The sequence below is a fragment of the Eutrigla gurnardus genome (assembly GCF_963514095.1).
Source record: "Eutrigla gurnardus genome assembly, chromosome: 2".
Taxonomy (NCBI): Eukaryota; Metazoa; Chordata; class Actinopteri; order Perciformes; family Triglidae; genus Eutrigla; species Eutrigla gurnardus.
The window spans coordinates 22,163,422-22,307,600 of NC_139916.1; the positions used below are offsets into that span (position 1 = coordinate 22,163,422).

At 41.8% G+C, this 144,179-nt stretch overlaps 1 protein-coding gene across 1 annotated transcript; it reads right to left on the minus strand.

The window, feature by feature from the left end:
• Window positions 1–45,199: 45,199 nt before the first annotated feature.
• cntn3b (contactin 3b) lies at window positions 45,200–98,598 on the minus strand. Its single transcript, XM_084022524.1, has 23 exons — window positions 98,476–98,598; window positions 92,747–92,877; window positions 90,442–90,577; window positions 81,597–81,772; window positions 75,656–75,754; window positions 72,705–72,908; window positions 69,623–69,725; window positions 69,025–69,209; window positions 68,520–68,656; window positions 65,190–65,319; window positions 64,035–64,185; window positions 61,864–61,991; window positions 59,690–59,865; window positions 56,454–56,571; window positions 55,463–55,621; window positions 55,176–55,325; window positions 53,302–53,372; window positions 52,674–52,908; window positions 52,133–52,242; window positions 50,675–50,861; window positions 49,717–49,829; window positions 49,454–49,619; window positions 45,200–48,925 (listed from the first exon to the last, which is right to left on the minus strand). The coding sequence occupies exons 2-23, from the start codon at window positions 92,799–92,801 to the stop codon at window positions 48,834–48,836; spliced, it is 3,081 nt and encodes a 1,026-aa protein (XP_083878650.1). The 5' UTR covers window positions 92,802–92,877; window positions 98,476–98,598; the 3' UTR covers window positions 45,200–48,833.
• Window positions 98,599–144,179: the final 45,581 nt, after the last annotated feature.

Below are 144,179 nucleotides of genomic sequence, written 5' to 3' on the forward strand. Positions count from 1 at the left end.
ACAGCTGGACACGCAAATCGTTGTTGTTTTTACAAATCAACATAAGTGCTTATATTCTGTTCCAGCTACAGAAGATCAGAAGAGACAGTGGTTGCGTTTCATTTTTAATGACAATGTGCCGGCTACGGTTCATGTTAGCTTGTATGTGCTAACTACTTCACATCGGACTGCTTCAGTAACAAGGGTCAGTACAAAGCTGGCTTTGCCTCGACACGAACCCTCGTGAAAGGATTTGTCCCAACCATACAGGACCCAGCAACTTCACCTGAGTCACATAGGCGAGCCATAGCGATACATCCACCGTAAACATTGGTGCATACTACCGCTAGCGTAAGCGGCATCCTCTCCATGGCTCTCCAAGTAGGCGATGACAAACAGAGCTCATTAGCATTTAAAGGTGCAGGCACATAAACAGTCTGTTCTCAGGAGAGCTCATTTGGGCAACTTTTAGACAGCTGAAATTCAAGACCATGGATCGGTTTGGGCCAATGCATATCGAAAATAGTGTTGTTGGACCTCTGACAGCTGTGTGAAATTGATGAAAATCAGTATAATAGGGGACCTTTAAAGTTCTTGTTTTAAACACTTTTATTTGAATCAAGCTACTAGGGGTGTAACCATTTCAAGTGTGTTACATACATCAGTTTATGAGTCATATTGTCAAAAAAAGAAACAAATTACAGAAATATCTGTAATGTAGATGTTGAATGCAGTATTATCTTTTTTTTTTTTTCACACATCCACGTTCAGGAGTGTGAATGAGCTAAGAGACTAAGAGACTAATAGTGTGACTACAGAATACAGGTGGCCAACATTCAAATTAATATCACATTCTTTTACATATGAACTGTAAACTGTTTAATTAATTGTCTTACGTTTGCTGTTCTGCATTGCATGAGATCAAAATGTTCACTCATGTAGAAGAAAAAGCAACAACTAATCTTTGATTATAATAATTAATTGGGGCAACAGACTTCAGTAAAATAAGGATATAATCATATCCTCACAAGAAGATTCCACACCAAGCCAACAAACAATAATGTTCAAACAATGTCCAGCCCTATTTTTAGTCTTGTCTTTAGTATGATTTGTAGACAGTGATGCAAACAAAATAATAAGCAATTCAGCATGTACTACAGCAGGCGCTTAAATATAAGAAAGCAGAATAAATTCCGTCTAATTGTTCCCTTCCTTGACGTCAACAGTTTCAGTTTCTGCCATCTGGAACCCTCCTAATGGCCTTCACACACCAGGGTGTGACAAATTAACAACACGGAAATGCGAAATACTCGCCTGAGAAGATTTCAAATCAAAACTGTTTATATACGATGCAAAGTTGTAACAGCTGCAACACTTTTTCTCTAAAAAGATTTGTGCAGGCAGAGGACCAACTACTATAAACCTATTGACCCAGAGCAGCATCTTGCAGTCTGTCTGTGCTAAATTTTTGTATAGCCTGAATTACTGAAAGCTATTTTATTGAGTTACCTGGAAGCAAAAATGATCAGTTTCTCTTCGAAACACATACTTGTGGTCTTGGAGGTTTTCATTTACATTGGCTTTTAGGCTACGGTCAAATTAGTCATCTGCAAAACGTGTATTTAAAGTAGATGGAGGCTTCAAGTTGAGGCAATTATTCAAATGAATGTTTTTGAACAAATTCGTTAAAGTTTATTCAGTGTGATCTTTTAGGAAACCTGAACCTGCCATAATTATTATTAACATCAGTCTACTTCTGGGAAACTAAGAAAGGCAGAACATGAGCAGCGATTTGGCTTCAACACGACAAATGACAATCAAATAACAGATATTAAAACACAAAGAGCTTATCACAATACAATACTTAGCTGGTGTGGGCAGAGGTCTGGAATAAGGAGGAAAACGCTTTGATTGTGTAACAAGATGACAAGAGCTTGCAACACAAGGCAACAGACTAATCCAATCTGGCCCCGAAACAAAGCACTCGAGATTCCTTCGGCTAGAAAATGGTAGATGTGTTCCTTTGATTGTTGTATATTTATGTACAACATATAGATAGAAAATATATGTTTTTATTATTGTGATGTCCTTTATCTGCATTTAAAACTATAACCCCGTAATTTAAATGTTAAACAGTGCAATGTTGCCTGTACAGGACAATCATTTAGTTAACTGTGTAATTTCTAATATTTATTATTTGTAATTATTTGTTATATATTGTACTAAACATAATTTACATATTTCCTATTTATATTTTTCATATTGTAGTACAATGCACGTATTTAATTTTTTTTTACATGATTTATCTTATCTATAGCTTCTAATTTCTTTTTATTATATATTTTTATTCTCGAATGGGAGTGATGTAACCCAATTCCCCCTCAGTAATCAATAATATATTTTTGATAATTATATTTATTCATGTCATTGCCGCTGCATTGATGAACACATAAGGAACACATAGAGCAAGCAAAGGAAACAAAACCTCACCACCCTCTGACAAAACAGTGTGTCGGCAGTATAACAAACAAAACGCCACCACAACCCAACATAAGTCTCAAATTACAAACAATGCAAATGCTTTAGCGTGGACAAAACCCAAGAAACCCAAAATGACAAAACACAACAAGGAGTCTAACAGAGCCATGACACAATGAGTTTTGTGCATTCTAAATGGGTTTGTTACTAAATGAAATGATTGATTGATTGAACGCAGTTCTTGTGAAAATAGTATAGATGCCAACTGCAAAATAAAACATGCATATAGATGGAATGGAATATAAAATATAACATTTTGAGATATTTAATCATTGGCTTTTTTATCATAGCTTTGTTACTTAACTTCTGGCCTTTATTAATGCCAGTTATGTAATTATGTTATGTAACAAATACATTTATTTTAACCCCCACTGCAACCTTTTCCTGAGCCTTTTGTTGCATATGTAAAAACAATATATAAATCTATGTTGGAGGTTTATTTTGAAAAAGGTACACGTCATCCCTGCCACATCCAAAACTGATGCTGAAGGTGAAGAGAGAACTATGAAGAGTATGGGCACTGACCAAGTGTCGGTATTTGAAGAATTGGATGAGAGAATGTGTTAAATAAATCCAAACAGAGGACAGTAAAGAGCTCAGCTTTAATACGTCGGGGATTAAGAAACTTAACTGATTCAGTGGCATTCGGTCTTTAAAAAAGGTAAAACTAATTGCTTTTCCTTTCTCTCTGCTCTTATATGATGTTGTCAGGCTCAATCACAGCAGGAAGACAACCTTCCAATCTCACCTCTCAGAGCACTTGTGCTGCTTTACCGCACACCAGTCACCAGCCATGCCTTTGCTATCTAATGCATAATTTGGTGCCTAATTTGACAGTCTTCGCTTCAGCCTGTTTTGCCTGTAGGTTCTCAGTCAGCAGAACAAGCTCTGCATGTATTGCATGCTATTTTTATCTGAGTGCATCTCTTGTTGGTATTGAATCCCCACTTCTCATCGCCATCAGAGTTGCGTTGGCATTTTAAACCGCTTTCATTTTACTGAGGGGGATTTAAAAAACAGTTTTGTCCAATAATGATGTGACAAAATAAAACAAGGTTGCAACAATGTTTTTATTTACTGTATCAATTTTTCTGTTTGAATGCTGTAGAGAATGGTGTTTCAAGAGAGATGGAGAAAATGGAATCGCATTGAAATTGGTGCTGTTGCATCCCCCCCCTCGTCACCCTAACCCTGCATCTCATTTGGGAAGCCGGTCCAATTACTAAACGTGAGCCCTCCACAGAGAACTGTTGCAGAAGCTGTGCGATTATCCTTTTATAGTCATGACCCAAAATCCTCCTCAATCCTATTTGTTGATAACCCCTGCCTGCGCTCGCTTAAGAAACATGAAATGAGACCTGGGAAATAGTATCCGGTAAAGTTGCCATTCTCTCCAATAAGCAAAATGCCATTATATCAGCCTGTAATGAAATCGACCAGCATAGTCTACCCCGTCTCATCTGCAGTCATTGCTGGCACTCTGGAGATGGACTCCCTGTACGCCTTCACTGTGTTGAGTGTTTTATCAGCAAACAATGATTCAATGTTTTGTGGTCTACCACAAGCTGTGCTTCTCACACATCAAGTGGAGTGCTATTAGAGAATACTTGGGGTGAGGAAGGGTGGTTGGGGGTGGGGAGTGGTGCCAGGGGATGAGGACTCCTTGCAGGAATTGTGCTGACTGAGCCAGTCGGATAGACAGGCCACGTCTGTATTCAGAGCTCAGTGAGGTCCAGGAGCCCTATGTGACAGCAGTAGTGTTTGCCAAGGTGAGGCCCACAGAAAAACAAACACTCTACTTTAGTCGGTGGAAAGTCTGAGAGCTGGTCCTCCGCTCGTACTCTATAACAGGAGAGATGAGAGGCAAAATGGTTGCCATAGGAAATATGCTTTTAGGCTTTGTTGCTGTTTTTTTTTGGAAAAAAACAAACTCTACAGCATAATGTTTAGCTGTATAGTACCCATTTTATGATCTCAGATGTCTGCCAGCTCCAAATGTGACTTCTGACACATTCATTTGAGCATGTGCAGCCAAGTCTTTTGAAGTCACACTCAGACAGCAGTACAATGCTGCACAGAGCAATCTTTTGTGTCGGCAGCTGCCATTTTTATTTGACCTTGAAAAACTCTTTTGTGGAAGAAACAATTGACCGTAGAGATGGTGCCGATCGATCGGTAACTGATCGGATCGGGCCGATATGGTAAAAAAAACGATCGATCGGAAATCTGATAAAAGGTTAAAATCACCGATCCGATTAGCATTATATATATATTATACATACGCTTGTGTTTGTTACATTCCGGATCCAAAGGGGGCGGTAGTGCGCCAAACCGCTGCCGCTTCAAAACAAAGAAGAAGTGTTGTGTTGTGGTCACACTGCCTGCATGCACTGCTAACATGTCAGCTATATGGCAGTTTTTTGAAATATGTGAGACAGATATTACACACGCTAGCTGTAATGCATGCAAGCGTTTAGTGCCTCGTGGGGGAAATAAAGCCAGTAGTTTTAATACTACAAATTTAATTCGGCACTTGAAGTCATTTCACGGCAGAGAACATAACGATTTCCTGCAACTGACAAGTGAAAAGAAAAAGACAACGCCGACCCCACGGGCACTGCTGCAAAAGACATTGGAGAGCACGCAGCCCTACAACCCTCGCAATGAAAAGGCCATGGGAATCACTAGAACAGTGATGGAATTCATCTGCCTGGACGACCAGCCTTTCAGCGCGGTGGAAGGTTTCGGATTTCAGAGACTAGTCGCTAAACTCGACCCCCGGTACGTTGTCCCAGGCCGCCAGTACTTTGCAGATACAGCCCTGCCTGCTTTATACAATGATGTGCATGCACATATTGGAAGCTTATTGAAGAAATGTGAGAGTGAGCAATAATATGTTACACTATAGTTCAATGTGCAATAATGCCACTATACTGCCAATGTTGAGTCTGGCATTTTGAGTTTGTTTAGCCTGTTATATAGGCTCAATTTATATTTATATTTTTATTGTATTTTTTATGTATGCAACAATATAGCTATTTAAAATGTAAATAGCTGTTTAAATGGCTAATATCAATAAATAAATGATTGAACTTTCAACCTTCAGCTCTTCTTGACTGCTCTCTAGAGGCTGCCCATTTTGGCATATTGTTTTCCACAGTGCCACTGCTGCTATGAAGGAATATTGAAGTTACTGTTATGCAATAAATAAAGGTAATCTAGTAGTATAAATAAATAATTACAAGGTTAACATAAATGAAAGACTATAGGCCTTTGCATGAGTGGATGAATTAATGGGGAAAAAGAGTAAAATAATATAAATATTAATAATATCGTTCCACGTGATCGATCGGTTCTGATCGGTAATCGGTTCGGTGAGGCTTTAGGTGATCGGTGATCAGTATCGGTCCCAAAAAACCTGATCGGACCATCTCTAATTGACCGGATTGATCCGAGCCAGTTTAGTTCACCATATTGACCCGCGGGTGAACTTTTCCACCCAAACACTCCCACATAATAATCCAATTTTGAAAAGAGCACATGCAAGAAAGCAAGTTTTATCCATCCAATATGACTATGATACACATATTCTGATCTCCCGTTGGGTTAAGAATACAAAGGCAGTTTTAGCACTGCTGCTGTCTTTGCAAGCACACAACTTTTTACTTCATAATAATCTGAACCCCAATATGCAGCTAAATCTGATTGTCACATATACAGAAAAGCTGCATGAGACACTGAGGTCTTTCAAATATCTTGGATAGTTGTTCACTACATAGGTATTCAATGCAAGCTTTGCATCATCTGTGTATATTATCAATGCTATTTGACTATATCTGCCTTCCAGGTGAAAGTGCACTCACAAAACTACAAACTACTCAGAGGGGCAGAAACTGATGCAAGTAAAAAGGTTGTTTGGGGTCAACAACCATCATCCACTTTCCATCAAAACCTGCCAAAATCATATTTAAAAATATAATCATAACCACAACTCAACTTGCTCCTGGTGATTTTTTCCCCACCTTAAAAAGTGAGCTGAGGAGACCAAACCCCCTTTTTTTAACGTGCATGCTATATTCATAATTTTTTTTATTATTTTGACGAATTGTATATATATATACATATATATATGTATATATATATATATAACTTATTTTATTAGTTATAAAATATATAAGGTATAAGTATAAGTTAGCAAAGAGCTAATTTTCATCTTCCCTTTGTTCATAATTAAATATAATGAATTACAACTTTAAAACAAGATCATGAGGTTAATAGGAGATAAATGAATACATTTTTAGAGATAAAGAAGAACAGACTTTTTCTACACTCCGCATTTAGCGCCAGCACCCATAACATATGTATTGAATCATTACAAATCAACATGATAATTTATATTTTCTATGCATGGGGAATATGATTTATTTATGCATTGTGATCATTAATTATATTTACTCCTAAAACACTTATTATAAGAAGATTTTATACTACCAATACTCATGACAAGTGACATTAGCACGTGAGGATAAATCATGTTGTTAAATAAAATTTAAATGGATTACTTTGTTATGAGTCAGTCATTCTTTACCGTTTTCAAACCAGATACATGTCATAGGAGAATTTACACTTATTGACAAATAATTAACCCTTGAATTGGACTTACATGAAATTATAATGTGTTATAATAATTAATTATATACAACTTATTAATGCTGAATAGGGGAGGTTTTAGTGATGCGTTACCCCATTCTACTGTCAAACCAGAATAGCTCACTAGCCAGATGTGTTGTGACTGCATGTCCTTTGTATCTCCCCCCCGCCTTTGCAGTGTTAATAATTCATCAGAGCTACATGTATAAGGCCAGTGGCATCTATGCGACCACTATGTGCAGATCAGGTAGCCCTGGGCAAGAGAATCCAGTGTCGGTGCATCCGGAGCTGCAGCTGCAGAGTGCCCAACATACAATATGCCACACCGCTCAGCCCCTCCACAGAAATCCACCTGAGATTCAGGAGCTCTCCCCCTGATTCCCGTGGCCCTCTGCGATGGCAGTAAATCTATGAGGCGGCAGACAGATTGACAGCAATTGAATAATCCCCAGTATTTATGAGTGCAGCTGAGGTCCTCCAAAGTAGTGGCCTATAATGAAAGATGATGCTGATGTTGTGTGAAAACACTGAGTGGAAGAAATGTTACTGCTATCAAAGTAATTTAATTTTGTGGAATAAAAATGCATACAGTGCTGCATAAAAGGGAGGAGGATTGGCACCCACTAGTATGGAACTGTCAATTCAATAATGTGTCCTTCCTGGTGCAGAATTGTATTCAATTCAGCAGAGGTTAAAACCTGATGATACGACTAGACAATTCTCCCGCAAAGATCTTATTGCTGCTGACAGTCAGGAAAGACGGCCTCTAACTGACATATAACAAAACGATGAAAGGAATAAATGTCTACCGCTGTGTCGGCTGAGTATATGTGCATTAACAATAGGCAGTTTGAAGCGGAGGGGGGGAAAGCAGGGTATCAGCTTCTCCTTGAACAGTTACATTCCAATCTAAAAAAAAAAAAAATCAGCCGTAACAAAGACAACATATTTTCGTGATTTGATAAGACTTCATATAAATTCCAGTCAGAGAAGAATTGTTAACAGAAATGCATGCATTAGTGCAACAATATACATTTTGATGCTGGAACATCCCGAGCCAACGTCTAGGAAAACATTGCATGCCCGGAATGTAAAATCAATCGCAACCTTCATTAGTCGAGCAAAGATCTCTATCGACACATACAAATGTACTGAAAGTGAAATGGATATATTCAACAACAACACATTCTGTGTGTGTGCGTGTGTGTGTGTGTGTGTGTGAGAGAGAGAGTGGGTGTGTTAACCTTAGACAACATGCCAACAGTGGAGACTGCTCTTTCTAACTAATGAGATTAGCTGACAGCACACGTGCAACAGGATAGTCTCTGTTGCAATGCACTCTTCACCAACTCCACATTCTGGGCAGATTTACTGTTGCAGGGTGGCTTCCCAAAATTGCAATGTAGTATCCATTAGCTGTGTACTATTAACAATGGATTAATTTCACCAGAGATAAGAACAAACTCCATCTCATTGGATCTCAGAATTGACGATTAGTTTCCACCTCATTTTGTGGAAAAAATGCAAGCTGCTTCCTATAAAGTTTGCTATATATATATATATATATATATATATATATATATAATGCCTCCCGGCGTATAAGTCTGTCATATTGTGGTGGTTTGCAGTGGCGGAGGGGTTGTGAGGGCCGGAGGAGGGATGCACTGGTGTGTGTGTGTGTGTGTGTGTGTGTGTGTGTGTGTGTGCGTGGGCATGTGAACTTGGCAAAGACATGAGATGAGAAAATACACTCACCAATTCTATTGTCTCCTGGAGATTGTACATCACTGTTCACCCTAGGTGGTGTGTTTCTAAGCTCTGCAATGCATTTACCGTCCAAAGGGAGGATTAGTGAGGAACACGCAACAGGATTTGCCTTTTCTGCAGATTGGCTCAGTTTTCATAATTCCTGCAACATAGGCTCTAGTTGAGGTTCAACAAATCTTCAGAAAATTGTTACATTAATGGTTTCTTTCAGAAACTAACTGTAATTAATAGGGGTGTGACGATACACTCCGCTCACGAGACGAGACGAGACATGATATTGGGTCCACGAGAACGAGACGAGACGAGATTTTAAGAAAACTACAATGACAAAATATATGACTGGACCAACAGACTATAATTTAACAGAGTTGCACATGCATTTTTAAATATTTTATTATAACTCTTTACATGCATGATGTAAGCATGATCTTTTAATAAACTTCTTCTTTCACAAATTTAAACTGAAACTAAAATTTATAAAAGTTAAAATAAAATAAAATATTTTCTTTTTTCCAAGTGTAAATATGTGCAAAACCAAATCAAAGATCTACTTTGTCAATACAGAGTGCAAATAGTGCAAACGGAGCCTGACCAAGTATGTCATGAACAACATGCTGCAACTACAGCATCTCTGACATCGCAGCTGTCAAGTGTATCAATGCTTCGGGAGTTTTGTCTCATTTCTGGGCTGGTGATGCTGCTATGGCAGCTTGCTGCTCAAGGTAACGAGCCAGCATATCCAACGTGCCCGTCATTAACTTGTGTGATGGCAATTGTAGCCGTTTCTGCTTGGACATTTTCACCGCGGTAGCCGCTGAACTACGATGAAAAAAAGCAGTCAAGGTACGTGTCCACAGGGGAGATTTTAAACGCGTGTGGACGCGCCGCTTCCCAGTATTGCACGCTTGGTGTGCTGCCACTAGAGGATGATTGACAGGCGCTCTCCTTTAAACAACACATTTTTGCGAGCGTTCGCGAGCGTTCCCGAGGCGGCGAGACGAGCCTGGCGCCTCTGATTAGCATGAAGTAGATTCGACTTCAACTTTATGCAAATGAGGAGCGGCCAACTCACGCGCCGTCTCTCGACATTCGCCGCGACGCTACCAGAATGCATTGCACAGCTTTTCACATAGACAATGAATGGGACGCGGGGAAACACCGCTGCCTGTGGACACGCACCTTCACACGCCCAAGTAAACAAGCGACAAGCACGGCCACGTCCATATTACGTGCATTGTCGGTAACAATAAGGTTTTTGGTTGGGTTTTTTAAGCTCCCAGTCAGTAACAGCTGTCTGTAAAACCTCAGCTATGTATAGCTCACAAATCTTGCGAGACGGATTTTTAACGCGACAGGAAATATCGTCGACTTTAATCTCGAGATCTCGTCACACCCCTAGTAATTAAATGACATATGATTTAATTATTCCGCTACAGTAGGTAACATTGATTTCTGATGTTAGCTGACAAAACAGCCACTCAGTCCTTGACCTTGTGAATTATTAAGTCCCAGTCGGCAACATTTTTTTGATCATATAGAACAACATAAATCATCTGATTTTAGAAACATAAAACGCGCCTCTACGTGCACGTAGAACCTGTTGTTTGTTTTTCAGAAATCGACAGCGCCCGGATCATCCTGTCCAATCAGCACGCAGGGCTGTGTTCATACATACACAGAGCCCCTCCCCCCTCGGGCTCGTTCCACTATCACAGGAGGGAGGCGGAGGGAAGAGGCAACAAGCTTCCAATTCCTCGGTTAAAAACCGAAACAAGGAGGTCCAAAACAACCAAGGAAAAGAAAACACTGGTGGAAAATAAGAAAGATTGCGACAGTGCCCGTGATAAAATGAGAGTCAACATCGGACCCGCGTTTCAAAGGTGGCGTGATCTAAGGGATTTCAAAGGGCACGGAGTCGAGGGGAAGGAGCTCGGTGGTCGTGGGGGAGGAGCGTGAGAGTTGTAAACATTCAAAATCTGACAGAGTGCCCTCGATCCGCCGGACTTGCCGACTGGGACTTTCATTTGGAATTGTGAGCTCAACTTAAAGGAATTACTGCGCATCAGTAACCCTGCGGGTGCTTTCAAACTGACCCCAAAGTGTTTATTATAAAATAAAAAATGGACTTGAATTTACATAGAGCCTTTGTATAGTCGTCTACCCGTTCAAAGCGCTCTTGTGGAGGTAATTTGGGGTTCAGTGACACTGTGTCATGCAGCTTGGAGGAGCCAGGTAGCGAACCGCCATTCATCCTATTATAGGATGACCCACTCTTCCTCTGAGCCACAAATGCTTGATAATCACAATCTGTCATGACTCACGTCATGGCATCCCCTCCTTCTCCGTTTGTTATCTGTTTTTCCGTGTCTGTCTGATCCTCCTGTTTCTCCCCCTCTATCTGTGTTCTCTGTGTGTGGGTGTGGCTAACCCTCTCTTGCAGGCAGCGCTAGGTGAAACTAATTTCCACAATCAGACCCACACTATATAGCCTCTGGATTTCCAGCCACTCATCGACAGACCGTGCTATCAACAAGAGCATTCGCTTCAGCCTTTCCACCTGCCTGCTTGCCTGCCTGCTGTCGGCAGTCCCAGTCGTGAGTTCCATGCTCTCCGAACTAGTCTCCCAGTTGGACATGAGCCGTGTGGTGACGCAGGTCCATCATTACACGTGGGGACGCCCAACTAAGACTCTGATTCTCTTGCCACCTTCACTAAATCATGTGGGATTCCTGTTTGTCAGCACCCCCTGCAGTTATTCATTGTGTCACAAATAAATATTAATTGTAAAACTGCTTTACTTAGTTCTGTGTCTGGCGTTTGGGTTTGGCCCCTGTTGTTACCATAACAGAACGATCTGGCCGTAACATGAACCCAGCAGACACAGGACCAGATCTGCAGGCCATGAGGCTTCGCCACGCTGTGACCCACCAGGGGGTTCTGCTTGGACAGCATGACCAGTCTCTTCTTGGGTTCGTGGAATCCTTGTCTGACCTGACTACTAGGGGGGCTATGGAACTGCCAGTCTGCAGTCAAGAAGGTGGACACCATTTCAGCGTATGCCTCCCTGCAGACTCTCCACTTCCTGGCCCTTACGGAGACCTGGATCATCCCAAAAAACACTGCCACTCCAGCTGCCTGCTCGTTTTCACACTCCCCAAGACGAACAGGTCAAGGAGGAGGAACTGGACTCCTCATCTCACCCAGGTGATCCTACCAGGTCCTTCCCCTTGACCACCTACCCTGATCTGCACTTGAATTCCACACCGTCTCTGTCCCCCTTCCTTTCAAGCTCAACATCATGGGCATCACCCGGTCCTCTCCGTGACTTTTTAGATGAGATGGATGCCCTCCTAAGCTGCTCCCCTGATGATGGCACACCAATCGTCGTCCTCGGTGACTTCAACATCCACCCAGGAAAGCTGCACTCATCTGAATTCATTGACTCCTTCTCCACTCAAACATTTGACCTCACACTCTCCACCCACCAGGCCGGGAACCAACTGGACCTTACCTTCACAAGGTCCCTCCCCTCTATGCCTAGAACTGTCACCACCTGCAGCAACGTGAAATCCCTCTCTCCTTCCGCTCTCTCCTCAACTGTTCTTTCCTCACTACCATCCACGGAAAAATTATCCTCAATACCTACTGAGGAAGCCTGTTGCGAGCAGCAGAGAGAAAAATAAATCAGACCATCAGCTCCTCATTCACTCCTTAACCGTTCCATAAACCATGTCCCCTAACTTTTCTCCTCTTTCAGCCCTCTCTCCTCTGAACACGTTCACACGATTGTTACGTCTGACTGTGCCACCACCTGCTCCCTTGTCCCGATTCCATCCTCTCTTCTCCAGGACATCTCACACGACATCTTGCCATTCCTCACCACCCTGATCAACTCCTCCCTCACCTCAGGTCTCATTCCAGCGGCTTTCAAGACTACTACAATGAAGCCACTCCTGAAAAAACCCACCCTAGATGCTGCTGACATCCGAAACTACAGACCTGTATCTCTTCTTTCATTCCTCTCTAAAACCCTGGAAAATGTTGCCTACAACCAACTGTCATCCTATCTCTCACAGAACAACCTCCTTGACCCTAATCAATCAGGATTCAGGACTGTTCAATCCACCGAGATGGCCCTCCTCACAGTGACCGAGTCCCTGCGAGACGCCAGAGCCTCATCCCACTCCTCCCTTCTCATTCTCCTCGACCTATCTGCTGCATTTGACACAGTCAACCACCAAATCCTCCTCTCCACCCTGACTGAACATCACTGAATCTGGTTCATATCATACCTGAGAAATTGCACCTTACAGGTCACATGGAATGGCCTGACTCACTCGGATGGAGAGACAGCTGCAGATTTCCCCTCCTCCAGCTCCGGTTCTCAACACACCTCCAGCAGTACCAATTGGTGCTTTTCTTCCCCGTGAACCTTTTGTACCTGCACTCGAACTCTATAAGGGTAATGTAGTTGACTGTATGTCATTCTTTTTCCAATGCTCTGTGGTATTTGAATTGCAACCTTTGACTTACTTAAATGACAGAGCTAAAATAGCCTATGTGTTGGGTTTATTAACTGGGAGAGCTAGGTCGTGGGGTGCTGCTTTCTGGCACAGCCCACATACAGCTAATTCTACCTTTGAAGAATTTTCAGCATATGGCCAATGTATTTGACCACCCCGTAGCCAGTAGTGATCCTAGCAATCGCCTGCTTAGCCTTCGGTAGGGTTCCCTCAGCTCCGCCAACTACTCTATTGAATTCCGTACATTAGAGGCTGAACTGGGGTGGGAGGATAGGGCTCTTCAGAGCATTTTCATGAAGGGGTTAAATGTGGCCATTAAAGACAGCATAGTGGGGAGACTAAAGAGACTAAAGACTTGCAGGAGCAAATGGCATTAGCCATCAAGGTCGACAACAGGTTGAGAGAAAGACGTAGGGAGAGATTGCAGGGCTCCCAAACTGGTTTCCTTTGTAATGCTGCTGCAACTGGATGTTCCTACCGGTTTCCTGAGACCAAGACCTCTAACATCAACTAGCAGCATGCCCTCTGCTGTTAAACTGGAGGCCTCACCAGTCACAGACGGGGTTTTGGTGAGTAGGACAGTATTACCCTGATGCCCCGAAGACACAAACATTGATGCCAGTATTTTAGGGGAATACTTATAGACTTGAGGCTCTAGTCGATTCATGTTCTGACTCCAACCTACTTGACTCTAAATTTGTTAAACACTGTCAGATAGTCACTGTACTCATTGACCCTCCACTCAAAGTAAACACCCTCAATGGAGATGTATTAGCTCTCATTTACGAGCAAACCCACCATTTTCACTATGCTGGACTTACGTAATGCCTACCACTTGGTCTGCATTTGAGAAGGGGACGAGTGGAAAACTGCCTTTAACACCCCGTTAGGTCACTTCATCCCAGCAGTTTTTCAAGCTCTTGTTAACAATGTGCTGATAGGAGCATTGTGCATGTGCGGCAGGTTGTCCAGAGGTTGTGGGAGAATAAATTGTTTGTCAAGCAGAAGAAGTGTGAGTTTCATGCTTCCTCAGTGACCTTCCTAATATACATTCTGGAGGGTGGACAGGTGCGGACCGACCCTGCCAATATCCAGGCAGTCACCGCAGCATTCAGACAACTGAACCGTTAAACTCCCACCGAGTACGTTGGGCCCTCAGATCGTACTGTCAACAAGAGCGTTCACTTCAGCCTTTCCACCTGCCTGCTGTACCTGCCTGACGTTGGACGTGGACCGTGTGGTGACACGGGTCCACCATTACACGTGGGGACGCTAAACTAAGACTCTATTTCTCTTGCCACCTTCACCAAACCACGTTGGATTCCTGGATCCGTCAGCTACCCTCCCCCCTGCACATTTATTCACCATGTCACAAATAAATATTAATTGTAAAACTGCTTTACTGAGTTCTGTGTCTTGCCTTTGGGTTCGGTCCCTTTTGTTACCATAAACAACAATCACTACTAAGTACTTGATCACAGGAACAAATTGTTTAAATGTTGTTGAATTGTTTGTATTGAATTGTATTTAATTCACATTTTTGGGTTGTCTGTCGTAATATCTCAGAAATTTCCACTTGGACTCAAAGATGAATTGTTGGATTTTGGAGGTCAGAAGTCAAGATCACTGTGACCTCACATCTGTCTCATTCTCATCATACCTCAGGGATACCCTGAACAAATGTATTCAAATTTATGTTTAGGACCCAAAGATGAATTGATCAGATTTTGGTGACTGTGGTCACTGACCTCACCAATGCCAACTTGTCAAAGTAATTCTGAATCAACCTTTTGTATGAGAGGGTGGTGGAGACTATGCAGAGAAGTCCATCCCAGTTCCTTTTATTGACAGATTGTACAGTTGTCTGGCCATGGAGACTTGACATGAAAAACGTCATGAAATAAAAGTGTCACTAGGAAAAATGCAATCGTGAAGTAAAAATGGCATCCAATGTTAAAATATAAGTAAGAATGATTAAATGTTTTATTTAAAAAAATATGAAATGTATTTGTCATTTCATGTAACTTTGGTCATAAACATACATAAAATCTGACTTCTGCATTTAACCCACCCTAAGCATTTTGCAGCAGACTGCTGCGAAATGTAAAAGCATACAAGATAATGCTACAGAGACAAACAAACCCAGATGTCAATATAAAAAAAATAAAATAAAAATGTAATTAAAATCCACAAGAAAAGGCAATCCCTTGATGAATTGTGTTAAATACAAGAGAAATGTAAGCTGCTGAACCAGAAGCCAATGAAGCACTTGGGTTCATTGACTTCATTGAATGTGTCAATCAGAGTTTGAAGTGCATGCAAGCCGCATCAAGGTGCGTCGAGGGTCTCTGCGGTTGAACCTTTGTGGGGAGGATTAATAGGAGTGGGGGTCTGCTGATGCATGTTCTTGCTCCTTCGGGTCTCCATAATTCACATTGTCAGCTGAAGAGCCGGTGCCGAGCACCAACACGGAGCTGTCTCTCATCATCACACACAGTCAAGAGCCTGTCAGAACAGATGAAGCCACCGGCTCAGCACTGTCGAGGAACATTGAGCCGTAATTCACATTCTCCTGCCCCGACAGGCCTCACTAAATCCAGGTCCTGCCATGAAACACTGGAGTCTGATCAAGGAAGCCCTGTGTCGAGACCACATGAGAGGTACGGTGCTACGAACTCCTGCTTGCCCATCACATGATATTGGCACCAACAATTCATGTTGCCTCACGCAGCGGTTCAGTACGTGCCTGTGCATGAATTCACAATGTAAAAAATTAAATTAAGACATGGTTTTAATCAATGGCCGACTCAGAATGTCACAGATGTGTGTGACACGGAATAAACTTCTCTGCTATTTTTCTTGTGCAAATTGTATTTTAGCTACATCAAAATTAAACTCTGGGGGGCTGTTGGGGATTAAATTAGTGTAATGATACGCACGATCACACTGCAATGTCCTTTTGAGGCGTGTGAGTTCATCCGAGCCAGTGTAGCTGGATCTCACAATATTATCAGCAACAGCAGCGGCAGCAGCCTATATTTGTCCAGATATACATACTCAACAGATGCATACAAAAGCTGCAAAGCTCCCATGTTACTCTTACAGCAAAAAAGAATGTATCCATCCTGTGAATATTTAACAGTTTCAACACTATCAGCATACAGAATTCACATCTGTGTTTGAGTGGCTTAATTAAGATGTAATAAAGAAGTGGGGGTGCTACACCCAGCTCAGGGATTTCTGGTGTCCAGTGTCAGACCTCATTTATGCCGCTATAGGCTCCATGATTGGCACTTCAGTCTTCAGGATACCACAGGGCAACATGAACACCAGGAACATTATGTTTCACAGGATAAAGAAAGCTACAAGAAAGACGAGGACCACAAAATTACAAACTGAGAAATTACAGAAATCTGAAACAAGAATAATACTGTTAATTTCCCTGGAAGATATTTATCATTGGACACAGATGATTGTTAAAGAATACATAAATTAAATTACACTAGTGTAGACGCGCATTGATTTAACATAACAGCAGTTAAGGAATGTTAATCACTGCAGCCTCCATTGCTTTAGCGTACTGCTGATAGAAATGTATAATTCAAATACATATTTAATTTGCTCCAGGCTTGTGCACAAGAGAACAAATTACAGAGCAGAAAAAGAACTGACATATTAACATATGTCATCTGCCAGGCTATGGTTTTATGCTAGCTGCTCAATTAAATGCCTGTTTAAATTCTCCGTGCACGTCTCTTAAAGCTGTCACACTTCTACCAGACTGTGTAAATGCTTTGCTATGATGCATGCAACTCACTGGCCTATACTGCATGTATAACTACATGCATGTACATGTGCTGTGTTAAATAGTCATTCATTATTTCAGCTTGTTTGCCAAGTTGATAAGCTACTGTACATGTAACTTAATATAAACTGTATAAATTATGTGTGCTAAGCATTAGAATGTGTCATTAATAATAATAATAATAATAATAATAATAATAATAATAATAATAATAATAATAATAATAATAGATTGTATTGCTAGTGCACTTTTCATTTGGTGAATCTTGGAGTGCTTACATTAAAATAATTAAAAAATAATAATATTAATAAAATCAGCATAAAAGCATAGGCATAAAATATTACTACATCACATCACAGGTGGGCACAATTTAGCAGTCAAAAAGCCTTTGTAAATAAAAAAGGTTTCAAGGTGTGATTTAAAAGAGCATTAAAGCTAACTTCTGCATTAAGTAGTTATGGAGATGCATTAGCTTACATGTAGCTGCTATAATCTGCAAACCATAGGATATGTTAAATGTCAGCATTTCTGAAAAAATGTTTCCTACATCCTTTTACTTTTTCTAAAAATACTTAGTTACGGTTCGGAAAATGAAGATGGATTGTGTAAAAATAACATAATAACCTAACTATTGTAAACAACAACTGCATTTAGCAGATTTCCTTGCATAACTGTACGGAAAATGCAGAGCAATGTTACATTAGGAGTTTAAAGTCAATGTTAAGTTTTGGTTTCACACAGGACCCATCGACCAACTGCCCTTTACATATTTTAATTCAACATCAATATTACTTTCATACCATGCATCTTTTGATAACCGTCATGTTATATACTACAATTTTGACATTCTTAAAATCTGTCAAAATTGAAATATTAAAACGGAACACCAGTAATCCCATAACAACACATGCAAAAAGTTGGATAGAGTTTATAAACTATTCCTGCATGTATTACTAAATTCTGCTCAAATTTGTAGTGTTTCATATTTGTATTGAATTATCACTCATTCCACTATGGTTGGCAGAATCCTAAGTATCACAATGTGGCGCTCAGTGTAGCAGTTGCTGGTGAGTGGGAAAATGAACAAAAAAAAAAAATGTAAGACTGCTCCCACAAAGTTTAAAAATAATGGTAAAAGGTTATTTTGTTGTAGGGCTAAATGAGCTAAGAATTATCATGTTCAATTCAAGTTGAACAAAGAAGCTGTTCTAAATTTGAGAAACTATGAAACTGCTTCTGGACTAATGAACTTTTACAAGAAAACAGAATGGTTACAAAATTAAAACTCTACTCTCATCACTAAGTATGCTGGGGAAAAAAGTACAACGTGTCAGGTGTGGATAAAGTACATTATTTATTTAATTTCAGCACCTTATTAGATCCAGGGGGAGATTTATCATTTTGGTTTATTATTTGAAGTAGTTTTAGTAGAAAATTCTTCATGATATGGAAAAATTATGAAGCATGAAGAATCTCATCTATCACTGTCTTGATCACCAAGGGGAATGTACTGGTATAATTTTCTGCCATGCACTGCTCTGCAATAAAACAGGCAATGGAGATATCAATTTTTAAAAAGAGGTTCACGAAAATGCAATTAGACATTTAGAGAAAAAAGAAATAAGTTATAAATATCAGCAGCTTTTCCCCCCTGCCTTTGCAGTTTTCAAACAGGCATGTCTAGAGTTACACTTTGACATTACATTTAGAAGATGAATATCCAATGGAAACTAACAATGTCTTAAACTGGTCAGACATAGAGCTCTCAGTGACAACGGTAGGCTATTATGTGAAAGAATCCAAAGGTACGTTTGTTTTAGATTAACCCTCTTAAGCGTACATAGAAAAAATGGTAGGATTCTCCTACCATTGCTACGCAGATGACACCCAGCTGTTCCTCTCTTTTCCCCTGTCCTCTGACACTCACATTGCAACTCGCATCTCGGACTGTCTGGCTGACATCTCTGTCTGGACAACTGCACATCACCTCAAGCTTAACGTGAATAAAATCGAACTCCTCTTCATCCCAGGGAAAGACTGCCCTCGCATGGACCTGTCGGTCACTGTCGAGGGCATCACAGTATTGCCGTCGTCAACTGCGAGGAACCTGGGTGTAATCCTCGATGACCAACTATCCTGCACCCCCAACATCACTGCTGTGGCCCGATCAACTCTTGGTCCAAGCACTGGTCATCTCCCGCCTTGACTACTGCAACTCTCTCTTGGCCGGACTCCCGGCCTCTGCGATTAAACCATTGCAGCGTATCCAGAACGCTGCAGCACGCCTTATCTTCAATCTACCCAAATTCTCCCATGTGACCTCCCTCCTCCGCGACCTCCACTGGCTCCCTGTTGCAGCACGCATCTAATTCAAGACGATGACACTGGCCTTCAGGGCCATCAATGGAACAGCACCCATCTACCTTCAAACACTGGTCAAACCTCATGCCCCGAAGCGAGCACTTCGCTCCTCTACTTCAGCTGGCCGGCTGGTACCACCATCGCTGAAATCAAACAAATGTCGCTCAGCAAAGTCCAGACTCTTCTCTGTTCTGGCGCCTCAGTGGTGGAACGAACTCCCGACTAATGTCAGGACAGCTGAGTCATTTGCCATTTTCCGAAAAAGGCTCAAGACTCACCTGTTCAGACTTCACCTCGACTAGCATGACCCACTAACACCCCCCCCCCCCCCCCCCCAAAAAAAAATGATAAATCTGAAGGGGAACCCTTACCTATAGCACTCTGATCGTAGCACTGTTGCTCTTGAAGTACTAGTTTACTCAGATGAGGACCTAACACTCTTTCTATTTTTAGCTCTTACTTTATCAGCAATGATAGGTTGTGGTTTCCTTGTTTCCTTCTTTTGACAAATGTACTTATTGTAAGTCGCTTTGGACAAAAGCGTCTGCTAAATGACCTAAATGTAAATGTAAATGTAAAAAAAAATACCTGGGCATAGTTTTATATATTTACTAAAGGTATTTTAGCTGAAAATGAGGGTCAACTCACATAAATGACAACAAAAGCAGTATGTTCTAAATGAGAGGGGAAACAAGTCGGTTAGATTAGGAATTGTATGAAGGGAATGTTTTAACAATAGTTTAGACATTTAAGTGACCTTCAAAGCCTACATTGTAGTGATTGTGAGATTAGACCATGCCATGTAATTTCCCAAAAAGCAAAAACAGAGGATAGTGGCCATCTTGAATTTCCCATATTTCATGATGTTCCCCTTCAGATTTATCATCAACAATCATTGGATGTCAAAAAGGACACTTTTAGGGTTTATGGTACAATTCAAAAATGTTTTTGTGCAGTTTGTGTAAGGTGAAGTTACATTATTTAACTATCATACACGTGTTATTAAATAACTATAGTGAATGAATGAATGAATGAATTTTATTTTCGAACATGTAGTGAAACCAGGATTTATTTTTTCAACATGAAGAGTTGAATATAAGAATTTTGGAGGGCCATGTTAAGTCTGGAGCAAATACACTTTTTAGTTACAGCAATTTTGGTTGGATTAAATAATTTCAACGATTGTAAATGGCATCTGCTTTTGTTCAGCCACTACAGTGATGGCAAATCCAGACTTCCAGAGATCCAGGAGTAACACTTACATTTGAGACAGCGAGGAAAACGTTGTTGATGTTGATCATTGTCATTTCCCAGGATTTGATATTATTCCTAAAAATAGTATGTGATCGCCACATTTTATTTTCATATATATTATGAGGAAACCTGGTAAATGTAAGCAGCATTCAGGTGGATCCTTTGTCATGGGAGCAGTTGTGCCTTGGGTTGTCTCAGGGTGGAACTTTTGGCTACGCCGCAGATCTGATCTTGATGACCATAGGAACGCAACGTGTCGTTATCGCTGCTGAACTTTATCTGTTAGTAGTTACTGCAATTAAACACTACAAAACCTACGTAAAACTTAACTACATGTGGGCATGTGTTGTTTACATCGATTTTGAGTGTTTATGTGCACTTTAAAATTCTACCTCCGCGTAAGGCAGCAGGCACGCGCATCTCGGGTGTGTGGGTTATTTGCCCTATGTACAGTGTTGCAGACATGTCCCTACTTTTTGTTATTTTATACAGAGGTTTATTATGGCTCTCACACATGTAATGGGTTGCAGGGGAATAAGTATTGTTGCCAAGTAGTTAATATAAATGGCAGTTAAATGCTACAGAGTTTATTTGTTTATAAAATGTTGATATAAAATGTACAGCTAAAAAGTAAGATGGGCTACTAATGTGAAATTAATTTGGTTATATTTAGAGTGTTTTGCATTTATCTTTGAGTGTAAGTTTAGTTAAATGTGGTTATGTCCACAATCACAGCAGATTAGATGTTGCACTAAATATACAGTTATGAAGGACTGAAATGGAGACTGAAACATAAAGGAATGTGCTATGTGAATATTTGAATGTGAATTTAAATACACATCCAATCTTGATGATAAAATAAACGCAATGGTCTGAGAGGTCCAAGTTTCAGCTGTGTTAATTCAGTCAGGCTGAGTTTCCATTACGCGTGCTATCCGCCTTTGATCTGACGTCAGATGTGACGGGACAATCTATATAGATATAAATTCACGTGTTGATTGCATTAAATAGTGTTTGTTGTGATTATTTATTGCATTTAAAGGTGCCTGGAACTGTGGAAACCTGCCTGTGAGGTCTTGGTGACATGTGCACTCTGTGCGCCTGTCAGGGACCAAACAGAAAAGGCTCAAGAACACAAGGTGTAACTGTCAAAAAAAATAATTAATTTATTTGCAACTCAATTCAAAGAAATGATATCCAAAAAGTATCTTATTACAAATACAAAACAATAGGAAAATAACAACTAACTAAGGGCCCTAATAACTTAACTGAGGTCCACTTAAACAAACAGCAACTTAACTCAACATAACTGACCTGTGAATAGGTGGGGGTTATATAGACATAGGCTAGCCTAACACAAACGATAGGGGGGGGGCAGACAAAGTAACAGAGACTACAAATGAAAACCTATACACACACACACACACACACACACACACACACACACACACACACACACACACACACACACACAATATAGACACTCTAATCCTAAAGCAAATTTAAAGCTCTTAATAATCTCAAATTAAATAAATCTCAAAGAAAAGACAGCCTCCCCTCTGGCACCTCCAAGGTGGCCTCCTCCACTTCCTGTTCCTGCTCCGATAAGAGGCCATCTTGGAAGGCGCCGCCTCCTTTTCAGAGCTTGGGAGAGTTAAAAGGTGGTCACCATGTGTGGCCACCACAGCGCCAGTGAGCCAAACTGCCACTCCATTCGGTGCAGTCGAGGCTTTTTGCCACAAAACTACCGCTGCGCCAAGCTGAATCTGTGACGCCTCCCCCTGCTGCGCCGCCACACCCATCTTGGCACAGGCGATCCACCAAACTGCCAAACTGACCGTGCGCAAGGCTGTGCTGGTCGAAACTTGCATTGCGCTGGCTCCACCACCCTGCGCTGCCCCACGAAACTAGGGCCCTTCGTGTTAGTGGCCTGAATTGAACCAAATCTTAACCATAACTTTAATAACAGACCATCATTTGTAATAGTACTGGAATATATGAAATGATGTCACCTTGACAATAGGGATGGCATCACTCAGGTCACTTTAGAAGGCAACTACAGACAATCTATTAAGTTGTTTAGGTTGGAATACATGTTGATAACATCAACCAACCACATTACCTCCCTGAGATCTAGGAACATGGATTAAAAGTATTGCAATGATGCACAAATAGGGCGACAGCTATACAATGATTACTCATGCTGTACGTTGTAAACACCCAACACAGTTTACCGACGACGTCCTACTGTACTGATCTTCCATACTTACAAGAGTTACACATGCAAAAGCGTAGTGCCTACCCCAGTTTGATGCCGTTAGCTCTGTCAATCCTGTTACCATTGTTTGCATTCATAGCACTGTCATAGCACCATTGACTGCGAGTCGGCGTCTTAGCTGTTTCAATGTCTAGAGCTGTGTTGAGGAAGAAGATGAACTCTAAATTTTAAATTCAGCACCACAAAAAATATCAAGGTCAAGGCAGCAGTACAAGAGATATTGTAATTTTTATTCCACACATTCATCTTCCTTGTCAAAACCTGAAGCCTGCATTACCCACAAAGCAAATATATGTCAACAACTGAGATTTTTGTGTTATGCTAGTACCGGCTAATGTAGCCTCAGGCCGTTGGCCTCAAGCTGATATCACTTGAGGAGTGTACTACAGAGGGCTGGAAAACTTCACTTCTTTTAAAAACCAGCTATTGTTATAAACAAAGCTGCTTCAATTTAATGCCATGAAAAGCTTTTATGCTTCCTTTTTTCCACATGTGCAGTAGTAGCCTACCCAACCCAAGAAAAAAAGGTTGATTTTGTTTTGCAAGTTTAACTTTTTATTTTCAAATCCACACGTACCAAAACAATCTTTTTTTCACAGTTTTCCTTGGCGTCGTTTCAAGAAATTCTGCGTCCACACGAATCCACTGAAAACGGCTCAGCACGCTGTAGCACATACTCCAGGCCCTTATGTGGCGCTGTTTCTGCTACAAAAATAGACCAAAAACGCAGAAGAGATGGAGCATGGGGAAGTAAACACGTTGCTTGACTGGATGTTTGCTGTTGCTATGGCAACAAGTGAAAGCTACGGCTACTATCCACCCGACCACCCGATCAATAAACACCCATAAGATGACAATTTGGCCCATATATACATAAAACCAACACTAACCATCATGACTTTTTTCTCTGAATATTGCCCCCCCTCTCGGCTCCGTTTTTTTCCATACAGTGGCCCTAATACGCATCGTACAGAGGAGCAGAATATCTGCTGCAGCATGGTCACAAGCACGTTGTTCATCATCGTATGCGTTTTTTGCCGTCCACAAGAACACGAAACGGAGAGTCGCCGTTTTTTTCTTTTTCACCCTGGGAACTGGTTTCAAAAAAGTGCATTTTCAGGCATCGAAAATGCCAGATCCGTGTGGACGGTCGGCCGAAACGCACAAGACTTCTGCGTTTACACACAAAAAACTTTACCATGTGGACCGGGCCAGTGTGTGTTTGGGGGGGGGGGGATATACATGCCTAAAATGTGCCTACAATTTCTATAGTGAAATAACATCGGCATTCGGCATTATAATTATTATGACTGACGATTTTTCATAATGGTATTTTTGCTGCCCCCTCAGCACTTAGTGCCCTACGCACAGTGCGTGATGCGCGTGGTGGGAGCGGCAGCGCTGCCTATAAACATGCGCTGATGTGTTTGATTGTCTCAGTTCCTTTTTAATAAAGTTATTGATACAATCTTACGAAACTGTTTAATTTTTTTTAAATGTCTTATATACCTGAAGGCTTCAGAAGAGCTACTGTGGATGATGTAGTAAGATTGTTTTGTCACCTGCTGCTTCCTAGTCAAGAATAAACTTTTCAATTTGAAGGCCCGCCCTCCAGTAGGTTCACCACCCGCAGGAGGGTTCAGAAGGGGCGGGTGCAATGTGTTTTGGGTGGCTGTCCTGGGTGGGTACCCCGGCGACCCAATCCCCGGACAGTGACACTAACCATGGGGATATGGAATGTCACCTCACTGGGGGGGAAAGAGCCTGAGCTAGTGCGGGAGGTAGAGCGTTACCGGCTAGAGATAGTCGGGCTCACTTCCACGCACAGTCTGGGCTCTGGAACCCAACTCCTCGAGAGAGGCTGGACTCTCTTCTACTCTGGAGTTGCCCACGGTGAGAGGCGCCGAGCTGGTGTGGGTTTGCTTATAGCTCCCCATCTCGGCCGCCATGTGTTGGAGTTTTCCCCAGTAAACGAGAGGGTCGTTTCCCTGCGCCTTCAGGTCGGGGGTAGGTCTCTCACTGTCGTTTCGGCCTACGGGCCAAACGGCAGGGTAGAGTACCCGGCCTTCTTGGAGTCCTTGGGAGGGGTACTAGAGAGTGCTCCAACCGGGGACTCCATTGTTTTGCTGGGGGACTTCAACGCTCACGTGGGTAACGACAGTGTTACCTGGAGGGGCGTTATTGGGAGGAACGGCCTCCCCGATCAAAACCCGAGTGGTGTTCTGTTATTGGACTTCTGTGCTAGTCACGGTTTGTCCATAACGAACACCATGTTCAAGCATAAGGGTGTCCATCAGTGCACATGGCACCAGGACACTCTAGGCCGGAGGTCAATGATCGACTTCGTGGTCGTGTCATCTGACCTCCGGCCGTATGTCTTTGACACTCGGGTGAAGAGAGGGGCTGAGCTGTCAACTGATCACCACTTGGTGGTGAGTTGGATCCGCTGGCAGGGGAGGAAGCTGGACAGACTTGGCAGACCCAAACGTGTTGTGAGGGCCTGCTGGGAGCGTCTGGTGGAACCCTCTGTCAGGGAGGTCTTCAACTCCCACCTCCGGGAGAGCTTTAACCAGATCCCGAGGGAGGCTGGGGACATTGAGTCCGAATGGACCTTGTTCTCCACTTCCATTGTGGGCGCGGCTGTTCGAAGCTGTGGCCGTAAGGTCTCCGGTGCCTGTCGAGGCGGCAATCCCCGAACCCGGTGGTGGACACCGGAAGTAAGGGATGCTGTCAAGCTGAAGAAGGAGTCCTACCGAACCTGGCAGGCCAAGCGTGCTGCAGCGCGGGCGGTTGCTGAAGCAAAGGCTCGGGTCTGGGAAGAGTTCGGGGAGGCCATGGAGGAGGACTACCGGTCGGCCTCGAGGAAATTCTGGCAAACCATCCGGCGCCTCAGGAAGGGGAAGCAGCCCTCCACCAACACTGTTTACGGTGGAGGTGGGGAGCTGTTGACTTCGACTGGGGATATCGTCGGGCGGTGGAAGGAATACTTCGAGGATCTCCTCAATCCCACTGACATGTCTTCCATAGAGGAAGCAGAGGCTGGAGACTCGGAGGTTCATCCAGCCATCACCCGGGCCGAAGTCACCGAGGTAGTTAAGAAGCTTGAGTACCTCAAGTCTCTGGATGTTGTGGGGCTGTCTCTGCAACATCGCGTGGCAGTCGGGGACAGTGCCTCTGGACTGGCAGACCGGGGTGGTGGTCCCGCTATTCAAAAAGGGGGACCAGTCCTCAGCCTCCCTGGGAAAGTCTATTCCAGGGTACTGGAGAGGAGAATTCGGCCGATAGTCGAACCTCAGATTCAGGAGGAACAACACTGGACCAGCTCTATACCCTCCGCAGGGTGCTTGAGGGTTCATGGGAGTTTGCCCAACCAGTCCACATGTGTTTTGTGGACCTGGAGAAGGCATTCGACCGTGTCCCTCGTGGCATTCTGTGGGAGGTACTTCGGGAGTATGGGGTCGGGGGCCCTCTGCTAAGGGCCGTTCGGTCCCTGTACGACCGGAGCAGGAGCTTGGTTCGCATTGCCGGCAGTAAGTCAGACCTGTTCCTGTTGGACACCGGTTCTGTTCATTATTTTTATGGACAGGATTTCTAGGCGCAGCCTTGGGCCGGAGGAGATCTGGTTCGGGAGCCACTGGATTTCATCCCTGCTCTTTGCAGATGATGTGGTCTTGTTGGCTCCTTCGAGCCAGGACCTCCAGCATGCCCTGGGGCGGTTTACAGCCGAGTGTGAAGCAGCTGGGATGGGGATCAGCCCCTCCAAATCTGAGGCCATGGTTCTCGACCGGAAAAAGGTGGTTTGCTCCTCCAGGTCAGGGGAGAGTTCCTGCCTCTAGTGGAGGAGTTTAAGTATCTTGGGGTCTTGTTCACAAGTGAGGGAAGGATGGAACGTGAGATTGACAGGCGGATCGGTGCAGCGGCCGCAGTAATGCGGTCGCTGTATCGGTCCGTCGTGGTGAAGAGAGAGCTGAGCCGAAAGGCGAAGCTCTCGATCTACCTGTCAATCTACGTTCCTACCCTCACCTATGGTCATGAACTTTGGGTCGTGACCGAAAGAATAAGATCCCGGATACAAGCGGCCGAAATGAGCTTCCTCCGCAGGGTGGCGGGGCGCTCCCTTAGAGATAGGGTGAGGAGCTCCGTCACGCGGGAGGAGCTCAGAGTAGAGCCGCTGCTCCTCCACATCGAGAGGAGCCAGTTGAGGTGGCTCGGGAGTCTGTACAGGATGCCCCCTGGACGCCTCCCTCGGGAGGTGTTCCAGGCATGCCCCACCGGGAGGAGAACCCAAGGAAGACCCAGGACACGCTGGAGTGACTATGTCACCCGGCTGGCCTGGGAACGTCTTGGGGTCCTCCCGAAGGAGCTAGGGGAAGTGTCCGGGGAGACAGAAGTCTGGGCGTCCCTGCTCAGGCAGCTGCCTCCGCGACCCGGCTCCGGATAAGCGGAAGACAATGGATGGATGGATGGATGAATTTGAAGATGCAGCTTTTTATTAAGTGGAATTATTCTCAGTTCAAATTAATCACATGTTAGTGTCTCTGATTTAGAATTTTCTTTACCTTTAGGAATTCATGCAATAATGCTACAGAGACATCTTTTCAATCCATGTAACATTCACGTCATTATGTAGTCACATTCGGAGCTTGAAAAACCCAATTTATCTGATCTAGGTCATCCTTTCAGGTCAAGTAAAAACGCTGTTAGCATTCATAGACACGCTGACGCTAACCTTGTTTTCCTAATTTGTTATCCCTTATTTATGTAGAGATGGTAGATGCCATGCTTCCCACTCACTCAGTTACATTCACAGCTAGGGAGCTGCCCAGCACAGTCCTCTGCTGTTGGCCACAGAGCGGCACCACAAGGGCAAATGGGGGTTAAGTGTCTATAACAAGGAGCAGTTCAATAGTAGTCTTTGAGGGAGGAAAAAAATGTCTTCATTCACTTACCCTGCATAGATTTCCCCTGCTGGTACTTAGATTTTAGGTATAAACCTTCTAGTTCACTGATAGGAAACGCAGAGGAAGACTATTATTGAGTATCAGTCTTTTTCATGTGCACTTCTCAATCTCACTCTCTAAATCAAAGGAAATGTGAAAAGGTATGTTACACTTTTACAGTAAACTCCTTTTCCCCCATCAACAGTGTATGACTTCCAACGGCCATCTGAAAGCACTGGTTTTAAATACAATAAGCAATGTCCATTTTTGCCGAGGTGGCCCTCTGTGCCTCTGCAGGACTTGCCAGTGGTTATGAAGTCATCCGCAGAAACCATCGGGGTACAGCCACTGTCTCCTGGCCCTCCACGCCTGACCAGTTGCCTCCTGGAAGGAGCCCTGAATTTATCGTCCAGAGCTCAGTTAGATCCAGGAGCATGGTTGAGGTGGTTTGGCTGGAGCCCCCTGTGAGTCAAAGCTCCCATATGAGGTGACCTCACTGGAGTGGAGGGGAATACCTTGTCCCAGTTTTTTTTTTACAATTTAGACTTTTCCACTCATGGTTACAATCATATTGACATATTTTACTCTATTTACTGAAGATATTTCCAGAATACTGTCCTCTATGGTCAGAAAATATTCAGTCCTCCATTGCACAGTAAAAAACATGTTGTACAAAATATCCCATGGTGCAGCTTCAACCAAACGAAGATGTCATCCACAACGGACAACAAATCGCCTTGTGCAATGTATCAACATAAATAACACTTTTTATCCAAATGATATCATTTTATATTTTCTCTGTAGCGCCCCTTTGCTGTTTGGGCAATTAATAGGGGTAGCTAACCTGAGTTCTTTACATAAAGGGTTATCTCTAACCATAAGTGTGTGTATAATTTGTCTTTCCAGGGAGTATTAGTCACTATATAGCTGAACTGTCAGGAATATCAGGTATTGACTTACTTATAAATTATTAATTATCAACTTAATTTGTAATTGACCTTGTAATGTAGACTACTACACAGCTCACTTATCAAGAATAAAAATAGTTATAACCATTCGCAGGCTCTGAAATGTTTAATTATGTACAAATGTATATCACTCCTTTTTTTTGTTTCAATTATTAACAGTCAGTTAACACAATGGATAAACATACAACACCAAACACATTGCACATTTATATCCACCTCAACTACTAGGCTCTAAACCTCAAGGAAATAAAATAACCTATAGCCGGCAGTATACTAAAAAAAATACCCCCAAGTCCAGCGGTTGTTGCAGGCCTGACGTGAAGCTTGAGAGCGTTGCAGTGCACTAAGATGGCGGCTCCTAGCCAACTCACGGTCTCTCGAAGATGCAGCACGTGCGCATCGCTCCTCTCCGGAACGTGCGTACGTAGTTGAATGGAATCGTAGAAATCTCTGTCGTCGCGGAGTCCTCTGTTTTATACAGACGTGTTGCGCTCTCCTCGTTGGCAAACCCACAGTCCATAAACAGTCCAGCCCCGCTAGCTATCCACTGTAGAGCTAGGCTAACCAGTTAGCAGACTGCTCGAACGTTGAACTCCTCGTCGGAATACATTTTCACAGCCGTCCGTCGAACATAACAACGCGCCGAGTCCACGGGTTGTGTACTTGCGTTATTACCTCCTCCGTTGGAAATATGTGGACTACGTATTTCCACTGTTAACTTTTAACTCACTACAATAGCGCTGTCACACTCGTCACGTTAGCTTCCTCGCCCATCTTCGTCCCGTCTCTCTCGTCTCCCTCTCACCTGACCGTCAAAAAACACTTATCATTGGCTCATGCAAATATAACAAATGCAAACTTCACATTTAACCCTTTTTTTTCTCCAGTATCCCACAGAAAACATTAATAAACATATTTTTATCATTGTGAACACATTGACTGAACAAATACCATTTACAGAATGTATATTTCAATATATGAACTTAACAATGAAATCCAATGTCACAATATGCCATAACAAACCTCTGCATAGTTTTTACCCTTTTAAATCCTATGTATTCTATTTATTAATTCCTATTTATGAATCAATTAACATTCCAGCCTAATTTTCCATAGGGCTACATCTCTATATAGTTGAAAAGCATGTCCATATTTGCCTTACATTGCACAACACTTATTATTATTATTATTATTATTATTATTATTATTATTATTATTATTATTATTATTTTGTTTTCTGTAAAGCTAAAGGTCAATATCATCATCAATATTATTGCCTACAGTGACACTTTGGGCATAGGTTGCTGACAAAAACTCTACAGACCTCCCAGTCCTGGGCCAATTTTTCCAGCTGACCCCATGTCTGGGCAGTCCTCTTCAAGTCTGCCTCTAGGTCTCGGCATCGGAATGGTTTGTTGGTCTGCCTCTTAACAGTCAATAGCTGATGGCAATTGTTCAGCAAAAGCTATGTTTATTATGTTTGTCTGGATGCTTTGTAAAGATATTCACTCTACTCACATTGTCATCTAGTGCCACCATCAGCCTGCAGCTAGCCTATCTGTAATGCTTTTTAGCAAATGCAAGATAACATGCTAAACTAATTTGGTGAACATGGTAGATATGCTCAATACCTGTATTTTAAATGTGTTTTAGGTCATTGTGACCACTAGTGCAGTACCCGTTCAGGGCTTGACCATTTGGATGCTTAGACAATTCTAAGGACAAGGGTAGTAAATAAGTTCAGTTGTAATTAGTATATCCAGCAGCAAAAGTGAACTGCAGTCAATGCCTGTACAGGCCCGCTGCAGTAAACATGCTTAGTCCTGATTAGCATGCTGATGTTAGCATTTAACACAAAGTACAGCTGTGCTAGCATAGACATTAAGCCTTCTTATAATAGAGTGGTGCAGAGATGATGTATTTCTTTAGGCCAACCTCAGAAATTAGCATTGCACTGCTTCACTCAACAAAAAGCCAATAGGATTTTTTCATTGGATTTTTATATTAAGCTCTGTTTAAACACAAGTTAATGAATCTTACAGGGTTTGATCAGCAAGATAAGCTTCACAAATGAACACCACTTATTTTTGAAGTGTGAATGGCCAGAAGTAAAAAGCTCATGTTAGGCTATAAATAAACTATGCCATGATCGCATGGCCGCCAGTATGCATAAGACCGTACTGGGTGTGATGACTTGTCATAGTCTCATTTAGACACTTGTAAGCAAACTGCCTTTTTATAAAGACATGTTAAGACCACTTCAAAATTCATGAGATGGCTATTTACTCTCATTATATATTGTAGAACAAAACCTTACAAGTACGCTTGTGTTAACCACAGACTTTGTTTCAGGGATCTAACCAATTGCCATTGACTTTGACACGATGGAATGGTGTAAAAATGCTGACTCATTTCTGGGTTTCAGGATTTCTGCAGTACTCTAAGACATTTTCATTGAAATTTAAAGCATAATTGAACTATATGGATTAGATCAGTTGTGCTGAATATTAGCTCACGAACTGAGCATGGATCACTCATTTTTTATGTAATTGCTGATGAAGTCTGCACACTACATTATATGAAATTCCACCTAATGGTTTTGGAGTGATGAAACAGACTGTAGAAGCCGGAGTAAACCAGAATCGACCGAATATGTAATTATTTGGGAAAGATACTGAAGAGTGAATGCTCAGTAGGGGAGAAAACAGCACCAGGAGGCTCACAGGATGATATTCAGGAGCTCTTTGAAGATAAATTCATCCGGACCCATTCAAACTGAACATTCGCAGTAGATTTGCCTTTTACCGATATCAAATTTTAGTGTTGGATGTCTGTACGAGGTCTTAATTCATCATATATAATTTGAGATGATGATTTCCCTTTCTTCATGTGTACCCACATGAAAGATTTCCTGTAATAGCTTTGCTCCACTGGTGTCTCCACACAGTTTCCACAGTGATGGATGGAACTTGCGATGGACTGTTCCTTCTTATATTGTTCTCTGGCCACACAGGGCAGATACCCCCTCATTAATAAACCTCAGTGATTCATTTCCAAACCGCCCTCTTGTGTCCCCTCCCTTGTCGCCTGTATAAAAAAAAGTGCCCTTCTAATTAGTGAACACTGATGGAGCATCTAGAATGCCCAAGGGACAAAGCTGGAGCAGTGCCGCTGTTGGAAAAAAAAATCTATGAATAGCCAACTCACACCATTCAAGTCTAGTGGATGCTGCCTATATATATATATATATATATATATATATATATATATATATATATATATATATATATATATATATATATATATATAAATATATAAAGAAAGAAACCACAACATATCATTGCTGATAAAGTAAGAGTGAAAAAATAGAAACAAGTATTAGGTCCTCATCTGAGGAAAGTAGCAGCTGTTCAGCAAGTATACCTTAAGAACAACAGTGCTATGATCAAAGTGCTATAGCTATAGGTCGTTTTTTTTTTTTTTGGTGGGGGGGGGGGGTTGTTTGTGGGTCATGGTATGCAGAGTTGAGGTGAAGTCTGAACAGGTGAGTCTTGATCCTTTTTCGGAAGATGGCAAGTGACTCTGCTGTCCTGACATTGGTTGGGAGTTTGTTCCATGGGATAGCTACATCTATCACTGCTGTCCACCACCACCATGTCCGAGTGGTTAGCCATCACCAGTTTATCAGTCTGGAGCTAAAAGCCACACAGGATTTTAGCTTGGTCATTCAACCCCTTCAGCCATCATTATTTTGGATGCCATCCAACCACACATATCTAGCCCGAATGACATCCCGGTGTCCTTGCTGTACATCCTGGTGATGTGGTTCAGTGAGACAATGTCACACTCATTCCTAGCATAGAGCTTGATGAATTTAATATAGGGCGGGTGGCTGATGATTATGCCACTTCAGAACTGGTATCCATAGCCACTCTTAGTTATGATCTGGCTGAGGGGGTTCAGGCCTATACAGAACAGCAGCAGCGACAGATAATCTCCTTGATATATGCTGCACTTGATGGTAACTTGTGCAATTGGCTTTGAGTTGGTCTCGAGAGTTGTCTTCCACCACCCCATAGTGTTCTTGATGAAGGCTCTAAGTGTCCTGTGGATGTTGTACAATTCCAAGCATTCCAGTATCTATGTGTGTGGAGCCCAGTAATAGACTTTGTTGTAATCAATCCAGGCTGTGAACAGTTTGGTCCGTCTAATCTTACAGTATCGAGTGACGGCTTTGTCAACCAGTACCTGGTGTTTGGCTCCTCTGGTATAACTACCAACTATTTTCTGGGCCCTGCTCATGTATTGATCCATGTGGCCACTCCTTTAGCTGCAATGATGCCTGACAGGAGATTCTATGTTGTGTAGAGGCAGGTTATATGGCAGGTAGTTGTAAGGACTGAATCCCTTCTGGGAGTCCTTCATGAGCGTCCGGTCTTGGGTTAACCACTCTGGGTGGGTCCCATCCATCTGCAGCTGGTTCATTTGTGCTGCGAGGTGTTCTTGGAGTGCAGTTAGTTTCTTTGGCAAGTAGGATGTAAGTGGATCATATCTCTTCTTGGATCTTGAACTACATTTTGTCTGGAGAAAGGACGGAAGCTGCATTTTATCTTGTTGGTAAGTCAGACACTTGTTTCAATATTTAGTCTTGTCTAGATACCTTGTTGTGTAAATTCTAGTGAAGCTGGTCATACTGAGTGGGCAATAACATAGTTTGGGCCATCTCAGCTGTAATCGATAGACTTGATAAGAGGGAGGGGCTAAACCTGCATGAGGTAAACCAACCACTTAAGAGCTTGTCACTACAGCGTCAGTTGCAGCATCAGGACAGTCCAATGAAGACTGTCGAACAAAGACAAGGGAGTCTATCTGTGGGAGTCTGTGGGAAGACTGTCAAACAAAGACAAGGGAGTCTATCTGTGGGAGTCTATCGAGGAAGTCCAAACAACTCAAACACCACCCATGGCAGCCATGTGTCCTATCCAAGCCAGGACATCAAACCGGAGAAGATTTCACCAGAGACCCATCGGTTGAGGCTGTAACCCCTCCAATCTCTGCTACCCACCATTCTCCACCGGTACAGAACTTGAAGTACTAGGGGGGCTATGGAGCTACCAGTCTGCAGTCAAGAAGGCCGACACCATTTCAGCGTATGTCTCACTGTCTCCCCCACCTCACGACCAGCGCGATCACCTCCCTCCCCTCCCTGGCTGTTCGAATCTCTGCGAACCAACAGATTGGTGTTGTGAGTGGCAGAGAGAAAATGGAAGAAATCAGGCCAGGATGATGACCTTGCTCACTACCACCACCTCCATTCTGACTTCACCTCAACTGTATTGGCAGCAAACTCTGCCTTCTACCTTATGTCAAGGATCAACTCTTCTGTCTTCCACCCCAGAAAACTCTTCTCCATGTTCTCCTCACCCCACCTACCCCTCCGTCCCCCCTCACTGCTGATGACTTTGCAACTTACTTTACCATGAAAGTAAAAGACATCAGCTCCTCATTCACTCCTATATCCTCCCAGAAACCATCTCCCGCAACTCTCACCTCTGATGGCCTTACCAGCTTCAGCCCTCTCTCTGAAGACCTTCACACACTTGTTACATCTAACCATGCCACCACCTGCTCCCTTGACCCGATTCCCTCCTCTCTTCTCCACTCCTCCCTCACCTCAGGTCTCATTCCAGTGTCTTTTCAAGACAGCTACAGTGAAACCACTCCTAAAAAACCCACCCTAGACGCTTCTTTCATTCCTTTCTAAAATCCTGGAACGTGCCGCCTACAACAAACTGTCATCCTTGACCCTCATCAATCAGGCTTCAGGACTGTTCACTCCACTGAGACGGCCCTCCTAACAGTCCCTGCGTGACGCCGGAGTCTCATCCCACTCCTCCATTGTCATTCTCCTCGACCGATCTGCTGCATTTGACACAGTCAACCACCAAATCCTCCTCTCCATCCTGGCTGAACTTGGCATTACTGACTCTGCTTTAACCTGGTTCCCATCATACCTGACAAATTTCACCTTTGAGGTCACATGTGTCCAAACTCTATGTCCAAACCCTGTTCTCTGGAAACCCGCAAGGCTCAGTACTAGGACAGCTTCTTTTCTCATTATACACCGGATCACTAAGCTCTGTAATTACATCACATGAATTGTCCTACCATTGTTACGCAGATGATACCCAGCTGTTCCTCTCTTTTCCACCAACCTCTGACACTCACATTGCAACTTGCATCTTGGAATGTCTAGCAGACATCCCCGCCTGTACAACTGCACATCACCTCAAGCTTAACCTGCATAAAACCGAACTCCTCTTCATCCCAGGGAAAGACTGCCTTCACATGGACCTGTCAGTCACTGTTGAGGACATCACAGTATTGCCTTCATCAACTGCGAGGAACCTGGGTTTAATCCTCGATGACCAACTATCCTGCACCCCCAAAATCACTGCTTTGGCCCGATCCTGCAGATTTGCCATCTACAGCATCCGCAGGATCTGGTCTTTCCTCTGGTCATCTCCCGCCTTGACTACTGCAACGCTCTCCTGGCTGGACTCCCGGCCTCGGCGACTGAACCATTGCAGCGTATCCAGAACACTGCAGCACAACTTGTCTTCAATCTATTCAAATTCTCCCATGTGACCCCCCTCCTCTGTGACCTCCACTGGCTCCCTATTGCAGCACGCATCCAATTCAAGACGATGGCACTGGCTTTCAAGGCCGTCAATGAAACAGCATCAATCTTCAAACACTGGTCAAACCACACGCCCCGACACGAGCACTGTGGTATCCTTGCTGAACATCTACTACTTTACTCAGATGAGGACCTAACACTTTTTTTGTGCATTTTTTTCGCTCTTACTCTATCGGCAATGATATGCTGTGGTTTCTTTCTTTCGACAAATGTAGTTATTGTAAGGCGCTTTGGACAAAAGCATCTGCTAAATGCCCTTAATGTAAATGAAATGTCTTGCTGTGGTCTGCTCTCAGATCCACATGCCACTGAACATTGCTGCTATGTGTTGCCTCTTTCTCCAATTTGTTTTTCCTGTATTGTTCTCAGCCCTGGGTGGGCCTGTTGTCATGCGATTACCCTGCCACTGCGAGTACTCTTTGGACTTCTAGTGTACCTTTTCAGGCCGGTAGCCAGAGCTGTGCGTCTTGTTTGACAGTATCTCATGCCTCTGGGATGGAGAGTTTGAACAGAAACACACACACCATTATGATCTTATATTGTTAGATATTACAATGCTATGCCAGAGCATGTGGTTTGGTGAAGTTGACATTTGCTTTTTGAAATTAGAGCAATAGGCCCTGCAATGGACTGGCGATCTGTCCAGGGTGGATCGGCTCCAGCCCCCCTCCCCCCAACCCTGAATAGAGGATTAGAATTAGAGCAATAGTTATTGTCGTTCACTTCCTTGGTGCAATGATAGCCTTCTGACACGAAGGACCTGCTCTCAAGACTTAGGTCAAAAAAATGCAGATTCCCTGTGTGTGAAAATAGCCCCAACACACAGCAAGATTTTAATCATTGCTCACATTTGATGCTGTCCTCTTTGCTAAATATAGCTGCAAGTGTAATTCCTGTGGAGAATTGCAGTATTGGTAAGGACTGTGTAAGCCTTCTACTACAATAACCACTGCAGATCACCCTGAACATATTTTCTCCTTGCTTGCACTTTATTAGAAATATTATAATGATTTTAGGAAATTATCACTCAAATTACATTAAAAGATCAATTATTCCTTAAATTCTCTACTGCATATTTAATTTGAGATACCCTGAAGGAAGAATCAATGTAGGGTATTTGTTATGGTGTGATACAGATGGACCCATGAGACAGACTAGAGGTAAGTGACGGTTAAGAAGGTTTATGGTGGAGTCAACAGAGAATGGTGGGTGAGTGAAGAGGAAAAGATGGTTGCCAGAAAACACAGGGCAGTGGGACGATAGTGAATAGAAGCCCAGGCTGATTGAGGGTAACATGGGGGGGACAAGGGCAAGCAAACAAGCACTGTAGCTGCGCTATTAATGCAGTGATGCAGGGATGGAGAATTGGAATAGATACTGTGGACTTGATAGGGAGATGGAAGGCAGCTGTGCAGACTTGTACAGGTGAAATGAATGAGGCGTAGGGTGTCGGGAGAGTGCCAGGAAGGGAGCCACGCCCACGCCAACACAAATACATACAGAGAAAGAGAGACAGAGGGGAGAGCAAGAAATACAGGAGAGGGGAAACACTAGAGACACTCTGGCCCAAGCGCTATATCCCCCCAAAAATCTTAAACCCTGAACACTCATGGACTTAACTGACATCACCTGGTAAATGGATGAGTATGAGAGGCTGCAAGGGCTGGAAATGGCATATGAGGGTACCCTACACAAGTTCCCAAACTTTTCAGCCTGCAAACCCCAAAATAACAGAACTAGAGACTGGCACCAGAGGTGACTGAAACATAAGAATGTGTGTGTACAGCACACATGCACTAATAGCGATATCCAAACACAGGCATAAAGACAACACAAAAGAGCAGAACAGCCTAATGATTTTTTTCATCCCTAGTTTTCAAGGCAGGGTCACCGCTTGTGTCAATGCAGGACTGCTTTGATATTTTCCATTTTCACCAGTCTTTCTAATCTTTTTAAATAAAAGCAGAGATTGCATGGGAGGAAGGTCAAACTCTTTCTACTTTCATGAAAAACATTTCATGAAACATTTCTCTGGAAAATAACATACAAATGAAAATACCTAATTTTCTCTCACATAAATGCACATTTAAATTGAATGTTGTAATCACTTTGCACAACACATCAGAGGATATGTGAAAAGAGAAGAGGACTTCAACTATTGAACTCTGACACATAAATTAAGTATAAATAGGAAAGCATCAACTGACCTTAAGTTATTCATAAACATCTCAACTGTAATAGAGGTATTCTTCAAACAACTACGCCGGTCATGCTCACGTATGCTACTGCAGAGCAATTACTGCTGCTCCATTCAGTCAGAAAAATGTTAAGGGAACTCTCAATCCTTTTACTCGAGTGCTTTGTGGAATTCATGAAACTACCCCCCTGTTGTGCTTGCTGCCATATTTTTAAAATAATTTACCCACAACGAAGGAAATATCACTTTTTAAAAACAAGAGTAGACTACAAGGGCATGGGCAGTGGCGCTCTAAAGAAATGCTAATATATTTCTCATTCCAATAGGACATTCAGAGGGGATCATTAACATGCAGATTGAATCTCTTCAAAGACACTGTGAAAACGCCAACAAGGTGCGAAAGCAAAATCACAAGTTCAAATCGCATGGCTTGTATATTACTTAGAGACGACCTCTGGTCAGAAATAAAGAAATATCCATTCTTCACAGATACTGTGCCTGTGTGAGGCTAATGACGGGTAAAATGCAGAGCAAAGCTGTCCTTTGATGAATCGGGTGATTATATTCCGAAACACTCCTCTGCTCTACAAACTGCTGTGGCATAAAGTAATCCTGTTCAGATCTCACTGACTAAAAATGCCTGTTTGTCATTGATGTGTGAATCCTACAAGCAGAGACTTGGTGCCTTTTCAGCCTCGTTTAATGGAAGGTGGAACCTTTACTTTGATGAAGCACTGCTATGATGCCATCATTAATGTTTAAGTTAATATGTCTCATTAAAACCTTGGATTTCATTTGATACCTCTAAAGCCCTGGCTATTTAATGTTGTGAATTATTCACACTACTTTAAAATGTAGTCGTGCTTTAAGGTCAAATTATGATATTAGATGTCATTTCTCCTTGGAAACACAAATAACTGTGAAGGTTTTGATCTACACTTTGACGAGCGTAAGTGTCTATGCTGTGATCCTCTGGTGGGCTTCAGAGTGTCATCTAATAGGCCATGGACGTAGTGCCAAATAGTTGGATTAAATTAAAAATAACATTTATGGTAATTTTGTTATTTTTATGTCTAAATGTGCTCAAGAATTCACAAAGAAATCTGTCAAATTTCAGTTACCATTAATGTTTTAATATCCAATTATGACACATGATCAGGTAGAGACAAACGTGTTTGGCCAGTGTTAGCTAGCAAAAGTTCCCTTCTGTGCAGAGACCCAAAATGAATCGGTTTCAGAAGCAAAGAAAATTATGTTAGAGTCAACTCTGCACCAGTTAATGTGTGTGTTTATAATACAGAAATAACATTACATTTACATTTACATTTACATTTAGGTCATTTAGCAGACGCTTTTGTCCAAAGCGACTTACAATAAGTACATTTGTCAAAAGAAGGAAACAAGGAAACCACAACGAATCATTGCCAATAAAGTAAGAGCTAAAAGTAGAACAAGTGTCAGGTCCTCATCTGAGTAAACTAGTAGTTCAAGAGCAACAGTGCTATAGGTAAGGGTGTTTTTTTTTTTGTTTATTTGGCGGGGGGGGGGGGGGGGGGTCATGCTAGTCGAGGTGAAGTCTGAACAGGTGAGTCTTGAGCCTTTTTCGGAAAATGGCAAATGACTCAGCTGTCCTGACATTAGTCGGGAGTTCGTTCCACCACTGAGGCGCCAGAACAGAGAAGAGTCTGGACTTTGCTGAGCGACATTTGTTTGATTTCAGCGATGGTGGTACCAACCGGCCAGCTGAAGTAGAGGAGCGAAGTGCTCGCTTCGGGGCATGAGGTTTGACCAGTGTTTGAAGGTAGACGGGTGCCGTTCCATTGATGGCCCTGAAGGCCAGTGTCATCGTCTTAAATTGGATGCGTGCTGCAACAGGGAGCCAGTGGAGGTCATGGAGGAGGGGGGTCACATGGGAGAATTTGGGTAGATTGAAGATAAGACGTGCTGCAGCGTTCTGGATACGCTGCAATGGTTTAATCGCAGAGGCCGGGAGTCCGGCCAGGAGAGAGTTGCAGTAGTCAAGGCGGGAGATGACCAGTGCTTGGACCAAGAGTTGCGTTGCGTCCTTTGTGAGGAGGGTCCGAATCCTGCGGATGTTGTAGAGGGCAAATCTGCAGGATCGGGCCACAGCAGTGATTGTTGGGGGTGCAGGATAGTTGGTCATCGAGGATTACACCCAGGTTCCTCGCAGTTGACGACGGCAATACTGTGATGCCCTCGACAGTGACCGACAGGTCCATGCGAGGGCAGTCTTTCCCTGGGATGAAGAGGAGTTCGGTTTTATTCAGGTTAAGCTTGAGGTGATGTGCAGTTGTCCAGACAGAGATGTCAGCCAGACAGTCCGAGATGCGAGTTGCAATGTGGGTGTCAGAGGACGGGGGAAAAGAGAGGAACAGCTGGGTGTCATCTGCGTAGCAATGGTAGGAGAATCCATGCGATGTGATAACAGAACCTAGTGATCTGGTGTATAGTGAGAACAGAAGCGGTCCTAATACTGAGCCTTGAGGGACACCCGTGTCCAGAGAACAGGGTTTGGACATAGAGCCATTCCATGTGACCTGAAAGGTGCGATTTGTCAGGTATGATGTAAACCAGGCGAGAGCAGAGTCAGTTATGCCAAGTTCAGCCAGAGTGGAGAGGAGGATTTGGTGATTGACTGTGTCGAACGCAGCAGATAGGTCGAGGAGAACGGAGGAGTGGGACGAGGCTCTGGCGTCTCGCAGGGACTCGGTCACTGTGAGGAGGGCCGTCTCAGTGGAGTGAGCAGTCCTGAATCCTGATTGATTAGGGTCTAGGAGGTTGTTCAGCGAGAGATAGGATGACAGTTGGTTGTAGGCGGCATGTTCCAAGGTTTTAGAGAGGAATGAAAGAAGAGATACAGGTCTGTAGCTTTGGATGTCAGTAGCGTCTAGGGTGGGTTTTTTAAGGAGAGGCTTCACGGTAGCTGTCTTAAAATCCGCTGGAATGACACCTGAGGTGAGGGAGGAGTTGATAAGGGTGGTGAGGAATGGCAAGATGTCGTGTGAGATGTCTTGGAGAAGAGAGGAGGGGATCGGGTCGAGGGAGCAGGTGGTGGCACGGTTAGATGTAACAAGTGCGTGAACATCTTCAGAGGTGAGGGGGGTAAAGCTGGTAAGACCATCCGAGTTGAGGGTTGGGGGAGATGTCTTCTGGGAGGGAATAGGCGTAAATGAGGAGCTGATGTCATTTACTTTCTTGGTAAAGTAAGTAGCAAAGTCATCGGCAGTAAGGAAGGAAGGGGGCGGAGGGGTGAGGAGGGAGGAGAACACGGAGAAGAGTTTCCTGGGGTTGGAGGCAGAAGAGTTGATCTTTGCCAGGTAGAAGGCAGATTTAGCTGCCGAAACAGTTGAGGTGAAGTCAGAGAGGAGGCGGTGGTAGTGAGTAAGGTCCTCGTGCTGGCCCGATTTCTTCCATTTTCTCTCTGACACTCGCAACAATGATCTGTTGGTTCGCAGATGTTCAGACAGCCAGGGAGGGGGGGGGGAGATGATCGCGCAGGTCGTGAGATAGGGGGACAGAGAGTGTCCAAAGAAGAGGAGAGTGAGGACATCAGGATGGAGGAGGCTTCCTCAGTAGGTATTAAGGAGAACTGTTCTGAGGATGGTAGTGAGGAGATAACAGTTGAGGAGAGAGCGGAGGGAGTGAGGGATTTCAGGTTGCGGCGGCTGGTGACCATTCGAGGCGTAGAGGGGAGGGATGTGGTGGGCTCCATGGGGAGGGAGAAAGTCACAAAGTGGTGGTCGGACACGGTGAGCGGGGTAACAGAGAGTGCCGAGATGCCACAGGATCTTGTGAAGACAAGGTCAAGTTGGTTCCCGGCACGGTGAGTTGGTGGAGAGGGGGAGAGCGTAAGGTCAAATGCGGAAAAGAAGTCGATGAATTCAGATGAGTGCAGCTTTCCCGAGTGGATGTTGAAGTCACCGAGGACGACGAGTGGTGTGCCATCATCAGGGGAGCAGCTCAGGAGGGCATCCATCTCATCCAAAAAGTCACCGAGAGGACCGGGTGGGCGATAGATCACTATGATGTTGAGTTTGAAAGGAAGGGTGACAGAGACGGCGTGGAATTCAAGTGTAAATCGGGGTAGGTGGTCCAGAGGAAGGATCTGGTAGGACCATCTCGGTGAGATGAGGAGCCCAGTTCCTCCTCCTCGCCCTGTTCGTCTTGTGGAGTGTGAAAACGAGTAGGCAGTTGAAAGGGCAGCTGGAGTGGCAGTGTTTTCCGGGGTGATCCAGGTCTCTGTGAGGGCCAGGAAGTGGAGAGACTGCAGGGAGGCATAGGCTGAAATGGTGTCCGCCTTCTTGACTGCAGACTGGCAGTTCCATAGCCCCCCTAGTACTTCAAGGTCCTTACCGGTGGAGAATGGTGGGTAGCAGAGATTGGATCTTCTCCAGTGTGATGTCCTGACTGGGATAAGACACATGGCTGCGAGGGGGGGTAAGATGTTATGCCTACCTCAGTGGACGTCCTCGATGGACTCCCGCAGATAGACTCCCTTGTCTTTGTTCAGCTGTCTTGACTCCCGCAGATAGACTCCCTTGTCTTTGTTCAGCTGTCTTGACTCCCGCAGATAGACTCCCTTGTCTTTGTTCAGCTGTCTTGACTCCCGCAGATAGACTCCCTTGTCTTTGTTCAGCTGTCTTGACTCCCGCAGATAGACTCCCTTGTCTTTGTTCAGCTGTCTTGACTCCCGCAGATAGACTCCCTTGTCTTTGTTCAGCTGTCTTCGTTCAGATGGCCAGACGCTGCAGCTGACGCTGTAGTGACAGCCTTTTTAAGTCCGCAGTTTACCGTAAGTACTGTGTGTGACCCCTCCCTCTAATCAAGTCTATTCACTACACCTGAGGTGGCTCAAACTTAGTTGATTACTCACTTAACATATGCAGTTTCACGACGATTTCAACAACAAGCTATCAGCACACGACTAATGTTGCAACTAGCTTTACTCACACAATGCCTGAACCCAAATCTACAATTAGTTTCTGACTTACCAACAACAGACAGAGCAGCTTCCTTCCTTGCTCCAGACAAAATGTGGTTTGAAGGAGGTCTACTGGCAGCCCTTTAAGCACTGTGTGTGACCCCTCCCTCTAATCAAGTCTATTCACTACACCTGAGGTGGCTCAAACTTAGTTGATTACTCACTTAACATATGCAGTTTCACGACGATTTCAACAACAAGCTATCAGCACACGACTAATGTTGCAACTAGCTTTACTCACACAATGCCTGAACCCAAATCTACAATTAGTTTCTGACTTACCAACAACAGACAAAGCAGCTTCCTTCCTTGCTCCAGACAAAATGTTACATTTGGATTCATAATTTATTTTGGTCTAACAGCTGACAGTGCTATGACACATGTTAACAGACCAGTTTAATTTGATATCCTTTCAGTTATTAATAAAAACAACACAAGAAAATACAAGGAAAACATTACGTGTATGGCTGTGACAGTTCCTGCAAATAGATCTATGGTTGTTTGGATTCCTTCAGCAGTAAGTATGGCAACAATACCCAGATGTCTTATTGTTTTGGAATAATAACTCCAGAATGTATTGTAGCAGTCTACTTAGCCTACTGTATCCCACATGCAAAGATCTGGAACACTACTATTAACCACCAAAGTTTTCATAGCCATAAACAGTAAGCGTTTTAATTTTCTTTTATGAAAACTGATGGCAAATCAAAAATTGGCTCTAACGCTTTGACAATTGAAGAGCTCCACTAACTGGTGGGCAAGCTAATGCCTGCTGGAGCCACTAGCTAGCCAGCCGGGTAGTCACGCTGCTAGCTGGCTGGAGCTCAAGAAGCCAGTCTCGTAGACAAGAGCCTATTATTTCTCTTTGATGGATGGTTTGTTTTAACATCACATCACAAATGTCGATGTGGTTATACTCGCCAACCTGCCAGTCACACTCATAAACCAGCTGTAGAGCAGGAGGCAGTGGCGAGGGTACTGTTAGCTGTGTAATGTTTTTTGTTTTTTCAACTCTCATTGATGATACTGTTTGCTTTTCTAGCTACTGACAAACACAGTATGACTTATGTTTATTTTATTATTGTACATATATTTTGTTTTGTTATATTGCACCGTGGGTCGGAGAGAAACAAAATTTAAATTCCTCTGTATGTCTGGCACATATTGCAGAATTGACAATAACGCTGACTTTGACTTTGATTCTTAACCCTTGATTCTTAATTGTTGGCAATGATATGTTGTGGTTTCTTTCTTTCGACTTCTTTCGGCTGGAGCCGAGTCCACAACCATTCACTCTCACATTCACACCTACAGGCAATTTAGAGTCATCAATTAACCTACCCCCATCCTGCATGTCTTTGGACTTTGGAGCTGGAGAACGTGGAGAGAACCCCGTTTACATGGGGAGAACATGCAAACTCTGCACAGAAGAAACCCAAACCTGAGCCGGGAATCAAATCCGAGACCCTGTGAGGCGACAGTGCTACCAGCTACACCACTGTGCAGCCCCCCTTAATTGGCTTAACTGGTTTAGTGTTGGAGATGAATTGGACTTTATTGTCTTATATTACCATTTTTCTTTTAGCAATGGCATTGTGTTGGCATTGTGTTGTTTACAAAATTACCATTTGATTCCATAATTTTACTAAATAATGTTCTGTTTCTGTTTCCAAACATTATGCACTCTGTTGCCTACAAGTACAGTGCACACAGCAACGTGTGCAGCTTCATCATTTGCCCAGAGATCCAGAAACTAACCAGCCCTCCAGTCAGGGCATCAAGGTGGATGGGTCAAACAAACACAGCACATTCACCAAGGGGACCAGTGCTTGTAAAACCAAAGGTTGAGTTATTTACTGATGGCATTATGTCACTTGATATTATGTCACTAAGTCATATGATCCTACCTCTGTGGCGCAGAGTTAGTTACGCAACATAGTTATTTTAACCTAAACCATGATGTAGTAGTGGTAAGTCACATTGAGCACTCCTAGTTGGAATAATGCTTGCTGGCCCTGTGTTTTTTTTTTGTGTCAGCTTGTGGCTATTTACATTAAACACAGTTAAATAAGCATTAGCTGACATGAACTGTATGTTGCAAATTCTCTAATGCATTTGCAATTAATCAAGTAACCAAAAATCAACTGAACTTGCAGCTTGGGAATCCTCTGGAGATCTGGAATGGGAAGAAAGCTGTTGGAGGTAAATTAATTTGGCAAACGCAGGCTTATAGACCACTGGATGGAATTAACATTTTTATTAAGTTATAGTTTTAGAAAAATCCAACACAAATTCACAAACAATGATTAACATGCACAATTTTAGTATACAAGACAAAACAGTTACTTTTCAATATGAAAATGCCATTCTACAGGTCAGTATCTCACAGAGATCATTGATTAATACACCAGTATTAAGGTCGAGAACACACTATATAAAAGCAGTAAGGTTGTCTTTGATGGCCATGTTTAAAAAATATATGCAAGCTATTTACACCACACCAGGTACACTCCTTTCTAGCAACAACAGCCACAGAAACCAATCTAACTATACAGATCTTGTGAATATAAATAGATGTGTTGTTCTGTGATCAGTACACTACAACCATTCCAGCTGATGGCTCTGATCGCTTTCTTCCCTTCCAGGAGATTGTACTTTGTAGTTTTTATTAAAGCACAAGGCCAGATAAAAAGGTTTCCTTATGTGAGCATGAGCAGAGGTAAGGAACATTAGGCTGAATTACAACTATGTGAAAATTAAGAAAGCTCTGAGAAACTGCCACACATTAATAACCTATGAGTCTGCCATCTTGGCTTGGTTACCCTATTTTGATAAATACGAAAATATTAACACCACTGGGATCAAGTATTTTCACACACAAGCTGCTTCGAGGCCCGGTCACACCAGAAAGTGGCATAGTGATATGCGTCTGCGCATCTTTGTGAAACGGACATTGCTAGAGGCTTGGTAACAGAGTCAATGCTCATGGGGCTAGCTAGTGAACTACTGTAGCCATCGAGTTAATAGCTAAACGCAATGCTAGTGCTTAGTTTTTGTTAATTTTTGTTCTTTGTTCTCTATCATAATGAGCGTGGTAAATAACAGAGCGGTCTCATTCCCAGTGCATCAAATACCAACATTTTGTCACAGAACTCTGCATCCGATACCAGAACACTGTTCCCTTTAGCATCCACATGAAACGCAGCAGTCGTAGCACCGGTACTAATACCAATAGTAGTATTATATCCTGTAGTCTTTACGAAATGTTTTGTCTGGATCTCGCAACGCGGAAATGATCCATCTGCACTCGCATTGTTGCTTTGTGGATGGACCTTCACCAGATCCTGGGACACGTGGCTCAATATCAGCTATGGATGGTTTAATTTCTGTCTGTAAAGGGTTTCATTCAACGTCTTTGCTGCTATGCGTTGCTGCTATACATAGTTGGTTATCAATGCACAGCACTATTTCACATGGCTAGAGGAAACTACGACAGCCATAATTCATGTAGGCTATGGACATAACAGTACCATCAGTGTTGTGCCAACCGCTGATTGCGGCAATGCCATTGAAATTAACTGATCGCCATTCAATTTTTTCAAATGCTGGTGTGACTGGGCTTTTATGCTGTTGGAAAGAAAGATACAATAATACTTTGACGTATAACTCAAAAGAATCAACCACCCAATCAATTCCAGGTCACTACTCCAATTCAAAGACACAATCTACCACTACACTACAAAATATTTGTAAAATATGTGGAAAAAAATTGAGCAAATGCAGTGAGAGTTCTAGTAAAAGCAAACCAAAACACAACAGAAAAAAATAATGCCTTTGAAGTTGTTTGATTGGGAGTAGAGTAGTTCTGAAACATCATTGACTGTAACACAACAGATGCAATGCGGCCATAGGTCAATCAAGCAGCTGAATTGTGACAGCTGTAATAATGGGGCAGGAAAATCAATATTCCATTGACTGGTCTGCAGCGGTCTAATCAAAGAGCACAAAGCTTTATGAAACCAGTAAAGGAGCAGATAGGACAGCCTGATTATGTCGGCCGTTTGGACTTTTTACGAGGCCTCTGGGGACTGCACACCTGTTCAGATGGCTAAGTGAGGACATCCAGTCACCTTGCATCAATTCCTTGTGCTTTCATTCGACTTTGTGGAAGTGGGTGGGGGGGGGGGGAGTGCAAAATACAGACGACGACAGCCTCCGAGCTAATGACCGTACACAGCCCCATGTTCGGCAAAGGCACAGTAATGTGTAGCAATTCAGTTGACTGTATCCTTCCACATCAACGTGAGCGTTGTCAGGACCCCGGCAATCACACCTCGATTATTTCTTGGTTGGCTTTTGACGGACTCACATGATAAAAGGGGCATAAAAAGTAGCTCCCTCGGCAGAGTGGCAATGCTCTTTTGTTAATGTTCAGTGTGGTATGTGTCAAACAGACGGCGATGGGGTGGGGGGTAAAATGACAGCCATGCCTTTCGCTCCATTTCCAGTCAGGGCACTTTCACCGCAGTATTGGCATCAATTATTCTGATTCCTTAATAGGTCATAAATTATGCTTCGGATGGAGTCATACATTTATTAAACCACAGACCATAAAAGCTGGGACCAAAACTTCCGCCATATAACTCAATCCATTGCGGCTTTTCCTAAAGCTTCCAACCTTTTTTGTAAACCCAGTACTTCTCCCAATGAAAATTTAATCAACATGCCCTTTACCATAATGGGCTTCCTTCACATTCTGAGTTTCCTGTCCCTCTTAATGAACTCATTCGGGGGTAAAAAGCACACAATGCCTTTTCTGCAACACAACTCTTTCCCCCTAAGCTATTTGAAAAGGAAAAAAAGAGAAGAAAAAAATCTGAGTCTAGTGAAGGCACTGTTATCCTGTAGTCCATGTGCACTGGGCCAGCTGGTCATCTTGGGTTCACATGGTACATGTTCCATGATATAATATAGCTATCTGGAACACAGGTCGTCTAAATGTAGAGGGAGAACAGCACACATGGGATCTGACACCACAGGTCTCTATCCTCCGCAATCCCAGCTTTTTAACTAGACTGAGAGCGCAGAATGTGATAGGCATTTATTATTTAGAGGAGCAAGTGATGGCAAAATGCCAAGATCTATCAGAGTATTGTGGAGAGGGCCTTAAGCTCAGGAGACTGTGCCTCTCGAGTAGACCTAATATTATTTCACTATGCAGAGATAAGTGGGTTTGAGGCACAGTTGATCAATTTGCTATGCATCTTTCATTTATCTGTCAAAGCCTGGTAACCTTTTTAAGCCAGCAATGGATGTTTCTTTTGGCCTAAGCTGCAAATAATGTGATAAGGACATTAGCTGATGTTCTATCAATGAAAGCGTTTTAGTTTAAGATTGAGACGATAAAATACGGATAAAACCAATGAATATAGGTTACCTGTTGAGAATTTGATCTTTGAGAAGATAAACTCTTGCAAGTATTAAAGAAACCATAAAGCAAGCAGCCTGTCAACTACTTTGGTATGGACTGTATGTGTAAAATGGATTTTTAAGGCATTAGTATCTCCAGAGATACTAAGAAGATAAGTCATGTAGACATCATAACTTCTAAGATGAAACCTAGAGCAGGGTGGCACTTATGACGCTAGAAGAAATGCTGAAAGATATCATGCATGCAAATCATCACGTCTCTATCTTCATGGCCCTTTAAAAGAAAGCGGCGTGGTCCCTTTAAGAGTTTGGCTGAGTCCAGTCCTTTCCAGTCATTCCCAGTCCTGGTCAGTGAAGCCCAGGCCTCATGCCAGTTCAGTGGACGGGCTGACTGAAAGCATGGAGGGGGAGGGAAGGCGCTCTGTAGGCTCTGATTAGACATCACCAGGCAGAGCAGAGCAGGGCGCTGATGAGGACTGCGGAGAGGTACAATGGGCCGAGGCGGACGGCTCCTGAGCCCCGTGCTCCCATGCCTGCAAGCGAAAACCAGCAGAGCAACTCGTGAAGAACCAGAAATACGATGCAGATCAAAATGGCAAAACCTGCACTCTGCTGTGCTATCCCCAAAATTTCTGACAAGTCATCATAAATCAAAAGCTAACTGATTTTTTTTTGTATCCATATCTTACATTATTACTGGTTTCTAACAGGATAGGCAATTAAACTATCCTGGGAAGATAAAGTTTGTATCATATCAAAAAAGGAGAACGGCAAAGTGATCCGCCTCACACATTTTGCACAGCAGTGGGATGGGAGCACAGAACTGCTTTATATGCTGCAGCGCTGGGCAGCCAGTCAACAAGGAATAATAACCCAATGGCAGAGATGGATGACACCGCGCACACATTTCTAAAAAAGATCTCTTTTCTTACACTCGAAATAGGTCTATTACATATAGATGGAAAGGGATGGGACAGCGCTAAATTAAATGTTCACTCTGAATCTTCCGTTTGATCAGTGGTCAAAAAAGGGTATGATGCGAGGAAGAGAAGACAACTCACTTAATTTATGGATGTGGATGGGTTCGCTGCCCACACCTTCGCCGCCCTCGGTCATAGCCTTGATCTGAATGAGAAAGTTGTCGCTGGCGGAGAGGCTGAGCTCCACAGTGGTTTTGTTGGTTGAGATAGTGTTGATGTCATTGTGGCGGTTTCTCTTCAGCAGCACCTGAGGCAGGAGAGGGTGACACAGAGTAATGAGCCAATGCAAAAAAAAAACCTGATTCTGAAAACAAATCCGAGCTCTGCAGTGACTTGGTACCTACCAAATATCCAGTGACCTTTGACTCTGTCTCCGTAGCTACTACAGGATCCCAGTGCATGGTGAGAGTGGAGCCAATCATGGTCCATTGTATGTTTAGCGGGGGCCGATCTGGAGCTAGAACAATAAACGTTAAAGATATACTAGAGGATATGATGCAGAACTATTTCCTGAGGTTATTTTTCCAAAATCAATCCCTATATGTATAACAATTTACAGATATATTTTCATACACTACTGTAGTTCCACTTGGAGAGATTTTGATATTAAATTAATTCTTGAACTGAATAATGAATAGAGGCTGCAGCAGAGCACCCGAACCAATTTAGAGTGAATTCTACGGTGGCAGGAAGCGCAATTCAGCAAGTGTGCAGTGCATTTATTTTTGGGGTTTTCTGTACTTGCAGGGTATTACTGTATTCTGTTTTTTTCTGATTTTGTGGCTTTTCTTCAAAATACTGTTTTCAAAATGCTTGTATTTCGTCTACTTGCATTTCTTCAGTTGCAATGCATTGAGTTTTCATCATAGAATCTGGGGAAGTATGGGTTAGGGCTTTTTAAAGAAGAAGAAGAATCCTATTATCTATCCCTGTGTCATGAACCACAAGCATGCAATGTGTATGTATTCACTGAAAATGCAGATTATCTGACGAATAAAATTCTTTCATTTTAAGAATCTAGTGTGCACAGCAACTATGTAGATTAGCTTTCACATCTCGTCCGTTTTAAATACCTAGATTCACCGCCACTCAACCCACTGATTACCTCTTTTTTCTTTTTTTCCCAAGGTATATGGAAAGTTCCCTTGTCACATTGCATTTCATGAACACAACCAACAAAGCTGAAGAAAGGCTACGGCTGTCATGTTGAGGACAGTGCGACGTCATCCAAGAGGGGCTCACGTGGTTCATGAACGAGCAACGTTTGGAAATGATTTCAATGCCCCTCGGGTATGCACTCACGTGGTTTCTTTGTGGTGGTGTTGATGGGTGCCGACTGTGGCCCGGGGCCAGCCGTGTTGAATGCGGCCACACAGAGGTAGTAGACTGTGTTTGGTTTTAGCCCCGTGATGTTAACCAGCGTGTAGTTTCCAGATATGCGCACTTTGCCAACAGTGTCAGGCTTGGTGTCGTCTTCCCAGTACACGACCTGTTAGGCAAAAAAAAAAAGGTCACAATTACACATTTCGCCACATTCCAGTGATGTATTTCACTACAGTATTCTAAATTCATATCATATTCCACCATCAAATCTGAAATGCTGCATGTACAGGAAGGGAAGAGAGGGAGCCATGATGAGTAATGTATTTTTCACTAGTGGAGGCTCAATTACTGATGCACATCCCATCACAACAACCCAGGACATATGAATAGGGCATTCGGGGGTCATAGGACAACTGACCCAGGGAGCAAAATTCATGATTATTGCTTGATTTGTCCATAAAAAACCGCTGCAGAACTTTTTTCTTGGAAACCGGATATTAAAAGTGAAGAGCGCATGGATAAATCAGTAACAAATTACCACTTTCTGCAGCAAAGCAGGAAGCGTTCTATTAAAGATGCTTTCCTTCAGGCTATTAGCCTCCAATTAAAGGTGCAGGTGAAGTGATATTTGATCAAGCAAATTGTCTAATTGGCCACTTGCTTTGGGTCATCATCAATATTCACATTTGTGGTATTAAGCGACATAAGAATTAAGTCAATAAATAAATACATTGAAATGTGAAGGCTGCCCTCGGGGGGATACTCCCGCATTTCCATCACATTGAATTATTGTATTTAAAATGTGTTATCAATATAAATTTGAAAGCACCAGGACGCGGATTACAGTAATGTAATCTTTTGAGCAATAATAATGATGATTGCATTAAGCTGAAGCTGAATTGCATTCCCAAAGCTAACAGCATCTAATTAAAAGCAGAGGGCCGTATGTGGTGCAGTCCGCAGCTCTGGGCGCATACTGTTGAGATTCAGCAGCTTAAATTCACTTCAGGACCAAGTTTGGAAAAGTGAGCTCTGTTCTAAAAGAACAATGTGTCCACCGCCATGGCAACTGGAGAGCTTTGTGCTGATGGCCAGAGGTGACAGATATTGAAAGAGCATCGAGGGGGGAGGGGGGGAGGCAGCAAAGCCCTCTTTACATTCTTGAAAGGATGAGGGATTTTATATTCCTCTTCTGGATTTGCTGTTGGTGCACCAAAGTACTGGGGTCATTTTGTGACATTATAACACTAAAAACAAAATCCTTGCAGAGATACACAAGAAGATAAAGTGGAATATTACAAGTACAAAAAGGAGACTAAACTAATTTCAAAAACAAAGAAAGCCTATGATCTGATAAACAAGCCACACAGGAAGCTCAATTATCATGTTATTTTAGCAAAAAGAAAAAGGATGACTTTGCAGTGATTCACAACGTACCTCATATCCCAGCACTCGCTCAGAGATGGCAGGGAGAGCTTCCCAGATCACTTCAATTTGCGCTGCAGACACACTTCTAGTCCTAACCCTCTTAGGAGCTACGCTGGGGACTGCAGAAAATAGAGCACTGGTGAGAATCCCACAGACTCATCCGACACCATCACACACACTAATAGCAATAAGAAAAGCACAGAATAGACCTGTAGTTTCACTGAAAAGCTATTTCCCCTCACTCCCTTTTAATGGGATCTGTGACTGACATAAGGGAAGACTATCTGCCCAGCAAATTCAATTAGGAGAATACCTCCCTGACAGCACGGTGTGGTAAGTGTCTGCTAGGATTTCCTGTAATCTACCAGCACGATAACTAATATCAAGTTGACATTCCCAGCTCGAGAGGGGAAGGGAAATAACAGCACTGGGGGGGGGGGGGGGGGGGACTCATTTCATCATTGCTATTCAAGGTCATAGTTGTTAGGAGAGAGATTAGAGCTTATTTAAACATCACTCTCTGTTTCCAGGCTGTGAAGTCTGTGCGTACCTTCCTCTGCCGAGTACACGGTAGAAATCGTGCTGAAGGGCCCCTCCCCTCGGTTGTTGTACGCCCCCACTTTCACATCAAACGGCGAGAAGGGTGGGATGGTGTCGTTGCGGAAGACGTAGCGCGCCACGGCTAGTGTGGAGATGACTGCTCGCGTCCACGTGACCGAGCTCACCGGCCTGAAGGCGATGATGTAGCCGAAGCCCTCTCCATTCTGCAGTTCCTCGGGAACAGGCTGGGAGCGAAACACAAAACTATAGTGATATTAAAACGCATACAGACAAAGAAACAGACAGGCCCGTCTCCGCGCTGCACCGCGACAAGGACTTCTGTGATTAAACACAGCCCCCTTCTTCGTCGTTACCACCCAGAACACTCGGCAATCACCTTTTTGCCTTATCTTTTCTTCCTGCATGGCTATGTAATTGTGGCTTAAGTGCAAAACCCTTTAGAGCGAGTGCTCTCCATCCCTGTTTTTGGAGGGAGAAATGGCACTCGGAGGCTGAGCCCGGAGGAGAGGTGTCTCGCTCTAATGTGGGCCATAAAATTGCTCCGTTCAATTCTGCACAATTAAGCAAAACCATTACTTGGCAATGGATAGAACAGTAAAATGTGACAGATGACTTACCTCCCATGTTATCACTAATTCAGACTTTGTACCGCCTCCACCTCCGACATCAGTGGGAGCCGTATCAGGAACTGAGAGGTAAAGCCCAGAGGGGAGCAATTAGAACACAGTCTACAAAGCTCAATGACAAGCCTCAACTATAGTTGTAGCCTTATGACAAGGCTGCCTGCTGTAGATGCTATTTTACAGGCCACAAACCCCTCACTGTGGAAACACAAACACATTTCAGAGAATAACGAATTACTGATATTGCCCAAATGTCATCCCTGTATTAACACCAAGCCAAGATCTGCAGTTTTTTTTCTGCAAAATGACACTCAACTCAACCCACTTCATTCCCGTTCCCACTCAGCTGTTTGTGCACTGCGGTGCGATGCCAAAGCTGATAGTGTAGGTGGAGGAGCACTCGTGCACGACCTTATAGTATCCCAGTAAGTGGAGCATCACATTTAATGTATCATATCAGCGAATGGTTGATGCAGCATTTATATCTGAAGTTCATGCATGGTTGTCTATTAGAGTTGAATTTTGGAAACGGAGGTGCTTCTGCAGAATTCCAGCCATTTCCTGGGGAAAATACTCGAATAGCAGTTAAATTCCTTTCTACTGTGACATTTTAGGGCCATTGTAGGTAAAAAAAAAAATAAATAAATAAATACAGAGGCGTAAAAAAAAATATGTATGTGAAAGACATTTATTTTCTATCTCTTGTATTTTTTTTAATACCCGCACAAATTTGAAAGAAAAAAAAACTTGCAAAAAAGGTGTTGCTTCAGTTTGTAAGGTTGGACCTCATCACACCATTAAAACCTGCGGTAACATGTGCCACCAAGTGACAAGTATTTTGATAATATTAGTTGAAATAAATATTCATAAGAGAACACAGAAGAAAACTAGGCATAAAACACATATATGCAATTCTCAGACTTTGCTCCCCTCAAAGGCCATGATGACCACTGGAAGTTAGGCTCAATGAAATTTAGATAGCAGCTAGCATTAAAACATTTTTGCAGAATTTCTAAATTTCTTTCTTGCAAATGTATGACTTCATAATATCAGGAAATTAAAGTACTTTTTTCTTGTAAAATTGTCTTTTTTTTCTCAAAATGTAAGTGTATTTTAATGTCAAACATTCAAACTCTGTCTTAGGCTCTCATACTGAGGCACGGCTGTGACTCAGGTTCTCACTAATGAAATATAGCCGTGGCTACACGATAGAAGGTGTGAGCGAGTAACAACCGAACATTTGATCCATATCAGATTGCTATTAAGTTTGATGCCTGTGCCATTTCGAAACATCTCCAGTAATTATTGAAACGTCCTGACAATGCATTGCGAGGATAAGCCAGAATCTAACTTTAATTTACGCCAGGCGGATACCTACCTTTTCTAAAAAAAAAAAAAAAAAAATGGAGTACCTTAAACTTCTAATCTATCTCAAATATTGGAAGCTAAAAACAGCGTCAAACCAGAAGTCGGTACAGATACAAGCTGTAGTCCACAAACGTCCACTTATGCATTTTATGATTTACTATAAATGTAAATGTAATTATTTATACCAGATCAGTGAGCCATGTATGTATTAAAATGCTTGTAACAAGTGGTCATCCTTGGACTTTTATTTTCAGCAGACAATCAGACACTTGACAGTGTGTTTTCCACCTCAAAGGTAGTGTTAATAAACTCTTCTATGCTTCCATGTAAACTAACAATTTGAACTACAAGTAATTTACTGCTGACTGCGGTTAAAATTTCCTTTATTTATGGTGAGAAAGCCAAGAAAAAGTGTTTTTCAATCATTTTTAACTCACTGCAAATCCTTCAACACTATTGTCTATGTGTATGTGTGTGGTGAATTGTTTAGTTTCACATACTGGCATCCTCTGTCCTGGTCTTGGCTGAGGCCGGACTGGGCTCTCCCAGGCCTACGGTATTGCGGGCCACCACCCTGAACTCGTACTCCACCCAGGCGTTCAGACCCACCACTGTAGCTGTCAGCATGTTACCGTTGACCACCTCCGGCACTGCAAAGTGGAAATGACTTCTTTAGAAAATCTGATTATCGCACAAGTGGACTCAAATTGAATGATGAATAAATAAAAGCTCACATAAGAACCAGATAAATACTGCAAGGGGGACATGGGGGAGTGTTTCGTGGTACCTGTGTCAACAGCCTGCCATCCCACAGTGAAGGGGGTCCGGGCCTGGACGATGTAGCCAGTGATGGGGCTGCCGTTGTCCCTACCGGGAGTCCAGGAAAGCTGGGCCGTGCTGTCTGTGATCTCCTCGACTGCTACCTTGTCCGGAGGACCCGGTGGACCTGAATCAATCAGAAAATGAGGAGGATGAACCCAGAGGTGATCACCCATTCCAAGAAGCCTCACCTCGTCAAGCTCATTAAGACTTCCGCACCTTGTTACACATCAAGGCCATTGTGCTCCCTTCAATTAAGGGATGCGTCCTTGGTGTGTGCACGCAGGGACTTGTTAGTCGCTGCATGTTTCATGTGCAGGGCTAGGAATTGATTACTGAACTGGACGGGATCATTTTTGGGAAAAGGAAAGCGGAGCAGATGCCCGAAAGAGAAGAGCTAATCCAGAGAGAGGAAGAGCGAAGCGAGTGATCGTGACTGTTAATGCTCTCTGGTGCTACCATGTTGCTGTTGTTTGCTCAACTACTCAATTATTTAAATGCTTTCCATGATATTTTGCCCATGTGTAAATGAGCCAATTATAGTAATTTTCTGTGATAAATATTGCCTTCTCAAAGCACCTGGGTCTGCTATTACAGTGTGATAAGGACATGAATACCAATGTAAATCACCAGAGATATGCCGAGTGCATACCAACAAAATGAGTCACACATGTCAGTGCGAGTGTGTGTGTGTGTGTGTGTGTGTGTGCCATTTTTAAAATTTTAGCAACACATATATAATGTAAACAGAAGCTGACATAGCTCTGACTGAGGTAGCATCCATCCATTTGCCACACAGTATATTTACAGGAAGCTTAAAGGATTTTTCTGTCGAAGCTCTTTCTCCTTAAAAAACTTGACAAACACATCAATGCCACATTAATTTACAGTAATATATGTTAGGGTATTCATGCACTCGCATATACAACTAATGTCTTTAAATCAGTTGGTTCTCTTACCTTTAACAACCAAGATGGCAGAGGTGGACAGGCTCTCCACATCAGTGTCAATAATGCAGACGTATTTCCCGCCATGGTTCAGCTGGATGTTACGAATCATCAGATCCCCTGATATGCTCTGGAAGGGAGTATGATCGTTGAAATAAGGCTAAGTAAGAGATGCAGAGTTATTTCATCACCCGGCTTTTGGCTCTAGGATGTCTGAAACATTTATAATGCTATGCACAATCACATTGTCTCCAGGCCACAGATTTTTGCATCTCTTCAAACACCAACAACAGACATGGCAGATGTACTCTGCACAAATAATGCTTTTGGCTGTCCTTCAGGCGCTACCCAACCAGCCAACCCCCCCATCCCCCACAACCCCCCCCCCCCCCCCCCACCCCCCCAACCGCCTTGCAAACAGCTACCAGCTACACACAGGACACACACAAACAAACATAGTCTAGTTAATTGGCAAGACAATCCTAATTATTCTGTAATTACATAAGCTCAAGCAAGAGATGAGTGTAACTCCCAGTGTAAAGAGCAAATATTTTTCTACATAAACCGGATGCATGCGGGGGCCATGAGGGAACGCGAGAAAACACCACAACAAATATTGTTATCTTCCTCATCTGTATTAGACTTTTGTATTATTTGCGGCTTCTTTTTAACGCTGGTGTTTTCTATATTTTTCTTATTGTCAACAAATCTCATTAAAAGACCAAAACCAACAATGTCCTTGTTCGTCTCTCAGTTCTTAACATCCTCCATACCCTGTTTGTGCTGCTCAGCCCCAAGCCCATTGGTTCCTAACACAAATATATATTTTTTAAAACAAATATCAAAACAACATATGGTTTATTTTAGAAAGCAGGCTGCATAATGTCCTGGCTTGGTACTAGTTTTTAGAAAACTATATTCAAGCAGAATGTCTGTACATTTGACATCATTTTTCTGGCAATTGATTTGGCAGATTGCAGAAAATTCCCACAGTGTTCACAATCAAGTACCCAATCCTCACAATATAACCTTTACTACAACCCACTTCTAGAAACCAGCTAATCAAATGCAGCATCGAGTGAAACTGCATATGGACTAAAACAACATTGCAAATGCAGATGGAGTGGACACATAAACATACCACATTAGAATATACAGAATATTGCCAGCACTACAGCTTATTGACTGCATTGTCAAATGTGTGAAACCTTTTAGAGTTTCATTGCATTTATCTCACTGGCATGTCTAAAAATTTGATTATTAGACCCATCTTGCATGGTGTGACATTCACTGAATCTGGGATATCGCTATATATTGCTGTACTGTATATTGGGCTTCTTCGTTGACAACAACAAAAATATAGAATATAATCAGCTAGGGCGGCTCAATTATGGAAAAAATCATAATCACGATTATTTTGGTCAATATTGAGGATACGATTATTTAACAGGATTACTCATTGATTTTTGGAAAAAAATGTGTATTTTTAATAGTGGATTTCCTTTAAATTTAAATATAATACAACTGAAAAAAACGAGATAATTAAATTAAAATAAATAATATATAATATAAAACATGTAAAACTAAACATGTATGCCACAGCCTGGCTGAGAGTGATTTTGGGCTTTTAGGGAGGGAGAGGGGTGAAAGCGCGCCGCTGTAAAGGAAAGGGGTGCGCTGAATTTATAACAGGAAACGAGCGGATCATTGCGAAATGGAATGCGGCAAAATAATCGTTTTATTCGGATTAATCGTTGGAAGCTAAAATCGTAATTGTGATTAAAATTCAATGAATCGAGTAGCCCTATAACCAGCCTTATCTTTATGATAATATAATTGATCCCAAGGTAAAAGATGATTTACACCGTTGTCTCATTGTGATTGTGCGTGGGAATCCATCTCCTGAAAGTCATCTTTTGAAGAGTCTGTTACAAAGCATGTCAGCTCGCAAAAATTAGTGTTGCTCTAGAAACGAGTCACCTGGGGCCAGAGCTAGGTAAGACTTGCTGCAGTCATAGCAGATTTCATCACCCCCAACGGCTAGTGATCATAGCTCCACTCTGCAGCGACAGGGCAGGAACGCCCGTGGATCTCCACCTCTCCGAAGCACCTGACAAAGCAGAGCTATGTGGCCACGGGCAAAAGAGACTGCCTCTCCTGCTCTCTTTACAATTTTACGCTTCCTTTTCATCTCCTCTCGCCTGACACTTTTTCTATGTGCGGCTCTGCCACGTCTGTTTCTCTCTCTAATGTCAACCACCACCTGGCCAACCTGGGAGCTCGTGCTCCAGAGCAAGGTGTCCTGCCTTGGCATGAAGGAAGTGATGAGGCGGATTTGCTTTAATTATGTTAATTAATTCATCTGAAGCTGTTGAGCAGGGGGCTGGTAATCTCTCTGGACAAGGGAAACAGATTCTGTGAAAACTATATCTCATTATATTCCTGTGCACAGTTCAATGTCATTAGTAATTTGCCATTTGTATTCATGAAGATATGAATTTGGCATGTCCACAACTCTGTTAGGGTGCTCAGATATAATGTCAACCTTTAACACGTGAATGGCAGTGATCAGACCTGACCTTGGGCTAGCTCTATAAAACGCAAAAAGCATAGATACCAGTGATTTCATGACAAGGTATGAACAATTGACTTTGCCCTTCATCAAAAAGGAACACATATTCGACAAAGAGTCGTCACTTATTATTATTTAAAGGAAAACGGATTTTAAATTGACATTTACTGGGGCCATGCCCGCCCTTGTTGAATGCCAGCTAGCTCATTACTTAATTATTTCGGGACTCAAGATTCACAAATAGCTATGCGAATTCAATCGTGGCAGAGGAAAATGATAAGAACATTCTTCGTTCATTGTTCTCCCTTGTGGTAAGAACAACTAGAAGTTGAAGGGAGTAAAAGTATGAAGCCTTAATTATTAAGATCCTCTGTATGACTGAAATGGCATTCGACTAATACATTTGTTAGAAGTGTAAAATGGGGCAGCTCACACAGTCAATACTGACGGTGAGGATCCTTACTCACCTGGCAGTGCCACGCATCAAGGCAATTTTTTTAATATTCCATCCACCACTGACCACTGAAACATTCAAATGGGTGAGTCTTGGCATACTGCTGCGGTACTATTAGTGTGTAAGAAGACCTCAGCAGGGCAGTGGAGCATACCCTTGCACGTCACACAATATGTCACAATTAATCCGAGAATAGACTGTGCGATGCTCGAGATGACTCACCCCGCCCACTCTTTCGAAATGATCGCTGTCTCGCTGAAAGTCGATGAGCTGGGCGTTGAATGCCCACGAGAAAGAAACATCCAGAGCTGGATCGCAGGCAATCTGGCAGGGCAACACGATGCTCTCGCCAACAATAATCTCCATGTTAGTGGGCCTCATGGTGATCCTGGTGGGCTCTGGCCAGACAACAGGCACATGTTAATACCGCTGCCATGGGAACCTTCAACACACCGCCGTGACCCCTGCAACTGCCATCGCTATTCAAATCAAGTCACCATCATTAAATTGCTTTTCCTGATTTTAATAAGCACTTAAATTTCAAGAGTTTCCATTAGCAACATTTAATGACATATCAGGTTCACATTATGTTCTGGGATCAATTTGGAAGAAAATGTTTGAAACAGGATTGCAGAGATAGGAGCACATTCCCACCGGTGGCTGTGGTGGATCAGAGGCCTCGGACTATGTTGAGGAAAAGGTCACAGTAATTAAATTCTGTGACATTAAATGGTTCAGCTGTCAATGTATGAGAAGAATAGAAGCTAACGAGAAAAATAGGTCAGGTGGCTACACACACAACAGATTAAAGTGGAGGACTACATGTACGTGTTATGTCACCACATTCATAAATGACCTTTAACCGAATCAAGGATAATGTTTTGTTGCTTGTTTAACCGCTGTTTTGCATAATATACACCAGTCTTATTAATTTGATAATAAATTGGTTGTTAACGGTACACTTCGGTACAATATAACTTCATAATAACTGAATATAAATGAAGGTATTCCCAAGTCATAGAATCATAAGAAATTGTTGACCTGCATTTTTGGAAGAACAAAAGAATAAGACATGTCCAATCATAGCTTTGCACTCAAAGCTAAGCAAGAAAATACTGATTAAGCTTTGGATTCCATAGACCCATGAATGCATGGGGCCATAGAAAGAGCTACACTGCAGAGGGTGTAGTAAACATCGGAACTGCATTGTATATGTTTATTCTAATAATATTCTACTGAGCCTGCTCAGCCTGTATTACAAAAAAAAAATGCTGCTCTTTCATTTTCTACCATCTACATGTTGACTGCTGACTTTTTGCCTGGACGTGTAATATTTAAGGTTTTTTTGCGTCATTACAGTTACAAAGTAGTAGATATTATTTATGGAGACATCAAATGCATGCCCAAAATGTTGGGGAAAGCCAATGCAACTCTCATGTCTGATTCAGTCAGAGATTAAAGCTACCACCAACAGCCCGCTAACTTAGCTTAGCACAATGATTGGAAACAGCTAGCTTCTCCACCAGTAACAACAAATCTGCGCTTTACTGAGGATTTGTGTGTCAGACTATTTCTTGGTTGAGACCCATAAAACAGCAGAGACTCCAGGAAGTTACTAACCTTCTTTGCTATGAAATAGCTTTGGCTTCACTTTTCAATAGTGGAGGTTGTTGCCTTGTTTTCAGCCTTTGTGTTTATCTAGTTAGCCCGTAGGGCGTAGCTTCACTGGCATCAATCATCTCAACAAGTAAAAGCATTAAAGCTTGAGACCATAATTGAGAAAAAGTTTAAATGTAAACATATCATAATGGATGTAACTCTTGTTAGTATCCACAGCTGCTTGTGAAAAAGGTAGCCATCCTGTCTCTGATTAAATTCGGCCTGAATGAAAGGAGTTATTCTGGCTGATGTGCCCTTTCTTCAGGTTGAGGACTGACAAAGCCAACAGTAGATTCAGGAAGATGTCAATCAATTACGGTCTATAGACGCCCACACAGCCCGGCATGGAGATCAAATCAGACTGATCAAGTGAAAACACTTGTGTGGGTGTTCAGAGGCCTTTAGACCATTGTGCAAGTTTTCCATTAGGCCTACCATATGAGTCAGCTGGCAACATTGGGAAGTTAGCCAGGAAAGGAGTTTACTCACAGTTTTGATGTAAGTTAGCAGATAATATCGTAGATAATGATGACGTGTTATTTCAGCTGTCACACTGCATGGTTACTCAAAATGAAATCAAGAGCTCATTGTTTCAAACGTCAACGTGAACCTTGAGAGATAAATCTGCTACATTTCTCAGCATGACATATGCAATGCATAATAGCATTAAGAAAGGAGGGAGGGGTATATAAGAATGGCCATCTACGGGTGAGTTGGTGATGGAGAGCACGACTCACCGGTGATGAGGAGCCTCCCAGTTGTGCTTGCTGTCCCAAACTGATTCTTAGCGACGCACGTGTAGCTGGCTGCATCCCGTCTGGTCACATTGGCAATCTTTAATGTCCCGTTGGGAAGCAAAGTAATCCTGCAGGAAGCAGAACAGATTTTTATCATTGCCTGTGTATTGACAAAGGTGGATAGTGTATAAGTAGGCTGAAGTGCTGAACTTTCTGTTGCATTATTATTCTGTGTTGATATTCAACATCTTCCCATGTGGCATTTTTTTTTTTTAGCTCTTCAAGTAGTATGTCTACTATATGGTGTTTTTAGCAAACCGTATTCTTGTGGAATGGAAACGCCTCTGAAGCACTTTGACCCTCATGGTACTTTAAAGCTCTCCACTAAATCCAGGGGAAAATAAATTATTTCAGGTGGTAGCAGCAGGCAGAGAGACCCATCACCTTGACTCAGTGGCAAGCTAAACTCTGGGACACACTACTAAATGAAGAAATATTTTACAAACAGCAACACTGAATAACTCAATGAATAAATAAAATGCGCTTCACAGGCAGTACGTTAGTAAGGTCAGTGAGAAAACTATCAAGCTGGGAACCTAACTCTCTGTATGATTTAATAAAATACAGTGCTATACACAATTATTGCCACACAAAATAATGCATCATGTATAAAAAATGCAAGACAATTCATCAACAACTCAAAAGACTTGAATTAAAAACAGATTTTTGCTCTCCTAATTGCACTTGCAATACAAGACAAAACTGAATTAATTCTGGGGGTGCAATGGATGGTGCTCATCACAAACAGGGCATCACTACGATCTAATCTTTTGTACATACAATGTATGCGACCATCCCTGATTCCTAACTGTTGTGCAATCACCTCCCACAATGCACAGGTCTTTACAGAGACAGATATTTCAGAGATGGGCAAAACCTGGTTAAATTATCCTAAAACTATCTAAACTGTTACAAGGAAAATATGAACAGGACATACGTTTTGACATAAGTTGCTTTTTTAGTGACAAGTAGACATATTTCTAACCACCGCTCCAATTGAGTGTCAGCATACATCCAGTATTGTGCACCTTCAAAGACTACGTGGGCTTCATGCAGTGATCTAAATGTCACTGGAATTTCACCAATTCTCTGCAGCTATAGATGCAGCTCCCCGTCTGGAGCCAACTAAGGAGACTCAGCTCTGTTTTGACAAGATGCTTTGCTCACATTTTTTCGCTTTCAGACCTCCTTTTGAATAAGCAGCATGAGCGTGATTCAAAGAGCACAAAGTTGAACATTTCTTTAGTGTGCTGTGTTACAGTTGTTCTTATTCAGTCTGTCCTGCCTTTGTGTGTGTGTGTGTGTGTGTGTGTGTGTGTGTGTGTGTGTGTGTGTGTGTGTGTGTGTGTGTGTGTGTGTGTGTGTGTTTGAAGCAGGGTTTAGTGGCCACTTTTCTTCTCCTCCAATGATGAAAAGTCTGATAGATTGCTCAAATGTGTCATTTCCTGCCTCTGATATGCTTTTGGATTTCCTCACCTTTTTAATTGGTCCTTCACTATTATGTGAAATCTTTGCTGTACTTAAAAATCACCTTCTGCCGAGGCAGAGGAGGACAACAAACAAAATGAAGCACCACTTTATACCACTTAAAGCGGTGCCTTAAGTTCGCTCATTGTCTGCCTCGCATCTGTGTGTGTTTCTAGTTTACTGAGACGTCTCTCCTCTCAAATCTGCATCAATGCTTTTGTCTGGCGTTTGGCGCTTCGGTGATTGCATGAATCAAACTCTATTTGCATGTCGTTATGAAGTAGACCACTTTTAGCTCGGATAATTACAGGTGCAACAGGTTCAGTTTGTCTTCCTCTAACTAAAAGCCTTTATCTTCAGCCGCTCCATTTGCTTATCTTTTATGGTCTTAGACATTCCATGCATGCCGTATTGAAATGACCAGCTGGCATCTTCCTCCCTCACACCAAGTTATTTGCACACGCACGCAGTAATATTAGCTATGTGCAATTTTCCCGGTGGGTGGGTTTCCTGCTCTCATTCTCCTCATTAGCCTTTCCTTCTACGCATCGGCACAAATCCCAAATACACTATTTAAACAAGTCGGCTCACAGTGAATGTGAATAAAAGCTGTTAGAAAATATGCACTTGGACTTTTATCCTACCTTTCGGTTCTCTGCAGTATCTCATTCCCTTTCTTCCACAGGCTAATTGCTGGGGGCGAGGCCTGAGGCTTGCATTCAAGAGTGACTTCGCTGCCCGAGCGAGCTTTTAGCAAGGCCCTTAATGGACTTTTGGAGAAACTGGGAGGTGAAGCTGTGTGTTGGGGAGCAGAGAAAAAAGCATGAGATTTCCTTTGCTATCTGTGAGAGTAGCTCCAAATCTCAGCATGACATCAGCAGAAATGCCCCTTGGACTCAAGGCTATATGGACCCTCCTGCTAGCCACCCTTGAAAGTCGAGCTGAAATGAAAATTTGTTATCCCTTTTAGATAACAACCCCGTCACCTATCTATTCATTTATTCATTTGAAGGTTTATTTAGTCATGGACAGTGCACATTAATAAACATGAATATGTAAATGTGCCACAATTAGCCAAAAACTAACAAAATATGCAGAAAAAATTACAAAAATCTTTCTCAAAGGAAAACAAAACATGACACATGCTTATATAAGCTAGTAGCAACTGATTTCAACCAGTAATATCATGACATCCATCCATCAATCAAACTGCAACCTCGGCACTGTACAGAGCTGAAGGTTGCGAGTTAATCTTTTCAACGATCAAATCAAATTCCTCAGTACGTAATGTCCCGTCTGCCTATCCTGTTTCACTCGGAAGTACATCACGGTACGAAAGTTATATACTCCCGCAGTGGCATTTCAGCTCGACTTTACCACACATAATCCGCCCCCAACCCTCTATCGTCCAACCTGCACAGTTTTTACCTGTTCGTTCATTGTTTGCCCCCCATGTGTCATTACATGTATCAAGACAAAATTGAATTTCTCATAGAGCCGGTCAGATGGAAGTCATCAAAGCTTTGCAAATAAATCAATACCTCATATACATGATAAAGCGCGCACAATGCAACAAAGCAATGTGTCTGTAGTCCAAATCAATATGATGAAACGACCAAAAGTAAAATGAGACACTCCATCAGATTCATTTTTTTTTTTTTTTTTTTTTTTGCTGGCACAGCCCATAGTGACATCAAATGAGTTTGCTGAGGAGAGGTTGCTGAGTTTTTATCTAAGGAGATGATCAAACGCACAGACAGATAAGCAGGATAAAAGCAGAGGGGGGGATGCAATCTTACCTAACACCATTAGTTGGGCACCGGAATAAATACTGCCATGTTTGTTTTCAGCCACACACTGATACATCCCAGAATCTGACAGGTTTACAGCAGCTATAGAAAGGGCGCCATTTTCGATTTGTACCCGGCCCTGTGAAGGAAAAAGAAACAGTTCTGCATATCCATTGCAAGGCCAGCCTATTATGTCCAAAAGCGCAGCAGATATTACTAGTCCACCATGAAGAGACGACAACAGGAGAGAGAGAGAGAGAGAGAGAGAGAGAGAGAGAGAGAGAGAGAGAGAGAGAGAGAGAGAGAGAGAGAACAAAAGCTGAAAGAGTACTGTGGCATTCTATGTATGTTTGCTTGGAATGGAGGAAGAGATGAAGAGGCAGTGGTGGAAAGTAATAACCTGCATCTTAGATACACAGAGAAGAAGCAATGTTGACAACAGCACCAGCAGCATATTAAGAAGTCATTTATTTGCTATGGTTGTTCAGCTTGAAAAACTAACATGACAGCTCGGATGATGACTTAGATTGATTTTTAACCCAATGAGCTACACAGAGTTTCTCAAGGCTATAGGGCGAGCCCTTACAGTGCTATCTTAATTATAGGTGCATATAGAGAGCTGGTGCTTAGTGAAATATTATTAGTTAAAATGTAAATTAATATAAATTTTTTGTGTTTTTTTGGAGTTTGGGAAAACCCAGAGGATATCATCGTGGAGACTGGATTTATTTAACAAATACTTTGGGTATGTGTTCAGACAAATTTTTACCTCACGTCATCTGTACAAATTTGACTGTTCAATTGTGTTTATTCATCCCAAACTGCACTGTAGTTAGCAATAAGCTAGCTGGCAATGTACACAACTGTGTGTGTATGTGTTCCGCTTCGACTCTGACTGAACTCCAGTTCTTCCAGGGATTTACCTCCAGTCTCTCTTTTTCTCTCTCTGAAAAATGTCAACCCTTCTTGACCCTTCTTTGTCTCAATTTGTAAATTATCCTCTAATTGTGACCTGCCCCACACACTGAGGCAATTTGCAGCTGAGTGTGAAGCAGTTGGGGTGAGTGTTGGAAACCGGTGGGCTACCCCCTCCGCTTTGGGAGTGAGTCGCTGACCCGAGCCGGAGAGTTCAAGTATCTCGGGGTCTTGTTCACGAGTGTGTGGAAAAGGGATCATGAGATTGACAGGTGGTTTGCTGCAATGGCAGCAGTGATGCAGGCGTGGAACTTAACCGTTGTTGTGAAGAAGGAGCTGAGTTGGATTTACTAGTACATCTACTTTCCAACCCTCACCTATGGTAATGAGCTTTGGGTAGTGACCGGAAGAATGAGGTCATGGATACATGCAGCTGAAATGTGCTTCCTCCGTAGGGTGGTTGGGCTCATCCTTAGACATAGGGGGAGGAGCTCAGACATCCGGAGGGACTCGGAGTAGAGCCGCTGCTCCTTCACATTGAAAGGAGCCAGTCGAGGTAGTTCTGGCATCTGATCAGAATGCATCAACATGCCTCCTGGACGCCTCCCATTAGAGGTGTTCCAGGCAAGTGCAACTGGGAAGTGGCCCTGGGGTAGACCCAGAAAATGCTGGAGGGATTATATAGCCCATCTAGCCTGAGAACGCCTCAGGGTCCCCCAGAAGGAGCTGGAAAATATTGCTGGGGAGACGGATGTCTGAAATGCCCTCGTAAGCCTACTGCCCCCGCAACCCGGCCCCGGATAACCGGGATGGACCTCTTATCCTGTCTCATGTGAAAACTGACAGAAATCTGTTTCACGTTCTGTCTGAACACACATTTACACCTGGCCTTTCAGTGCTAGTGAAATAGAATTTAGAGTGTCTTTAGCTTCTGTTAGTGTTTCAAATGTTTGATGACTCACCCTGCACTCATGGTTGTTTACGAAAAGTAATCCAATCGAATGAGCCACACCGGTCATATCAAACCACACTTCACTGATTGTCGTAGTAGCTAACAGCAATTTGGAGAGCTACGAAGAGATGTGTGGATATCAGTGGGAGAAAACGCTGCTTTCATTTCCAACACAATGTAGCAGAAGTCTAACCAAGTGGCAACTTCTGAGGCTGAAAAATGAAGCCAATATGGAATGGCCATTTGATGTTCGCTTCAAAAGCAAGTAAATTCCCATACACCCCCATGTTAAAATACCCAGATTTGTCACCACAGTCTAGTCCTTTATTGTAGTCACTATTGGTCACGCGTAATGTTTGCCAACTAGCAACCCAGACTGGCATATCGCCTAGCTGTAGCTTTGCATTAGGTTGGCATGTTGCAGTAACCAGGTTACATTCGGCTAGCCTTAGCTCATCCACTCTCCACCTCTTTGCCCATTTTTGGTAATGTCAGTGTCGTAATAACCAAAATGGCGATGTCCAGAGCGGTCTAGTTTAAGCTTCACTTTGGCTCTTCAATAAACCTATGAGTAACATCATGGAGACCACATACATGTTTTATAAAGTCTACCAGTCTGATTCATGGAAATTTGGCAGATTTTCATCCGACGCTGTATCATCACTGCAGTATAACAGTACATGCAGATAAACATTCACCTGATTATGCAAAATGCCCGCTAGATTTTTGCTGGCCTGATCTAACAACAGGTGAGGGAGGTATGTGTGGGGAGTCAACCGTCCCCTGAAGCACTGTATCAGGCTACACTCTATGACTGCCCACTTTAAAGTGGGACTTTCACTTGAGATCTGTATCTGGATATCTCATCACGTTGGGATGTGGTAAATGCCCTAAAAACACATTGGGATCAGAATCCAAGCAGATCGGTCAGACCACTTCTCGAGGTGTGAATGGTCACAAAAGACATAGCGAAAACGCCTCCTCCTATTAACTCAAGCAAACCAAGGAAAAGCTACAAGTTAGTATTGAGTCTTCCCATGTAAAAAGTGATTTAATGCAATTTGGGTAGTCAGGATAAAGTGAATGTGTAACACCATACAAGTGTAAATGCAATGGCCTGTGGATCAGATGTAATTATCCACATGATACTCTATACACAGATCCAGATACCGTTTGTGCCCCTTTGCTAAATCTGGCTGGAACATTATGAAAGCTGAAATTAAATTGTTGAATTTCATAAACAGTAGCTTAGCAAGTTGAAAAGGGATGAGAGGTTGATTCTAGCCATTCAAAGCTGATACAGAATATGCATTCATCCAGAACATTTCCAGTTAATCTTTTAAACAGTTTCTGTATATTCTGGATTCATCTTAACTAATTGTAACGGTAACAGATAATAATCTGTTTTTATTACATTGCCCGATGCATTTGTACCATTGCTTTCTGTATAACAGTGTGGAGTCCAATCATACCTCAGCCGTCATTTGCTCTCCGTTCTTCAGCCAGCTGTAGGACGGTTTAGGCTTCCCATTGGCCTTACACTCCCACAAGAGGTTCTCCTCGATGGACAGAGCCGTGTCTGTCATTGTCTGGAGCCAGTGAGGTTTAGCTTGGAATAAATGAGAGGATTACCTTCAAACATGTGTTTTAATTATAGAGGCAGTGGATTAGTAAAAAACATTTATCAGAAATCATGAATCCATAAAAGCAGCCTTGCATTAAATCATCAAGGTTTTAAGTGGATTATCAGCATGATGAGGAATACAGGCTGGTAAAGCGATTGGAATTTTGACTGGATATTCGGGGCCTTGAATAATCATTCACTTTTTACTTTTCGAGCCTGTGATTTTATGGTTACATTATGCCGACAAAAATATGTTTTCTGTCAAATTAATTTGATTTCCACTGCTGTCACATGCATGTTACCTATGCAAATAAAAAAGTTTCAATTGTGTCAATTTGAAATGGTTCACTAACCATGGAATGAAATGCGACCCCGTGCAGCATTTTTGCCTCGCCGATTCTCTGCCATACATTCATACATCCCTGCGTCTTCCTGCTGTAAATTAGGGATCTCGAGAACGGCGTTTGAATTCTTCATTTTCACTTTGCTGGGGAACGGGATGCCGCTGGTTCTCCTCCAGCTTATTTCTGGGACAGGGCTGCAATAAGACACACAGAGAAAGTTTCCCATGATGGCAACTGTCAGTCGCAGTGATCAAAGAGTGATAAAGCACAGAAAAAAAGCAGTTGAAGTAAAAGCCTTGTGAGTTATTGTTCCCTACAAATCAAACTGTGATTGCCCTGATTTCAGAAGCTCTTAAAAGAACTTTGATTTCTACTGCCTTGTCTTGTCATGCTGCGGCCCTTGCTCCCCTATGAATTGATGAATCTGAGAATGAGTAATATTTCGCTTGTGCATCCTTAAATCATCTTGAGTAGCAGTAATTCATGCACGAATGGGCCTACAGATTATGTCTCACACACACACACACACACACACACACACACACACACACACACACACACACACACACACACACACACACACACACAGAGGATGAGGCAGACTTACTTTCCTAGGGCGAAGCATTCTAGTTTCACCACCGATTCCTTCGCAGCTGGAACTGAATCAGGGAAATGAACTTCTATTTTGGGTTCATATTCACCCATTACTCCTGAAAAAGGGAGACAATAGATGACAAGCTTGTTTGCATCAATGATTAACAGCACACCTTTTATACACATGTTGGATCAAAGAGAGAACAGCAGCAGAGTGACAGGGCAAACACAAAAGTCTTTACGCATACAGGGCAAACGTGACCACTGAAGGGCTGCTAAAGAAGTGGCTTATAAAAGATTCAGGGAACAGACTTGCTTAGTAGAGATTCATCACCTGTGGCAATGTGACTTCATTTATGACATTATTTATATTCACATCACTGGAACGGGTCAAAGACTCCTTCAGAGTGATAGTAGTATGCCCTTTACTATTTCCTAGTACAAACCCCACAGTCTGGCTGTGAGAGCTCATTTGGGGACCTGTGCATGTTTTCAGATTAAAGGTCACAAAAGACTTTTAGAAGTAAGTGTAAGCGCCTCACACTCAGCATGGAAAACGTGTCCAAAAAAAAGGAAGTACGTCTCCTTCAAACACACAATTCATATCAAAGCCACCAGGAAAAAAATGTTACCATTGTAAGTTTCTGCAAGCCACGGATACGTTGAGTCCAGGGACGTCACTAGGATTTATAGACAGGGGAGGCTTAGCCCCTTTCTTTGCGCGTGCATCTTTTTAGTACTGTATTAGAACTACACAACAACCAGTGAAGAAGTCAAGCTAGTACCAAGTTAAACGCAACAGACATTGTGTTCTTCCATTCTCTTCTGTTGAACTAGAGTTACTGTCATGTCAACTTTTAGACGCATTAAACCTGCATGCATAGTGATACCATATCTAATTCCTCTCTCCATTAGATAAGCTGCAAGTCTAAAGAATGTAATTTAATTACACCAATTACTGGACTTGCTCAGTAATTTTTCCGGCATGAAGTATACAGTAGAACCAAGACTTTAAGTTTATCTTCGTCTTTTAAAGTCACATATAAATCTGACAACATAAATATGAACTGTATCCAAATAACTGTAGTTTGTATGTATGTATCCTGTATTTATTCCAGCAAAATGAGGATACAGTGTCTGTAAAAAAAAAAAAAAAAATACACAAAGCTCTACAGAAATTCTTCTTTCTAAAGTATATGCTTTCAGACAATGATGCTATAATCCTCCAACTGTATGTATACCCTTTCATCAGTATGAGATTATTCTGAAAATAAAGACTAAAAAAATAAATAATAATACATAAATAAATGAAATAAAAAGCCAAATTATTAGGGGGGGTTTGGGAACAATTTAGGGTAGTATAGCTCCAGCCCCTCTAAAATAGGCCTAACAACGTCACTGGTTGAATCTGGAGTTTTTTTTTTTAATGCAAATGAATTATGTATTTGAGGCGCAGAGTAGGTGACATCATATACATATATTGAGTGGCCATTATTGAAACATATAAAATAAAAAGTCACACAAACACAGGGATTCAACCCAGGTGACCACAGTTTGTGTACCACGTGAAACGAAGCTGAAACTGTATGTTGACTTCACGCTTGTTACACAGTCCAACGTGAAACGTAAATGTTGAGTTTACACTTGTTACCTAACATTGTGCTTGTTACACAACGTTACATACGAAGTCCCCGAGGGGCAGTTATTATTTACAATCTTTTGTTGTTGTTACATTAGTTACATTATCATTTTAAGTATGTATTTTAGTTGCCTAAACCTAACCAATTGTTTCACAGTCATTGTGCATTTCTGCAAGAGTGACACAAGGCTGATATGAGACGTATTCATGAAACCTATTTTTGTTTAAAATACGTTGACATTTCATGTACGTGGTTTGCAGAAAAGAACAGTGCCAACATTTCCTCTGCCGACTCCGTTGCTGCTCATCTTGATTTCAGTAATGATCTGTGGCACTTTCCTGTATAGAAACGTCAACAGTAATTGGAAATATAACTCAGCTCAAAGATTTGACAATTTTGCATTTTGTGTTTTAAACCAGTGGTCTGATAATTCTGAATAACAGCTGGACACACTCACATCTAAAGGCTAAAGGAAAACACTGTTCCACATTTTAATAAAGCTCCCTGCAATCAATGGCTTTATCAAAAGTAAATTAATTAATTAATACACTAAAATAACAGGCCAATCCATTTTGTTGTATTTTGTAATAATGCAGTTATAATTGTTGCTGTAAATGCTCACATTAATCATTTTCTAATACGCCATCAAATCAGCAGTTATAAATTGTAAGCGTAAATGAACAGATTGTGGTCCAGAAAGTGTCATCCTAACACAGACCAACCTTGTAGCCTAAAAGTGGCTTCTTCTGCTTTATAACACATCTATTAAGTGTGTAGGCAGTGACAGCTAAAAATGCCCTTTAAAGGGTATCAAATATGTGGCTCAAAGTGAGATGTCCCGTATTCAGAGTGGTGAAGTATGTTCTGTGTCACGCTCATTAGCTCAACCAGCTTGAGTGCAGAGCTAATATCATTAGGTGTCAACTGTCCGATATAAAAACATGGTGTTACTTGTTTAAAAAAAAAAGAAGATTTTTTAATATTATTAAATAATGTCAATCAAGACACTAAAAGGGGGCTAAATAACTAAATACTACTATATAACATCAGATTTACCGAAGTAATGACTTTGCTCTGACTGACAAGTTTGAGATTAATTGCATTCTTTAATTTGGTTCTATTCATGCAGAAACAAGATAAGTGGTTATGAATACTCTTGCCGCTATCATATTCTGTTTCATTGAACACATAGTTTAATTCATTTAAACGGACCCCAATTGAAATTGTCTTAGTGATATTGGAAATCACAATTATACTATTGAGACAAGTGACATAATGTTCACTTGTATCCTTTTATCCAATCCTAGTTTAACCCTAGATTTAATAAAAAATAACTACATACTGGGCAACGAGCACTCACAACCAAAGACGGGAATATACTGAAATAAAGAAGTAACAAATATGGATTATTACCAATATCAGTCTACTCCGTTCGTAATAGTTGAAATACCATACCATCACTCCTGAGGACCAGTGGTGTGGGAGAGCTGAGCACCTTCTCCCTCGTCACAGTGTTGTTGACCACACAGGTGTAGTTGCCGACATCCGAGGGCTCCACTTTTGCGACATACAGATTCCCGGTCTCCTGAGAGATGAAGCGTCGATTGTCTTGTTGGACAAAATACGGGTATTCATTGAAGATCCACGCAAATGTCAGCTCTAGAAGAGAAAAGAAAATAATTCAACTCAAAACTGACTCCACACATACAGTATTAAATGCCTCAACCTCTACAGCTGGGACACCAAAAGAAGACGCTTCACTGTGGCCTCAAAATGTTACCATGTAACGTCATTTTCCTTCCCTTATCTCCCTTTCCTTTGGAAGATATACCAAGACATGGCAAATGTAATAGCTATTAGTGCAGAAGCAATGGGAGACCCAAGGAAAGGGAGCGAAACAAAATGGATTACAGCGCGTCAGTGGCCCTCCCCTGACACATGGCCTCCATTCCAGTCCCTGAGTGACTTTGTTGGTTCGTGGGAGGCACGGCCGAATGGACGGATGAAGTGAGGAATGGATGGATTGACGTATGGAAGCAGAAACATGGTGTGATGCCCCTTTGCAAGCTACAGGTCTGCCGTAAGAAAAGAGAACCCTGCCATGATGAATCACTGTGTCATGTTGAGTGGTGCGCCTGGCACCGATTTGCAGGAGCGAGGAGATGCTCTGTGTAATCTACCACTTCGGAGGTGAGCAACTGAGAGTCAAAAGGTGCATGCAATGACTGCCAATCATATCGGATGCTTTGAATGGGATCGAGCGTCCAAGCTGGGAGCAGCGATGCAGACACCAAGCTCTTTCTGATTAGGGAAGCATGAGCCACGAAGCTCACCGTCAGCAGAACCTGCATCTGAACTATATAGCTTCAATGAGCAGGGAGGATTGTAAGTCAAATGAAAAGTGGTAATCAAACATGAGGGCTTTTATGCAACAGAAATAGTTGACTTTTGCACTCAAAAAGGCCTTTGGGCTTTAGCTCAGGAGGTAGAGCGGGTTGGCTGGCAACCACAAGATTGCTGGTTCGACCCCCGGCTCCTCCTAGCTGAGTGCCTGGTGTCCCTGAGCAAGACACCTCACCCCAATTGCTCCTGACGAGCTGGCTGTCACCCTGCGTGGTTGACCCCGCCGTATGTGTGAATGTGTGCGTGAATGGGTGAATGTCAGTCATTACTGTAAAGCGCTTTGGATAAAAGCGCTATATAAATGAGGCCATTTGCCTTTGGAGTAAACGAATGGAGTGGAGTACCACAGCAACAACTGCTTGTGGCAATATTTTGTGTAATCATAATCATGTAATAATCTGGTTGACATGATGATGAATGTGGTAGTGGAAGAAAGAAACACTTACAGAATTCAAAGTCAACAAAGTGAAAATGAGAACTGGAGAAGGTGCATTATACAGTCGGTGTTGAATTAAGTTTTCAAAAATTCAAGAGGGAAACAAAGGGAGGGGGGAGGGCAGTGCGAGAGTAGACGAAAGGTTCACACTGCTTTACTTTCATGCACTTGTGAAAATGTGAAAAAGAACACAATAGTGCCATGGTTACAGCAGCCAACCGCATATAAGCCTAGGCCCATGTCAGAGGAAAGCTGTCAAACTGTATTTCACACAGAGTACTCTGACCCATTATCCCATATACCAGCTGTACAATGCACTGCGCTACAAACTGTTCTCTTGTGAAGGAAATTGGTTGTTCCAATGTGCAAGCTACTGTATCAAGAGGGAGACAAGCTCGGCAGCAGCCATTGTCCGTATCCTCGGAGAGGCGGGGCTGAGTAGTCTGCATCTTTATTTCTTATTCGATGCCTCTCATTCAAAGAATATATTTCTAGCATCTCAGTTGGACAATTAAAGTCTTTTTTTATTGTGGGTGTATAATTATATGGGTACCACCATCCGTTGGTTAGATTTGCATAAAAACTGGAAATGAGGAGGAACAGCTAGGCTGGCTCTCTCTAACAGGGAGACATGGAGAGACACCCCGAACTTCTCAAAGATAAGCAACAAACTGAATATTCCAAAACGTCAAACTATTCCTTTCAGACTAATTTGAGAAACACACGCACATTGATTGCAGATTTCTCACTCTCTCTCTCTTCCCTCCCAAAGACAATTCAATCTCACACAATTGTCCCTCCTGGCTCCCTTACAGTCAAGATGGCACCAAAGAAAACAAAAACAGGCATTTTTTCACGTCATATTATATCTGACTTTAGTGGCATACTTATTGGGTATGGGATTAATCTGCAGATGAGCTCCGGTTCTAAATGAGTCCAAACTTTTCTATGAATGTCAATTTTTGAGCCACAACAAACGCCAAAAGGTGCAACAGACAAGGTGCCACTGAAGCAGTTGTTGATCACTTGTGGCCCCTATCGGCTGTTTAAGAGGAGTGAAGTCAACAGTATCAAACAGTCAGTAAAATATGTTTTTTCAAAATGTGTGAATCAGAGTTTATTGAGCTTACAGTCATAAATGTGCACATAAAACATAGGGCTTATGGGTCTTAGCTGTGGACAGACAAACAGATACGCAAACTCTCCCCCACACACACACGCACACCCACACCCACACACACACACACACACACACACACACACACACACACACATACACATACACACACACACACACACACACCTAATGATGACCATGATCTGCCCAGAGGTTTACACCCGGTGGAGATAATTAGAAAAATAGACATAATAAGGAAATAAACATCCACGTAGGGATTTGCTTATTGGTGGTATTCAGCATGAAATATATAAGGGGTTGATTATCAGGAGCATTTATACTGTACACATAAATGGGTTGTAAAAAGAGATTAAGTTAGGAGTAAGGGAGTGATCCTTTATCAAAGGTTGCTATGTAAAACTAGTGGGAATTATATGAAGTCAAGCTTACCTCCAGAATGTGCAGGTGGTCCACATAACAGCACCACTCCCTGGCCCTCGCGGACGTTGACTGCACTCCTCACCCCTTGAGTTTTGAAGTTGTCAAGATCTGATGAGTCAAAGGAGATTGAAATCGAATTAGATTTCAGCTGAAAGAAAGTAAAAATCAGTGTGTGGAGCTCAATATCAAACAGCTGGAAAGTATGTTTTTTAATGTAGTCTATATGCTCAGTCTTCTTTGAAAAGGAGAGTTCTGAAAGTAGAAGACGAGAGTAGAAGTTTTCCCCAAATCCCTTCACTGATTTACTGAGGCATGTTTTTGATGTTACATTTTGAGCACTGGGACTTTAATAGGGCATCACTGATTGGCCTGGGACACCTCATGACAGCCTCCGACACTTTCAAAGGCATCTGGGGGTGCTGATGAAATTGATGGACCTGATTTGTTGACGCTTACCCTGCAACACCACACTTTAACACGAGGAAGAGATTAGGCTGGGATGGGATAAAATGAGCAGGGGTGAGGGGGAGGGGTGAAGCTGTATGCGGACTGAGCAAAAAGGGGGGTGGGGGCATGACAAATGACAGTTTGCAGTGCCAGCAGCAATAAGTAACATCATTATTAAATGTGGTGTAATCTTGCACTTAAAAGCATTAGCTTCCCCATCAATACTCTCGGCACAATCTATCCCTTGCAAATGAGTGAGCGGTTTCTGGCAGACAAAACCTAAACCTGGGATGATAAACCACCCCTGGCTTGATGAGTGATGGAGGGAAGCTGCCGCAGTCCGCTCTGTACTCTGTCTGCACCCTCTGGCTAACAGCCTAGAGTAAGCCATCCAAACACAAACAAAAGAAAGTCAGTGTGACCGATAAGGGAAATTAGGAGAAGGAAGATTATGGAGAGAAGTGGGACAGAGTGTTGGTAAGATTAATGAGCGGCTCTCTGATGACCGCAGTGGAATCAAACAGAGCCAAGTCACGGCAGGACACCGAGGAGGCCACAGGAAGAGATGACTTCAAATATGACAGAGGAAATGTACAATATCCAGTTTGTTGGAAAAAGCACTTACATAACAGCAGTTGATCATTTTAACAGCAAGGCCTTATGGTGAATCAGAATGCTACTAATATTTACCTAGTAGACGGGGAAAGGATGACCAGGATTGTGCAAAATAGCAGAGGAGAGTGTAGGAGATGGAGCTGGGCTCAGTGCTGAAGGGGATGCACTTCTGCTTTCTCTGGCCACTGAGCAGGAGAATAATGGCCTTCACTGGAGTGAACTGACCACACACTGTAAGTCTGAGAGCTAGGGGCCAAATTCACTGTAGCTGCAGTGATTCCTTTGTAAGCAGAATCCGTCTCTGCCATAAAAGAATGGCTGGCCTGGAGATTTCAGAGAGCAACCATTACAGCTCAAAGATGATTGGTCTGGGCAATGGCGCCTCCATATAGACATTCCCTGTTATATATTGTGACCAACAGTGTTCCTGATCAAAGCCACTTTAACCTGCTGCAGAGACCACACAATGCAGCAGTGTCAAGGTTGGGTTGCTATTAAAAAAAGTGCTTTCTATTGATTTTTATCTCTTATGATAAAACTGTATTTAACCTCTCCGTACAGCAGCGGCCCGCATGCGGGCCGTTTTGCACTAGTTTTCGCTTCGTCCGTTTAATCGCATATTATTTTAAATGCGTCTGCGTCATATTACACATCATTTGAAAGCTACGAGTCTCGCAAATCGAACAAAGTAAGCCGTTTTAGGCTCACGGAAAACACATCAAAAGCAAACACAGCATGTGTGCAAGGAGTGCACAGAAACAAGACCAGCGTTCCCTACCTTTCGAGCTGTCTGGATGTCCAAAATCAACAGGAAGCATGCTAATCCTTATATCCAGAGAACGGTAAGAGTCCAACGAACAAAAGTAGCCACTTCGTTTAGTCCCACAAGCACGGTAACTCCGGTAGTCATCCATAACACGCCATGTGTTGACGTTGTGAGTTTCTGAACAAAAGATTGTTTATAGCTAGATATCGCTATTCGATCACGGGCTAACAACAACACTTCGATTTCCGGATCCGCTAGCTTCTTGGCGACAAAACAAGCACCCTTCCACGATTCTGCGATCCCAATTGGCTGAAAAATCTGTCCATCAAGAGAGCCAGTGCGTCACTGGCTCTCGGCTGACCAACCACGAGAATCCCCAGGCAGAGAGCCAATAGGCAGAGGAGTACATTTTTGACTGACAGGTCTTATAGCCAATGAGCTTACGATTCCAGCGGTATGTTACATGAGGGTAGGGGGCTTGAGGCTGAGAGCGCAGCAGCTCAGAAAGGTCAGACTGTGACCTGCAGATATGATAGTTATGCAGCGTCTCATTACAGAAGGCTGTTATGTAAAAAAACATTAAAAAAATGTTGGTTTTATTAGTAGTAGTTGTAGAACTGGTGAAATAAACAAAAAAAAAACAGCTAACTTGTTTCATTCAAAAAGAAAAATAATTTAGGCGAGGCAAAAAAATTGCAATTTCCACTATGTTTGAGCTGCAGTAACTCAGTGTCAGTAACACTAAGAGTAAATCTGACACTTGCAGAAGAAAATTCAAAGGGTTATCTTTCAGGAATGCTCAGCTTTGTGCCTGTAGTCATAGGGGTTCAAAAACAGTAACCATTTTACTTTGGGTATGTCGTTTTCAGCCTTTTCTTCAAAAATAGGACGGCAAAGTAACGGAAAGTAATTACTGAAAAATGGAAACTGGACATTATTCCAACAAATTTCAGCATTGAGATGGCCAGAAATGTTATTCTATAATTATATTTATTACGTACTTATTGCAGTATTCATACATTTTTTTGGCCATTTATGAGAAACTGTTAACAGCACACCAACTTATTATCACATAACTGAAAAAGCTGATATAGCTTTGGGTGAAGTGTAATTATTTCCTCTCTTTTAGCTCTGTTTTTGGTCTCCACCAACTCCACCAAGGAAATATCTGTCGTTTCATCTTTTGATAACATAAAGAATTATAAGTGCAACTTTCAACACATTTACTTGTTATTTTTATTAACTAAAATTGATAACAACAAATAATTTGCTAACAATTACTCAATATTAGAGCATGTTGATGGTCTTTATTGGTATTGAAAACAATTGGGAAAAATGGTGCCAAATTTTGGTGCATTACAGTAGTTGCGCCATTGCCTTAGAAGAAGATGAAACATGACACACCTTCACCTGCAAGCGACATTACAAATGTTTCAACATTTCACACTGTGGTGGAGATTCTCCACACAGAGCGGAGCAGAGGAAAGACATGTGGAATGATGCTGTTTTCCCTCATGTTTCTCCGTGAAGTTTTCAGGAAGGGACTTAATGTACCCCCTGCATTTTTTTTATGTGGATTGAGGACTAGGTCAGACTCGGTTCAAAATAGCCCTTTATATGCTTGATGGCTCGTCAGCAAACAGTCAGCAACCAGCTTTAAAAGTGATTTTACACTAAGTATTTTTCCTGTAAATAGTGTTGGATCAAAATTCAGGACCACAGATGGGTTTGGGGCAATGCATATCGGAAACAGCGTTGTTGGACCTCTGACAGCTGTGTGTAATTAATGAAAAACAGTATAATATGGGAATTTTAATAGAGTTAGATACTGTGTGGCAACTTATGTCGTATTCCTCTGCATGGTACGGTACGGCGATACTCAGCTCCACATCTTTTTGGGATTTTCCATGTGCAAAAGTGGTGGAGAGTACCTGCTATCTGTTACTTTTTGATACCACCTTGGTCAAGGTCTCAGGGGTATAAGGCAGTCGCGACAGGCCCAAATGCACGCTATTATGACAGGCTCTTGTAACTTACTGCTGCTTCTATGTTTTGATTGATTGCTCACTGACTTGCTCAGTTTGCCAGTCTTGACGGATTTTGCACCTAAATTAGCTACCGTATATTATATCGTTTCATCACATCATCAAATAGATACTTGACTTTGGACAAATATTACACAACAATGCCAAAATAACAAGTAATTTTATCATAGATCATCACTGACTGGTTTAGCCCCCAAAAAATTAAATCTATGACAAAGATCTTTTCGAGGGCACTGTTTTCAAGTTATCCTGACTTCTTCTTTGAACACAGGCATATATTTGATGTGTCGGTCTGAATCACGGACAAGGGCCCTTTTTCCTCACAGTGTTGTAGGGCCTGCTGTCTCCCCTCCACCGTACGTGCCTCAGTGCAACCACACTGCATGCATTGACCATATCAACCCTCTGTGATAGTCCCAGAAAGTTGACCCGACACTATAAGGTGGAGTGAAACAACTGCAGACCACTGATTGGTCAGAGAGAATCATTACTTGCATAAGCCGGGAAAACCTGTCGAAACCAGAATAACTATAATTAAATAGCCATGCTACCATCAATAGCCACCACGGTTTCTTATTAATTCGACCCAGATTTGAAAAAAATACTACAATTGATGTGCATTCCTCTGTTTGGTTTGTGGATGAAAGGATTCAGCGAGTGTTTCATACAGCATCGCTATGGCGATCAGCTGAGAATTCCGCCTACACTGAGGCATCGCAGGCATTAATATCTGCAGTGGAAAATGAAAGAGAAAAAGACCTGGGGACCCGCGAACTGTGTCAGTTTTTATATTATGAGTTTGATTTTTTTTTATCATGAAAGTTTAAAGTTTTTAGTTTTTAAAATATTTGTGCTTAACATTATCCCAATGTTCTGTAATTAGCACTTCACTTTTTCTTTAAGTAAAGAGAAACATTAATCTGTATTTGCGTATCTGTATTTATTCAGCGTTGGCACATTCCCAGATCCCAGCAATTAACTTGATCATTCCAATGATATCATAACCGATAAAGATTGCAGAAACAACGAAAATAAGACCCCAATGTTATTCCTCTTCAAGCCAGTGTGAAAAAGATGAACTCATCAGTGATACAGTGCATGTGTTGATGCTGCTGAATGCACTTTTGTGATTCCTTCTATGCATTATTTTCAGTTGTTTTGCCATGTTATGAGTGGGACATGTGAGCTTATAGTGGTTGCAGCTGGATGTTGAAGGCAAGCAAAGCAGCAAAGAAAGCATGACATTTCCATCTTAGGGCAGTGGCCTCATTACAAGGAAAAGCACAGTATCAGCCACGCTGATCTCCTAGACCTCCCTCACTGCACATTAGGCAAGACAATAAATGTCAAGCAGCTCTGCTCTTCACCCAGTCCCCACAAGTAAGATTCATTACTGGCTATAAGGATAATGGCAGTCCATCTCCTGAGAGGAAGTGAAATGCTCTCTATCCTTGGACATGATCAATAGACGGCAGGCTTGATCAAGAGAGGAGAGGTGCCTCAACAGGGCCTGTCTGGAAGGTACCCTAGGACCCGACTCCAGCGGCATCACTTTCAAGCCCGGCCTTTTGTCTTTCGATCATTGCACAGCCTGTCACCGATCCGCTCACAATCTGCTGTGTATATAAATAATGCATAAAGTAGTGGTTGATGATTACAAAGATGCACACAGCATTATTCGTGTTTGTGTCCCTCAAAGTCTGGATCACAGGGTCTGGCCTATCACTTGGCAAAATATGAGTCAATTCGGACTGAGCACAGTCGCTGTCAGAGTTGGAACGGCTAATGAGAATCAATGGAGTTCAGAGGATGTCAGAGGCTGCCTCACCCACAGTGAGCGTATGTTGCATCTGACATTTCATTCGATTACCATCTCCCCTCTCGAAAAATCTATTCTCAGGCAGTCTAAATGAGAAATTGGAATAGTGAATGAAAAAAAAGAGAGAAGGTGGCCTGGGCCACAACCATATTACACACATGTCAGAGTGATACACAGCAGATAGAAAAGAGATGCCAGGATGTCATAACTGTGTCAGAGTCACGCCAGAAACGTGTTAGTGCTTGCAGGATCACTTACATGCAAATTGCAGGCTGGCTCTGTGGCTGAGGATGGATCCCCACGCGTTGAAGGCTGTGCACTGGTACGCCCCGGTGTCTTGGTCCTTGTCCAGGTTGCTAATGATCAGGCTGCCCCCAGACATGTGACGCCGATAGTCATTCCCCAGATCAATGAGTGTTCCGTTTAGTGACCATCTGGAAAAAACGCAAACACAATCAGTGGCTGAGCCCCCCGGAGAGACACGCTCGCAGTGTTTATCACAGGGATCGATTCGATGGGTCGCTTCATGCTGAGAAGATAAAAGCTGAGTAATAAGAGTAGGATTCTGTGTTATTAAGGAATCGGAAGGTTGTAAATATCCCTTATGGCAAGTTGGAGAGACAGAGTCATTTCTTGATGCAGCGGATGGCTGTGACTCCCAGTTTGACTTCATTCACTCATTTTGTTTTTCACTAACGTAGGCAAAATTCCAAAACTGAGCAAATCTGCAGTGGTGAGTATTGATTTTTGTCCTGCTTGCCTGGTGAAGTGGCTTTAATTTCATCTCTGTTTTAATTACATCCAAGGAGGCTGTGTTGTGGTCCAGTTTGTACATCTACATACAGAACAGAGGAAGATCATTAACAGACATTTGGTGTGCATTTTTATAATAAATTCAACTTCTTATAATGTTTGTGTTCCTTTGACTTTGGTTCAGGAAATGTCTGCTAAACAAATTACATTACCATCCGCCTCAGCCATGTTATGTGTTAATTAGCAAATGTTGTCATGCCAACACACAGCAGTGGAAGAAGTAATGCGATATTTTACTCAAGTAAAATTAGTAATATTACATTAACAAAAACAGTGTAAAAGTCCTGCATTCAAAATATGTCTCAAGTATGTTAATAGCCAATTAACATGTACTGAAATAATAAAAGTACTCACTATGCAGTCAAAATAGTATCTGTCGCTGTTACCTTAATACATATTATACTATGGTATTATTATGATTATGATTATTATTTTAGCTGACTCCGATGGAGTGAACACACGAAGCTTACTGCTCAATGTAGACTCTTAGCTCGTTACTATTTATTGATGAATCATTGCACTTGTTTCAACAAAACATTTAAAAATAATATGGCTTAAATATGATCATATATTTCTATAAAGATTTGGTTTAGTTTTAGTAACGCCTTACAATTAGAAATCTGAAAGACTGCAACCTTGGCAGAGTTATGTTCTCTCTGAGTGCTTTCTAATTAGTTAGTGTTTGCGCTTTTGTGTTTCTGAATTATTGCTTTCTGACACCTTGACATTGCATCGTCTACAGACCATTTCCTTCAAAGAAAGGTCACGAGATACTTTGTCATGCAAGCTCAGTTCAGGAAGTGACAGCTATTAATCACCACTAGCAACCAAGTGAAAACACTGAATAATGTTCTCTCTGAACAATGAAAAGGTTTTATATGGTATTCACTGAAATCTACAGTCTGTCTGCCTGACAGTCATATATTTGAAGGAGATGCAAACTGAGTGATACCTATACGAGCATAGAGGGTAACAGAGCTTTATCTCAGAACATTAACACAGATGAAAAATTACTTTTCCCATTCCTGATAGAATTTGAGAAACAAAGAATTATTACAAGTCTGCCTTTGTGACAGGATTGTGAAATGACAATTCCAATGATAAAGAGAAATGAAAATCAATACCATTCTTCCTCCCCTCCCAGGCAAACTAACACACTGTTAGAATAATGCCTCATGCAGTCTTAAAGCCAGTCATGGCTCTCCCCGGTCTCCTGCCTGACAGACTACAAAAGACGAAGCTGTCTTTCATCTTGTAGTTTGCATTATTCATATCACACATAACGGTCTGTGCCAGTCACTTAATCTGACCGATTTTTTCACTGCTCCAACAATGATATTACTTATGTAAAATACCTGTCATGACAAAGCTTATGTTCCTGAGTATATGGTGTATATGAAATCAAAAACTCTGATACGCAATCCCAACATTTTTAATAATACGCACGCTTAACGATTACATTTTTATAAAGTCTTATATTTCTCCATTTCCAGTTATCTCTCTCCATTGTCCTTCCCCTTCCATGTTTGTGCCAAAGGGAGGATCATTGTGGATAAAAGAGGAGGAGGTTAAATGGAAAAGGATTGGGAGCTAGTTAGATTTGCAGCCACGCAGCATGATTGAAGTTAATGGGAAAGGAAGGTGGGCAGCCTGGACAGATCACACACCTCTGGCGCAGATAGGTGTTCTGGTGTTTGTCCACATCACAGACACAATGAGTGTCTGCTTTTGCTGCCGAATAGGAACCGTGCTATTAAGGTAACATGGGGGAGCCTTTTTTGCCTTTTTCATTTTAACCCAGAAAAGGTGGGTGTGATTTGAAGGTGTAAGGGAAGAACAACGGGAGCAATAGTAAAGTAGATAGTAGCCTCATGAACTATTTAAAGGATGATTTTGATGTGAGCATTCAAACTCAGAAAACGTGAAGAAACATCAGCACAACACACATCATCTTTACAAACCCAGCTGGGCTGTAATCTCTAAAGACCAACGTCACGAAACAGCAGCGAGAAATCCAACCTTCTCTTCATGGGGTGCTCTTTCATTGTGTTTGATGACCTGATTGAATTTTGTGCACATGTTCAATTTTGCCACTTCCTCTTCTATAAGGTGGAAACATGACACTGTGGTTTCTGCTGCAGAAAATGTTGCGCTTATTAAAGAATTCTATGAGCACCGTTAAATTATTCATAAATCGTTAATAATATATTAACTCTAACTCTAGTTTTGAGTGAAACTGCTCAGTGAACTATTACATCTCTCGTGTCATGCACTGTACGTCACCAACATAGCCGTGACCATGGCTTGCTAGCTTGCTAACTTAGCTATGTTTGATGCACAAATGTAATGTTATCTTACCTGATGTGATTTACCCAGCACCTCTTTAAATCAGCTGCGATCCAAAAGAACCAGCAACAACCGTTGTTAGCGTAAGTAACATTCAGCTATGAAAACAGAAGCATCATAGCTTCAGCTGCAGACGTCACTTTTGCGGTTGTGGTGTCTAATACGTCTAATACGACAGCTATGCTACTACTACTAGTATGTGTCTCTTATCATTGACTGTTGTAAAAAAAAATGCAAATAAGGTCCCATAGTGGTCCACCAGAAGGGGCGTGGCTTAGCCTCTCTATAACAAATCTGTCTGCGACTTCAGCACCATGGACAGTGGTCAGTGTGTTTATCAATACGCAGCACAGCGAGAGCTGCTTCAGGGACGCGCGTCGGCATGTCAGGTGGAATCACAAGCATCGTCCAGAGCGGCTGCTCTGTTGTCAGCGTTGAAGCCAGAACTTGGTGCAGCTGCGGCTACTTCCTGTATATTTCAGAGCCATGGTCAGGGCCATAGATTCTAAATTGCACAAACTTCAGTCAGATAAAAGATCAAGGAGTCAGGAAGATTAGACTAATATATATTCAACTAAACAACCCCTCTGCCTCTGCACTCTCTGTGCTCCTAGGGGATGGAGACAGGTTGGCAGGTTAACAAAGGGGATGGTCATTTTGGGGATGGGCATCCTGTCTCAAATCGCCAATCCCTACAAAAAAATGTCTATCTAGAGGACTGTGTCATGGAAGGTGAACGATTACCGACATATGAGTTCTTTGTAGTAACCACCAACAGTGTGACATTTTTTCCTATATCATCTAATGCTTTTGTATAATACTGGGTATTTTCACCTCTTCAGTCCATTTAAAGTGATTTGAATGAAACAAAAAATAAAAAAGAGGAAAAGCTGTGTTTGCTCACAGAATGTGGGTGTGGGGGAAGTGTCACAAGTAGACACTTTGTTTTCAGGGGTCACAAGCCACACGGCTGCAGTCCATACCTTCCTCATTTGGATTAGCCGCCGTGAGCCCAAGCCATCATAGCAGTATTTGCTCTTTGATGCTATCTGTGTGTATCCTCCGTGAGAATTCCCGCTCAAACTGCAGAGCGGAGGTCTAGGTGTTAGCACAGCCCAAAGTGAGCTGCATCTCGCACCACATCAGGTGGAGGGGAGCTTACACTAAGTCCAGCACAGTGCTGTTTGCTGTGGAGCGCTGCAGGCACAGGTATATCTGAGCATGCTCTGAATGAACTCCCTGTGACCTTGAGGTTCACATCAATTTTGCATGAGGTCTCCTCATCAAATAGACTGGGGATTGTACTGCAGCACCGGCTCACCTGCCTTTCCTTGAGGCCAGACACCCACAGAGACGCAGTGACCACACAGACCGCATACTGTTAGCACGAACCAACGCACATGCACACACGCACACACACACACACACACACACACACACACACACACACACACACACACACACACACACACACACACACACACACACATACACACACACACACACACACACACACATACACACAGTCACACGTGCAGAGCTTAGAGCTGATAATAGAAAATCAACTGCTGACCATGGTACTCCCGTGTTAGTAGATTATTGTTGCTGCTTTTAAATAAATTGATGTCCATTTGGCTTTCAAGCCAAAAATTACATGATGAATATTCTTAAAACCACCCTGTATCAAGGTGTGTGTGTGTGTGTGTGTGTGTGTGTGTGTGTGTGTGTGTGTGTGTGTGTGTGTGTTTGGCAGCAGCTTAAAAATCCTATGGAATTACTGGAAATATTAACAGTATTATAGGACTTGTGCAAACACATAGAAACCATTCCCAGCAGGTATCATACCATATACCATTACAATTTAAAGCATGCATATGTGATGCTTTTATTCCAAGTAAAAGTCAAATGAATAAATAAAGGCATACACATCAAGCACAGACTAATAAATAGATAATTCAAAGTCCATCTCTGCCTCATTATTATTTAAGATGTTGGCCTTCTTCCAGTTCATCTCACTGTTTTTTTCGCCCAAGGGTCATAGGATTTTCTCACCCCTTGATTGATTCAATTTGAAACCACTTCCAGTTTAGCCCTATTGTCTGATTGTTTGGCTCTATGCCGCTTCTCAAAAGAAAGAAAAAAAACAATTCTAATCACACCCTCCCAGTTCTATTTATGTTCCTGTTACCCTGTACCGACCCGTAAACAAAGGTAGAGTCATACATCTGCCTGAAGTCACATTACATGATGGCAGACAGCAGCCAGAGTACTTTTTTATTCCCCCTTTCCAATCACTGCTGTGCCCTTGATCCTGTGTTACAGCAGATTCATAGTAAACACAGTGACAGGTGTATTCATAAAGCACCTCTCGGAGCCCTGGAGTGTGCTCTGGCGCTACACTGGACTATTTGTCAACTGGAGAACTGTCAGGATTCCCGTTCATATATTCATGGTGTCTGCGAGTGGGCAAGGTGGAGGCGAGTGTCGATGCGATGGAAACAAAATCAGACAATATGAAGCTAACTAGTGAGGGTTATGAGCTTGAACACAGACAACACTAACTACACGATTCCCTCCTGTTTGTGATAGGTTTACTAAACTGTTTTAGGATATTATTTGGATGTTTTTTCTTTACAAATGAAATGATATATCTGTCTCTGGGGGTGAGAGACACTGCATTCACACACAGACTCATGTTCTTTTAATCCAATACTGTTGGTTATTTTCAAGTGATTTGCTGAGTGTGAGATGAATATAAAAATAATACACGCCTTATCCTTTGAGCTTGCTTTTCCTTTTTGCTATTTATACATACACTACAATAGTGATATTGTGTACTACTCTAAAGATATCCTGGGGAATATAATTAAGTGTGTTTTTTAAGTATAAAGAAAGGCGGCCTATATTGTCTAAATAAACATGAATCCATGTGGGCTGGGTAGCTCCATATTTTCTACACAAATAAACAACTACTGCACCATACTAATTAAGCCTATTACTACTATTATAAATTAGTAATATGTACAATAGCTATAGCTATTCTATAGCTCTGCAGTTGTGCTGGAAATCCAATGTAATGGGCATATTTGAGTATATTTGTCCGCTGTATTCAGGTGGTATGTGACTCATGATTGTATTATTGTATGGTTTGCAGTAAAGCTGAAACACCTTTTTGACGGAGAACAGATCCCAGAAATGCTACAGAGGCTCTCTGACAAGGGTTAACATCATCTTCTCTGACAAATTCAATATTGTCTGACCTAATTTTTTCTATGGATATTAAACCAAATGGATGAATTTTTCTTAATAGCTGCAGTAACTGAGGAAATTAAGTGTGGAGCACTGAATGTAATACCCTCTCTCGCTTGGCATATCTAATTATACAAATACTATTCATTTGCAGGCTCTAGGCCCACAGTTTTCAGACTCTGGTGAAAGTCACAGTGTGGTCGCTTCCTGAAGGCAGTTTTCTTTTTTCTTTTTTTGTCATTCTGCTCCGGACATTTTGAGGTTCTAATTTCAGTGTTGGGAAAATAAATTGCCAAGAATTTATGCTTTCTATTTTATCACCAGGACAAAAAAGTCCTCTCCTCGCCCGAAGGGAAAGAAGTCAAGGACAATCAGTGTCAGAAAAACTGATGCAACCCAAATGAAGTTAAAAAAAAAAAAACGACTCCATCCTCAAAGTAGGATTAAGGTTAGAAATCTAGTGTCTTTAAAAGCATTACCAGAACTGTCAATCCACAGTGGTGACTCTGCTCACTGAAACATCAATTCTTCCTTTTAAACCAGGTTTCAGATTTCTTTCTTCCTAACTAAGGGCACTGACTCCAGACAGTGGATCTACTGACCGAGATGAATATCAGCAGAGTGAAATATGCGTGTTGTTTTGTACTCCTAACAGAAGCTGGGTGTAAGTGAAAGTTATTGAACTCCAGGTGCTACAGCAGTGAGGACACATCAAAAATAGACAACATGAGGGGAGAGGCACACAAGGTTCACTCGAGAAACAGGAGGAAGTTAAACAAAAGCTTTACGTAAAGTCAGAGCAATAGAAAGGGTAATAAAAATGTATTTAATCTGCATATCTCTTTGGGAGCGGATGGCATATATTTTGTAGTGAGTTTTTAATTATAAATCAATGTACTACATACACTGGACTGCATCTCATTGTTTGACATTTCAAATCAAATGACTTAAAATGACTTATTTTTGTTAGTTTTTGGTGCCATGTTGACCAATTATTACCTTGATTATTACCGTGTCAATTTAATTGCATTTGAAAACTATTGCTTACACACATGTCATGAACATGGGCATTCATTTGGAGCTGTGTAGCTGTTACCTGAGAGACCATGAGCGATGTCATGATTACCATGTCGATACCATAACAGAAAAGCAAACAATAAATCCAATGTACTTCAACATACACCCATTAATTACCATTTGCTTTGAAATATTGGTTTCCCTGACATCCTAAATGTGACCAAGTCTAATAATAACCCAACTTTTAGCTTTGTTTTGGTCTCCACATATCTTAGCTGATAAATTATGTACTGGTCAATTCAAGGCAAGGACATTTCAGTCAATATCACAAATGTGTTCAAACCAAACGTGACACGAATGTTTTACATTGAAATCTTTCAACTCAAGCAAAGAATATGCGTGACACTGTGACACGGAAGCCTATCAGAATTGAGATTCTCCTCCTGTCGTCACTGAATCAGAAATGGATTTTATGGGACTGTGGTCACGCAGAGCTCCATGATATAACCTCACATTAGTTCAGAGAAGCATAGAAAATGTGTGTACAAACCAGAAACTATATAGTGGTTATTTCAGACATGATTGCTGAAAAATTGTTGTTGTCAATATCAAGGTAAGCCCCCCTAAAAAAACGCCCTAAAAAGAATCCTCTAAAAAGGAATATAATGGAGCAACAGAGAAGGGATGAAAGAGCGATCCCTATGTTCTTACTAATATTGCTGGGTTGAGCTTAAAGTCCGTTTATCAGCGCTTTTTTTTGTTATTGCAAAAAGCAGCTGCCTTCTGAAAGGCAAAACCACTTCACAAGTGAATGTCTGAATGCCTTAAGTTGCGGGTGAAATAATGCAGGTGACAGTTTGGCTTTCTATTTCGACTGACTATCTGGTTGCACAACAAATATAATGATACCCCCCGCTGCTGCGCCTGGGCCATGTTTTCAGCTCGGGACACATTATAGGAAATGTAAGCATTTAACAGAATGTCACTCACAAGGTTATTGCCTCTCTCCCCTGCTTGCTGTGCATCTACATGGTGCTGACCAAGCTCCGAAACACAATCCACCACAACGCCCCCCCCTTCACCACCACCAGCTGCCATTTTCAGGCAGGCTCCCTGCACCGCCAGGGAATAGCTGGGGAGATATCAAAGGATCTCTGGTGCAAATGAGTTGCTGGAATCTCCTTTTCTCTCCTAATGATTTCTTAAGCCGTGCACCATATCATAAATCATCCGCTTTAGCCGTACTGTGGCTTACAGTAAATCTTATCATTAATAAAGTTAACCTCGCTTCGTATCTGAGGTGTTGGCATATTCATCAACCACAGCGCCTCTGACTCTAACTCTACACCGTACCCTCGCCTGAGAGAGATAAGCTCTTTTCAATTAGAAATGGATGCTCAATTAAGCAGTTGCTCTTTGAAGCCTGTCTTTTTGTTGGATGGTGCGTAATCTCTCTCAAAGCGTTTATGTCCAGAAAACGTTGTTCTTCAGTAAATCAATAGCAATCAACGCTATCGGTGTCCTCTTTGATTTCTGTGGAAGCGAGCAATGAAGATTCACAAGCAATTAAGCAGCGATGGATTTTCACCATGTGGTGCGGACACGGCGCACAGACGTGTAGACGTGCGTTGAGCCGAGGAGGCTTGTCGGGGAATTAAACCTTGATGTGGTAATTTACCTGTACTGCGGAGGAGGGCTCCCCTCTGCATCGCATATGATGGTAGCCCGCTGGTCTGGGGAGTTGATCGGTAAAATGAGGTCACTCGGCTCCGTCCTCCATCTTGGCCCTTGAAATATGACATCCTCTGTGCAGGCTGGGGGAAAGGGGAGAGAGTGTATAGTAGTACAAACCAGAGAAATTGTCTCTTTGACCTTACGAGACATTGTGAGAATGCAGCAAAAGCACTGTGAGGACAAACAGTTTGCAACTTTCTGACATTATCACTTTATTATTCCATATACTGTGTAAATCCATATCCATATAAACAGTGTTGCAGAACAGCAAAAAAACAATGGAATGCAGTATGACAATCGCCAAGATTTGTTGTGTACATTAATGAGAGCAGATCCCCTTGATAGGCATTTACGGCTAATGCTGATATGTTTGGTGTCTGACACTCAAACTAGTGCCGAAATAAAAACACTGACCATGGCGCTTATGTGTATTTACTCCAATATTGCATGCTGGGTCTGTTTTCCCATACTCCCAGGCCTTACTATGTCACTTTATCATCGTGATAAATCATCATATTGTTGCTACCGTCCAATACAATTAATCACCCTGCTTCAAAGCTCCCATGTAAAAAAAGCAAGTAAATAAAAATTCTGCAAACTTGTCATACAGTGCTTTCATTACTGTGTAAATATTTAGCTGGCTAAGGGTTTTGGGGGAGTTTAATGCAGTTGCACAGAGCTCTAAAATATAGGAGTGGTACAACTAATCTGAGGTGTTCAGTGTTAATAATTTCCCAGAAATGATATCATAATGATGTTATAATAGTTGAGGACTAAAGTTGAGACAACAGTTGACCAATGATGTAGACAGGCCGTTTTTACCATATTCCCTCAGTAATTAATGATTCCCTGCAAGTGACAGGGTTGATAAATCAAGTCGGCAGGTCTATTTTCAGAACGTCTATGTCATACTACTCATGCACCGGTTAATTGAGGCCATAAGGAGAAACTCATCTGCCAACAGCTTAAAAGGAAAGGATGTGGAACACAATCTGGTACTAAATGAAAGCAGAGTCAACAGACGGCCAGAGTAGGCCTAATTAATATCCTACTGCTAACAGATTGCAGCATGTGGCTAGCAGTTCCACACGTGGTTTTAACCGGTAATAATATGTCAAGGAGTCAACACATATTTCTCTGTGTGATAGAACGAGAAACAACAATGACAATCACTGCAACTCTTGTTGGCATTTGTTTCAAACCAAGCTACAAGGCAGGAAAAAAAAGTAAATTTGGGGATAAATCTGAAACTGTCATATTTCGAAATGCAGTTGCCGATGGATCTATTCATAAATGATCAAACAACGAGCATCACATGCATTGTATTCACCTCACAGTTTGGTTGAACAAGTTCTCCCCATTGTGAGTTTTTTTTTAAATGCCATGCGTGTCAGAATATTATGTGAGAATATAGAGCCAGAAAACATTCATTCACTTCAGATGTCATGATGATTGTTATCAGCTGTAGTGATTGTTCAAGGGTTTTTTCATCATAACACTGAACTTCAGCTTCTATAGGCAGCAGCCAAAGCCCTGTTAAAAAACACTTGTCCGCTAGGAAGGTGAGACGGCTTGGATCCGGCTCCCTGGAGTACTGGGGCGTGAATTACCCATGAGCCAATCTGAATAACATTCATTGGGATTTACAGGGTCATTTGAACAAGGGTTGACATTCTGGTAGATTGTCTGTGCTTCTCCTGCTCAAATCCCAGGTGGCTGCACAAGGGCAGAGTGAGGCACCGTAGCAAGTAGATTGTGCAAAAAACTGTGGGGTTGGATTCACTGCATGGATCCTGATAATGATCTGGACGGGCCGTAAACAGGAATGGGGGGATCGGACTCCCAGTCGTGCCTGACAGCGTACTGTAAATGTGCAGCAGGACACCGCTCCGGGGAGCGGTGAAGGACATCTTGCTGGAACGCCGTACATGTAATGACTGCAACTTAATCAGTGTAACCCTTTTGGTCGAGAAGACGATAAGTTGTTTTTTTTTTTGTTCCGAGGTTATTTACAACTGTTCTGATTCTGTCTCTTCCTCACTAATGGATGAAAGTCCATATTTCATATACCGGCCACTTAGTACGACTGAAATGCTATTTATAACCTCTAACCTTACAGACATTTAGTCTTTGAGATAAAAAAAAATTAAATGTAATGAATACGCAGTAGGAAACACACAATTATTAGGGGCGATGACAAAAAACAACTGCAGTGAGACTGAAATATAAAATGTGTTAAAATATCTTACCTGCAAGGCATCCAGTGATTGATAGCAGAACAATTTGTTTCCATGGTAACATCATCTTCAGTTGCCGAGAGCTAATAAGACTCTCATCCAATTGCTTGTGGATTCTCTCCCTTCAATACGAGAATGTTAATCTGAAGGGAAAGTAATTATGCATGTGATTAAAATATGACATTTTGATCCAAATACGACAAGCATTCATCAGCAAGAAAACATGATTATAAGTTACATGATTTGTTCATATTATTTAGGAGATACTGTAAGTGAAAAGAAAGTGAATCTCGAGGAAGTGAGACGTGATGGTTGGGGGAACGGCAGCAGACAGAAAACTTGAAGATGAAACGCAGCGGTGCGGTTTTCAGTTTGCCATTGAAGAAGAAACAGCTGCTAAATGGGTATTTTTTTCATCCCGCCTAACAAGTTAAATTCTGCATCTTTTAAGTGCGGGGCAGAAGGAACTGATTGACCTCAAAATACACTTCTCTTTTCCTATTTGACTATTAATGGGAGATGGCAGACTGTGTATTACCAATCCACAAAGTGCCACTTCATACAAAGGCTCATGTGGTCGAGCAAACTGACTATTTTCATTTGGCATTCATTACTTCCTGAGATCAACAGAAAATACAACAAGGCCACATACTAAAACGATGAAAATAGTGGATTTGGTTGTCAGCTACTGAGGCGGCGATATATATATATATATATATATATACTGCCATTTGTCAGCCTGTACCTTTTTCTACAGCCTTTTAAAGGGGCACCCCGCAATTTGATGCATCCTTAGTAATGCATTACATCACTGTGATGACGTTTGTGAGTGACAAACAGTGTGAGGGGCTACGGTTTGAAATTGCATGGCAGTCATTAATCTCGGTAATGCCGTTACTTTGACAGTTTGGGGGCTTGTTTGCTGTTTAACAAGCAGCATTTTGAATTCAACACTACTGAAGGAAAAAATGGTAGGGAAGGTTGTTTGTTGATTCTGTACGGTGCGGCTGCTTTACATCCACATTAGCTTGTCACTCACAGTGAGGCAGCACAGCACGGCATGTGGAGGGAACAACATCAGTACTAAAACATGAGCTATCAAGCTACTTTGGTTCGATTCAGACAAAAGATGTGTTTGTTTGAATTTATTCGAACATGATGTAGTACCAAACTGCTTGGCTTTGCAGTCGTGTAGGAGCTGTGTGAGCGGAGGAAAGCATTTTTACTTACTGGTGTGTGATTTAATTCTCTTTATTTCTATCAATCACATATCTAATTGTATTTGACTTGTATAATCTAATTCAATCCTATTGTTAGATTCCGCACTGTTTTACTACTAGGCCTATTACTGTTTTTTTTGTTGTTGTTTTTTTTACTGTTTTCTTTCTATTCTATAATAGTACATTTTTATCATGTTATTGCCTCACAGGCATTATTCTCAAACTGTCATTTTGTAAATGTTTTTGTATCCTTTGTTGTTTTCACTATCCACAGTTATTCTGTCTCATTTTGGGCTTGTCAGTCATTTGTGAAGCACTTTGAACTGCAATAATCTGTATGAATACAGTTTTAATGAATGATGACTTCTACAAAAATGCTTGAAACAAAAAGCCTGTCTTACACGCTGCTGGTCTGGAACATAAAATACATTGATCGTTGCATTCTGGGAAATGTAGAATGCAGTGGTTTTGCAACGTGACCCATAAAAGTATAATACAAATCAGTATTAGCCTCAAATGCACTCACTTCCTTGCCACAACATTGCATTGCTGGTAATATTGCAAATCATTACTTGAGCCAGGACACTTTTGGGGGGTAAAACCAAGTGATACGTGACTTTAGACTTTAGTTCATTACCTCACCTTAGGGGAAGATGAATAAAATGGGAAAAGTTCTTGTGTTTGTTTTCACAAAACCTATGTAACGTGACTATTTTTTTAGTGATATTGAGCTTCTGTATCTAATTATTTTGTGCTAGAGGTGGTATCTCCCAACCCCAATCACCTACACGCACCATCATCAGATACCCAATCCAGGGATCAATGACCTGAATGGCCATTTAACTTTTCTTATGAGGAAGTGGAATGAAGAGTGTAATTGTCCTATCTGTGGCACAGGAGAGTCTTTACTCAGGCTCTGACCTACATCACAGTAAATGTAAACTGATACGCCTCTCAGGATTAAGAATTCAACCTTAGCCCTCATCCTTGCAACACAAACCCCGGATTAACCCAGGGCTATGTTTGGAATACTTGAAACATACTAACCACTCACTTGTTTCACTAACTGTAGGATTGTGGTCGGGGTTTGATGTGACAAGTGTGAATACATAATCTTATAGGGCTGGGGGGGAGTGGGGGGTGTACATTTCATGATCATAATTTAATAGGCAGTGTTGGCTAAACTCCACTGTCCTGGTGCCTGTAATTGCTCTTCATCCAGTTTAACTGCAGGCACAGTTTTTTCAAAATGTTCTTTTTTTTGCCACTGTAAAAATCCATCATATTGGATTATATGGTTTGAGATTTGAATGGAGCAAAAATAAAAATAAAAAATAGGCACTGCATTTTTCAGTCTGAGTGCAGCATTCACTGCCATCCACTCTCTGGAGGATCCAACCTCGTCATCCCTAACCATCAGTCCAAAAAAAGCCCCAAGATCCTGAGAAGAAAATCTTTCTTTGCAAGTTGGGTGTTAACACAGCTCATGGCAGAGTGTCTCTGCTGATATGATGGATGTTTGCCCCTGAGCACGGCTTCATTTTGCAGTTGGAAAAACCTGCAGTGACATTTACATTGCAGCACGTTTTTCCTTCTTATTAGATTTTACGTCTGAATTAACAGTTCGGTAAAAGGCCCGCTACATGCCAGTTTTTCCAGCCACTGTGAAGGAAGGGTGTGTCACCCTGCCTTGAAGAATTTAATTTTCGGCGGATAGCTTAACAGTGGCTCTCGGTGGAGAGCTTAAGTGTCTCATGATGCCCCAAAAAGCCATTCCAGAGCTGCTAAAATTGGAGAAAGAAGGGCATCACTTCTGACCTTCAAAAAGCTGTACCAGCATCAAACCTTGAGGAGCCGCATATAGGAGGGGAAGCTTTAGCAAATCCCAAAGAGAAAAAAAATAAAAAAATAAATGAACTCTGGATGCAGAAGAAAACTGCAGAACAACTCCTTCTGGGCTTTGATGCGATGAAGGTGAGACGGCATTTCTGTTCTCAGCTGAAATGATGAGCAAAAGATTGCTCTGCCAAATGTAATGAGGCATCACACTTTCACCTCCGCAGAAGCTAAACCTAATGGAAGTCATTGGCTAAACGCATTCAAGAGTAAATGAGACGACTTCTTGGTTAGTGGGGCTGTTGTTTGGCACATAATTGATAGGAAAGGTGGTTAAATCCCCCCCCGTTCCCCTCCACCCTCCCCGGGGGGAGCATAATTGCAAAAGAATCCAATAAGGGAGGGAGTAAAAAGGAGAGTTTCTCTGTCAGAGGGTGTGCTCGCTCAAGGTCTGTATTCAGCTCACAAGCGGCACACAGAGCTGGGAGATCAGGATTTATCAGATGGTGCAAAACGACTAACTCCGTCATAATTGAACACCAATGGGTATGTATCCACTACAGTATACGATGCATACTCCCACTAAGTTATTGTCTTCATGACAATTTACATTAAAGCATGCAGCAAGAGAACCTGAGAGAGAAGGAATCCGCCACCGGGGACCGACTCAATCTGAATACACAGCTGCTCGGTGCTTTCGCCCAATGAAAGAAAAATTCACAATCAACTGTGCACTCATGCCGCCTAATGTGACTAACAGAAGAGCATGAGCCACTGAGGACAGAAAAACAAAACAACTACAAAAAAGTGAAGCGATCAACAAATATAAGCAGAGCTTAACGTCTACAGGGAAATACTCGTAGACATTAGAAGCAAAGTAGTGTGTAATTATTTGGTACCGACTGTGTCATTACTCTCTATCTTAGGTGAGTGAGTATTAAGTATGAAGGGTTCAAACAGGAAGCAACCCAGTCTCTGTAACAGCTGTTACATTAACATTCATAAAAGAATGGGTTGAATTCATAATCTCTCCTCTATTGCTTCCAATCCATTTCAGGCACAGCCTTGCAGGTTTATAATAACAATAATAATAAAAGTAGCTACTTTACACTTGACTGATGTATATGAATGAAACGATTGGAAGTGTGACTAAAGGCACTTTTGAATGCTGGAGAGCGGCATATAGAAATGCATAAGGGAGCTCCATGTGACTATGTATGCTTATGAATCGTCACTATATATTAGGCTTTTCACAGCATGTACATAGAAACTGTAGTTTCACATTGACTTAGAACCTCTTTTTTTTTTTGAACATATTACATTTGTATTTCCCTCGGTAGAAGTAAACATCTGGGCAGGACACTCTGCAGACGTTATACAACTGTGGATTTTCATGCGAAAAGAAATCAGTAGAAGGACAGTAGGGTGACTCTCTTCTATGTTAAACACGGCTGCATCCCTCAGCTGCTGCCTAACGCAGGGGCAGGAGAGTAAGTGCACTTAAAAGAGAGGAGAGCAGCGATCCATTTCTCAACCCCATCATCAGCCAGCCACATCATCCCCACATCCTCATCTTAGATACAGCTACAAACACATGACTGGGGGGTCAAGGATGAAGATCAGGAGACACTCAAGCAGGCTCTTTACATTTCTTTTTTTTTTCTCTTTTTTTTGCTATTCAATCCATTTCACAGCCTTTCAAAGCTGGCTATACAATAATTGCCACTCTGGTTCAATCAAAAGAGGTTTTTCAAAGCAAATGGAGCTACAAATGCTGCGTTATAGAATAATTCGCTGCATGGTTTCAAAGACATGTCTCACCTCTCATTTGGCTACTGCTCAAAATATGTGCAAAGGATCTATAAATAAACATGAATAGAGGGGAGGACGATTACAATCCCTGCTGAATAGTAGGCTACTTTGAAGATGGAGCGGGCTTGAGCATTTTTCTATCACCGTTGGGTCTGTCCTTTTTGCCGTCTGGGTGGAAAGGGGGGAAAAAATACTTGTGTGCAGATCACTGGTGGCCAAATGTTTGCTTTTCCAGAAAAAAAAATTTAAATGATACTGAAGCTGAGCTGTTTATTTACCCTAAGAGCACTCCCCTTTAATCTGCAACTATGTGAGCTGTTTAAAAAAAAATACTCTGCAGTAATATCAGAACATTCTAGTGTTAGATGAGATATGTATACAATCAAAAAAGAAATCCAGGAGCTCAGACTCTTTCCCTCTGCAGATCATGCAATAATTGGTTGAAACAAGTTGGAATGAGAGCTTTTCTCTCAGCCCTGATGCTGTTTCTCGGTGTCACTGAGCCGAGCAGCGCCATATGGACTTTGTCCTAGATGAGGGAAATGAGCCCCAACAGTAGAAATCCCAGTTGGACCATTCAAATCATTTGAGACTCGTCTAGAAAGGCAATCATCAGCATCATGCATGTGTGACCACGATCAGCATGCACACTCTGTCCCGGTGCCTCTTTCTCCCCTATTTTAGAAAAGCAGATGAAGTCATCTCTTCACATGGACATGGCTTTACTCTGCTTAAAAAAATACTCTTATTTGCTATTTTTTTCTGCAAAGAATATTACTTCACAGCGCACAGTTCCTTACATATTAAAAAAAAATAAACGGCAGGAAAATAACGCGCAAACACGCCAGTGATGATTTCTGACCGGATACTTACTTGTTTTAGGATGCTATTGTTTTCCTCTTCATGAAACTGCTTTGATTGTAATTCCACTTGTCCGTTGGACGTGGTTTGTGCGGGTCTAGTGAGCGGTTCACATTTCTCACAGCAACTCTGGTCCTCTCACAAGCCAAAGAAGAGTAGAAGAGGTCGCTCTGTGCTCCGCCAGCGTTTGCGCTCTGCACTGAATTCTGCTCCGTCTAGAAGTGCGTCTCTCAGTCCTTTAAGGACGGGACCACTAACACACACAAGAAAAGACCCCCCCTTTTTTTCCTTTTAATTTTACCTCGGTTGCTTAAATTCCACAATCAGTGAGCTGTGCTGGCTGAGGCTGATGCGCGCAGCACCGACGGGATGCTCCTCGACCTGCTCGTGTTACACTCCACAAGATGTTGCCAAGAAGCAGCAGAGAGGACGGCGGTGCCTCTGAGCGGAGAGACTCACATTGTGCGCATCCCCGGGCTCCGCTCTCTTTGTACGCAGGAAGAAGCGCCCACTGGTGACGCGTGAAAACACCCATCGCAGCACAGTAATGCGCCACCAGCCTATGGGCACCTGCCATTCCTCTGCTGGAGTGGGTGCACATTGGATTTCTGGATATTTATCGGTGTAAACAGCAGATCAAGAGGGAATTTTGCAGGGATATTTTTTAGGGCTGGGAATCATCCAGTAAAGAAACGCACAGGAGAACATTCTGATGATGTCTCAACTCAGTAATATAGTGTTTTGGTGGTAAATTGATGCAGGGGTTTTGCAGTAGATGTAGTGAATTGCAGCTTCTGCTGATGTATGAGAGGATTTAATACATACAAAAGGCATCAAGAGTCATCATTATTAGATGTGGGACGAGCCCATTCTTCAGCCACAGCCTTTATAAAGTGTGAGAGGGCTTTATCCTGAAACACTGCTGCTAAGTACGGCAGCAACAACGATATGCAGTAGGGGACCACAGTGACACAGGAGACTTTGAGCCTACAAATATGGTGTCATCCAATCTAAATGCAATTGATTTATTGATGTAGCTACACCAACACATAGTTATTCTTTTACAGACAGTTTATACAGTCTGAAATAGAATTCATTCACATGCTTATAAACACCTATAACAAGATGAGATTCTTGTTTCTATGGTATCTGGGATACGACATTCTAGATGATTTTTAAAAAATGACCTTGAAGCTGGAAGTGCAGGCCCTTTTTGTGTCCTCTAGATTTTCTTCTCCCAGATTACATTTGTATTTTTAAGTATCAGAAATACAAAGTCCAAGGAAGTCTGTGTGGGGAGAAGGTCATTGAGGAGAGCGGGGTTCATGTTTCATGTGAAACCAATTGCAGGTTTAATTGTAACACCATTTATACACAAAACTTGAAAGTGCTTTATTTTATTTTTTGGGACATGTTTGCCTTTTACCCGTGACCCTGAATACAAGATAAGCGGTAGACGATGCATGGATGGATGGATGTTTGCCTTTTATTGAGAGAGGACAGTGTGAGAGTGAAAGCGGGGGCGTGCAGAAAGGGCCGCTCCAGTGAGGACATAGCCTACATGAGCCAACTCTACCACTGAGCTGTCAGCACACCTTCAAAGTACTTTATAAGGGCAGATAAATACATGAATATCAAATACATTAAAATTGCATAATAACAGTACAAGTGTGATTTAAACAAAATGAAACATAGGCTTATAGGTTATCTTTTAAATTAATGGTAAAGTTGCAGTAAATTATACTGTTTTTCTGGCCCTGATTTGAATGAGCTGCATATTCTGCACACCTCTGCATATTCAGTGCCTTGTAGACCAGTAACAGGATCTACCAGTTTACACATGGGTGCCAGTGCAGTTATTTGGGCACAGGTGCCATAGGTCCATCTTCCTGGTATTGGTAGGACTCTGGCAGCAGCATTCTGGATGAGTTGCAGCTGCCTGATTGTTTTTTTAGACCTGTCTTTTTGAGACCTGTAAAGACACCGTTACAATAATCTAACCTACTGAAGATAAAAACAAGATTTTCAGTGTCTATCTTTGGCAGGCTTAGGGTTATACCAAATACCTTAATTCTTATTATGTTTTAAGGAGACAATTGGGTTATTTAGTAATACTCTTTGTGGCTGTTGAAATTCAGGACTTAGTCCATAACTATACCAAGACTTTTGACTTGGTCCGTAGATTTTACTTTCATTGAGTCAAATTGAGCACTGACCTCCAACCTTGCATCTTTGGGACCAAGAACAATTACTTCCATCTTTTCTGCATTGAGCTGAAGGAAATTCTGGCTCATCCACTGTTTTCATTTGTTGGATACACTTATTCCAGCTCCACATGTCCTGACGGGGGTCCCCTCGTTGCCAGCTCCAACGTGTCCTGACGGGGGTCCACCCTAAGCCTGCTGAGGCCTCAGCCGTCTCCAGTTCCTGTCTCTGCTGAGCTGCAGCAGCCTGCCCGTTTCTGTCTACGCTGGCTCCCAGCAGCCAACAGCTTCAGTGGATACCTTTGCCTACTGTTCGTTACGATCTAGGACTGTAGAGCATTTAAAAAATATAAATATTTTCAGTGTGTCACCCTTCTACACTCTGTGCCCCTACCTGGTCCCACAAGAAAAAAGTTTGAGACATGTCCCTGCTCAGAGGCCAAAATGTGGCCCGTATTTTTTATTTTTTTTGATAGAGATTATATTAACTTTAAATATAATTTAGAAGTTCCCCACTCTCCCCATGAGTGGTCTTGTGTTTCCTACTACAAGCTTGGGTCCTCTCCCAAAGTCCTGGGAGCCAGAGAGTTCTGCACAGTATCTTAGCTCTTCCTAGGACTGTGTACTTATGGACAGAGATATCGGATGTTATTCCTGGAATTTGCTGGAGCCACAATCCGAATACAGCCCTAAGTGCTCCGAATACCACCAGTACCACTGATGCCTTTACTCTCCACATTTTTTTCTAGCCCTTGGTACTTTTCTAATTCCCTTCTTCCTGACGTTTCTGTCGCTTGGGATAGCTACATCTATCACTACTGCTGTCCTCTGTTGTTTGTCCAACACCATGTCTGGTGTCCTTTGGTTGGTTGGCCATCACCAGTTCATCAGTCTGGATCTGGAAGTCCCACACGATCTTTGCTTGGTCATTGTCAACCACCTTTGGAGGTGTCTAACATTTTCACCACAGGACTTCCAATATTCAGCACAGCCTTAGCAACTGGTATGATTTATAACAATCAGTCACTTCTTTGATCTTTTGGTGGTACATGCCATGCAGGGTTTCTGCTGTCTGAGTAATTCACAAAGCAGGTCATCACTTGGAGCCATCTTCCTGATGTACTCCTATATCTTGGTTGTTTCATCCTGGAAAGTGGCCATTATGCTCATTAGCCCTCGGCCTCCCTCTTTCTGCTTAGCATACAATCTAAGAGTGCTGGACTTTGGGTGAAATCCTCCATGCATGGTGATGGTCTTTCTTGTCTTAGGAGGTCCTCCGAACAGCTAAGATGCTGTGCAGAACCCTCAGTCTCCCAGGCCTGAGGACCCCAGCTTGAAGGAGGAAACAATAGCCCGCCCACGGGGCAAGTGGGAAATTTATATATATATATATATATATATATATATATATATATATATATATATATATATACTGTATATATATACATATATATAAATTCTACCATTTGTCGTGTATATCCTTGATTTATAACAAAACCAGACTTTGACCATCAGTACAGATCCTAAAATATATCTGATACTGATAACCAATATCATTCATCATTATAATGAATAATTGATTGAGGCCATTCATTTCGGGGTCAGTTGACAAAGTTGACCAAGATTTCCTCCCAATGGAGATATATTAAATCCTCTCACAGGACAAGGAGCACACACAACTCAAATGCCTGGCTTTTATTCATGATATGTGGAGAAATGCAGTGCTAATGCCAAATAACAGCCTTCCTTGTGTAATCCTTTATCCCGGAAAGTTGTAGAATCAAGCACGTGAAGCTCAATATCATTAAAGAAGCACTGTGTAATGCTACTAGAAAAAATAAATAAAGCCAATTACCATAATTTTAAGGTCATATTGATATTTTTTTGTAAACGAATAATAATAAAAATGAATACATCCACAGAGCTAGCCCTGTGATAGACTGGCGTCCTGTCCAGGGTGTACCCTGCCTTCGCCCAATGATAGCTGGGATCGGCTCCGGCCCCCCCGCCACCCTGAATACAGGATAAGCGGTAGACAATGGATGGATGGATGGATGGACATCCACAGAGCTTTGAGAAAGGTGCAGAATCAAAAGTATCACTTCTCGTGAAAATATAATTTTGATTGTGAATGAATCATTAAAAGAAATTGTAATTAAAGTTTTGTTTACCTCTGTGTAGATGTGTGACGTGTGATGTGTGACGTGTGGCCGTGGCTTCTAGCAAGGCTTGTGTGCCAATAGAATAACGACGTTGGTATCATGTGGTATCTCTGCGGCGTCAGGGGTTAAGAGTCTTTGGGGTTGCCAGTTAGTGTGGAGAAAACACTTCGTGTGGAAGTGCTAAGTGACAAAAGGAGGAGTAAGACCAGAGTGACCATTGGTTCAGTGTTTTGTCAGAGTCAGCTGAAGGAGTTTTAAGCATTGAAAAGCCATGCTAAGGTGGCTACTTTTCTTCTTTACCGGTAAGATATTGTTAAAGCTAGCTTTACAGCACACTGCTGTTGGTCAAACTCATGCTGCTCTCTTATAATCTTCATGTGTTCATGTCTTTACATTGGCCTATCCAACTCTGTGCCACTAAAATGGCTGTACATTTTCATAGTTTCAACAGGTTTGACCTGTTTTTTTGTTTGTTCTCTCCGCCAACAGGGGACAGCTTGCCAGGATGGGAGCATGGATGCTCCAGCTAAATTCAAGCTAACTGAAGGTTTGTCCATCTCCCCAGAGCTACCACATACTCAGTTCCTGGAGTAATCTCATGGCGGCGGGGAGCAAAGGCCAAGGTGCAAGTCGTTTGCTCATTTCTGCCCCTAGGAATTTAATCCAACAAACTTTCAAAATGTACACGGAACCCGGGATGACAGGACACGGCAGTGACTCACTATCGCCTCTTTAGGTCAGACAGGACGGGCCAGGGCTAGCATGCTCATTTCAGTAGATATCTCTGCAACGCAATCTACATTGCACTTTTAAATCTCAATAATAAAAATAGAGCAACCACTTTCACTCGTAGCCATTTTAACCACAATAATCTACAACATAGCACAACAGTTTGTAATTATTATGTTTTCAGCCACTTTGAAAGGGCCCGTGTCACTTTTTTGTTAAAATTGGATATCTTTTTTTCAAAACTCTACATAAGCTGTGCCAGCGATTCTCTTTCAAGTTAAGGGAAACGTTTAAAAGATGCATTGTCATTAAAAAAAAGGAAAGAAAAATCAGCAAAGAAGAGGGACAGTGGCAGACACACAGCCTCATGTTTCACCAACTGTCACTCATCACACTAAATAAATCTCCCTATCACTGCATAGATAATTGCTGTTAGTTTTATCTACTGCAATCCATTTGATTGACTTAAATATGAAAATGATGGAGATATGAATATTTAATGTTTCTGGGCAGAGGAGAACTCCAGGGGGTTTTCAGCTAGACTGATGGAAAATACAGAGGAGGTGTAATGCCATTAATTAAGGTCATTTGGTATCTTATTGGATGTGGAGAGGTGTGCGGGTGTGGGGGAGGGTTGTGTTTGAAAAAATGACAGTTCAAGGTCAGCAGGGATACGAGGCTGCCACATACATTGGCACTTCAGCTAATCCAGCTTCACCCACGGGTAACTAAGGCAGTGGGATGATTAATGAGACCATTCTGCACGTACAAGCATCTGTTTCAGAGAGCACAAGTCCTGCTGAAGTGTCCTGGAGAAAGACACTGTAGGCCAACCAGGTCTAGAGTGTCCTTATAGCCAAATGTGAACCTTGACCTCCCCGAGGAAGACAAAAGAAAATGAATGGTCTCTTACAATTAAATATTGAGGTTAGGTTGTACATTTCAAAAGCAATATTCAGTTACATGTAAAGTTTCTTTACCAACTTTGAACTCATGCAGCCTTAAATATGATATGATGAATATTTAATGAGAGCATATTGCCACATGTGCAGAGTATTCCAATATTTTGCCTCTAAACCCATCCCAAGTGTCAGATTTTGCTTTCTGATGAAGGCAGAACAGAGTTAACCCGTTGAGACCGACATTGTATTTACAGGCTAACGCCATCGTCACTATTACTGTATGTGTCGTAAGCATGTCACATATTCCTGTTTTCAGAATTAACAAGGCTAAATGTCACAATCTGGCATATTTGTAGCTACATTTACATGGACCACATATTTTGGTTTTGCCCTAATTCAGAAATAGACAATATTCATATTATATTGCCATTTATGAGCAATTCATGAGACGGGCTACGGTACGGTACAGTACTCACTGCCACTAAAAGATTCAGTGCCGGTAGAGATGGAAGAGGGGACAGCAGCTGCTTGCCAAAACCTACATACAACAACCCGTCACGATCGCATTCAACAAGAGAACACATCTGCTAATATTTAGGTCAACATAAACAACTGTTCGTTACCAGCGCCAAGGAGGTCATGTTTTTGGCTCAGCTTGTCTGTTTGTCCTGTTTGCACATGTTTTACATTTTCATTAACGCCATGTGATAGGGTATTTGTGCTGCTTTCACATGCTGTTGGAGTAATTAGTCCCTTGCTCGGAGAATCCTGTCATGGTTCGCAATGGCAGCTGTCAGATTCTCTGTTGCCTCTTTGTTCCTGCCCCCTCCCTGTGCCTCTCCTTGTTGTCTGTCTGTGGATTTAGCTATTCCCTTTTTTTCTCTTGCTCGGCGCTTAAGTGGACACACCTGCTTCTCATCAGCTCCATCACTGCCAGTTGTATACTCCAGGTCCTGCAATCTGCCGTTCGCTGGATTGTTCTGTCTCCGTTTGTGCTTTGGTGAGATTTTCAAACCTGGAAGTTGTTGCTCTTCGTGTGTTTTGTCTCCGTGTAATCCTCATCTGTGCTCCATTATCTCTAGATCATGGACACCTGTCACCGATCCACTCACCAGTCTGCCCTCTCATCTGTCCCCTCCACTCCAGCCACACACTGAGTCTTTCCAATGCCGACGCCATCTCGGAAACCTCTGGATTCCCTGAATCCTCAGTCACCTCAGAATCACTCTACACTGAATAATTTCCTTCATTTAACTCAAGTCTGAGTGTTGTCTGTCTCTACATTTTAAAAAAATGCATGTGAACTCCCCCTCTCGTCAGAACAACTGAAACACAGCTAATGTGTTGTTTAACGAAATGCAACACAACTTCTTTCTTTCCATGTCCATGTTTTCATATTCCAATTTAAGGCTCATGAATGCACTGAAGTCGGAAGAACAACTTCCCCACTCGAGAAATGGGACCATCCGAGGCAGCACCTGGATGCACTGTTGTCTGCTTTTACTTAATCAACATAATAACAAGCATCCAAGCCATCCCTCAGTTGTCTTTATACATACTTGGATTCACCAAGGTAAAATTTAGATGTCTTTATTATCACATAAAATGCAATTCTATACATACACTAATAGGATAAATGTATGATAGAAAAACAGTCGGGGAAAATAGAGCCTGTGATTATTTTTTATTATTACTTTTTTAAGTACTTCCCAGCAGTGTTACAATTATTCATGAAGACATTATTCAGTTCCTTTAACTGCTAAATTGACTCATTAGCCAATTATGAGACAATGAGCTTCCTATCTACTGTAGTTAGCAGAAGTAACAGATGTTGCTACAGATCTGATGGTGTTCCACAAACAAGGATTAAACAGCCTCCTGCAGCACAAGCCACTGTCACAACAGTCCTACTTTTAGTTTATAGGTGTATTACACATACTCAAATACAAACACATTTCTACATTACGCCTAGGGCAGGCAAGGGGACATAATCATGATCCTAGTAAATTACCATACCCTGTGTGATGTCGGAGAGGCAGTAGTGGTAGTATAGTGCGTCTGGAAAAATACACAACTCATCGTAATTAAAAAACACTTATGTCAATCTTGCATCTGCGTTTCCCATTGACCGTTCCCACAACATCACCTGCTATCAAAACAAGAAGGCAAACAAAAAGAATTGCTCCAGTAGTAAAGCCCACATCTTTCTAGATTTGATTGTGACATTGACGAGCAGTGCAACTCCACGCCGCATCCTGGTGCTGCAAAGTTGAGAATATTTGAACTTTAACTTACTGTCGTTAATGGGAACAAATTCTCACTCCCGACTCATCGCTTGGTCAGTGGCCATACGCTAGAAATATAACATATTATATTACTCACTTAACTATGTAAGTTATGTCACAAAACAACGGTAATATAAGTCAACATTGACTTAGATTGAAAGGGGACATGAAACACTTTCTCCTGAGCGAAAGTCCTTCTTGTATGACCTGTCCAACCATCCCATTTTTTTATTTTTTGGGGCCTTTTTGCCTTTATTCGAACTGGGGCCACTGCAGTGAGGACTTAGACTCGGTACAGTCGGGGTTCCAACCCTACCACCTGAGCTATCTGGCACCCCGACTTTCTCATTGTTTATATTACATCAGTTGCTCTGATCATCTACTAATTTTATGGATTAGTTTACAGTTCATTAAAAGCCCAGTGTGTCTCATAAAGTGTGCCCCGGTAAATAAAAATAATAGATCATTCTTACTACTATACTTAGAAGTACTATAGTATATATAGTATAGTATAGTATACTATAGTAAACGTACTTTTTTGGATACTCAAACACATTTTACATGAGATGGTTGACAAATCCATAATACAAAAATAAAATACTAAGACACAAGTGGAAAAGAAACAAGATACTAAAATACAGAAATTCAACATTTAGAGGTTTGAAAGTTCAGGTGTGGAAAGGCCGTGGGAGTCAGTTGTTGTCTTTTTTGAAGAGATGGGTTCTAGTTTGAGTTGAGTTTTAAAAAAGTGGAATCCGAGTTGCGGATGTTTGGAGGGATGGAGTTCCAGAGAGTCGGGGCAGCAATGGCAATGACTCTGTCCCCCAAGGTGCAGTGCTTGGTTCTGATGATGAGGGTCAGAAAGTTTGCATCTGAGCATGGGAGTTGGCGAGTGACTTTTGAGGAGGTCTGTAAGTTATGAGGGTCAGTATCAGGCGCCATTGGGCACAAACTGGTATGGGTATTTCAGAAGTTTGGACTGGGAAATACCAGAGTCCAATTCGTTACTCATGATTTATCATGTAATATAATAATGGAGGTACAAATATTATTACCTGGGTTACATTTGCTACTTAGAATAGTAGAGTAGGTATACTATAGGGCTGCATTTGATAATCATAAGGACATATCTTAAGTTACAAGGAGTATGCAGTCATTTATATAAGCATAACATACATTTATCCCTGTCTTCAGAGAAATAGGAATCACTAAAATCCCTGATTTGATATATGGTTCTAGTTTGAATGAGTTATGATTCTGACAAGAAGGGGTGTTATGCAAATTATATCACTGTGCATTGCCAAGATCTACTCTGTGCATTTCTAACGCCCCGACAAAATGTAGGGTAGATAGGAGCTGTTAAACATAAACATATGCAAATCAGATTTTTTTTTTTTAAATGTAAAAAGAGGTCAAGCCGCTGGGAAGATTTAAGCCTGCTGTTTCTCAAAACAACACCGAATCCCATGCAGCTGACCCCACCCACACACACACACACACACACACACACACACACACACACACACACACACACACACACACACACACACACAAAAGAAACATTACATGCCTATTTATTATCTCTCTTGTCATACTTGGGATTGAACTTGTTTTTGAAAGGACAGTGCATGAGGAGAGAAGTTACAAAAAGAAAACATGTGGAAAGTGATCAGAAAGATGGAATTCACCTGGTGTACAGTGCTTCCCAGTGAGATATAGAGCTTTGACTGAGATTCTGGTGAGTTTTTTAAGCTCCGGGCTTGACAGCCTACAGTACTGCTTTCATTGTTGTTACTGCCAGTTCTCTAAAGTTGGAGGTATAACAACATCCACTGGCGAGGAATAACACTTTGTTTTATTGGTGCACTTTGGGTCTGTGCAGCAAAGAAAAAGCCAAGAGATGTGGATAACACCTCACTGTGAACTTGTCAAAGGTAGAACAAGTGGGAAAAAGTAGGTGGGGGATGAGGGGATGGGACACAAAGAAAAATAAACCAACATTGTTGCATTCCCAGGAATGCAAAGAATGTAGAGAGATACAAAACTTGAGGCAAATGTAACCACACTATTTATGTACAAATACAATACGTCTACATGAAATATAAATATAAAAATTGAAGATGAACTTTTAGTTGATACTACTTTTGTCATGTATTTTTAATATCTACATTTGATGCACTTGAATCCAAGACAATCAAAGAACTGGTAAATAGGGTGAGAAAAGGGAACATTTACTCAAACTGCTGGAGCATATACCATCATGCATTGCACTCAAGTAAAAATAGTAGGGAGAGCATTGCGATTGAGGCAAATCCATGAGTTTCCGAGCAAAAATCGTTTTAATGTGAGCAGAGCAGTGCATCGCAATAAAATGTCCACAAAGTACTTATATTTATTTATGTATTTATTTGGGGAAATACAAATATTGCCTCCATATTGAGAGGGGCAGCATAGACCCTTAGACCCCCTAGATCCCATCTTACCTTTAACAACAAAAGCCCTGCACATGTACATTGCATCACTCCTTACCAGGCAAACTTAAATTCCCTCGAAGCATTTTAATAGCAGAAAACTGAACAAAATAGCTCCCAATTTGTATTGCATACAATGATGTTGTATTTATTATGGATGTTTGATGGTGCAGAGAAAATGACTCAAGTAGTGTTTTTGTTTTTCATTTTGCTGATGAGCTCATGATATAGAACACTAGTCCTGTACATAGATCTCCATGGATAGTGAGTAGGGAGTAGTGAATGAGAGAGTGAATTCACACACAACCTAAAACTGGTGGATTAAGCCCTTTCACAGCAGCCATTTTCACATATCATTGCAGGATAAACAGAGGTGTAATCAACAACATTAATTATTAATTAATTAGCGGAGTGGAGCAGCAGACTTCAGCAGTATAAAACAGGACCGACTGACCAACACACACTACAGCATTTAACATCTAAAACCAACTCTGAGCTAAAGAAAATAATTACAATTGAATACTAATAACAGACTGGTGGATTTCATGATTGATCAAATCAAAATCGAGTAGCAGTGAACTTGTAAATAGGCCCAAGCTATCAGGCAGTTAATATGGCACAGAGCTTGTGGGTGATTTGTGCAGCCCAAGTCAGCTCAGAAAAACACTTAAATTGCAGGCCAACCTGGGGTGTATTCCAGAAAGCAGGCTCAACCCAATCTGAACCTAACCCTGAACTCTGAGTCGACCAACTCTGAGATGGGCGCCTCTGAGTTTTTGGTTCCAGACGTTACAAGTAGTAGCATTAACAGTAGTGGTGGCATTAACAGAAGCAAAGTATCAACAGTAGTAGTCCATGGCAGCAGGCACAGCCACGCCAAGATGGATCCATCCAACAATTTTCTCAGATTTTCAACATTTCATATTATGAAATGTTGAAAATCTGAGAAAATTGTTTAAATATGTGATCGGTGTGAAAAACGGTAATTTTCTAATAACTAAGCCAAACTCTGCAGCAGCGTATTTTCCCCCGTCGCCTCGAGCGTTAACCCTGCCCCCAGCCCCTGACGTAGGTTTGCAAATGGTTCTAGACCAGCAAAGAGTTGGTGCCGCTCTGGAACCAGTTTTCCTGGCCGAGAGCCGGTTCTTTGTCTGTGGAAACAGGAAGAACTGGTTCGCGATTAGGCACCGGCTCTGAACCGGCTCCGAACCGGCCCTCAAAATGCCTCGGTGGAAAAGGGGCAAGAGTCAGTTGTCATGGTAACTGTTACCAGTCAGTTACCATCGTAACTGACCTAAAGGTTGAGTTCACTCTCTTTCTGGAACGGAAAACTCAGAGTATCCCGTTTCCAGGGTTAAGAAACTCTTAACGCTGCTTTATGGAACACACCCCTGGTCTTTCCTCAGGCACCAGCCTCAGGGACCCTCACACCAAGCTGCAATGCTAGAAATGCATCCCCGGCAGAATTTTCCTGCGGTACTGCGCGCCTATTGTGCACTCCGTTAAGTTGAATTTAAAATATTCTCGACGTTTCAGGAGCAGGCATGGAGTTGCACTGCTTGTCAATGTCACACAGCAAATCAAATCGAGCAAGATGTGGGCTTTACTACTTAATTTTAATCACAATGATTTCTATATTTAACAGCAAGAGTCTGTTTGGATACACATTTGATTTCCTGGTTGCCCGACGCACTTTTCCAAGGTGTATTCTTGAAGCGGCAACATAGCCTGTCATGTGTCCTGGTGTGATTCAGGCCTGAGGCCATACTTTTGTGTTTCACTATTGTGGATGTGTTTTCTTTCATGATTCAAGTTATTGACATCCATATTTCTATCACTGTGTGAAGGTAAAATTCTGTAAAGCAAAATTATAATATGTATTTATAACTAATCATAAAAGCAAATTAAAGTGATGGTTCGGAGTGAAATGCCAAACACCCCCTCGGAAGCATTTTTAGCGATGGTCAGCATTGGTCAAGATAGCCGCTATCAGCTGAATGGCTTAGTACTAGCGCTATAGTACATAGAGTATATCTCGTAAATTACCCCACTAATAATGCTTGGAATGTTACCAAATTTCTGCAGCAGTACACATAGGGTATGTACTCACAAAACGAGGCATTTGAAAGTTTGTAAGTACACCAGTAGTTTATTTAAAAGAACACTTGCCTGATAGCTTCTATCCTCAGGCAAGTGTTAATTTAAATAAACTCATGGTGTACTTACAAACTTTCAAATGCCTCGTTTTGTGAGTACAGACACTATGTGTACTGCTGCAGAAGTTTGGTAACATTCCATGCATTATCAGTGGGGTAATATGAGATATACCCTCTGTACCATAGCGCTAGTACTAAGCCATTCGGCTGATAGCGGCTATCTTGACCAATGCTGACCATCGCTAAAAATGCTTCCGAAGGGGTATTTGGCTGGATGTCATGGTGGAAATTACCTAGGGTGCATTTCACTCCGAACCATCACTTTAAAGTGAAAGTTCACCCCCGGTTTGAGTTTGAGTCCACCTGCTGCATCATTTTGAAAAAAAAAAAATGGAAACGTGGGCATGGTGCTGAGAAATGAAACCAAGGTCTTGACGTGGTTTTGACAAATATGACAGCCAGGACTGATGACGGTAGCGTGGAAAACAATAATATGGCAATGGGCACTGAGTTTAATGGATTTCTGTTTATCAGATCACAGACAAGATAAGACCATGCACAGTCCACTTTGATGGTAGGAGAGCAGGCATCAGCAGACGGACATTCGTGGCTGTAGAAACTCAAATTCAGTCTGCGTGCACCCTAGCCCCTCTGTCTCTGGAGCAGCCATCTGCTCTGATCATTGAATAGAATTACAGCCTAACCATTCATTCATTAATAAACCTTGACCTTGAATCCTAAACCTTTAATTTTATCTGGCTTTTACTACTGACGTTTCTACACCGGACAACTCCCAATATGCCCTCAAGCGGGGTATTTGCATTGTCATCACATTTAAATTTGTATCTTTTGAGATTAATATGCAAATAGCATGGACGCAGGAAGAATGGGTGCAGCATCCAATTCCTAAAACAAACAACCACCAATTATTAAATTTTAATTTTAGTGTTAGAATGATGGTGGATTTTCTTTTTCTTCCTGGGATACAAGCTATGCAGTACACACAAAGTCTATTTGCAGTGGGAAAGAGGATTTGCTTTGTTTATTATCAAGAAAGAGACACCGTGACAAGAAATGTAGACATGATACGAAAAATTTGTTTGATCATGAAGCTCAATGTTACTGTTGAATGCTATTCTCATCAGGTTTATCAGTGACATGGGATCTGTATATATTATGTTTCCTTCCCAAAAGTAGGCTCTGTGTAGGATGTTGCCACACTTGATAAGATACAGACATCTGGAACATGGAACAGCCATTTTAGGGATTGGTCAGTAATTCATAACGCAATGTATGTGTTTGTAGGCGAAGACAGACACAGTGCACACTCTATCAACTCATACGTAAAATTGTTAGTTAGCCCTTGACTTGTGTATTAATGTATTAATACCTTTCAGGACTCAAATAGCCCAGTATGAAGTAGTAACGGCACTTCTTCAGTCAAACAACACCATAGGTAACAATCATGGTAACAGACACGGTAAATAGCTTTAAGGGTACTGGTATTGGTACTGACAACATTATTTTGTAATGATATCCAGTATCTGGGCTGCATGGTGGTGTAGTAGGTAGCACTGTCGCCTCACAACAAGAGGGTCCTGGGTTCAATTTCCGGGTCGGGTTCAGGTTCCTGTCGAGTTTGCATGTTCTCCCCGTGTAAGTTTGGCTTCTCTCCGGGTTCTCCGGCTTCCTCCCCAGGATGGCGATAGGTTCGTTGATGACTCCAAATTGCCCGTAGGTGTGAATGTGAGCATGAATGGTTGTCTGTCTCTACATCTCGGTCCTGTGATGGACTGGCGACCTGTCCAGGTGTGCCCTGCCTTCGCCCAATGACAGCTGGGATCGGCTCCTGCCCCATGGATGGATGGATGGATGGATGGATGGATGGATGGATATCCAGTCTAGGTTAGCCATAATGTGGTCCTTGTCAATAACACCCCACCACACACAACATATTCACTGCGCAATTCTGTGGACTAAGTCTGTGGATCTGAGAAGAAATCTGTACAAATACACTATATTGCCAAAAGTATTCCCTCACCTGCCTTGACTCACATATGAATTTAAGTGACATCCAATTCTTAATCCATAGGGTTTAATATGACGTCGGTCCCCCCTTTGCAGCTATAACAGCTTCAACTCCCCTCTGGGAAGGCTTTCTACAAGGTTTAGGAGTGTGTTTATAGGACTTTTTGACCATTCTTCCAGAAGCGTATTTAGGCCTGGCTTTCAGTCTCAGCTCTAATTCATCCCAAAGGTGTTCTATCGGGTTGAGCAGGCCGGTCAAGTTCATCCACACTAAACTCTCTCATCCATGTCTTTATGGACCTTGCTTTGTGCACTGGTGCACAGTCATGTTGGAACAGGAAGGGGCCATCCCCAAACTGTTACCACAAAGTTGGGAACATGGAATCGTCCAACATCTCTTGCAGCATTCAGAGTTCCTTTCACTGGAAGTAAGGGGCCAAGCCCAGCTCCTAAAAAACAACACACCATAATCCCCCCGCCACCAAACTTTACTTTGCCACAATGCAGTCAGACAAGTACCGTTCTCCTGGACAGTGGCGGCGTGCTTTACACCACTGCATCCCACGCTTTGCATTGCACTTGCTGATGTATGGCTTGGATGCAGCTGCTCGCCATGGAAACCCATTCCATGAAGCTCTCTACATTTTTCTTGAGCTAATCTGAAGGCCACATGAAGTTTGGAGGTCTGTAGCGATTGACTGCAGAAAGTTGGTGACCTCTGTGCACTATGCGGCTCAGCATCCACTGACCCGCTCCGTCATTTTATGTGGCCTACCACTTCTTGGCTGAGTTGCTTCCACTTTGTTATAATCCCACTGACAGTTGACTGTGGAATATTTAGGAGCAAGGAAATTTCACGACTGGACTGCACAGGTGGCATCCTATCACAGTACAACGCTGGAATTCACTGAGAGCGACCCATTCTTTCACAAATGTTTGTAGAAACAAGCTGAATGCCTAGGTGCTTGCTTTTATACACCTATGGCCATGGAAGTGATTGAAACACCTGATTTCAATTATTTGGATGGGTGAGTGAATACTTGTGGCAATATAGTGTATGTGATTTGTGTTACATAAAAAAGTGGCAGTTTGTTTTTGAGATATTGTGCAACTTTCTGTTAAACCTTGTTGGATATTATGAGTTTTCCATGAACTACGGCTGCAGCTCTCGAATCTTTTTGTAATCAAGTAATCTATTCCATTGATAAATCAAGTAATCGGATAAAAAAATAAACATTGTATAAAGTTCCCATATACACTGTTTATTTCTTAAAACATTCGGTCAATGACTATTAACAGGATTAAAGATAAGAAAAAAAGGAAAAAAAGCTAAAGATAAATGTTTTTTTCTTTATTTAAACCTCAACACAAACAATAAATCAAAATAACCTAATTCTTTGAAAATAAACTTAAAATGCTCGTCATAGATAGATAGATAGATAGATAGATAGATAGATAGATAGATAGATAGATAGATAGATAGATAGATAGATAGATAGATAGATAGATACTTTATTGATCCCGAAGGAAGGATATTATAAGCACTGGGGAGCGTGCCTATGGTCCCACAGCCTTATGTTCGCACATCCCTGTTCCCACAGCCCTATATTCCCACAGCCCTAATGTATGTTCCCACAGCCCTATATTCGCACAGCTCTATGTTCCCGATGCCCTATGTTCCCACATTTCTAAGAGTTTTTTTTCAAAATTAGGCCCTATGTTCCCACAGTGCAATTGAGTTAGTGCAATTGAGACAGCGCACATTTAACTTTCCATAGTTATTTAATAGGGGTGTGACGATACACTCCGCTTACGAGACGAGACGAGACACGATATTGGGTTCACGAGAACGAGACGAGACGAGATTTTAAGAAAACTACAATGACAAAATATATGACTGGACTAACAGACTTTAATGCACATGCATTTTGAAATATTTTATTATAACTCTTTACATGCATGATGTAAGCATGATCTTTTAATAAACTTCTTCTTTCACAAATTTAAACTAAAACTAAAATTTATAAAAGTTAAAATAAAATAAATAAAATATTAAAATTCCCAAGTGTAAATATGTGCAAAACCAAATCAAAGTTCTACTTTGTCAATACAGAGTGCAAATAGTGCAAACGGAGCCTGACCAAGTATGTCATGAACAACATGCTGCAACTACAGCATCTCTGACATCGCAGCTGTCAAGTGTATCAATGCTTCGGGAGTTTTGTCTTATCTCTGGGCTGGTGATGCTGCTATGGCAGCTTGCTGCTCAAGGTAACGAGCCAGCATATCCAACGTGCCCGTGATTAACTTGTGTGATGGCAATTGTAGCCGTTTCTGCTTGGACATTTTCACCGCGGTAGCCGCTGAAGTACGATGAAAAAAAGCAGTCACACGTCTCACCCGCCCGAGTAAACGAGCAACGCGGGGAACACCGAAGCCAGCTTGGGTTGCAAGATTTAAAGTGTGCGCAAAACAGATGTGCGACTTCAATCCCGCGTCGCGCGCGGCCACGTCCATATTACGTGCATTGTCGGTAACAATAAGCGATGCCGTGGTTGGGTTTTTTAAGCTCCCAGTCAGTAACAGCTGTCTGTAAAACCTCAGCTATGTTTAGCTCACAAATCTCACGAGACAGATTTTTAACGCGACGAGAAATATCGTTGACATTAATCTCGCGAGATCTCGTGGTACAAGATCTCATCACACCCCTATTATTTAATGAACAGTACACATTCAAACAATCTAAATAAGTAAAAACTTTCACTATTTAGGCAGTTTTTTGTGCAAGGAACAGGCAATCTGCAAGTGACATCCTTTGAAGACTATTTAAAAAAAATACATAGCTCAATTTACTATAAGGAGCCACACAAAGGACGTGTCAAAATGATGCCAGGGTAACAGCACAAGCCAGGGAAACTCTAAACAGCTTCTACAACACAGTGGCTGACAGCGCTCCAGTATGACTCAATATTTCGATTGCCATCATTATACTGTCCCTTCAGTTGGACCAGTGTGCTCTCTAAGATCCTCCACTTGCGTTGCCGTCTAGGGGGTCCATCGCCTCTCTGTCAGCATGATGCTTTCTTCAGTCAGGGTCTGGCGGTCTTTCAGGTGACGGCTGAATAGCCACAGAGAGGGATGGCGCACTTGCACTGTATCATTCATTGGTCGGGGGTAAGCTAGACAAGCTAGATAAACAATTATAGAAAGACAAAACATTAAAATTACTTGCACAGACATTTTGCAACAGCACACATTCAACATGGTGATTTTGCAATTACTCACATTCAACATGGTTGTTCGTTCTTTGTTCCATGTCCCTCTCGAAGACATTCCACATAACTGGTGGAAAGGTGGATCCAGGGCACATGTATACGTTCCTCATGTAAATGGTCCTCATTTATATAGCGCTTTTATCCAAAGCGCTTTACAGTAATGACTCACCCATTCACCCATACATTCACACACCGACGGCGGAGTCAACCACGCAGGGCAACAGCCAGGGTGAGGTGTCTTGCTCAGGGACACCAGGCACTCAGCTAGGAGGAGCCGGGGATCGAACCGGCAATCTTGCAGTTGCCAGCCAACCCGCTCTACCTCCTGAGCTAACCCCCCATGTAAGTGATGAACTCTTCCATTGCAGCGTAGTGTCTCACAAGACGTCTACAGCGTCTGCCATTGACAAGTGTGTTAAAGTTAATCTGAAACAGAGCAAGTGGAAGGTAACCTAGTGCCATGAGTTTGCGGATGACACGTGTAAGGGTGCGGCCTTTGTGGTAGGGTACAGCTAATCCGAGTTCTTGGATCATCCTCCGCAGGGATTGGTTGAAATGAAAATAACAACCTCCAACCGTGGCTTGACTTGTGAAACTCCATTTTCCAGTGCTGTCTTTAGGGCATTTTCAAAGTTGCAGACGACAAGTTGAAGGTGCCAATTGTGGTGGGTTACTCATCGGATGGCCACTTTGACAGCTTGGAGTACTTGCCTGTAGTCTACAATGGTTCTCTGCTCCATAAGCACGTGAACAAGAAGCAGAACAAAGCCATGATGGTTTCCCAAAATGGTAAAACACTGTCTGTATGGTCGAGGTCAACTCCTAAAGGTGGCATCCATGTAAGTTGTTCTGCATTGTAGCAGCAGGGTCAGATTCTCATTTGTTGCAAACACCAGTATGCCCCAATAATTGTCAGCATGCAGCAAAAAAAGGTCTTCGGCCCATGTTTGCGCCCATGAGCCAATGACCTCCACTTCATCCACAGTGGCTGGGATCTCTGGCATCGCCTCAGACCTGGCTCTCTGCATTGGTGAACGGATTGACTGAAACGCTGGTAATGGTGGTCTATCGCCTCCTCCTTGGACTGCCCAACGATGTCACACAAATTCTGCATCGTAAACTCGTCTCACTGGCACCTCACTTGAGTCACAACATCTTGTCAGAATTGAGCTCTGCTGACCATGGCTTCATCCTGGGGGTGGGTATGGTCCTCCTCATGGAACCCAATCACTCTGATAACTGGATCATCATCCTCTTCATTCAGCAGGTTTGTGTACACCTTTGCTCTGCAGTTCTGGCGCCAGCAACGCCCATGAATCTTTTCAGCTCGTTTCATGTCGGTGGAAACGGAAGTTCTGAACTAAAAAATAAATATAAGAAACACAAGACCTAATTTTGAAAATGTCCTAGATTAAATTCAAGATTCTTTATTTGTCACGTGAATTGTTATACCTGTACAACAAGGAGTGAAATGTACTCCTGACTTCACTCCAAGACTGTGCTGACACTCAATTTAAAGGGGCCATATTATGAAGAACCGGTTTTCTCTTGTCTCTACACCTATACACTGGTCCTCCCTGAGCCTGTCAACTCCCAGGATGAGGAAAACAAGCAATTCCTGCATGGTCTCTGCAGCTAACCCTCTGGTAAAATGGTGCTCCTACAGGCTGTTCAGATTCAGCTCCTTTCATTATGTAACGAAAGGAGTAATTTGCATAATGCCGAACTCCTCTGCACGATGATAGGAGATCCGAAAGGGGGGCGTTTCGCAACACAGTGCTGAGAGCCGACAGCGCAGAAAGAGAAAGCGGACAGACAGCGGAACCGGAGAGACCCATGGAGAGCACTGACAGAGAGCATGGACAGACCAACAGCAGGACCGACAGCTCAGGCCGACGGCGGCACCGACCAGCACGGGCCGACAGCGTGCACGGAGAGTGCAGCCCAACTTACCGGTCATGGCGCTGAGTGATCGGGCTGGTGCTTCGTGAATAAATCCCGGTGAAGCTGGAGATAATCCTCCCTCTGTCGCACGCGCTCTGGTGCGTCTTCACTGTTCCAGTTGGACGGAGCCCGGGGGCGCGTGTCCGACAGAGCACCCCGCACGGCGGCCCGTGTCTGGTCTCTTGCGTTTCCTTTTTATAGCTACGGTCCGTGTTAACTTCTATGTGTGTGCTAACCACTTCACATCGGGCTGCTTCAGTAACGAGGGTCAGTACAAAGCTGGCTTTGCCTCGATACTGACCGTCGTAAAAGGATCTGTGCCAACCATACGGGACCCAGCAACTTCACCTGAGCCACATAGGCAATCCATATGAATACATCCACGTAAACATTGGCGCATGCTGCCGCGTAGCGCAAGCGGAGTCCTGTCTCTCTCCAAGTAGGCGATGACAAACAGAGCTCATTAGCATTTAAAGGTGCAGACACAGAAGCAGCCTGTTCTCAGGAGAGCTCAGCAGAGCTCATTTGAGGGTCATTCCGTGTCATTTCATCAAATGCCTCCCACCTGACCATCTCAGAATGTCCTGAAAAAATTCAAGTACAAAGACACACTTGTTACTAGGACAAATCCAAAATATTAGGTCTCTACTGTCAACAGTTTTCTCATGAAACATCATTGAATGAAGGGTAGTTTAGACGGTTTTTGGCATCATGCTCTGAAAAGCCATTTTTAAACGGCAATATCTAGAAAACTATCTCACCTGTGGCCTTCAACATTTCTACAGTGTATATCTGTTACTAAACGCCTCCAGACATGGAATATCAGGGGTGTAGCTCAATGATAAACTAGTATGGTAAGTACTTAAAAAGGGGCTTGTTGAAATAAAGTAGTACATTTGAAGGATGGCTGAGCTCCCATTTTTGCAGATAAAAGACTTCTATCACATCTGCCTCTATCTCTGGTGTTAGCTTAAACATTCTACAAAATATGGTTTCTCTCAGATGATTAGTTTCACAGATATTAAGGCTCAAAAATGGAAGTAAACACATCTTTGCCCAACTTCAGAGTCATATTCCAAAAAACTGACAACACGTATCAGGTCCAAACTTACTTTTTTTTAAAGATCATCTTCTTGTTAAAATCATATTAAAAAATCGGGAGGGTGTTTTGCCTCAATTTGTCGCAGTGATTTTTTAAAATCCTGATATTGGTGGGGTTTTTGTGGCTGGTTTTGGTACTGCATGTCCTAACAGCCTACTTGTAAACATCACAGGAGGGCAATTCAATTTTGCTTTTTATCATTTACCAAAGACTTACATGTGACTAAATGCTACTGATAAATTTAGCCTCACGAAAACATTAAAATCGATCACAGTTGTAGTTACAGAGGCAATACGTCCTTGAATGTGAGTTAAACATGGTGAAAGCAGCTTTTAAGGTCTTAAACCATGAACAAACATAGCAAAATATTGAAGACTGTACATTTTGTCATACTTTAAGTACATACATTACACAACCAAATCAAATAATAATCTTAATTTGAGCATAAATATTTTACATTACAGTACAAAAGTCTCCAAAGTTTGATATTGAATAACAGTTTGTCTCTATGCTCACTATGAGGGATCACACATTTTTCATCTTTTAGATCTAATTCCTTAGTCACATTCATTAATTTGGCAGTGACTTTACAAATAGTCTAATGTACATCTCTGCTCTATTGTGCTCATCTTTTTTGATGGCATACATGCACCCAGTTTCTGTAGAGGGAACGTCAATCCTTGCAATTCTATGCTGCAGTGGGACATTGCACATGTCTTCTCTTCTTGGCCAGTAGAAACTCTTGGCAGGGCCATGTGGGTGCATGAACTGAACCAGTACATCTTCATCTGAAACATCTCTGATACTTCCTATCCACCATTTCTGATCATACACACAACTCACATATTGTCTCATAGTGAGCACAGAGACAAACTGTTATTCAATATCAAACTTTGGAGACTTTTCTACTGTAATGTAAGCTCTTTATGCTCAAATTAAGATTATTATTTGATTTGGTTGTGTAATTTATATACTTAAAGTATGACAAAATGTACAGTCTTCAATTCATTTGTTCATGGTTTAAGACATTAAAAGGTGCTTTCAGCATGTTCAACTCACATCCAAGGACTTATTGCCTCTATAACTACAACTGTGCTACAATTTAATGTTTTCATAAGGCTAAATTTATCAGTAGTATTTAGTCACATATAAGTCTTTGGTAAATGGTAAAAAACACAATTGAAATGCCCTGCTGTGATGTTTACTTGTAGGATATTAAGACATGCAGTACCAAAAACGGCCACAAAAACCCCACCAATATCAGGATTTTAAAAAATCACTGCGACAAATTGAGGCAAAACACCCTCCTGATTTTTTAATATGATTTTAACAAGAATATGATCTTTCAAAAAAAGTAAGTTTGGACCTGATACGTGTTGTCAGTTTTTTGGAATATGACTCTGAAGTTGGGCAAAGATGTGTTAACTTCCATTTTTGAGCCTTAATATCTGTGAAACTAATCATCTGAGAGAAACCATATTTTGTAGAATGTTTAAGCTAACACCAGAGATAGAGGCAGAAGTGATAGAAGTCTTTTATCTGCAAAAATGGGAGCTCAGTCACTCTTCAAATGTACTACTTTATTTCAACAAGCCACATTTTAAGTACCTACCATACTAGGTTATCATTGAGCTACACCCCTGATATTCGATGTCTGGAGGCTATTAGTAACAGATATACACTGTAGAAATTTTGAAGGCCACAGGTGAGATAGTTTTCCAGATATTGCTGTTTAAAAATGGCTTTTCAGAGCATGATGCCAAAAACCGTCTAAACTACCCTTCATTCAATGATGTTTCATGAGAAAACTATTGACAGTAGAGACTTAATATTTTGGATTTTTCCTATTAACAAGTGTATCTTTGTTCTCAAATTTTTTCAGGACATTGTGAGATGGTCAGGTGGGAAGATTTTAAGAAATTTGATGAAATGACACGGAATGACCCTTGAGCAACTTTTAGACAGCTGAAATTCAGGACCATGGATGGGTTTGTGGCAATGCATATCGAATACAGTGTTGTTGGACCTCTGACAACTGTGTGAAATTGAGGAAAAACAGTATAATATGGGAACTTTAAGAAAGACGGGTTTCATTTTGAGAAAAATCTTAGAAATTAGTCAAATCTTAGAAATGTGGGAACATAGGGCTGTCCCTGTTAATGTTACTATCATTTCTGACTCCTCGCTGCTTCGGTTTGTGGCTGACTGGTGCTGAGACGCAGCTTTGAGGCAGTTTTTGATTCAAGCATTTTTTGTAATCGAGTTACTTAAGTAATCGTTTCAGCCCTACCATGAACTATTGCATATTTATTTGTCTTAGAGTACAGCAAGACATTTTTATTTGTGGAGGTCATGCTGTGAGTCACCTCTGATTCTGTGTAAATAGTTTTTTTTTTTTTTACTTTTTCAGTGAATAAATAGAAAGCCATGGTCTGATGCATCAAGACACGATTTTGATGGAAGCCTTTTAGACTTACCATTTCAGGTTTAGAGGATCCACATTCACTAATGTTTAGGGAGGTAACATTTTTTGAGAAATATGCACATTCATTTTCTACCTGAGGGTTTGACGGGAGTGTACCCATACTCATTTCCAAATGCTAAATACAAAGCAACAACCATCAGACAATTAGCTTAAAGATTAGCATAAGGAAGCTGCATTAAAGGACCTCCAAAGCTCAATCATCAACACTCTATATCTTGTCGGATCTGTAAGGGAGAAAAATGTTTAAACAACAAGGTTTTACACAAAGTTACTTGTTCAACTACAGTATGTTTCTCTTGGTGGAGTGACTTCCTGGAGCCAGGCAACCAGCGAAGACTTAAATACCTGCTGTAAAACCAACTTTAATTTTCTTTGTTGCATGACTTAAAAGTGCCCCTATAGAGTCTGGTGACCTAGCAGCCATTTAAAATAGAAACAACTGGGATATCTGGGACATCGCAGTCCCTAGAGCTGATTATGTCATTATTGCTAGTTTTTCTTCTTCTTTGTACTACTCATTATGACCTCTGTTAAAAATATGGCCAAGTCAAAGCAACATGAGGAACCATATGGCAAGAAACCTCATCTTCATCATTTAAAAAAATAGGCTGTGCCAATGTGAAATATATCACAATGCTCTACAAACAGCTAAATTGAGATTAATTATTCAACACTGTTGCACAGCAATTGCCCATAACAGATGTTGGAACATGTTCTAGCCATGCAAATTTAATTCAGCTACACGTACCATCCAGTAGATAGCTTTAGGAATTCTGAACATCTACATATATAGCTAAAGTGTATACAAATATATGTGGCCACTGAGACACCACATTTCTGATGAGGAAACATATCCATCCATTCATCCATCCTACCGCTTATTCTGTATTCAGGATTGCGGGGGGGGGGGGGGGGGGGGGGTATGTTGTACATACGTCATCACGACATAATATGACACACGCATGGCTTGATGTTGTTTTCAAGGAGCACCGTCTCAAGTCATCACAATAGAGAACAACACAGAGAACATGACTAAAATGTTACTGACAAGTGTTATGGGACTGTTCTATATGTGTAGCTCCCCCCTATAGCGTTTGCATGAAAATGGTATGGCCCACTGAAAGCAGGGAGTGCTGTTTGTGTTATGTCTCTGGCGCGAGTTCTGAATACAGTTCATGTGATAGACACACTCCATGTCTTGCCTGCATATATTTTTGTAAACACTCGGCCTGCATCAGAACATGTGAGCGCGAGTACGAGCAAGCAAGCTTGGCGAGCAGGCAGCGGATTTTGGACAGAGACACACAATGGCATTTTTATTATAAAAGTACAGGTCCGGTTCTGCTCCGTTACCGCTCACACCACGAGTCTGAAGCCCCAAGCCCGACCCAGAATCCTGCAGTCATCAACAGTATTTTCAGTCAGAAATCGGCTCGATAGGTCAGAGTAGAACACTGAGACATAATGAGAGGGACGGCCTATCGATTAAAGCCTACGTCATGTCAACATTGCGTACCCATGCATGTGCTCGTGCATGAACCGTACCGTAGTCAAATCCACCTCTTCCAAGCGCGCCAGGCCAAGGAGGCATACTGTTCTTAAGTACGGAACGGAGCGCTCACACTGGCCAAACAATCTGGACTTTAGGCTCAATCGTGCCTGGACGTGGTACGGTTGGTGTAGTGTGAGTGCACCCTGAGCCAGTTTTTTTTTTTTTTTTTACATTGTTTTTAACTTCATCCCTAAGCCAGTTGCTAATGTCAGGGTTAACTGCTACATTCACAGCCGCTCCAAGTAAGCACACTGGAGCTGCTGACTTCATACTAGCCGTCACGCTCTCCCTCTCTCTCCACCGGGCACTCGCTAACTTTACATTGTTCATTGATAGTTCCATCTTTTTTTTCTTCTTTTTTTTTGCGTTAATGCAATAAAACATATTAGTGCATTAACTCAAAGAAATGAACCTGACGTGTATTAACATGTTCATTTTGACAGCCCTAATTCCCTTGGCAGGAACAAAGTCCCTCTATTGTTTATTACACAATGCCCATTATGTAACACAACCAATTTACTAAACTCATTTAACACATTTAATTATGGCAAAAAATATCACATGCCTTACCGTACCGCACTGAAAAGGCAATATAATATTGCCGGCAAATTGCACAGCAAACAAAATTCCCTCATGTAATGCCTTTTAAGGCCTCTTCACACATGCAGCTTTTTTCAACTATTAAAATTATCAGATGGCGAGTTATCATGGTCACATTGTATGAAACCTGAATTGCTTTGTATGTCATAGATAATAACAATAATGATACATTCACTGCAAAATGTCCCTGGTTGCACTGTTACTGCACATGATGTTTCAATTATTCTATGTTATTCCGACCTAAACATGAACTTCAGTGACATTTTATAACCACTAAACTAATTGTGCTGCAGAGGCATGCCGATCAAACGCTGCATCCCTATTAAGTGCAAAAAGAGCAAAAAGTAGAAAGAAATGGGCTGAGAGGTTACAGAGGGAGGTTAGGGAGGCATAAAGGCAGAGATAAAAATGTGAACAAATTAGTCTGTCTGGAAAACATTAGCCATTATGCACCTCCGAGCAGACCTCGACAAACTAATTCACTGCAGGCAGACACTGGAAATAGAGGAGGGAGATTGTAACGATGGAATGCAGGGAGAAAATTGTTTGGAAAATAGCTTAAGTTCATGCAGTGCTGAGAGAATTTGTATGGATGAATAAAAAGTGTTACAACCTATATAAGAAATTAGATGTCTGCCATATCCATCGACGTTTTAAAAGTCTGATCTGCTAATTCTGATTTTTTTCTCTTAAAAGGCTCCTGACCAACTTTTTTCCACCAGCATACTAGCGAAACCATAAAAAGCGAAATGTTATCTCCTTGCTTTGTTTTTGTCTTCTATAGGAGTTATTTGCATAAACAAAACACACACACAATTCAAATGATTATTATTATAATTAAGTGTTAATTATGAATTTTAAGCTTCTTAAAGCTAGAATTAGGAAGTTTAACATCACCTTCAAACAACTGTATTATTCAAGTTTCTCAACAAAAAGTCGAATTTAACGAGATTAGATTTGAACACCTCATGCTAGCATTCTAATATGCCTTTGCCCAATACTACAGCTTGAACGCATCATAATGCAAGTTAATCCATCCTCCGTTAACGTTAGCTGATAGCGCCGTCATAAGCCAATCCGTGCTCGGGAGAGATTCTGTGCTTTTGGCCAATTTTGGCAGACAAGTCGGTCGCTGTGATTATTCTGAGCAGCATGAAGGGGAATTAATTACAATACAATAAGTATCTGATGAAGTTAGTTGAGCCAAATGTTTTTTAAGTGTTCCTCTACAGCTTATTTTTCACGAGCAGTTGTGACAAAATGTGAGCTTTTTGCCTTCTTTGCTCATGCTGAAGAATTTCCACACCGACAACATGTTGTGTGTATGTGCGTGGCTGTGATGTATAACAAATGTAAAACTATCCTGAGACACGTGTGTAAATATGAGAATCATCGTCAAAAAATGAGAATCAGCAGCCAATCAACGGCCTGTTCGGATCAGCCAACTCTCTTTGAATCAGGTAGGCTACATATATCCAATTAGATGTGGTCATTGTGGGCAGGGTATGGGTTCCATATTGTCACATTTCACTGAATCTGGGTCAGTGGCGTGCTCTCACAGTGGCTCGTTTCAGCTGCCTCTCCCCTGGGTTATGCTCTTTCTGCATGCTTGCATATGTTAATATTTAGATAGACATTTGTGGCTAATATTGCTATTTCTACATGCTTGCACAGATATTCATATAAATATGTATTTGCTGAGCAGTGGTGTGTTCTGTTTCCTCTTAGAGGCACTAATAAACAGATTGGGAAACTTGGGTGAAAACCAGCCAGTTATGTTGACTGGTGTGAGTAAGTCTTTGAGGAGCATGGCGGTGGTGTTGAAAAGTTAATGCTATTCTCTCCTGCCTCGACAGCCCCCGGGTGCCAATTTAGGTGTTAATACAGGACTACAAGAAAAACTGTAGACTGCATTCATTCTAACATGCAGGAATGTGGGTTTGTGTGCGGTATTTCACATCAATGAGTGATGTTACTGACTGAAATTTGGTCCGTGTTTTTCATTATTTATGCTGTTTGTGTGTCCTGTAAAGTCCCGTCTGCAAGCTAGCTTTCTTTTGCAGGCAATTGACGTTAATGTGAAATGGATACTGAAATGGATAAAAGCATTGTCGCATGTTTCTGAAACCGTCTTCTTGTACAGGCAACGGGTGTTTAACTCATGACTACAGCACAGGAAAGCACAACCGTATGTAGTCGATGTTTATTTCAATGAGTGGTAAGGAAGAGCACAGACCTCTTGGGGAGACATCTAAATAGTGCATGAAGCTGAGAGCCTCTTAGCGATCGCACATGGCCTTTTTCTGCAGATGTTGATACACTGGGGATGTTCTGCAAGCGATTCCGAGAGATAGTGAACCGATGGTGCCCCCATTCATCCAAATTTGCCAGGAAGGAAGATGAGGGCAATAATTAGCGTGATTCAATACAGCACCAGGGTTGCACAATACGCAGCTGCGTTCTTACATCGGAGTGGGACCGCTCCTCCCCGGCGACTGTGACTCGGCACAGCTGTTTTTACCCCTTTACCTGCGTGGTTTTGAAAGGTGAGCCGGGGCTATGAAGATGTTCCTATTGTTCCGTCACATGGCCCTGCCAAGCTGGGGCCTTTGTTCCTTGGCAGCACGCCACCCCACAAACCACCGCCAGAGGAACTGTGTCATGCCCTGCTCAGTTTGGTTTGTAGACAGGCAACGCGGGGAATAATCCATTCCATTTGATAGCTTTCTGGCATGAATTTGAGTGGCTGTCACGGCAACTTAAGAACAGATTTGCTGTCAAAACCGAAATATTATGTATATCACTAACCATCTATCAAGGCACATGCTCACCCCCGGGCCTCACTGCCGTCTGTAAGCTGAGAATAGCGATGTATCCACAATCTCTGCTCGGCTCGGTATATGTAGCTTCAGCAAGAAAGTTTGAGGAACAAGATTTTAAGGAGTAACTTGCAAGAATCTTATACATCAGTGTCCTGTATGGAGAAGCAGAAGGCAGAGTTCTAATGTAGTGACAATGAAATTACCTCGTTTCTAATCAGTCATAGAAAAAAGTTCTAATTAGAAGTAAAATGTGGGTGTTTAACTACAAAAAGAGAGAACAAGTAAAGAAAAAAAAAAGATTAGTCATTACACCGACTAAAAGATTTTCCTACAGCAAAGACAACTGAGCCCAAAGTCAGCCAAGACAATATTGCACAGCTGGACACAAAGGAGCAATCTAACAAATTATTCCTTCTGCCACTGGGTTTTTCAGGAATGTAGAAATGAAGAAACCTGGCTTGAATGTTGACAGACAACACCCGCCGCAGACTTAGCAGTGAATTCTGCCATTGCTTTTCCTAACTGCCCCTCAACACAGGTAATAACAATCACAACAACATTAATCTCAATAACGGTTAGGTTACAGGAACGTGCTGCAAACAGCACATTTTTCAGTTAAGAAACCGCATAGATACAACAACAACCAAAGGCAGAGCTCCACCGCTAAATGGTTTGGGCTCAGCAGTAATTACTGAAATAAGAGTGTTCCCTTATACAATTTATCAAAAAGATAACGAAAGAGTGTTTGACAGTGCACCAACGCTTAGAAAACCCCCACATTAATACAGTAGTGGGTAGTCTACCAAAACATCAATACAATTATCTGGTGTGTGCAGACCTCTGTAACTCCATGGTTGAGCGAGCGCCTTGCTTCCATGACTTCTCACTCGGAGGCCTTTGGAGGTCCACTGGTATTAATTAACACCGAACGAGCTCCTCAACAGAACGTGGCACAAGCTCAGAGCTCCTCAATTAACTGCCAAACAACTCGCCTTCTTGTTGGTTTCCGAGGCTACGCAGTTTCTCAGAAACAAAGTCACTCAGGAGACATTGTAACAATATCAACATGCGCTCACTGTTCACTCTTCTCATGAGGCAGCATGTTTTGTTTTTGTTTTCACTCTCTTGCACAACTTCTGTCTAGTCTTTGCTGTACTCGTCATTTCTTATTCTTGTGCCTAACCAGTTGGTTATGATCACAGTGTTGTCAGACAAAAGTGCTGTGAGTTTGGCCATGTTGACGTTCAAGAGGATGACAGACAAGGTTAGAAGCAACAGAGCATCTGTTACCAAAACTGTTACCACATCAAAATGGACTGCAAATGTGAATTTATGCGTGTAGAATATAAAGAATACTTTAAAAGAATTGGCAAAACAACACTAAAATGTGGCTGTTGAAGAACAGATGCTTATCAAATGTTTCCAGTGGACAATGAAACAGCGGCAGAGTCGTGACCGCAGCCGGAAGATTCAGCGTTGTTGCCCTGATGAAACCAATAAGCCTTTTGGTTATATCAGATGCTGCCTCAAAAGAACCATAGTGTCCCATATGAAGTCTAGTCAAGCATTTGATGCTGAAAAGCTCCAACCGAGCAATCATGTTCTTAAGTAGTAGCAGTAGTACCAGCTGTGAGGCAATTAAATCAAATCATCAATTATAGTTCCCTTCTACACATTTACAAGTACTTACAAGTATTTCCTCTCACATGGCCTTCTAAAGAAAAAGTGTTTCTATTTAATTACCTAGACTGTGGCAGCCCGCCAACGTTTATTTTGTCCCACCACAGTATCATAATGAAGCGAAAATGTTTTACACTTGGGCTGGCTGGTCCTTCTCTCCGCAGCAGTGCAGCTCACAAAACGAAAGTGGCTCAGCTTTCCTTTACCCCTCACCTGGACTTCCTGGAGCCATAGACGTAGTGTCGGTCTGACCGAAGAGTCGGTTCTTTCAACCGAGTTGATTCACTGAGCCAGTTGAATCGGGTATTGGCAGCAAATGCGTCGGTTCTTATTAAAAATCTATACATTTTCCTTTCGCTGTCTGTCCCAGTGGCCACAAATGCTTACGGGCTTGGCAGCAGGAAGCCTGTCTTGTTCTATAGTGTTTAACATGAGTCTCCTGGACCACGAGCGCCTCTCCTGGCTATATCGAGCTACTGCAAACCAAAGTAACAACCGGTCGGAAGAACCGCCAATCACAACTCACTTGACGACCGAGAGCCGCAAATCAGACCAAAGTCACAACCGGTCCCATCCGGTGTTGCAAGGTTTCAATACAGTAAATGAAGTGGCAAGAATTGAATTTAATAGTTTCTGCTCGCTCTGTATCTCTATAGTAATTCAAGTGAAGCACAAGTTTAAATGAAGTGATCTCTGACAAAGTATACAGAGGTCAGGTGTGTTATGGCCAGCCCCATCTTGGATTTTTTTGCAATCAGTGAACATAATGGACTGCGGAGAAGCGACTGGTGGAACTGAAGAACAGAGCGGCACCCCAAGCAGCAACCTGACTGCATCTGGCTTGATCTGTTTTCTGGTGCGAGGCTGTTAACAAAGTAAACATAACCTGCCTCAGCATCTATTTTACTATAAATAGGACCATCATTCACTAAAACATCATGCTGTATAGAAGATCTGAAACTACCGATTGAGACCATAAACTATTGTTTACGATGTTAATTGATAAATCAAGTGAGAAGTAAGGTGATTTTCACAAAGACTTCCATGCACTTCTTTTTGCAACCAGAGAAGCTGCCCCCTGATGGCCAGCAGAGAGAATGCAAGGTGCAGGGCATAACTGAAAATAAAGTGAATGCCCTGTCCTTTTTCTCTCTAATTGCAATGTAAATGCATCCTCCTACCCAGCAAATCACCTCATCCCCAGCAGAGTGCTTTTGGCAGACTAATCTAATGTCATTCTTTAACCTGGAAAAAAGCTTCCACTCCTTAGAAATGCTAAGCCATCATTTTGTACCAAAAGGATCTTCTATCGTGGTGCCATGTACTTCAATTCTTTAAGACATTGAAAATGCCTAATTATGCATGCTAGTATATACATAAACATATATATATATATATGCTATGTAATGGGAATTTTGGATGTTTGTACTTTATAATCAGAATATTTGTCAGGCTGACTCGATCCGCATCTCCTCATCTGACTGTTATGCTATGACGAAAATGAATGCGTGTTTGTAGATGATATGAACATGAGTGCCACATTGACATAAGATAATTTCAGGACTATGACGCCTGTGTTCTGTAAATCTTGACCTTGCCTGTACATCTTGTCTTTGTAAGATAGGACATGATCCGTCCTTTGGTTCCTCCTCCTTAAAAGGGAGATTGTTGTTGGACTCATGGTCGTTCCTGCTGATTCTGAACCTTTGCATCAGAAGGCAAGGGCTGAACCTCCTCTGCAGATGAGAATACTTAGGGGAATAAACCTCTGAGAAAAAGCTGATCCTGGTTGTTGATCTTTATTGGGCAGATTCATTTTTCCACAACAGCTACAAAACATAACCGCATTAATGATTATATTTATGAAAAAACATCTCCCGAAGGGAGTTTATTAAAGTTCTTATATCTTGTTTGTGTGTGCGTGCGTAAGCGTGTGTATATGTCCATGGTAAATCTCACATACTGCTGCTCTTAACCGCATAATAATTCGGGTGCTCATTTATGGCTGCATGCTGAAGGAAGTTTCATGGTTGCAGTGACTAACAAGTTCTCAAAACATAGTGTATTGCCTGTTGATTGACTGCTGACATCTCATTCACTACTTTCAATGTTTCCATGTTACAAAAAAAAAAAATGCAATTTACGTCATTTAAATAACTGATTGCACAATTATTAAATCCACTGGGTCAGGCATGCTCAACCTTAATCACATTGTCTGCATCACTTTATGTTTAAAAATCTTAATAAATCCACATGGTTATCATCACATTAGACACATCTTTCAAAACTAAAAGCCTGTATGTGTTGTTTGCTTAACACTGCCATTGAAACACCACACTCAATTATCAATCACCCGCACCCAGAATGCACCTGTGACACTCGCAAACTATTAGAAATCAGAGCTTGAATACAATAACACTCAGATTTGCTCTTTGGTGTGCACAACAATGTCGGCCATGTATGTTCTTTCCTTTTCAGTTAAAGTAATGGTGTATGATACTGTTATGTGTATGAGTATATGGGTATTGAGCATAAACACAGCATTTGTGTTACAGCATGTACCAATTGTAATGCCAAAGACTTGAGATAACAGTGTCAGTGTACAGTTGTAATGTGTAGAGAGCCACATATTATAGACATTTTAGCAGAAATTTAATTTCCCCCAGATTAGATTACCACCAGCCACTGAAACAACCTCTCTACGGATTGCGTGCATTATATAAATATGATGCTTCACTGTCTCAAAAAAATGAAAGAAAACCTTGCCATTGAACATAATCCATGCAGTTATTAGGTACTATTAGAAACACAGCACAATTTGGTAAAGTACTACATAACAGCATGTCCTTCGAGACATGTTAAGCACAAATAACATGCTTGACAGCTCCGACTTACTTGATGCCGCTTTTTTAAAAAAAAGGTATCATTTTCAACAATTTTCTAAAAAAAAAAATCTGTAGACTGATACAAAAAGAATCCCTCTCAATCATCTCATGATTGTATAGCTCTGTCTGTATCTCCGGAGATCCTGCCCTTTATCTGTGTTTCATCTTTTTTCCATATCAAAGCTAACCTCACAGGCCTGCCACATACGGCAGGCCAAAGGGGGATGAAGCGTGTCTTTAGTTGTATTCTTTTAAAATCTGGAACCTTCCTGAAGGTTTTTGAGGAGATGCAGATGTGGTTATTTATGCTTTAGAACTTCACTGTCAATCAGAAAATAATGTTTTATTCTACTGATTCATGCATTTGTTCTCACTAACGCCAGCCCCTCTCTTATTCCTTCTCTCGTTCGCTCACCAGCGCTGCACACTCTCTCCCCCTCTTGTTCGCTCGCTTGAACTTGAGAGAAGGGTCAGATTTTGAATCCCGTGTTCACAAAGACCAAACGGCGACGTGACTTCATACTTTACCATTAAAATAGCGTGGGTATAGAGATCTACATTGCTGCATCTTACCGTTAACAAATGAAAAGTGTCTTGTAAATTCAAGTTCAACAGTTTGTATATAAATGTAACAACATCCAAATACATTTTTGATGAAAATTGCAAATATATTTTAAATTCATATATTTATGGATTTATATTACATTTATTTTAAACAAGAAACATTTGTGTGTGAATCAGAAATGTGTTTGTGAAACTTTATTTTGTTTATGGATTTATTTTACATTTTTACATACCAATATCCATTTGTGTGTATATTGAAATGTATTTGTGAGAAGAGAGTAATTTATATATAAATCATAAATCACATATATAAATCACAAAATAAATGTGTGAATCCTGTGCATTCATTATTAATGAGACTGAACTGACCCCATACAGTTCTTATGGCAGCCCTAGCCTTTGGTCATTGGCTATACTGTCAAAGACATTAGACAATAGTGGGTTTAAAGTTCACAACATATGGTTTTTACTCAGCAAACTGTGTGCATCTTGTCAAAAATACATACAGAGGAAAAATAACTGACTGCAAGGAAGTGTGAGTAGCACAAGGGTCTGACAGATTAGCGTGTGCCATAAGTATGCAATTTAAAGGAGCAATAATGTCACATGTATTACTTAATGCTGCATTTTAGTCTTTGCATTTAGAGGGAAACCAGTGTGAAAGTTACCTTGCACAGACAGTGGTAGTCAGGGTTTAGGTATCAATTGCATGGGAGGTGAACATTGTATCCTGGGATGAAAGAGAAATAAGTTTACCCCACATTTTTACTTTAATTCATGCTGCATTAACAGACATTTTCTCCTTTAGTACATTAATGGTTTGCAAGGGGGAAGAAGTAGTTACAGTGCCTAAATGTTGCAGGGGCTCTGGAGAAGTTCTGGCCTGGTTTTGATTAGTCAAAGATGATTTTGCCCCGTGGCCATATAAATTCAGTTTGTAGATGACCAACAAGTTAAGGTTAATATCTATCCACTGACAATTTTATATCTGGCCCAGTAGCTGAGCTGAACCAGACTCGAATGGAAAAATAGATGTATGAGAAACTGGACCACCTTAATATGCCACATATTTCATTTATTTAGCTACAGGAGATTATGTACAGTATGTTTCCAGTTAAAGCACCCGTGTTTCACAGCAGGTAAAGTCATGAAGGTGCTTCTGAAAGGGCACTATGATAAGTTACAAGACAGACTGCATGGGCAGGCAGCACTTAAAAATAGCATTCTAATACTGATTACTGGTTTTTGTTACAAAATGAAGAAAGAAAATAGGCATAGGTGGCACCACTGCAGCAAAATATAAACAACCTGTTTCTCCATTAACAATCAACGTATTGGAATATGGTTCATGAATAAAAAATAGACACCAACAAATTAGTAGTATCCTTCTGTGGGTTGGAAGGGGACCAGTCACTTTTGAGCCAGCAGTGTTGCTTCAGCACTGACATGCACATCAGTTTTCTTGAGCTTTTCGTTTGAACTATCTGAGGATGTTTTCCCACTGACTGGCCAACTTGAATGGTGTTCCGTGATAGGATGCCACCTGTGCAGTCCAGTCGTGAAATTTCCTCACTCCTAAATATTCCACTGTCATCTGTCAGTGGGATTATAACAAAGTACAAGTCGATTCGGAACGACAGCAACTCAGCCAAGAAGTGGTAGGTAGTGTTGCTTTCGTTAACGAAAATTATGACGAAATATCGTTGTCAACAAACCTTTATCACGTGAGGAAAATGAGACGAGACGCAATGAAAATGCTGGTAATGTGACGATAACGATAATTAAATATATAATGCAATATTGTAGATGAATAAAAACAAGACTAAATGTGGTTTACAAATAAAAACTATGCTAAAATGTGTCTTCATTGTAGTTGACCAAAATGAGGTGAGACGAAATGTTATAACGTTGTTTCGTCTCGTTAAGCCGCGTTATTATCAGGAGGCTCGTTGGAGATGAACTGCTCCTCGCCTGGAAAGCAGATGAGAGCCGGCGGAGCAGCAGGAGACGGGGCCTTAACGCTGTGCTCCAGTCGGACTGTTTCCATCGGCCTTCGAAGATTTGACAGGAAGTCATAGAAAACGTTACATCCTGTTAGACGCGATCTGTAGGCTATTTGTAGTTTGCGACCACATTCGCATTTATTCATAAATATCTGTGGAAATCAGAATCAGAATACTTTAGTAATCCCTCAGGAAGTTATACAGCTGCAGTTGCTAGATAAGAAAGAGAAGAAAGAAAGAGTCAAATAAGTATAAAAATATAAAGTATAAAATAATGCCAATAAATATTACTAATATTTATATATATATTAATATATAATAAGATAACCATGTTTGAATTGTGAAATGGGTTTGGCTAAATACAATTTTTGACTAAAACTAGACTAGAATGTAGGGGTGTAACGGTACATGTATTTGTATTGAACCGTTTCGGTACGGGGTGCTCGGTTCGGAACGGAGGCGTACCGAACAAGTTTCCATACGGACATATTAAGTAGAGGACCGCATTTGTGGAGCGTGCTGCAGCCGCACATGCGCAGTTGCGCACACCGCGACACAATAAACAGCAGTAGTAGCGGACGTCATGGCTAATGCCGCTAGCGTTGGCAACAAGCCAGAGTTGGAGGACCCTCCCGCGACATTAAGGTCTCCCGTTTGGGAACACTTCGGCAAAGCGGTTTGCCGACATTGTTCATGTGAGGTCGGGTATGTTTCTGGCAACACGTCAAACCTGTTGACGCATTTGAAACGGCACCACCCCCACGTGAACATCGCTACAACGAGGAGAAAGACGAGCGTAGCGTTAAGGCGGGTCCACACCGCACCGACTGCCCGACTCGCGTCGGTAAATGAAGTCGGGCTACTTAATATGGCCGACTCGAATGGCGGATTACACATTTGAATCGGCTGAAATGAACGCCGACGTGGGCCGATTCGAGCGACCACACCAAGGAGACTCATGTCACGGACGCCGACTCTCTCAAAGACGCCGATTTTCGGTCCGGTGTGGACCCGCCTTTAGTGCAAACACAGCTCCGCACCGCATTTAAACAGCCTCTCCCTGCCCTGTTCAATTTTGCACATCAGATGGAGAAAAGATTTGTTTTTAAAAAAACAGTCTGAGCCTTATTCATGTTATTTAATCTGAGCAACAACTTGAAACTATTTAGTGTTGCAACTGTTCAATTTTGCACATCAGATGGAGATTTTTTTTTAAAGAAACAGTCTGTTATTTTTATTTATTTTTATTTTTTAAATAAATATTTTAAATACTTGTATTTATATTTTTGAGCAGCATTCTAGCTCCAGTGCATGTTCCTACTGTTAAAAGCACAAAAGTAATAAACAACTAGCACATTTATATTTTGCATTTTGTTTTCTTACTGTACCGAAAATGAACCGAACCGTGACCTCAAAACCGAGGTACGTACCGAACCGAGATTTTTGTGTACCGTTACACCCCTATGCCATCAGTTTTCGTCGACTAAAACTAGACTAAAATAGTCATGAACAGTTCTGACTAAAATAAGACTAAAATGCTCAGACTTTTAGTCGACTGAAACTTGACTAGACTAAAAATAGGATGAACGTGACTTAAACTAATAAAAACTAAAATGATAACTTGAGACAAAGACTAGACTAAAACTAAAAGCAAAACAGGCCGCCAAAAACAACACTAGTGGTAGGCCATGTAAAATGACGGAGCGAGGTCAGCGGATGCTGAGGCACATCATGCGCAGAGGTTGCCAACTTTCTGCAGAGACCTCCAAACTTCATGTGGCCTTCAGATTACCTCAAGAACTAGAGAGCTTCATGGAATGGGTTTCCATGGCCGAGCAGCTGCATCTAAGCCATACATCAGCAAGTGCAATGCAAAGCGTCGGATGCAGTGGTGTAAAGCACGCTGCCACTGGACTCTAGAGCAGTGGAGACGCATTCTCTGGAGTGACCAATCACGCTTCTCCATCTGGCAATCTGATGGATGAGTCTGGGTTTGGCGGTTGCCAGGACAACGGTACTTTTCTGACTGCATTGTGCCACGTGTAAATTTTGGTGAAGGGGGATTATGGTGTGGGGTTGTTTTACAGGAGCTGGGCTTGGCCCCTTAGTTCCAGTGAAAGGAACTCTGAATGCTTCAGCATACCAAGGGATATTGGACGATTCCATGCTCCCAACTTTGTGGTAACAGTTTGGGGATGACCCTTTCCTGTTCCAACATGACTGCACCAGTGCACAAAGCAAGGTCCATAAAGACATGGATGAGAGTTTGGTGTGGATGAACTTGACTGGCCTGCACAGAGTCCTGATCTCAACCCGATAGAACACCTTTGGGATCAATTACAGTGGAGACTGAGAGCCAGGCCTTCCTGTCCAACATCAGTGTGTGACCTCACAAATGCGCTTCTGGAAGAATGGTCAAGAATTCCCATAAACACACTCCTAAATCTTGTGGAAAGCCTTCCAGAAGAGTTGAAGCTGATATAGCTGCAAAGGGGTGGACCGATGTCATATTAAACCCTCTGGATTAAGAATGGGATGTCACTTAAGTTCATATGTGAGTCAAGGCAGGTGAGCGAATACTTTTGGCAATATAGAGTAACTCATCAGTCAGTCAATCTCAAATCACACTAGAAACAAATGTTGATTATTTTTCAGCAGAGAGTTCTGGACTCGAGTCATGTGACTTGGACAAGTCACAATTTGATCAATTCAGACCTGACAAACTTTTTAAATGACTGACTTGAACTTTAATACCAATGACTTTTTTACGTGGTATGACTTGACATATTTCATAGGTGAAAATCAATAGATTTTTCACATCAAAATGTGTGCAGCTATTTCCTAATATTCTTGCCCATGAGAAAGTGTTGTGGTTTCCACAGCAACATTTTCATTGGCTTAGGGGAATCTATGAAACAAATCTCTGAAGTCACTTATGTGATCACATTGGTGGGAATATATATCTAGTATGTGACTGTGGCAGTGTTTAAATATATAAAACATTAGAGAAACACTGTTTTTGGATTTTCATGTGATTTGGAAAGTTGTGAATTTTACATGAAAGTTAGCGATTTTCTGCCACCAGACCATGTCTAATGTAATTTATACGGTAAGGATGAAGACACCTATACCTACTGGAGGCCAATGGTCAATGTTAAACACATGGTAAATGAGTATAGATGATCAACCTAAAAACAATGAGCTCTCCAGATAATGTTCTATGAAAATCCTCCTAATTTCTACCTTTAAACATTTCACTGGAGTTAGCCTGCTTAGCTTATTTAGCAAATCATTTGAGTGATTTACTTCAGTAATGACACCTTCCAGATGTCTAAATCAGTCAAATCTATTTCTAAATATGAATAGCATTCCTTCTATTTATTTTAAATCATTCATTCAATTATTTTTTATCATTTATTATTTTCTTTCTGCATGTTTGTACTATCAGAATTGTTGTGAGTGCATGTGTGGATATGAAACATTCAATAACACACAGGTTTGATGAATACCAGCAAAACAAATGCATAGCAACGGATCCCCACCAACCTTCCATTTCCAGTTTGTTTGGGACACAAGGAGTGCATTGTAACACTGCAACGCATCCTCAACAGAAAGCAATTACCGGTGCTATAGTGGCTGACCTGGTCATTGGGGTCAACATGCCCCTGTCTATTGTGGAAAACAAAAGTGTCCAGCACTTTCTGCCAGCGGTGGATAGTAAATACAGTGTGTTGCAGCACATTGACATCAAAAGTGGAGGCATTTGCTGATGAAAGACAGTTGGCATTGAAAACCAAGCTTGCTTACTACACACGACCATGCTTCCGTCAGAGGGGACACTTGGTCCGACCGAAAGGTGAGGGGTTCTTTGATCCTGAATATCCTGAAGCCATTTGGAGAAACAACACGACACAGGGTGAATATAGCCAACCTCAGCTTTGTTGTACCCTGTGTCCTTTCTTTGAATCACCACTTGGAGAAGTTGAAGTCTGAAGTTTCTTTCCTGGGCAGACTCATCAGGACTCTCCAGCCCTCTTTGAGAAGGAGATTTCTTGGAATCTCCATCAGTGAGAAAATGGAAAGGGATCTTTTTTGGATCCAGTGTATCTCAAAACAGGTGCATTCAATCCAGCCTTTTCCCTTCAGTGCTGGTCAATCCTGGTGTTGTGAATGTGGTTAAAAGAGTGAAAGGTGAATGTTGACCTCAATGCACCCATTGTTCTTGAATTGGTATAACTGATGCAATTGCAATTTCACTACTTTTCCAATTGAATCAATTGTTGCATTATGTGTCAGCCTGTCTTTATTTACATTTCTTCTCCGTGATCAGTGACAGCCCTTCAATAGTCTAATTTTAAATCGTGTTTTTTCACTTTTTAATTTTAAGGTCATTATGCCGACATTAAGACAAGACAGAGGAAAAAATCCATCCTTCTTCACTTTTCTTTTCTATGATAGGCAGTTAAAAATGACAGCTTAGTTGTTATACATATTTAGGAGGAACTCTAGACTGAGATGTCCACTGTGTGCACTCTTTGCCGTGCATTTCTATCCTTTACCAGCTTCCCTGTAAAACACATCCGTGTTGTCCAATAAACTGGGAGTTTTCCAGATTCATAATACATAGAACATTGATTTGTTTTTATTCAAACAGGAAGTCTCGCTTCCTTGCAAACTACTTAGCTACAGCAATACAAATAAAAGAAATTGACAAAAAAAATGGACACAACTGTTAATGAGATTGACACACTTTTTAGGAGTCAAGTAACTTACATTAAAAACTCTTACTGTAAATGATCACAATTGTTTGATTGTTGCCTGCCACAGCTTACCAACTGAAAACAACATCAGAGGGACAGATATGTCACTTGCTGCTGATTGGTTAAGGAAAAACAAAATAACAAAAACTACTCTTTAACCCATTGATACAAATATTAAAAAGCACCACCACCAAGAGAAATAACAAGATATTACTTTTGTGTAATTCATAATGTCAAATTTGCAGACATAGTAGGATAAACTATTTACATCCAGTACAGTTTCATTGACTAAATATCTATGCATAGATATTTCTACCACATATATATATATATATATATATATATAAATAAATCCAAACTCTCTTTTTATAAAGAAGTTAGGTCTCACTGGACAGTGGCCAGGAATGTTAACTGCAGACACTTCCCTCCGGAGCTAATAGAAAAGCACTATAAACTCCTATCCCTCACCACTTTCCATTTTAAAACGCTTAAAATAAATGGTGCAGTGGCCCCGACTTCTTCCAGGTAACAAAATGCTTCATATCTGTTATACATTACAAAGCCATCTAAGTTCTTCCTTTCTTTCTTTGTAATCATTGCCTATGCAGTTGTTGAAATGACAGGAATGTCTTCCCACCACATACCTAATGCCGTGTAGGGAAAGCTTACTTAAGTTTTTAACCTTGTTTTTTTACATTGTTTTTTAGACATACCTCATGGATCAAGAATGTTTAATTCTCAGTAGTGCAACTTTATGTCACACCCACTGCTAGTGCCTAGATCAACCAGGGATGTGGGGTTATAAACATCACAGTGTTTTGTATTTATCCTTGCAATGCAAGATGATTTACTGACATGTCTGGTGAGATGAGAGTACAGGTGCCTTGAATTGCAAATCCAGTCTCTGACAACTTTTTGCCATATCCCTGCAAAGAACTGCATTGCTTCATTTGCCACCAGCAAACCCCTCAGCACCCTATCGGAAGTCTTGAACATCCATCCTATCTGAAAGATGCCACCATGTGAGCCGAGCACCATTAGTCCAGAAGAGAGGAGGTGGATAAAACTTATCACCAATGCACCATTAACCTTTAATGAACTGGTGCTACATTTCCAAGACAAAGTGGTTCTGAAACTCCCCTTCCCAGGAGGTCAATTTCCTCTCGCTAGACTGTCCTTGTCAACAAGAATTTTGTCTGACGCTGCATCAGTAATAGAGTAAAAGACCTGCTTTTCAATACGGAAGAAAATGGACCTGGTTTTACACTGTTTAGTTGAATTCATAACCATGCAGTATTCTCAGGGAAAAAAGAGGCCAATTTAAGCCTCAGAGGGATCATGCAGTGATTTACGGTGTGCTCCGTGCTGGGCCTCGCTCATCAATAGAAGTATTCCGTCATGTTGTAATAGCTGTTGTTGATGTTGATGAGGTATTATTTTGCACATAAAACACCCCCACACGCTGACTATTTCAATGCTAATTATACTTGGCTCATTTTTGATGTCTCCGTCGCAGTGGGTCGGCCACGATCACGGTGCCATAGTTGAAGCAGAACCAGGGCCATTTCTGTTCAGCTGGTCTCCTCACAGCACGTGCTGACCCGCACTTCCCAGTTCACTCCAGGAACTGTGAAAACCCATATCCAGGCTTGTTATGTTTTAAAGGCAATGTCAGGACCCGACTTAAATGTGCTTATGTTTGAAAACTAAATAACATATCTGCCGCCGTAGAAAGAAGGTGAACGGAACATGCTGTGATTAAAATGTCCCTGTTGCTGTTGGACTTTTGAATCTATTTTAAAGTGATAAAACTGGCTCCTGGTAGCATGCTGTCATTTAGCCTTTAGAAATTAGCGGCAAGCTGGGCACAAATCGTATTTACCTAGAGGACTATGGATTATCATTGTCTTTAACATCTAAAATATAGAAATCCAATATTGTTTTTCACTCTTATTTTGATGGCTTGTGCTTACCAACTATGGCAATTACAGAATGGCACACTGAATGTTCCTCTCAGTTTATGTGACTGCTCTGCTGGAGTGGTCATGGTCCTGCTAGTGTTTATTGTGGTGGTGAGCTGACAGTCGGTGTCCGTGTCCTGAACTGTTTCTAGTGGACATAGTTGATCAGTTGGTGACTGTAGGGTAAGTGCACAACAGGTAGGGGCAGCAGTGATACTGTTGCTAGCATTAGCTAAAGTTACTAGGTCATTGTTAGCTAGCTCAGCATTCCCAGCAGTAATAATCTAACAGTACTTTCTGCTGTTCCTCTGGCTTCCTTTTCCTTTTAATTTAGACAGGGGTATTTTTATTTTGACTACAGATTATCATCCATATGTGGTGACAAGACAGGAAAATTGTTTGCTTAAATACATATATAAATCACGAGGCCCCCTGGTGGCTGAGGCCCCGGTCAATTGCCAATCAATGTTCAATGGTAAAGTCGCCTATGCACACAACCAACGACACTAACAACTAATGTGACTAACCCCTGACGTGACATAATGTCAATGATACCTACTTTAGTTTTGCCCAGAACAGCTGTCCTGGACTAATGTCTAGTGTTGACCCATTCACCTCCCCTCCTGCCTGACCTGTGTGGACTATCTCGCTTTGGGATAGGACGTTATAAATACACTCCAGTTAAGTTTAACTTGCGTTGGATTTCCATTCTATGATTGGGAATAACATGACAACTTAATTGAAAAAGCTGTCTGCCTTGCCATCATGAGAGAGAAATGAAAAATACAGCCCAATTAAAACAAAAATAAGAATGATCAGAATTAACAGACTTACACATTGTTGCCAATTTAAAAATTGTATAATAAATTAATTTGTATTGGTCCTTTAATATTTTCATTAAAAAAGGTATTTGTTCTGTGAATTAATTAAAACTTGTTTATTGGGGAAAATGTAAGGTAAACTGATTCCAGTATGTTTTGCTTCTGTATTTTTATAATTATGGGGATAATATAGCAAATCTAATTACTCTGGACAGGATCAACATGAAATGATTTTTTTTATATCATCTGGCTTTTTATACATCGGTCAGCAGCGGCCAGCATGAGGGCCGTTTTGCACTAGTTTTCGCTTCATTCCGTTTAATCTCATATTATTTTAAATGCGTCTGCGTCATATTACACATCATTTGAAGGCTACGAGTCTCGCAAATCGAACAAAGTAAGCCGTTTTAGGCTCACGGAAAACACATCAAAAGCAAACACAGCATGTGTGCAAGGAGTGCACAGAAACAAGACCAGCGTTCCCTACCTTTCGAGCTGTCTGGATGTCCAAAAACAACATATAGCATGCTAATCCTTATATCCAGAGAACGGTAAGAGTCCAACGAACAAAAGTAGCCACTACGTTTAGTCCCACGAGCACGCTAACTCCGGTAGTCATCCATAACACGCCATGTGTTGACGTTGTGAGTTTCTGAACAAAATATTGTTTATAGCTAGTTATCGCTTTTCGATCACGGGCGAACAACAAAACTTCGATTTCCGCATTCGCTAGATTCTTGGCGACAAAACAAGCCCCCTTCCACGATTCTGCGATCCGAATTGGCTGAAAAATCTGTCCATCAAGAGAGCCGGTGCTTCACTGGCTCTCGGCTGACCAACCACGAGAATCCCCAGGCAGAGAGCCAATAGGCAGAGGACTACATTTTTGACTCACAGGTCTTATAGCCAATGAGCTTACGATTCCAGCGGTATGTTACATGAGGGGAGGGGGCTTGAGGGTGAGAGCGCAGCAGCTCAGAAAGGTCAGACTGTGACCTGCAGATATGATAGTTATGCAGCGTCTCATTACAGAAGGCTGTTATGTAAAAAAACATTAAAAAAATTTTGGTTTTATTAGTAGTAGTTGTAGAACTGGTGAAATAAACAAAAAAAAAGTAGAATTATATACCTAAAAATACCCATAATCTCATCTGGAACACTTGTTCCAGATGCAGCTCCGTCTGACATTGCCCTACAACACTGCACTTGCAAAGCTCATTTTTGGGTGTCTTTTTATCTACTTTCTACCAGTTTTTGGTCAGGCTTGTGGCTGTGGCTTCATTCAACTTTTAGGCCTATATATAACAGCCACAGCTAACTTGTTTCATTCAAAAAGAAAAATAATTTAGGCGAGGCAAAAAAATTGCAATTTCCACTATGTTTGAGCTGCAGTAACTCAGTGTCAGTAACACACTTGCAGAAGAAAAGTCAAAGGGTTATCTTTCAGGAATGCTCAGCTTTGTGCCTGTAGTCATAGGGGTTCAAAAACAGTAACCATTTTACTTTGGGTATGTCGTTTTCAGCCTTTTCTTAAAAAATAGGACGGCAAAGTAACGGGTCTGAGTGTCCAATAAGGACGAGTGTGTATTTACTTTGAGGTTAGTTAAATGTTTGGTGCGTCACATTAACCTGCTAAACAGAGAATCCATTCATTGTTGTCAGACGCCGTGGAGCACTGACCAAGCTGCCCTATTTCATGCAAGTGAAAATGGGTTTACTACAGGATTTTCAGTCTATAAATGTATCTAGTAAAAATATTTTGTTTAACACAGGCATCATATTGGTGGTATTATTGTGATGTGAGACTTAATGATTCACAACAGACTACTAAAATGACTCTGAATCTAATCCAGAATATCACAGCACCGTATTAATGGGAATAATTACTGAAGAATCATTGTGTTTCTTAATATTTGCATATATTGTTGGAAGAAATCTGTTAAATTCTGCCCCACCCCCCACCACCATGAAAAGAAAAAAAGCTGAATCTCACTCCAGCTGGTAGTTGAAAGTTGGCAACCGTGAGTTAACATGACTCATATTCCAGTGAGAAATGGCAGCAAGCAGCAGTGATAACTCAAACATAACCCCCCATTAAGTTAACTCCGCAGGTAGTGAGAAATGAACAGTGGGTGCCCTAAGACATCAACTAGCCGCACAGGTTAAAAGCACACCTCACATGTGTAAAGTTATACTATAAAAGTTTAAAGAGTAACCTTAACAGGAAGTTCCTGCTTTCTAAACGCTGCATAAGAAGAACACAGAGGCAGGGTAACTGTATTCATACCAATGTGTTTTAAATCCTCGTCTTTACTCATGATTACC

Coding starts and splice junctions, on each gene's coding strand:
- cntn3b (XM_084022524.1), bottom strand. CDS start 92,801: ATGATGTTACCATGGAAACAAATTGTTCTGCTATCAATCACTGGATGC. Junction 59,866..61,863: donor TGGGAGGCTCCTCATCACCG/GTGAGTCGTGCT, acceptor TTGTCTGGCCAG/AGCCCACCAGGATCACCATG. Junction 53,373..55,175: donor GACCAGGACAGAGGATGCCA/GTATGTGAAACT, acceptor TTTACCTCTCAG/TTCCTGATACGGCTCCCACT.